This window comes from Diadema setosum, chromosome 10 (genome assembly GCF_964275005.1).
Source record: "Diadema setosum chromosome 10, eeDiaSeto1, whole genome shotgun sequence".
Classification (NCBI taxonomy): Eukaryota; Metazoa; Echinodermata; class Echinoidea; order Diadematoida; family Diadematidae; genus Diadema; species Diadema setosum.
Window position 1 is genome coordinate 1887370 of NC_092694.1, and position 122278 is coordinate 2009647.

Genomic DNA, 122278 nt, shown 5'->3' on the forward strand with positions numbered 1-122278 from the left:
GAGATAAAAATGCAAGCATTTAAAACAAACAAAATTGTGTTCATTTTAACATGATTCCAGTAATTTCAATGTACCTTTTAATACCACTAAGCATTGTTTGAAAGTTGACCACAAACCTCTCTTCCTTACCAAATTTGTACCTTCAGTCATGACATCACATTCATCACTTGCGCGATAATGCTGCTGGAACAAACTTTGCTGATTTTTGTGTTTCAAACAAAAAGAGGATGTATTAAAGCACAAATGTCTTGTTGCTGAACTTTGAGGCAGTTTGACATAGACTGCAAATTAGACAAGAGGACCACAACACATCTGATACACTTTGATCTTGACGAGACAAAGTATTTGAAAGTAAAATTTGAGAAAGGAGGTGTATTTTACAAAGAAAACATACAAGAAATATTCACAGAAATGGATTGGCTTCTGCTATGGGGCAAAATTTGTCATTTAATGATTAAAATCTCTTCAACGCAAGAAGCCTGAAGAGTGATGACATAATGTTACTAAATATATCACTTGTTTTCTTGTTGGCAGAATGGACAAATGCAAATTTAGATGCCTGTGTGTGTGTGTGTGGTTTTTGTTGTTGTTGTTGTTGTTGGGTTTTTTTTTTGGGGGGGGGGGTAGGTGTTGCTGTTCTTTATACATCATTGTTAATAGATCTTTGATTTTAGCAAAGTTTGGAGAATTGGAGCCATGCAGATCAAGAACAAAGAATAACTCATACAAAAATTTTCTTTCATCTCTTGACAAAACTCTTCTTGAAACAATCTTCAGGGCTGATTTCTTATGAACCACAAATATCAAGGTCTGAAAGTGGCCTAGTACAGTGTACTGCATACGCCATATATTTTGTGAATCTAAATTTCCGCGAATCGGGAATTCCTGACGATTTCGTGAGTGGTTAAATTCGCGATCGAAGAGTCCTGTACTGAATGGAGAAATGTAGGTGTATGTCACATTCACATCAGGATCAGAGTTATCAGAATATCAGAATCAGATCAGAATATTTTGGCTGTCTTTATTTTCGCAAATTGCACCCGACTCGTGAAATTCACAAAAATAAAAACCTCCCGAAATATTCGGCGTATACAGTAATTGATCCATATCAACTATTTTTATTTATTTAGTTTATTCAGATGTCTCATCATTACCTAGCAGACATTACCATAACTTGTATCAATCATTGTGTCTATTTTGTATGTTCAATCAATGTCTACTAGAGCCTTGTACGACTAACAGGCATGAAGTGGCAAAAAAAGGTGTAAGTTGTCGCCTTAAAAAGGGTATATGAAAGTAAATCCATATTAAGACTAAAGGGGGATGTAACAAATGCTTTCAAAAATCTGACTTACGATTTTGAGAAAAATCTGTCACAATAAGAAAAACCTGAATCTCCTTCGGTGGACATTGTCATCAAGCAGTCATTTGGTGAGAGAAATCAATGAAATCATTATAAAATCTACAATGATGACAGACTGTGGAACAAAGTCATAATGTGTCTGTCCCTGAGCTCGAGAATTGTGTTTGCTTTTGTGATGCAGTTTGTTTCTAACACATATTTCTACTTCCTCCTATTACTTCTCAACATGTGTGTTCCTCATGAAGTATTCATACTAACATGCAATGTGCTATGGCAAGGGAGTACTAAGGACACCATTTCCACCCCTCACTGTTCCCTGATTGTTTTCCAAAGGCAAGTGTCATACACATTAGTCTTCTACCATCAGGCTAGTCATTAGTCATTAGTCGCTAGTCAATCATTAGTCTGCAAATAGGCCAGTACCCACTACAGCTATTTCTGTTGCCTACATCTCTACATAGGCACCTACACCTGCATGTTGAATGCTGGTTCAAATCAACACATTGAAAAAACGAAGAATATAAAATACATACAGAATATTACTTCAAACAAGTTAAAATCATAGCAGGATATAATATGATTTGTATAAATAGTTAAGTAGTACTTAACATGAAAACAAATTCAAAGGAAATATCTGTCCGGCAGCGTTTGGAAAAAACAAGGACATATATTACAGTGCAACTGATCCCTCACACAATGATGTAAGAATAAGGTATATAGTGCAGCGTGTTTATGGTTTCAGTCGTCAGTAAATGTGAGATTACCTCTCCACAAAGCCTACTGTGAAAGATGCTTGGTTGTATGACGGTAAAAGGATTTCAATCTCCTGTATGTAATGCTGTGGTCACACGTCTAGCTAGGCTTAGCCATAGAGGCAACATAGGGCCTTTTAGAGTGTACAGAGGGTCCTATGTCATGTTGGGAATGTATATGAAGTTTTCATGTATTTGGTACCTGCTGCAAGGTGGAGTAATAACTTTCATATCTTATGATGATGAAAAGAGCTACTTACTTCAATCACAGCAATGTGTGTTTCCCTGCAGAGGTTGTGTGAAATTAGCCACTATATAATGGTACTAAATGGCAACATGAATTCCTCTGCTGCATGGTGCGCTCTTGGAAAATTGTTTCAGAACTCACTTTTATTGTATCCTGAGACTGTATTCACAAATTTGTATTCACAGATTTGATGTCAGGATAACAAGCATCTAGAGACTAACATAGGAGAAATCTCCATACAGGCAGACAATGCATTCAATGGCAGTATGTAGGCCATGTAACTCTGTATAATGCATACAATTTCACATGGCATGTGTATGGTACAATGTAAGTGTGACTTGTAGGTGTAGGTCCATATAGCCTCCTGTACCCATTAGGCTCCTCATACAAAGGTCTTATGCACACTCTGTGTGGCTAATCCATGTGTGACACTGCTATGTGATTCCTACAAAGCGTACAGGTGATGGTAGGCTACAATGCCACATAGGAATATTTGATGATAGGCCTATAGGGAAGCCCTTTATTGCAGGCTGCTTGGTACCACTGAAATCTACTTGTTATATCAGGGATGAAAACAAAAGATATAATAGGAATGGGACCTGCAAAAATGACCTCATTATATTAGGTACTTCGCTATCTCCAACCTTGTAATAACGAGGTTCCACTGGATTTGCTCATTGTGTATTTTATGGCAAGGCTACACATGAAGGTGTGACAACAGCATTACAAACAAATTGATTCAATGTTGCATAACACTGAAAATGGGTTCTATGATTATGTCTTTTTAGACTACGTACATACCGATAAAAGACACATATCATACAAATATCAATAAGATCAAATGATTCTACACTAGCAATATTTTCTGGTCTCCATTTGTATAAAAAAAACAAGCCCTATAGTCCTACATACATCCCATCTGTACTAACACATCATATTTGCATTGTCTTGTTTCTGTCGATCAAATATGTGGAACATTTCAAAATGTGTTTTCTTTCATATAAATACATTCAGTAAAATTTGCTTCACTTTTTTGATGCTCATACATCTGCATAGAAATGTGAAATTGCTAAAAGGATATTACAATGAAAAGAATGGATGAAAAAAAAAAAGTGAGCTTCATATATCTAGGCACTTGAGGTATGTGTATTTTATATTAGTGTTAAGACAGAAACGATGTACTATACATCATTAAAATTGCATTTCCCTCATTTGTCGAAATAAGTTTTCCTACAAATCCAGAGATAAAGACATACACGTAAACTGGTAAAAAATATGACTATACAAGTTTAGCACCATGGTTTCATTCATACTTTACAACATATCCAGTCTGTGACATGGATTTCATTACACATGTAGGGCATTACCCATACACCACACACTCCAGTCTTAAATATAATTATTTCACACAGAGCCCACCCACTGTGTGCTGGGGTTCACTGCTTGCTTCTTTCCTAAAACCAACAAAGAACAGGTATCTATGCAAGGGATTTCACACTTGCTATTAAATATCTTGTAGTGGTTGTCAAATCCATGGAAAAATACAGTCTCTGTAGGACAAGAATTACAGACACCAAACAATGTACACAAACTTAGCATCCTATTACTTAATCAGCTCTCAGCACACAGAATTGCATAGTATGCTACATACTACGCTTGACATTTTCACACATCACAGGGCTCCCTAGAGTGTGAAGGAAAAGTGATGTGAAAATCATTCAACTCCTCCTCAGCAGCTCCAAATTTTGAAGTGGAAACTCATTCTAAAAACATCAATCATGGAAATAAAACAAATGAGAGTTAACATCTAAACATGATGCCAACCTTACTTCCACACAGGCCAAATCACTGTACTACAGACTCTAGTGATAGATGTCTCAGCTTTGACTAAGATAAACTGTTCAGGGCTATGTCTCACACATTACATAAGGATTATCATCAAATGAATGAGGCAACTGTCACTATGTTGACAAAAACAATAAATCCACGGTTATCATTTTCATAACATAACTAGTGTGATATTAGAAGATATTATAAACACTTATCAAACAGAAGAATAATGATGGTTTCCCTTTGACAGACACTGTCATTTACTGCACTTATTCTGGCGATAGGTTTTCAATTGATTCAGGAAGCTAAAATTTGTCTGTTTTTTTCTTCACATTATCTTGTTTCATTTGTAAGCATTTGATAGTACTTTTCATTTGCTTCTGTTTACAAAAAAAAAAAAATACACAGGACTAAATGATATACACCAATGCTGTTGCACAATTTTTTTTTTTCTGTCATTGGGAAGTGAACGATCAAAAGAAATGAAGTTGCTATTGATCTTCTGTTGTTCCAAGAAAACAATATCTTCACTCTATTAAAAAATACTACTCCTTTCAAGATAGTCACAAACACTGGCCTCTATACTAAACATTGCCAGAATGAGCCAGTATGTATTAAGCTGTCTAATGACATGGCTATCTTCTGCAGGCCTTATTAACTGTACAAATCACACAGAGTTCTTTAGTTTGATGAAAGAAAAATATCAGTACACAAATCAGCATCAAATCAGATTTTAGTCACAGCAGAAACAAATGCATGTTACACCCATAACTTACATATTAACAAATAAATCTTGGTCTTGTCCTAGACTTGTTGCACACAACCATTTGTCATATCTTTGGGAAGAAGACCTTAAAACAGATGGACATGATAGCACTATGGCCTCCATAGAAGTACAATGTACAATGACTTGACTACTTGTTACATGTCTGTGTGTAAATATTGATATGCTACACCTGTCATTTAACACACATACACCACACCATTGTTTTTCGTCATTCTGTGCTTGTACATCATAGGAATTTGATCAGATTGTAGCCTAGTATCATAGTATCACTAATGGAATCTAGGTATTTGAATTCATATGTTTCATTTTTCATTCCCATTTTTCAAGGGGAGGTGCACACGGACACCAGTCCAAAGAAAATAATTTCAATGTACTTTACAAGACGAAGATCTTATCTTTGGTTGACCAGCAGACAATATCACAGTTCATAGGGTTGTCCTTTGTAGAATCTTAAAAACCTGACATTAAAACCAAAATCTTAGGACACAGACAAGTTCATTCTGAAAGGTTGAAAGAATATTTTACCTAAGCCTGAACATCACCAAGTGATATTGCATATTCACATACACTAGCCATACATTCCTAAGGCTTACAAGCAAGTACATGGGATAAATGCCACTTTGCAAAAGATGAAGCTGAGGAATTTTTCCTGCTGCATGTTTTTCTTTTTCTTTTATATTCTGTTTAGGAGAGACATCCAGTCCCCTGGATCTGGTCATCTGTAAGGATTTGTCATCAATTCCCACGCTGCTTGTCACGGAGATCTCTCTTCAGACGACGAACCTGTGGGTCATTGATGGAAAGGAAATGGTGATGAAAGCTTGCAGCATCACGCAGTTTGTATTTTCTTTTGCTCTCTTACAAGTTTACATCACTGAATTTACCTCCACTGCCATATAAGAAAGCAAAAGTGTATACCAAACATTTGAATTACTACTGTTTACGTGTTGTAGCGAAATCAAACCGTCTTCAACGGGTTAAAGGTCCTGTTTACCTTTGGGAACAGTGATTTAAATGAATTTCAAGATAAGACATTTAACGCATATGTGTAGGTTTGTTGTACCACATTACATCCTTTCATATAGGATTTTTATGATAAAGCCTAAAATATAAGGAGATATCTGTATTTTTATCAATAAAACGTAACTGTAGACGGTTTAGTCTGGAAATTTTTTTATTATAACTATTGTTCACATTTTGTATATTTAACAATACTTAGCATCGATTTTAACGATTCAAATTTTTACAGTGGTTGTTTCTATCCCTAACTCACATTTTAGAACTATTTTAAAGCACTTATGCTGGGTTTTTGTTGTATCTCCAAATGGTAAATTATGCCTTTAAGAAATAAATTCATAGCTATTCCTCAGCTACAGAAAAAGCTCACTGAAAGGGAATCATGCTGCCATCTAATCTGAAAAAGATTTAGAAAACTTCCCAGATAATGGCATTATTTCTCCTTCCTCTACCTTGAATGGACTCATTACTGTATTTCTTCTTCTTCTTCTTTTATGGTGTATGTATTCTCAGTCTTTTTGCTCTGGCATAAAGTGCCTTGAGCATTCAAACAGAATGGAAAATGGTGCTATTGAAATTGTATGTATTATATATATTATATATTATGTTTCATTCTGCTTGATTTGACCTTTGACCTTACCTGTTTGGACAAGTCTCCGATGGTTGCCTTCATCTCACTCATAATCTTTCTAGTCTCAGCCATCTCAGCTTCTAGAGCAGCAAACCTCTCCTCTATCCCAGGACCAGAGGATCCGGGCTCTGATGTGGTATGAGAGGGTTTGACGACTGGAAGCTTCTTACTCTCTGGTGCTGAAATCTTCACTCCTTTAGTGGGCTTGGATGGGGCCGTGTATTCTACAGAGCGCCGTGATCTGGACGAGAACTGAGGTACTGATGTAGATTCTGGAGAGATTACATAAAGTGACATGCTGAACAGTTTCATCATAATTTTTATGGTAAAACATTAACTTTCAATACTGGAAAGTAATTGGACAATGATTTGTCAATACAGTACTTTTGAACAAAATATTAAATGGGAACGAAATCCCAAACACATTTGGTATGTGGACTAAGTGAATACAGAAATATTAGTACAACACGTCAGTGAAGTTTGAGGAAAATGGGACAGTCCTTTCAAATGTTATGAATATTATACAGTTTTTGAACAGCCATCACTGGATAAGAAGACTACAATAATCTATGATGTCACTTGTGGACCATGATATCAAATAACAAACAAACAAACAAACTATACAGATAGATAATTCAACATATTCTAATTTTCTAGCCTAATTAAAAAAAACACTTAGCCTACCTCTTTCAAAAGGCTGGGGGACTAATACTACCGTGAACAAGTGTCAGTAACAAGTGTGATGAATGGGCGCTTTTCAGAAAAAATGAAATTTTGTGGAATTTTCTTGACAGTTTCTTTAAATCATTGTAAAACAACACTGCCGATTTCACACATGGGTAAATGATACATAATTGTAGGACCTCACTTCAAATCTATTCTTTCTTGTGAAGTGGCTGTAAGACCAAAGCCTACATAGTTACAAACCTTCTGGACAATCTGCCCAAACCCGTAGATCCATGGAAGGAATGCTGGAACACTTCTTGTACCCAGTGGGAAAGTCTGCCATTCTAAAGACATCAGCATTAACCCGGTCTATAGAATCCCCATTGTCGCACAGGACTCTGGCCAGGGAGATCTGTTTGATTTGAGTCAGCTGCTCCGGGGTGAACACACCGGGATTCTCATACCAGAACCTTGAGACAAAACAAAACATACCATGAGTCATATTCACTCACCACTGCACTTGGACAGGGCATAAAATGTTTCATATGTGCAGATCATATTATGTCACCAATTGGGTCATCATTCTTCATATTTTCTTTGTAATGAACTACATCATTCCTCCAGATTGCTTTGGTGATGGTGGTGGTGTTGTTGTTGGGTTGTTGTTGTTTTTTCACCTAGAAAAAAAATAAACAGATGGAGTGCCCTTTATAACTAAATATGACCAGAGTGACAACAACCACATATGTATATTACACCTTGAAAGATTGTTCATATACTCAACAAATTTTATATTGAAATGTTATAAATATCCTTCATGAAAAATAAAGTGCACATTTATAGTATCATCAATCATATGAACCTTGCAAATGTAATAATTACACGGTAGCTTAGTATAGAAGAGTGAGATAGTAATCACTGAATGAAAGACAGCTTTTCAAGAAATCTCAAAAGAGTGTTCACATTACAATTTTCTACTCTAGTGCACAACTGTTTACAAACATGTTGCAAACAGCAAAATGTGCAATGTGAAGATTGGAAAATGGCAATTATCATTTTGAAATCAAACTTGTTAGATTTTTTCTTTTATTAATTAATTTATTTTAATTAATTCATTCATTTTTTATTTTTTATTTTTTATTTTTTATTTTATTTTGTATTTTGTATTTTTTTTAATTATTATTATTTATTTATTTTTTTTTTTTTTGGGGGGGGGGGGAATATTCAAAGTTAGCTTACATAAAAATCAGAGAGGGCACCATATACTGTACAATGTAGAAGAAAACAGGTCACTATGAATAACATGATTCTGCACACAATGATTTCTGCTGTGATATACCGGTAATGTCATGCTGTACAGAGAATGATGAAAGGTAATCACAGTATCACACATTGAACAACTAGAGTGTATTCTTTCAAGGGAGATAAAGACATATACTGTCCATCCATCTACAGGTGTTTTATGAGTCAATTTCTACAGATACATCACCATTAAATCAGCTGGATGCAACTAACTTTGAGATTAACAGTATAATGAAAGTTAACTTATTGAAAAAATAGCAAATGCCACTGAATGAAAATGCAACGCACATACATAATGGCACAAATTATTTCAACACTCACCGATCTCCTTCTCGGAGCCTGTGGAATTGTTTCACCAGTAGACAAGTGAACGTTGGTCCAAGAAGCCCGCCCTCGATTTTATCCTCAGAAAGACCTCCGACAAAGAGATCAACATTCCCAGGGTGACCGTAGATTTCTTGCAGCTTCTGTCTGACCAAAGGATTTCTGATCTCCGTACTGACGTCATCAAACGTCTCGGCTGCTGTCATGTTACAAAGGACGCGCCAGTCGTTGTACCCAGGAAGAGCATGGTCTCTGCCACGCTGAACGTTGATAGCAGCCAAATCCAGGGCGATTTCATGAGCCATTTGAAAGAGGCGTTCAGTCAGTTCAGTGTTGAGCATTGATTCCGGCCTGTTCTGCTTCATTGCAGTACCAAAGAGTCCACGGAGAACAGGATCGATGCCACCTTGATCAACGATGCGGTATGGTGAAAAGAAGGCTCGGTGCAGTGGGAGGTTACCATGGGATATTGGCTGGAAAGAAGCGTTGAGCCGTTTGATTTCAGGTTGGATGAGGGAGTGACCAAATCGGAAGGCAGCTGTAGCAAAGGCATTGAAGATGGATGAATCTGTGTTGGGGTTGTAGCCTTCATACTTGCCTAGTTTCTCCATACCATAGGGACCAAGGACTTTAGGCAGCCAATCTCTGTAGGAGATGAGTTGCATGGCAGCTCCAACAATTTTACGGGTCTCCTGGAAGAGTTTCTCCCCATCCCAGTGGGGGTTGATTTCACGCAGCCTCTGTACTATGCGATTGTGTTCCCTCATCCATATCGTGTGCATAGACAGCAGTCCAAGTTGTTCATTCCCACGAAAGTCTCCAACAAGGAAACATGGGATAGGACTCTCATCCTCATCACGGTCACAGTCGATGGGTGTGTCTCGGTTGTAAGGGAGCAAGAATCGACCTGACTCTACTTGGATTCCTACTTTGAGTCTGCCAAAGTTATTAGTCAAGTCTCTGAGATTGTCTGCTTGCTCTTTAGTACTGCCATAAACATTGGAGGCATCAATGTACGACGTGATTTGATTGATCTGTTCTCTGGGCATAATTCGATTGAAGAAGACAGATGTACTGCCACTGCCACAGACTGCACTGGATCGTGTGAATTCAATGCACTGTGTTCGGTGGATCCTGTTATCACCTTCTGGGACCTGGATGGGGAAACATGGAACCTGGTTCTCACATGTGTCCTTACATTCTACACCATCGCTGAATCGAGCTCTACTCAAACTCATCACGGTGAAGTCCATATCGTGATCTAAAAACTGTCCCCATTGCATTAACATGTGTGTGTAGTCTTGATGGGACGTTATATCAGTGGTAGAGATTATTTGGGATGACACTCGTCTGGAACTAGGCTTTGGAAAGCCATGGTAAAGAAGTGTTGTATTCCATCCAACAGGAGTATTGAAGCCATTTTCATAGATTGGCTTCAGCAGTCGTTTGAAAGGTGTGAGTGATGCTCCCCACTCAGGATGCTGCAGGTTATTACAACTTCCATCAAAGGAGCGATACTTTTTATGGAAGCATATATCTGAGCAATTGACGATCTTGGTGTGACTTGTGCACTGAGATAGATTGGAGATTACATTCAAGAAGCGGGGAGATACCAGATCATTGTAGGTGAATTCTGGATGGAAGAACAGAGAAGAAATACAGAGTTAAAGAAGAGTGGTGGTTTCTGTGACACAGCACTGTACCATCCCAACATTTACTGTCTGAATAAATCATCATACTGATTCAAAAACTGTTTACCACAAGCACAGCTGCACAGAATGAAAGTGTGTAGTACATACAATAACATGCCAGAGAATGAGATGGTCTCCATCTCCCTCTATACACTAAAAAAAATACATTTCACATATTGGACCCTTTCCTTTCCATATTATGTAGATATCAAAACAGGCTTTCAAATATACTTCATACATAGCAGAATTCACCCTTTACTGGTAATCAAAACTCAGATCCACTGGGACAGGTAACAATGTCACTCCTGTATAATTCCCTTGTAGCAATATCTTGATTTAAATGTAAAATGTATGCACATCTGTTAGAAAGCTCCCTCTTCAATTTAGGATTTTTTTAATTTTTTGTAATGAAGATATAACACATTACATGTGTGATGACAAGGCTTCACAAAAAGCATCAGAAAAGACGCTTTGTTCTTTTTCAAGAAGTATACTTTTCAAAAATGATTTCTAGTCTAACAACCAATTTGAACTACATTTCACTCCTTTGTGCTTAAACTACTCACTACCATAGCAATTACTAATACAAGGTTTTTTAAAAACCAAGTTAATTCCAGGAATAACATTCAATTATCTTAGTTTAGATTTTAATATTTGATGTTAGTTTGATGTTTATTTGTGTTAGTTTCAATCATTCAGAGTTTCTCTTATTGCATGTACTACAACAACTGCAGCAACATGTGGGTGTGTATGTTGAAGGAAAGACCCACCCACTCCTGTGAGGTTCACTTTCATTCCTGCCTCAATATGAAGATGAATCAGCTCCAACGTCCTCTCAAAAACCTCTGCTGCCCTCGCTATGCTCATGGCCTCCATGGACGGGAAACGAAAGAGGGTGAGAAGGTCATGGGGAGTTCGTGGTTTCTTGCGATCCTGGAGGTCACGGTTAGTCTCGTTGATGGCAGCATCGATGTTCCGTATAGCCTCCTCAATGGCTGTGTTCACATAGCTATCACCCTCACGTATAGACACGGGTACTGTGGTAAAAGTAGAAAACACCAATGAAGACTTCTGATGCAGTTAAAACAATATACCCAACAGACAAACATACAATATTTGTCATACACTGCACTCAGATATGTTCATAGAGTTCCAAGTCCATGCTGTGAAATATTGTATCATCACGAAACTAAATTTCATTGTTATTTTCACTCAGTGTTCAGAAGAATGCATTTACTCTCTTACATTAGGAAATATTATTTATCACTTGATGTTTAATACCAAATATGACATAAATGTACATGTATATCAATCTTATATGAGCGCCACCACTTTTAGATTCAAGTGCTCTAGGAAATACCATAGCACTTTATGCACCCAGATACTTGGCTTAACCTGCCAAGCTTTTTCATCAGCATTCAATAATAAATCTAAATTTGACCTAGTTGTAAAATTAGTAAGCCCACTCAGGAGCTGGGACAGGGAGGTCATGGGGACACAATTAGGATGAAGGGCATTAAGTAATCTCTGTATATTGACAATTAATTTCCCTCACATCAGTGCCAACTAGCACACTCCAGAGTGTGTGCCAATCAACAAAGAAAACACTGTGGGTTAAAATTAAAGAAAAAAGTAAAAGAGGCAGAATGGATGAGAAGACAAAGGGCCAGCTGAGAGGGATGAACATGACTGACCATTGACAGTGAGTTCCATTGCTGTGGAGGCATAGCCAATGGTGTTCCTTGCTGCACATTCATAGCGTCCCTCATCATCTAACCCCACATCATGGATGGCAAGGTGTCCTGCTTCACTGATGGAGAACTTAGCACTCTCTGTGATCTGAATACCATCCTTGGTCCATGTGATCACTGGGGTGGGGTCACCGGAGGCAGAGCATGGAAGCCGGATCATCGCCCCAGAAACCACCGTCAAGTCACTTGGAGACTGTGTGAACACAGGAGGGACTACAAGAGAAATAGAAGTGACATCATTATATGATACTTCTAGCCAAGGATGATGCACACACACACATAATAATCTGATTCCATGAAACACAAAGTTTCTACCAAATCATGAAGAGAAAATTACCAGACTGTTGCAGGTCTCGATTGAAAAGGTGATGCACAATTGTTACAAAAATAGCAGCTCTGGCATAATGTTGTCTCATCTATATGCCAGAGTTTGAAAACTGATAAAATGCAGAGACATCCGTTAGTTGGAGGGGGAGACAAGAGTTATATTGGCAGCATCAAACCATAGAGAGGCGGATTGATGTTCTTTCTAATACTTGCATTCAGTTTGTTGACCTCAAATTCCAACTTGTAGCTGTACCTGGTCAATATTTGCATTGCAGAGAGTAGTGTTAGTATTTCTGGATGCAAAAGTAGATGTCATAACTTGTCCTTCAGTGCAACAGCCAAAAATAGATTACAAAGTGCAATTTTGCAGTAATTTGTGAAAAATGTACAATTCTATTTGTGTTGTCATAAATTGTTCATGATGTTTCAAAGTGAAATTCATTTTCATCAGTGATCAGAGCACTTAGCATTAATTTTCCAATTGTATGGCAAACTGACATGGGTGAATCATGTATGAAAGTCATCATCAAACCAGTAACAGTCCTATATGGATGGTGGCCTTAGAATCCTCTTTTTCATGTTTGATGATGGAAAAAAGTAATTTAAACACAGATCATCATCTGACTTACAGCTCAACTTGAAGTCTTTTAATTTTCTGTAATCAGAGTCTCTTTGCTGTGGAAGATATTTCAAGTAAAACAGAAGTAGACTACTTACAACTTAATAAGAAAAAAAAAAGTTAACAGACAACAGGTGAATGGGCAGAGGGTGAAAGAACAGTCAGACATGACAGAGATGGATAGATAGATAGACAAATAGATAGATAGATAGATAAATAGATAGATAGACGGAGAGATAGAAAGATAAATAGATAGATAGATGAATAGATAGAGATACACTAGATAGATAGACAGATGAATAGATAGACAGAGAAATAGATAAATAGATAGATAGATAGAGAGAGAGAGATAGAGATAGATGAATAGACAAATAGATAGATTTATAGTGAGATAGATAGATGAACAGATAAATAGATAGATGGATAGATAGACAGATGGATAGATGAAGAGATAGATAACAGATGAATAGATAGGTAGATGAACGTAGATAGATTGATAGATAGATAGATAGATAGATAGATAGATAGATAGATAGATAGATAGATAGATAGATAGATAGATAGATAGATAGATAGATAGATAGATAGATAGATAGATAGATGACAGATGATGAGATAAGAGAAAGCAAGGAGAGACTTCCACACCTCTTGGTCTGATCTCAATCTGGGCCGTGGCCTGTCGCTGGCCTGCTTTGTTGACAGCAATACACTCATAGTTCCCAGCATCTTCCTGAGAGACTCGTACTATCCTTAGAGTCCCTGAGGCTAGGATTAAAAACTTCCTGTCATCGGGAAGGGCATTTCCTAGAATACGAGAGAAAAAAAAGATAAAAAGTGCTTTGAGGACAAAGCTATAACTAGAGTGGATTAATACTTGTGCCCTTAATATGAAAATAGTTTCCACCTGGAAGCAATTGATTAACAAGTTTTGTCCATGACCAATCCTTGTATACTGACTTTCATGGGATTTGAGCAAAGATCATATAGTGAGGTGCCCGCACCTCGTCAGGGGCCCGAATACCGTCACCCCGCTTAAAATTGTTTTAAGCGCACTAAAAAAAAAATTATAACTGGGACTGTGTTCAGTACGCTCAAAACTTGGCAGGGCTACCACAACCAAGCAAATTGTGGTGAAAACCGAACAGTTTTTCGCGAAAATCTGAAATTTTAATCGGAATACGTGTTAAAGTATCACCACTGTCCCTGCACTCATCTTTTACGTGTATGTCTATGGGAGCATCACGGTCACCTGCACACGTCTTTTACGTGCTAAGTCTATGAGAGCGCTGGTGACGAGTTGCGGGCCCATTCCTTAGCGCACAACTATTCCGCATCATTCGCGTTTGACGACAATAGCTGCAAATTTTCGATATCGATCAGTGAACTTGTGATTCCATTGGAATTTTCAGCATTTTTCCTTTATGTGAGTTGGATTTCAAAGAATTTCAGTGGCGAAATGTGATTCAAATATGCGCAAACATTAACTATGACGAGGTGCAGGTCACCCAAGTATACCTTTCTTTTTATCAGAAATTAACACAAATCTGTGTAATGTGAATTGTAGGAGCAAATCCACTCAATGATCAAGTTGCTTTTTTAGGTATGAAACAGAGCAAACTTTAATGAACTGGACAGTTAAGTTTTACTTCAATCAGACACAGTTAAAAGAGAATTACAGAATTTCAAAATCTTGAATGCTCTTATGAGAGAGTGACATAGTTAAAGCCATACATGCACATTAGATGAGGTGATTGGTACACATGACAATAAGCCATGTACAGGGTTGGTGCTTACAGAACATGTGTCATGTAAGACATTAATTGCCATCAAATCATATTGGCCACATTGAGCTGTACATTGGCTGTTTGGTAAATTCCTTCTCAACTGATTTTAGTGGTTAATGTGTGGGCAATCTATTGGAAGATCTAGTGTGAACGTAGTGGGATGTGATAGTTGGTATACCTTCCATTCTCCACTGAATGACTGGATGGGATAGTATACTAACCTTCCATTCTCCACTGAATGACTGGGATGGGATAGTATACTAACCTTCCATTCTCCACTGAATGACTGGATAGGATAGTATACTAACCTTCCATTCTCCACTGAATGACTGGGATGGGATAGTATACTAACCTTCCATTCTCCACTGAATGACTGGATGGGATAGTATACTAACCTTCCATTCTCCACTGAATGACTGAGATGGGATAGTATACTAACCATCCTTTCTCCATTGAATGACTGAGATGGGATAGTATACTAACCCTCCTTTCTCCACTGAATGACTGAGATGGGATAGTATACGAACCTTCCTTTTTCCATTGAATGACTGAGATGGGATAGTATACTAACCTTCCTTTCTCCACTGAATGACTGGATGGGATAGTATACTAACCTTCCTTTCACCACTGAATGATTGGGATGGGATAGTATACTAACCTTCCTTTCTCCATTGAATGACTGGGATGGGAAAGTATACTAACCTTCCATTCTCCACTGAATGACTGGGATGGGATAGTATACTAACCTTCCTTTCTCCACTGAATGATTGGGATGGGATAGTATACTAACCTTCCTTTTTCCATTGAATGACTGAGATGGGATAATATACTAACCTTCCTTTCTCCACTGAATGACTGGGATGGGATAGTATACTAACCATCCTTTCTCCATTATAGTCTCCACTGAATGACTGGGATGGGATAGTATACTAACCATCCTTTCTCCATTGAATGACTGGGATGGGATAGTATACTAACCTTCCTTTCTCCACTGAATGACTGGGATGGGGTAACCTTGTGAGCGACAGTGAAGCTCTACTGTGCTGCCCTCTATGGCTGAGTGAGGCTGTGGTGATATCTCAAAGGTTGGAGGAACTGTTAGGACACAAAGGATAAGAGTCACTTAAACATTTAAATTTACGAAGTAGCACGTCATAGCCACTTGAATGTCAGTAAATGAAAGAAAATGATGTGATCAACTCAGTGGTTTATAATTAAAAGTAATAATTCACCAATGTATAATCTTTGTTTCTTATCTTATACATTTCAACAAGATGCGGACAGTGTTTGCCTTGACAGATGTGTGAGAAAATTTTGATCCATACATGAATTGAACAGATACACGCAAAAAACAAAAAATCTTTTTTGGTAAACTACAAAAAATCAGTAAAAATCTTTCTGTTGTTTTTTTTTTAATAATAATTTATGAGGGTTCTCCTCCTTTACAGGTCTCATAAGTACCATGCATACAGATGGCTGAAGGGACTGTAGAAGGGGACCAAGTCTGACAGCATCAGGGAACAGGTTTGACTGTATCAGGGGACAGGTCTGACTATATCGGGGGACAGGTCTGATTGTATCCCAAGATAGGTTTGACTGCATCATGGGACAGGTTTGACTGAATTGGGCCAGGATTTCATAGCAAGAGCAAGGTACTCTGTCCTTTGCTCCATGAAGGAGGTACAGACATATCATATAGAGTAGTTATAGCATACCTAAAATAGTGAGGGAAGCCGTAGCTGATAGTGAGTCGATATTGTTAGTAGCATCACAGCGATACTCCCCGGCATCTGAGAAGCGAGTTTGTGAGATGTGGAGGGATCCAGTGGACAGGATTCTGAATCTATCATCATTGAGGACATTGGCTCCTTGTTTGCTCCATGATATAGCAGGAAGTGGGTAGCCATTGGCCGCACAATGAATGACCGCTGACTGACCCTCTCTATACTCCACGTCCTCTGGTAGGAAAGTGAAGACTGGTGCTCCTGTCAAATGGTGATCAGACAAGTCAAATATACTTATTGAGAACTTCTACTTTTTGACTTCGTTTTAGTTATATAGTTCCATTCTAAAGAAATGTAACACATTTAAACACTGGTTTAAACATGTATGTGCACTGAAAACTTCAAAACCAGTTTACAGTTAGAATTGAAAACGACAGATCAGTGTGATAGAATTCATATGCACACTTCACAGAATTAATATCATAATAGAATATAGATATAAATAAAAATTTCCATGGTATAACATGAATCAATATACAAGAGGACACAGAGAAAACAAAGAAAATATTAAGACACAACAGAGTGATAAAAATGCGAACAAAAACATTTAGAAATACACAGAATAATCTGAAGTTCTACATTCATCTTATTTTGTTTTGACTGTCAATTGCAGTTGAGATATTATGTGAGTAGCACTGCTTGAGTTGCCAAATACGTCTTTTTCTTGTCTGTCCCAAATCTACATTACTTTGTTGATATTGAAATAAGAATGATTTTCATTAACTTAACTCAATGACATGACTCACCATGAATCAAGAAGTCATACAGTATGGAAAATACAATATCGTCGGTTGAGAATGATAAGGGCGTTAAGTTGCCACAAAACCCATAGTGTTCAAGACCATTTAACGCCCTTCTCATTCTCAACAGACAATATCTTCTTTGTCTTGAGGAAGCCACTCCAATATTTTACTTTGTGGCATTCTCTAGAATGCATGCAGTACAATAATAAGATCCAGAGGTTTGGCCAATATTGGAGACTAATTTCATCATATCTAGCTATTCATTCATTCATGATCACTGCAAAAAAAGACTGATTGTTTGTACGGCCAAATGAGATGGAATATTGCACTGCCCGCAAATGGCCATTGTATACAAATGACCACTCAATGAAAATAGGTTTGCCATGCCTTGAATGGGATGTATTGTGTTTGACCTTTGACTTGATTCCTTATCCTGTGATCACCTCAATTCATCATTTTCATCATTTTTATTATTTTGATTAGGTCATCTCACTTGTTTGAGATGTTAATTTCTTATTTTTTCTCACTCATAGATTGCTTATGTTTGTAGAATTCCTGCACATCATTTTTTGTTTTTACTGACTGACAAATTAGGTGATCCGATCTTTTGAAAATCAATGAATTGAGTTTTGATCCCAATATAGGCATGACTATACAGGTTTCATCTGTGTTTAGGGATATTGGCCGTGTGATGTTTGGATACTGATTTTGAAAAGGGAGTCAGGTCTGCCATCAATATTCATGACCATACAGGTTTCATCTGTGTTGACAGGACATTGGCCGTGTGATGTTTGGATTCTCATTTAGAAAAGGGAGTGAGACCTGCCATCTTTGGTACCGAATTCCGTATACACTAACGGAAATACAGAATGAAGTATATTTGACCTTTGACCTCACTTTGCACACCGAAGATGGCGTCTAAGCAAAAAGTAATTATTTTATGAAATGATTCTTGTAACATGGTCTTTGCGTGTGCAAAATATGGGAAAGATAGGACATGTATTCACCAAGATACAGGATGAAACATTTATGACCTTTGACCCTAATTTACATACCCAAGATGGTGTCCGATCAAGTAGTTGTTATTTTATGAAATAATGTACGTGACATGTACTAAACATGTGCAAAATATGGGATTGATAGCCATTGTTGTTGTTCATCTACTGCACAGAAAGTAGTAGAAAGAAAGAAAAATAAAGCAAAAATTATGTTATTTTATAGAAATTTGAAGGAGAAGCAGAAAAAAAATCAGAAAAAGATAAAGTAAGGAAAGGGAGATTAAGATTAACTAAAGAAAAAGAAGAAAAAAGTGTTAAAAAAGATTTTAAAAAAATATTGGCAGGGGTGAGCCTCGAACCAGGGACCTTAGGATTACAAGTCGAATGCGCTACGCAATGACCTATTTCATTCTCCATAGGCCCTGTGTATTAAGCAAAATGACGCTGCATCGAAGCCTCGTGCCATTTTCAACCAAGTTTTTCGACGTGATGCCGACATTGTATGAAGAAATGGAGGGCACACTTACGATAGCCCAAAGTCTCAGCTACAACATTCTAAAATCTGGGAGAAATTCACCGAAGCATAAGTGAGCTAGTGCTCGAAAAAGAGAGTCATGTCAATTTTCACTGCCAGAAAAACTGCTCTCCCATAGAGATAACACGTAAACTGGTCAAATCTTAAAAGGATACTTTCAATCCATTTTTACGAGGCGATAACGTCATCCAATCAAAATGTTGTTTTTACATTAATGAAAGAACATTTAATAAGCTACAACATATCGAAATCTGGGTGAAAATGGGCAAAGGATAAGTGAGATACGCTCGAGTGAACTTGTAATTTGATGATGTCATTTTGAAAATTTACTCTTTTTATTTTTAGTAAGAAATTTGATATCTTTTAATCATTTTTCCAGCATCGCCAACCCATGAAATGACATTTACAACTCATCAGCTTTCAGAATATGTAAAGAAAATTGGGGGTCACCGTCCATCCTGACGAGTAAAATCGGATTTAAAATTGGCGTTTTTTTGGCATTGTTGCACTGTATATCGCCATTGACGCGCGCGCGGAATTGAAAAATTCCATTCCATTAATGAGATATGATTGAGAATGTGTTTTCATATAATGACGTCATAGTGACGTCACGGTCGACTGATCACTTTGATTTTAGTTCGATTGCCGTCTTTGGGAGACGATACATATATGGTATAAGTTTGAAATTGATAGGAAGAGGACTTTCTGAGCTAATCGATGCACAACTTTTGGGGAGAAATAAGAAAAAGAAGAAGAAAGAATCCGTACAAAAACAGAAGGTGATCCGAGAGGATACTCGGATCACCTAAAAATGATGAAAATGATGAAAATAATCACAGAGAAGGAAACAGGGCTTAAGATCTACCCAAGACAAAGTATGACGTGAAGTTTACATACTTGCAGGAAAGATACAAGAAAGTATGACATTGTCACCACATCATTTTAACTTGCAGCTTTACTCCTCATTCCTCGCTTTCAGTCTGGTGGCAAAATCTCCAATAAGTACTGTACAGTAACACTGTTTTACTGGCCTTAAACCTAATGTCAGTAAAACTGTTTTACTGGCCTTAAACCTAATGTCTGTAAAACTGTTTTACTGGCCTTAAACCTAATGTCTTTACTTCTGACTGTCTTTCATTATTAGTTGCATTATGATGTCACAATAAATCTGAATAAACCAGTCTACAATTACAAACCACAGCCACTGAAATCGACATAGTCCATTCACAACAGGATGATATACCTCTCTTGCACTAAAGTACACATACAACTTTGACATTTAACAATACAGAAAACATTGGATAATTTTTTTTTTCATTAACAAGGATATAACATAAGGTTAGACTTGACAAGGCAGCACAGAGCAAAACAATAACATCAAGAATGCCATGCAACAATTCACATGCTTACTAAGTCCTGCGGGAGCTGTCACCTAGAGGGTGGGAAAAAATGCCAGCCAATCTCATTTCTATCTCCGGAAATCTATTCTTTCAAATTCCTTTATCATTGATGAGTGGTTTTATGAGGGGAAACTTTCTTCCATATACACCATTTTTTTCTCCCACAATAATACAATCTAAACAGTATTAATGTTGATTTCCTCACTCACATCAATTAGATTACAGTACATCCTCTGTATAACCCAGTTTGAGGGTCAAATACATTACCATAGTGACTAATGCTAACATGACTGAAATGTCTGAGTTGTGGTGACTGGACCTAATTTTACAGACGATTGTATCATTTGTCTGCCACTCTTATTCAAAATCAGATTGAAAAAACTTCAGAAGAAATCACGCTAGTCACTAAAGACTGTCCATTGAGAAAGTGTGACATTTAAGGTGCTGTAGCTTGACAGGTTCTTTTTTTTTTTGGGGGGGGGGGGGGTTGTTTGTTTGTTTGTTTTTTTGGCATGCCTGCCACAGTGACGGGGCATTAAACGGCACATTACTTGAATATGAGACCGTTCTGAAGCAAATAATTTTCACACAACAATAGATATATAATGCACTCTTAAATGAATCCCACAAGAATTGGAACAATCATCCCCCAGCATTCTCACTGATTCCCACTGATCACTTACTAGCCATCCCCTTTAACCTCCTGGTTGAGTTCAGCACCAGTCTTTCTTCTTTGCATGTTATACTGTGTGAATCTGGGCTGCTATTAGAATTGGATTATGGTGTGTGAAACCATATGGGATGAAGAAATTATGTTTGCTACACTGCCATGCACCAAACATCTGTTTCACATTTCTGGCGATGTTTTGACAAAACCCCTTGTCCTATCATCCATTTAAATCCCTCTCAAATTTTTATTTTTTCCCCTTCCTGAGCATCTCCCTACAATCTGGTCCCAAACAAGGTTTGTAATACTAGAGTGCCCTGTAAGATACGTCTCACTTACAGACATTTATCTGACATTCCAAGTCGGCCGCCCCTGCACAGGGACTCACTTTTCATTAAGACTGCAAACTCAGTCCTGCCGTGCCATGGGCTATTTTTCCCCCATGTTGTCACTCATAATACTACCTTCCCTCTTGATAACCCTTCAGCTGGAGACTGGAATCTGAAAACACTCAAATTCTGGTTTTGTGTCAGATAAAAATACACTTTTAGTCGTAGGCATCTAAGTCAGTCTCCTACTCTCATAGAAATTGACTACAAAAGATCTTGTGTGTATCAAGAAAGCAAGGAAGTTTGATGTAATAAGTCCTGACACATTTGTCTAGAGTCCGTGTTGCTATGGTAACAGACAAAATAGATGGGCCAAAATGAATTACTGCTTAAATTCATTACGATGACTTCAATTTCATTTGTGATAATTAGATACATCACTGAGTAGCACTTCACTGCATCAAATACTTTAGAATATAGCTTGTTTGCCTGGAAAAGCTGCCAAGAAGATATGTCTTTTTTTTTTTATCCTGTCTGATAACGAAAAAGTTGTGATTCTTCACAACCACATTTTTCCTGATTGCCCCATCAATGCCCGCTTCACATGATTTGAATGAGTTCTTACTTTGGTTGCTTTGTGACGGAAGATAATGATTGACAATAGGTCAACAACTTGGTGTGCAAATATGAAATCTATGACAAATATTTCCCATGATTCAAAGCACTACCTTTCCAGTCATTGTTTGAAAACTGTCTAGTCCAAGATAATGTGTATGTTCCAATGAGTACTTACTTGGAGCTCCAAAGTACCGGAGGGTGACCGGACTAGTCTTTGCCTCTCCCAGTGCGTTCCTAGCCATGCATTCATACTGGCCCTCATCATCTCCACTCGCATTCTGGATCATCAGTGTGCCATCCTCAAGAATGTTGTATTTATTGTCAATCCCACGATTTGGTAGAATTTCCTTACTGCCAACACGAGAAGGAAGAAGAACAAAGATCAGTTTACTTTTCTGACCATTAGTACTATGGTATTACAATGATGGTAAATACATTAAAGTAATAGAAGCAGCTCAAGGGAAAAGTCATTGAAGAGATATTATTGTTTGTACAGCACAAAATCATTTGCTCTGCTCCATGTTCATGAATCATATTACAAGATATGCATATTTCATGAGATTTAAAATCTTAGCTTCACTTTCAAATCCAACATGTGACATTTTACACTAAATAGTGTGAATGACATGCCATAAAAACAAGTTTCATCAAAAATTTTATTGCTTCACTTTTGTCACTGTGTATGGCTTAAATTGAACAGTCATGTGTATTTATTACTAAGAGCATCAAAGTCTAATTTCTTCAATAACAGAGGTTAGGTCACGTGTGGCAACTTGCAAAGTGCTCTGCAATTGCCCTATGTCCCTCCTTAGTGCATGAGAGAGGATAGATTGAGTGTAAGAGTTTCTACCTCACGGTCCCTCAATATTGTTACTGTGTACATTCCTGCAAACTGACCATTCACCGAGAATGGGTATGAATGCCACGCAGTATCATGACAATGATATGCTGATGAGATCCAAACATTTGGCTAGGTTGATAAAGGGGTTGATAAGAAAGTCATGTGGAGTTAGAGTCCTCAAAGTCTCGTCCTAGGAAACAGGGTGATGCCACAGGCAATCAGAGGAGCCAATGTTCTAAAGCATCGGAGCATTTTAGAGAAACAAAATTTCTTCAATCTGTCAGCATTGAAGATTCACACACTGTCTTCTGTGAGCTCAAAATAAAAGTTCCCGCAAACTTTAAATGACTGATGAAAACATGGTTGGGTATCTGCTCAGACAACGGAAATAACTCCACATGGCCTTAGTTTGTAAGGGAGCCACATCCCTGGTCTGTGCCTGTAAGACCAGCTGATCATGACACAAGATGTGACTGTCTCCAATGAGGAACTTCCTTCAGATGGTGTTAGCAACATATCAGATAGATCTGGATCACGTAACAGTCAAGCAGTCTTTGTTCTGCCCACTAAAAAGTGGTGATGGGGTTGAAGTAAACTCCCCCAAGGATGTAGAGAATGTTATGCTGACTGATATCGCTTGGAGGAGGAAATGTCATGGCAGCGGAAAGCATCTCAGCTGGAGTCCAGACTCAGCGAGTCATGACTGATGGCAACATGACAGCTGAGAGACATCAGGATGAGATTCTGAGGCCAGTGGTTATGTCATATCTACACACCACGGCTGCAGATCACCAAGTCACCAGGAAGATGACACACATCAAAATAGAGCAAGAATTATAATGATTTGTTGTCAGAATGAGAGTAATGCAAGGCAAACATTTACACATCAAAACCAGCAGGGTACCAATGAGCAATCAGGGAGATCTTATATCTTTGTATAGTTTTCCATGCATCTCAAATATCATTCCCAATTAAGTTTCTTTTTTTTTTCTTTTTTTTTTCTTTTTTTTTTTCTTTTTTTTTTTTTTGGGGGGGGGGGGGGTCAAGAGGTTTTTCTTGTCTACAGGTATTCAATACTTTTTTCCAAATACACTCTTTGCCTTCATAACAGCAAACATTTCTTATCCATCTCTTATGGAATGTATTTGCAATTTCTCTTTTCTTATCAGATTTCGCTCTAACAAGAAATTAATAGGCTGTGTTGCGATATCAAGTATAGTGATAACCACAGTCAAAACAAGAGAAACAGCTAATGACAGTTGAGTTCAGATGGATTTTAAGAGGACTATTAACAGGGTATGTGTACACTGCCTGTATATCTGGGTAGAAGAAGAAGAACTTTCTATGACTTCTGTGACTCCTACATAGGTCAGTCACTCCATTTTTTCTCTCCACTCCTCTTTTCTGTCTGTCTGTCTGTCTGTCTGTCTATCTCTGAATTTCTCTCTCTCCTCCAAATTAATCATGTCTACCCACTGTCTGGGCCATGGGAAATATCGTTAGTAACTTGTGACTATCCTGCTCTCTTCCCATATCTTGCAAAGTCATGGGTTGTGGTTGGAAAGGCATGTCATGTCCAGCTTTGTTATGACCCAAGGGTATCAAGAAAAACATGACCAATTATATATATGTATTGTCTAAACCCAGGTCCTGTCTTCAGAAGTACATGTACCACTAGTAAAGGCAGGCCTGCTCGGCCAACATGCACTTTTAAATTGATGGTGGTTCCAAGGGGATATAGGGGTGATGTAATGCATCTTTACTGGAGAGCAATGATAATGCCAAAATCAGGGTACTTTTTTTCTTCCATTTCATCAGGATGGATAAAATAATAAAAAAAAAAAAAAAAAAAATTGAGGGAGACTCCTCACATTCAGGAAGAGTTGGCAGGTCCACTGTGGGTTGGTAACCACAAAGTTTGGAGGTTACATGGTTTGGGGGGTTCTGAATACACCAGTGTAGAGAGCATTTGCCATGCAGTGCACATATGAAATTGAGGTAGGAACAAAACTAAAATTTTTATTGAGATTTGTTACAAGTTAGGAAAAGATCCACAGAGCTGGTAGGTCCAACATTAGTGTCCAGAGAGTGTGGCAGGTGACGCATTAGTGTGAAATAATGAGGAAGGGAAGATAGTTTGCACATATTTTGAAGTGTTGATCTTAGTGTTATCAGCTTGTATGCATCACATCACAGAAACCACATTCCTATTGTTCAGTGCAGTAGCTTTTAATTATGAATTGATAACATTCATTGGTACACTTCCATTGTGGTGAATGTTTTTTTTTAAATAACTATTTGAGCCCTATTTTGAACATAATACAATCATTTACTTCAGTCATACAATTATCAACAGCCTCCATATTGCTAAATTGAACTTGAATTGTCAATACATTTCAGATGACTGAAGTTCAACTTTCTGTCTCACAGGGGAAAAAGTTTTGGACACGGTAAACTGTGGCGGTAGTGATTGTGCCTCTAGTATCATCATTCTTATTGATACCATGTGTGGTTCTGTCTGATCACTGTCTTTGTGTATTGAGCAAACTAGGAATACTTTCCCAATGATCTGCATTAATTACAAAATATAAGTTAATTACTCATCCTATGAAATAAATGTACATATGATTATGTGCAATATGAATAATTATCCAAATTATATCTGCTACAATGTTCATCAAATTTTCTTCATGGACATTCATCTTTGACCACCACTGGTCATTGTTCCATTGTCAGTCGCTGACCACTGATGACCATTGTGTTGTAAATCCCTGAGGGACTGGGATGAAATCCGATTCTGAGCTGAATTTAGTTGCATGACTTCTATTGGATGCCAGCTGATGGAATCAATTTACTTGGTAAAGTGATTGTGGTGCAGACACATAACTTAATCAATCATGTGATTGTTGTAGCATATATCTGACATAACTTTTCCTTTGTCATGAATGTTGTTGTAGACACAACATATCTACAAAGACTGAAATATGTATTCATCATCAGTAATCTTTTGTGGGATTTTTGCAGCAGTCTTGCCATATTTGCAGTAATCTCTTTGTCATCTAAAACAGAACTTCTGCTTCATTCCACTTCAAAATTGACTTATCCTTTTTGACTAATACAATCCTATGCTCAGGTTTTGCAATAAATTTGCAGCATCTCCAGGGATCCACAACTCAAGATATTGAGTAGGCTCTACTCTCATCTTAGAGTTTGTCTGATATGTTCTATCTCCTAGAGACATATGCCACGGTTATTTTGGTCTCTTGAAGGTGATATAGCATGAGAGGTGAGGGAGTAAAGAGCCAGTGGGAGGAGGAAGAAGTTTAAGACAAGCAGACTTAAAGGAAACCAAAACCCAAAGAGAAATGTGGATTGAGTGAAAGCAGCAACATCAGTAGAACATATCAGTGAAAGTATGAGGAAAATTGGACAATTGATGCAAAAGTTATAAAATTTTAAAGTCATGGTGTATTAATGATTGGAAGAGGAGACTTCTAGAGTTCATGACATCATGTGTGGCCAAGAGTATAGAGAAAATTATAAAGAGAATTCCACATACATACCAGAAAAAAAAAATATTTTTCATAAAAATTACACATTCCATCCACTTGATACTGACATATTGCATGTTAAGGGTAGTAACTATTCCCCCTGCTTTCTGAAAGCAATTACCAGTAGTCAAGTGCTCTTTCATTACGCTAGAAAAGTGAAAGCATGTTGAATTTTCTTTATATTTTCTTTATATTGTTGTCCACACATGATGTCATAAACTCGAGTAGTCTCCTTATCCAGGGGTTTCAACACCAAAATTGTTAAAATTCATGACTTCTGCATCGATTGTCCGATTTTCCTCAAACTTTCACTGATGTGTTCTGCTAATTGTTGCTGCTTTCACTCAATCCACATTGCTCTTTGGGTTTTTGTTTCTGATCACACTCTCAGTTTAAGCTCCAATCACAGATTACAACACATGCATATGAATGTAATTCTCAACACTGCCATCTTATTTCCATTTAAGCCACAGTGTTGGTTTGAACTTGACCTAGTGGTAAACTTCACTGCCTAGTTTTATGACACACCACATCCATGATAAGGCATAAATACCTCAACAGTCTACTCGTTTGTTTAGTCACAGGGCAAGAACCTGTTTGCTTACCAATATTCAAATCTTCCAACTTATTCTAACAGATTTTTTTTTCAGATGTCATAAAAAATGTCTGAATGACACAAAAAGATAATTAATTACATATGCTCTGATTTGTGTTCATTTTCTACTTTCTATTGGCATCAATTAAAATGACAAGATGAATCAATACAAATTAGAAGACACATAAACACACACATACACACACATAGAGAATGAACAACTGAAAAAAAAGAAAAACTTTGAAAGAGGCCTTGATATGGACAGTTCATTATTCTAAACTGATGTAACTCAGTTCACTGTCATGTCACTGTCAAGTATGTGTAGGCCATTGCCTTTTCATAGCACTGACATCATAAAATTTTACTAGTCATTAAAACATGTCACAATGTGCAAATTATGATCACACAGCAGATTTTCATCTCCTTCCCTCTCTTATCATGTTGTCCTTTAACCCATTGAGGACGGTCTGATTTCGCTACAACACACATTTCCCATAGACACCTACCCGAGTATACTCGAGGCTCGTCCTCAATAGGTTAATATACTAACATTGAATTTTATAGGGGAAGGTTTTGGTATTCTTTTAACAATGGAACAGTGCCAAAAATTCTATCTATAACATTCATCAACAATAAACATTTGAATACAATTAATGAATTATGTGTGGACAAACATGCTGTGTATGGTGATTTTAGCTTGTGGCTTAGAGCAAGTTACTTTTGTCAATGTCTGATCTCGTATTGTATTCACAAATAGTTTCTGACATTGAGATCAATAGACATTCTTTTGAGGTTGATGAATTAATAATCAATGTTTTTATTGATAAAAGTCACACTAAATGTATTCTCTCTGTGATACCAATAAACCTCACAAGGTGACTTACTGAGACTGGTTTTTATGATGATGACAACTCCTGATAAATATGACACTCTACGACTAGTCAACTTGGTAAATTCTTTCACCATGATTTTATGAGGTATAAGTGACTTTCTGGCTGAAACATCCCCTGACCTGCAAAAACCTAGCAACCTTAACAGCATTTCCTTAGCTCAATGACTTCATTGACTTGAATATCTTCTTCTCTCCATAATATTACTGATAACTTTCACCTGTCCTTGCAGGTTCTGATAATCACTGTATGTTTCAGAGCTGCTGACAGCACAGTACTGCAGTACACACTGTATAAAACAAGTGCGTTTGTATTTTTGTTTCACATGTACTCAGTTAAGACACTGGCCCTCACTTGGACCATGATAATCAATTACCATAGGTAATGATAATGCCGTCACTGGCTACAAGTGACAATATCTTAGGATAATTCATATGCACAAATAAGAAATCTAGTTGTGACAACTTTTTTGAGGAAGAAACTACCATGAGATGGTTGTCTGGTATACTAGGAGCATTTCCTGTACCTGTACCTGTACCTGTACCTGTACCTGTACCTGTACCTGTACCTGTACCTGTACCTGTTTATTATTTGTGTCTTCCTGTTTGTAAATGAATGGAAATGTAAATTAAGTTGAGGTTCTGCAGTTAAATGGTAGTCCATCCAAATGAGTCATTAACTTAATATCTTCTCTCTTGTCTTTAGTATCACAGACTGTAAGCTGATAATAATGAAGCAGTTTTAAGATAAAAGATACACAAATTCCAGAGAAAGCTTACACACATGAGATGATTACCATGCAGCTTTAAAGGGTGTGTACAGTTCTGGTTGAGGTGAGGATTCAGCTTTTAACTTTTTGTGAGGTATTCAGAAACCACTCTATGAGATGTCAAAGAGCATGCAATTCTAAGGGGTATCAAAAGTTTATTTGACAAAAATCGGTTTTGAAGTGGCCGAGATATCCAAAAACAAGGTGAAAGACAGAGATCCTAATAAAGTTGGGGCCTGTAGTCTTTTATTATTATCACTTTTTTGGATATCTCAGCCATTTGAAAACCAATTTTCATCAAATAAACGTTGAATCCTTCTTAAAATTACATGCTCTTTCACATTTCATAAGAGGTTTCTCATTATCTCACTTTGGAATGTAAAAAACATGAATCCCCACCTCAAACAGTACTGTACAGCCCCTTTAAATTCTGATCTTCACAGTAAGTGAAAGTATCTTACAGAGTGAGCTATTGGAGAGAGACTGAATGTAAGTTGTGTCTCATCACATCACACACAGTATATCACCTGTCATTTTAGATTCACTATATTCAATTGTTGGCAGAAGTTAATAACTTGAGCTACAGTTTCTGTCACTTCCCCTGACACACAAGGAATGAAATCTGACACAGAGTCGCCAAACTCCACTACTGGTATGTCCCCAGTCTTTGATCTGAGGCTCCCTCTCTGCAAGCTATGACTTGTTACGTCCTGGTCACTGATCTAACACTACCTCTGCTAACTATGACTTCTAGGTACATCCCATCTCTGACCCTTAGACTCTTTAAAGCCATGACTTCTAGTAACACCCCACTGTCTAAGAACCTCTCTTTCTGCTAGCTGTAACTTCTTGGTATGTCCCATCTCTGACCCTTAGACTCTTTAAAGCCATGACTTCTAGTAACACCCCACTGTCTAAGAATCTCTCTTTCTGCTAGCTGTAACTTCTTGGTATGTCCCAGTCTCTGACCCTAAGACACTGCCAGCCATGACTTCAAGGTAGTTGTACATCCCTGTGTCTGATCTAAGACCCTCTCCGCCTGCCATGATGGCTGTACACCCCAGTGTCTGATCTAAGACCCTCTCCTGTACACCCCAGTGTCTGATCTAAGACCCTCTCCTGTACACCCCAGTGTCTGATCTAAGACCCTCTCCTGTAAACCCCAGTGTCTGATCTAAGACCCTCTCCTGTACACCCCAGTGTCTGATCTAAGACCCTCTCCTGTACACCCCAGTGTCTGATCTAAGACCCTCTCCTGTAAACCCCAGTGTCTGATCTAAGACCCTCTCCTGTACACCCCAGTGTCTGATCTAAGACCCTCTCCGCCTGCCATGACTTCTTGGCACTCTTCCTCTGAGTTCTCACATCTCAGCACTCGTCTAAATTGCCTGCTTCCCATAGATGTCATCACTCCCTTGTTTGCTATTCTGGGAATGGAGTGGGCAGCCTCCGCAGACAGTCTTCTCTCTACAGAAGCCTCAATCCAGACTACCATCCTAGCAGACACCTCATAGACTAAATACCATGGATGTCCCCTGACTGGGGTCATACAGAGGGTTCAATGAACACTCTATGAACACAAGCTCTATGGTTCCAATATGTGATATCAGTGACTGCTTTATACACAGCTTTTAAAAAGTTCAGTTTATGCTCTGAGAGCTCTCTGAATCCTGCCTTAGATCAACTTGTATTTGTCTGCCATGTGTTGCCGTACCCTCCCCACCCCTATATTCACATCGCCTATGTTACCATTATAGCACAGACCATAAATCTACAGTAAGAGTATAAAATTGCAACACTGTAAAGTGGAGAACCTGGATTAATTCTGGGCTCTGGGGAAATTTCAGTGAACATCACTTGCATACAATTTTGAGCATAGGAGTATATATTCACATGTTTAATTTCTGCATTAGTTCAGTGAATTGCAAGATTGACCAAAGTCTTACACACTGTGAAATACTCAATGTTGTCAGTACAATCTCACATGAATGTTCTGTGTACATGCCTAAAGTGTGCACCAAGAGGCAAAACTCTATTCAATATCCTCTTGTCTCTTTGCTGTGTTCCTGATGAACTTAAAGTCTCAGTTTTCAGGTCAATTCATACAAGTTTTGGTATGGAAATCTTGCAGGTGATATCTAAGTGATGCATAAACTGTGTTCCTAATGGATTTGAAAAGTTTCAACTTTCAGGTCAATTCATACAAGTTTTGGTATGGAAATCTTGTAGGTGATATATCTAAGTGATGCACAAACCCTACCTGAGCTTCAGTCATAGCCTCGTTTGGTTAAAGGGATAGACTAGTAAGCTAGAAAGGGAACACAAAGGCAATTTGAAATGCAGGAAATACTTAGCTTCCTCTTTGTCAATTTGTGTGCCATGTAAAAGTCTGCCCTCTATAGGAGAAATGTTTATAGTAGTAACACAGATCAAACTGTGCAGACGATCTCCAGCGAGGGGTGCTAGTCTGAACTCACCTGTTGTGTATCCAAATGATCTCTGGTTCTGGATCACCCCTGGCCCTGCAGCTCAGGTACACATTGTTTCCCTCCGTGGCATCCACATCCTCTGGCTCCACCACAAAATGTGGGCCCTCTGGAGGGAAAAGAAAGAGAACAACAATTGAGTGGATGGACAATACTCAGAATCTCCCAATCTCACATTGTAAATCTTCACTAAATTGAGAAAGGGAATACAAGAAACTAGTCTACCATGAATGTAAATAAATCATGCTATGGTGAACAGATAATCATAGTATTAGTTAATTGGTATTAACATGTGTATACCCTTGGCATAATGTTAGAAAAAGCTGTATATGAGCACAGTCCTCTTATCCAGCGAAATAAATTATCTGGATGCCAACTGGTCCCGACAAGGCCGGATATTCAAGATCCTACTGTACTCGATGTACAATATCAAGTACTCTCATTTCTCCTTTGGTCTTTCACTTCCAGGTAAAATTGTTGATTAGTGAACCAAACTGATTACATAAAACAATCTATTCCCATCTGATTTCTTCAACACGTTACCCTTAAATACAACCACCTAATATGGTAAGAAAATATCTTTTGACAGACAATCAACAAAACCATATCAAATATTTAGGTACTCATGATCTCTTGTTTGAAACCAGGTAATATTGTTCTATTTTAAATGACACAAATAGTGCAGGTGACTTAGAGTGACATCATTACACTGAACCGTCTCTCACCTTGGCTAGAGTAGCAGATATTGTAAAAGGTAATTCAATAATTGAAATTCACTGATATCAGCACACATCCTTTTCCTGTCTGATTCATTTGCTTTCCACTAATCTTTGTTTGATAACAAACACACCAGGCATGACAGATAGAGTCAAAATTCAGTCTCTCGCTTTGTGTACTTACAACTGTCTCTCAATGATGTATAACAACCAGACGGTCATTACGTCTCTCAACCCTCACCCTCTTTCCTCTGAAAATCATTACAAAAATACTATTAAAGTCAGTGGGACAAGGACTATTTGTAAGAATGCCACTAATAAGTACAAATTCCACAATGCTCAATTATTCAACCCTTACTGCGCTTTGTTGGCTGAATTGGCACACACAATGGAGTGCTTTCTTCGCCAGTTGGCACACATGTCTGGAAACTAATTGTCAATGAATAGAGATTACCTAATCCCCCCTAATCCCTATTGCATCACCATGGTCTCCTTTTTGGATTGAGGAACATTGCTACAACATCAGATTGGGCTTGATGGATTGCTACATGGTGCTGAAACAGCTTGGAGAGCTCAGTGCTTGGGCACATCAAGGGTTAATGTCATAAATTAGGAAGCACCGATGGAAGCCAAATTTTGCTTGTAACTACAAATTTGACAAGTACTCTCAAATATATGATCAAAGGAAGGAAAATGCAGTGGTAGGTGAGGAAGGAAACATCTTACTGGAAACTTTAAACTAAATACAAATGAGAATTTAACAGCAGGTTACCTAATACAACATCCCATGGACATTGTTAAATGACCATTTGGCAACTTAGATGAAGATAACAAAGATGACAACATGCTTCATTGAAAGAATTCAACTCCCTTAGTGCTAAAATATATTGTACTGTAGTGTGGATAGAGTATTCCTAGCTTGATAGTGTAGACTAAGCAACTATGTTAAAGGAGCATTCCAGACGATTTTCATAACTTCACATCATGTAGTACATAAATCGACAGCTCCATGTATACATTTGCAGAATTTATTGTGGTCTTTGAGCAGAGAAGCCAATACTCTGAAAAATCTTAAACGTATTACACTGAACAGTTTTGGTGACATCAGAGCCTCACATATTTCAGAAATGTAGCAGTGTAATTTCAATACAATCCCTCTTGCCTATAAACAAGTTCACCTGTGTAGAATGTATGCATGCCTTCTTTTGTTCTGCTTCCTTGAGCCTCAACTCATACATTCCTATGGTTAAGGCTGCTATGTCATCATCCTTGTTCATTGCAATTTGTCATAAATTTTGAAAACATTCTTATTCTTCATCCCAATCTTTGTAAATTCTGAAACTTTGTACTCAGTGTAACTGATTTATAGTTGTTCAAATGTAAAAGTTTGAAAATCATCTGGAGGTCTCCTTTAAGGTTCTCACTGGATGATCTAATCATAAAATCACATTCTGATGTCACCATGTGCTGCTATTATTTGATCTCATTTCAATGAAACTATGCTTTCTCAACTGACTGATCTCCTTTATGCCGCTCACCAACAGTTCTCAGGAAAACATGGCAGGAATAATGGTCCTAAACTTACGACAGTTCAGTTCCTGTGGGGTGAGGTCAACGAGGTTACGTCCACGAAGTGCGACGGGGAAGTGACAGGTAGCGGCAGCTTGCGTGTTTCTGTCACGACTAGCATCAGACAACATCTGAGTGAGGGAGAGCAATTTACAGTTGCATATAAGTTGGTTTGAATCCAGGCGCCTATGGAAAGAAAGAAAACAACAATACAGGAAATCAATGCATTTCAACTGAAGGCATTTTTGGTGCAACTAAGCATAACTCTGTGAGGAAGTTAACGTCATTCAGTTAAGCAGGAGTTATCCTTGTGAGTGAGGATCGCTGACATTGACATCTGATTACTTGAGAACTAAGTTTGATTTGCCATGGATGACATGAAAAAACACATCATTTCTTGGAGATACTGTTTAACAATGAGATAGTTCAATGTTAGAAATTGTCAAACTTTACTTAAAAGCTGCATGATGATATTCAAACTCATTTAAAAGGAAAAAAACTCAAGCATACTCAGGTTTCAAGACTCAGGTTGTCATAATCAAAAGTTCTACGACAGATGTCACTACACTTAAAAAAATCCATTTACCAAGTGTTCTATTGCTTATGTAAAATACAGAGCTTTGTCACTCTAGTCACTCACAGCCATTCACTCATCAAAGGCCATGAGATTAAAGAGAGTCATCAGGAAGAAACTTGTGTCTTATTTACATATAAAGACACTGGAGTTTTCAGGAAGACTCCTGCAGGAATCACAGTGCTGTTCACTTTTTTCTTTTTTGCAGCATTTTCATTACAGCTTTAATTACTCATGTCATGTGTTCAATGCACACAAGTGGCTTCTCAAGCAGCTAATTTAAGAAGTTAACGTACAATTCATCTGAAGGCAAATGACACATAGCCTTTCATTGACAATTATCTTGCAGTGCTTACATTCATTTAATACTACTGCTTGTACATTGGAGGAAAATTGAGCTAAAATTTTGTACATCTGTTTTGATATTTAAAAATAATAATAAAAAAAACTGTGTCAAAAATGGAGGGGATGGGACTTGTCAGTATGAGGATACCACCTTTGATGCCCGCAGTCAATCAATGAACTCTCAAACTATGCAAACAATCTTGAATGTATGAGGTAACAAAAATAATCAGAGAGACCTACTGCCTCCCTGAGCAGTTCTAACGAGGTCAAAGAAAGTTAAACAAATTGAAAAGCTCTCTTCTATGAAATGACTCTAACTTAGGAAGCCATTCGAGTCAACTGAAGGTAAAGAAGCCTATAAAATGTCTTTCAGTTTCAGCCTCAGAAAAGAAGATAAGATACAGCGAGATAGGACAGTAACTGGGTCACAAAGGCTTCAGTAGTACACCATGGTGCAACCTTCCAACGATACCCTACTTTTGGACTGTGCTTGTTTAATTTCAAGAAAAGGAATCTTTTAAACCAATAGCTATCATGGCATCCTTTGCGATAATGTCAATGATAAAAAGCCAATAAAATGTGGAATTTGAAAACAAAATGCACTGTAGCTATTGTTCATGAAACTATTTAGAAGTTTGACCAATAAAGGTGTGCTATGCATCATTCCTCCCTCATTGCATTATAAAACCACAAACATTTGTGGCTTGAAACTTTCACAAATTGGACCCGAAGGCCTTTTTAGCAGCATGAAACTTTCGCGATTTGCAACTGGCATTCAATGCATTGTGTAGGCTCCTCACAAAATTTGCAGAAGTTTCATGCATGAGAAAATTTCTGGTTTTACAGTAATGGCTCTAATGATATTTTTGAATAACTACCATGGAGAAGTAAAGGAATAAGAGCACAAACTATACCTAATAAATATAACAAACAACATATATTAGACTATATTACTTGGTGATGCACAGCAAAACATGAAGGAACAAAAGGGAAGAATGAGGGAGGGGGGGGGGGGGGTGAAACATACACACATATGGTTTGATCTGTGCCTAGCTAGTTGTCTATGTGAAAAAACATCAATATGTGCTAATATTGGATAATACAAGGGACAGTAATAGAAAATAAAACAGAGCAAACACTGCCAAAAGGAAATTTGGGGGGGGGGGGAACTACTTCAATATCCAGATGACACATTATTGTTATGAAGACAATAAAATGAGAATAAATGAAACTGTGTGACGAAGAGATATAGGCCTACAATATCACAATGGAAACACTGAATGATAATGTGGTCTACTCATACATTCATATAGGCAGTCCTATCTGTGTTATTAATATGGTAAATAAGCACTATTTTTGAAGGACTCTAAAAAAGATACAGCCTGACCACTTCTCAAAAGATGTCTCTCAAACAGCAAATTTACTTTTAGAGGTAATGTAGTATATCTCAATACTTCAAATGTAGACAGAGAGAGTTTCAGCCATTATTAACAGTCAGGAAACAGGCCTAAATTCCTAAAACTGATCTTTATGAATTCAATTCAATTCAATTCAATTCATACATTTATTCAGTAATAAAAATCATTTGGATATATATAAAATGTTTACTAAATGTAGCAGGTACAGTTCTGAGAAAGCCAGAGGCTTGTTAAAAAAGCATGTACCCTTGAAAACAAATCATACACATATTGCAATTTAAACATTGAAATACCAAATGAATACTACAGTCAAATGTGCTATTTACATGTACAAAACATGTAATCACCATAAACAAGCTAATCACATTGCATGTGGGCCCCTAACTATTCTTAAGTACAGAACAGACCTGCTCAAATATTATCAAAAATTAATAGAAGTTTGTCTTTTTTATTTATTTTACTATAAGTTACTGTAGTTTGGACTATTAAATTGAACTAAATGTAGTTTTATTATTTAAGCTATAATTCATAGACTGTGCACATTCAAAAGCGTCATTGTCTCAGAGCAGTGATCCTTGCAGCACATTTCAAAATTCCTCTCAAAATTCTACATGTAAAGCTAAAGAAAGCATTCCTTGTCACTACAAGTTTTTGAGGGTTTGGGGACAAACCATATGACAGAGCAATGCCTCAAGCGATTAAACTCTACATGTGCACATTGCATGCACAATAAAGGAGGTAAGAACAGTCAACCCAGTGCACCCTTTGTCTGACTGCAAGCTGACTACCCATCGGTGACCCAAAAATCAGTCACGTGTGAACGGCCTCCCCAACTTTGCAGGGAGATGAGCGGAAATGTGCACAGTTGTCTAGAAAAAAAAAATAAAGGTATGTTTCTCAAAATGTCCCCCTGGAATTCCAGACAAATGTGAACGCAAAAAGAGGAAGTGTTGAAAGGAGAGGATGCTGGGAAGGAATAGAGGAAAGTGGAGTGAAGAGGGAGAGGAGGGAATTAAAAAGAATAAAAAGGGGTATGAGGGGAGAGGAGGGGAGGAGAGGTGATGGGATGAGAGAGAGAGGTGAACATCATCTAAAATGGGATGGGAATAGAAAGAATTGGACAGAATGAAATGAGAAGGAAAAGGGATGACAGTACACACAATGAATCACCTAATTTGCTTGCTGCTTCTCTTTCCTTTTCTTTTCTTTTCTTTTTTTTTGGGGGGGGGGGCTTTGCTTTGACTGATATTATCTACAGAGCACCATTCAAAAAGAAAAACTTTGTTTATGCAAATACTGCTTTTTGTGATATAACAAGCAGGCACTACATGTTGCATGAAATATCAGAGCCAAGTATACAGTATGCATTGAAAAAATTTGTAGTATGCATCTCTACACAGGCATGCACAAACCTATGATCTACAATGCACATCCAACATTTCAGCTTCATGACCAAAATCTTAAAAAGTCAGTTTGATATAGTTATAGGTATAAACCCAGACAAGTCTTTCCATTAAACATTTTCCAAACTGATCTTCTTGGCCCTCTAAAAATACTGATCTCAGCTCCAGGTTGAGATGTATAGGTTACATGGAATGATTTAAGAATGAGGGTTGTGAGTTATTCACCCTGCATTAATATTCATAACGTACTGACCATTTCATAAAAAAAAAAAAAAAATGGCCTGGCCCTATTTACCCTCTATAATCACATAGAGCATAATGGAGAAAGAGCAAATCTCAAAAACAGTTTAAGCCTTTTACATAGCTGGATAATGAGGTAGTCTAAGTTTGTTGAATATTCTTGTACTACTTCAAAATGTTAAAATATGATGAGTAATAAAACATCCCATTAAGTAAGTTTAACATTATATCAGAAACTTACATAATTAAATCAGGTTGCATTATTTCAATGGCCCACAAAGCCAAGGAGGAAAAAATGTGTCAGATTTTCAAAGACTGCATCAATAATTTTCATACTAACAATGTGATTTTTCAAGGTGAAGCTTTATAAGCTTTGTAGAAAACTTGTGATTTTGAGTTGTTGGTATTTCCATATCTCAAGCAATCATGTCAGCCATTTTGAAAAGGAAAAAGAAAAAATTTCTACAGTGATGAGCAGCTGGCGGCAGTTGTTATGACTACAAGAATCATTTTAGATGTTATCAACATAAAATACACAGTGAGACACGGTACAAACACAACAGAGACTCACAAACATACAGTAAACTTACAATCTCTTTAATGAATCTAGTCCGTAGAACGTGCCCGGTTCGAGTATGGACATATTGTTATTGTTCAAAAACCTGCAAAAATAGCAAGCAATATGTTAGCATAATATAGTGTAGATAATCAAAACAAAATCAAAATGAGTTTCAAACTGAAGTGAGTAACAAGAACATATGGATAGCTCAGATATCAGCAGCCCAGTTAAAGGAATATTCTCTTTTCATGGAAGTTAAATAGTAAAAACACAAATTAAAGGCAAGATATGACATGACCTCAGTCATTTATTAATGTTAGATGTTTGCCTGCACATAAAATTTGCATAGTAATTTTGAGTACAGATGTAGATTATGCTGCAAATTAATAACATGAATTTCTGGCATATGGCAATTAGAAGGCAAGAAATGAATACTGAATTAGATATGTTACAACCACAGACTCATAAGATTTCAGCTGTTTCTGTTATAAGAAACATAAAGAACTCTTCCTCATAAGGAAATAACAATTTAAATTTCTTTTTGTTTTTCACATAAGAACATAACATTTTTATTCTCCTTTCATTTTCTAGACTTATTGGGTCAACTAGTTACTTTAGTACTGAAAAAATAAAGAATGTAGAAGAAACAGGCTTATGAGAAGATGATGTACAACTGTTAAAGGGTATTCCATCTTATGTGCAAGTACATGTATATAGAGGAATGAAAATGAAGTGCACAGTCATCTATGATACCTTCATCTTCTTAACACATTCCTAGCAGAAGTTATGGCTGAAAAGCAACATTATCAGTCAAAGTACATTCACTTTGGTCTTGAACTTTGACCTATGTTATTCCATTAAAAAAAAAAAAAAAATCCCAGTCTATTTCTAACCTTCTTTGAGCAACACGAACAACTGGACACTGTGGCTAACGATATAGCTTGAAAGCAAATGACATTTCAGCAAAGTTTGGTGACCATGAATATTTGACCTTAACTGATTTTGCCCAATATCTAATCTATACATCTACATCTCATGTACCCACATACCCAAGTCTCAAACAATCTCCTGAAGTGGATTTTTTTCATCAAGTTAATGAAGTATGAGGAATACAGACATATGGATTGAGGGTGGGCAAAGTGATAAACATCATTCTTTTGACCCCTTCATATAAAAGCTATATATGCATAGCTCTCTTCTACCTTGCCTAATTGAGGAAAATCAAAATCCAGAAATGTTGCCCCTTTTCTGTCCACTGAAATTGATAAAGTGGAACAGAAGTGGACATTGAATGGTAATTCACTTCACATATTGAATATGCTATTATGTAAAATGAATTGATTAGAAGACTTTTTTTTTGCAGATGATATCAGAAGTTTAGTGCAAGCTTATAATTTGTTGAGCAAATATATATGAATAAACACAATATGAAGCAATTGTCTTTGTTTATAAAAACTTAAACAAGAAAATACAAAGAAATTCACTGACAGACCCCCCCCCCCCCCCCCCCCCCCCGGAAAAAAAAAAATCCAGTGCAAGCAGTATGCAAGAATTTAACAGATCAGTGAGATTTTATGATAAGTTTAACAAGCATTAACCAATTCTGACATCTGACAATAAGTCGCCTAATTTGGTATTGAATAAGCAGCTAACTAGCTCCCTAGGTGACAGCACACTTAGTGACAAAAAGTTCCTCTTTCACTTTGCCTGGGAAATAAGATTAATTACAAACTTTCTCTAAAGAAATAATTTCTCTGTGACCCTGCTCAAATTATGAGTATATTTTTGTAAATCCCCATGAGAGGAAGGCAATGTCTTCATACAGAATCATAGTCACATTCCTCTTTCAGCTTTTTAATAATCCACCTGCTTGAATCTCCAACATTGTTTGCTAAATTTAAACAAATCTTTCAGTTTAATTCTACTGCTTTCATTCAATTTGGGATATATTCGGCCAAAATGGAGGATGATACAGAACTGAAAAGATGCCAAAAGGAATGCAGCGTAAATGAGTAGAATGGGCTGAAGTGTGAGAGCCATGCTGACTGGTGTAGACAGGAGTTATACTCACAATCTCTCAAGAGATGGTAGATTGCTGAAGGTGCCAGGAGGAACCTTCTTCAGCTGGTTGGAGTAAAGGTAAAGCTGCTCCAAATTATTCAGACCATCAAAGGCACGGGCGTCGATTTCAGATATCTTATTCTTGTACAAATATCTGGCAAAAAATGAGGCATGAGAGAGAACGTATTGTATTGCCATAAATAAGCAGAGGACTACACTTGACAATGATTAGAACACATAATTGTTTTCAATGAAGGATAGCTTGGAAGTATGGTTTCCATTTCAGTGATGTCCCAAGGGAAGTTGTTAAAAATGGGTGTGGTCTTCAAATCATTTCTTCTGTATCAATGGCTGCTTCCAACCAATATGACAGCTATATGCTCCAACCTTGTTGTCTTTGAATATCATTCTTACAATGTTTACAAAATCTAACCAGACCTCTTCAAGCACACAATAGAACTTACATTCCTATAAACTGTACTGAAAATGAATTCTTAAACCATTTGTGTCAGAAATATGTATTTTAACTAACCCACAATGAATAAACAACAGTACATGACACATGCTATCTATATCAAATCATGTATTGTTAAAATGGTTACCATACTGTGAAGTATTCTTTTTTTTATAATCGATGAACACGCACATATTTTTTGTACTGCCAGTACTTTGCTTTGCTACTAACAATACCAAGCTGCATAACTTGCATGAGTGATATACAAATTGAAGCTCATGACTGTACCATTGATATGGTCAATAGTTTAATTAAAGAACTGCCAAACTGATGCCTAAAATATAAAGCCTATATATGTTTTTTCTTGACAAGTTTGGTTCTAAGACTGAATTTTTATTCCTGACAAGAAGCTTCTATGATAGTGCTTTTCTGTTCAGTATCTTGTCTGATTCCAGAGGACTTTATATTGGATTCCAGACGTAGAGTTTATTTCACAGAGTAAAGTAATGACCCATATCTATAATTGATCTCATATATAACAGAAAGGCCTGAATTCACAAAGGTGGTACAATCTTGTCCATGGTTTAAACCATGGACAAGCGTATGGTGGGCCAAGTGTCGCATGGCCTATTTCGTTACGAAATCAGTCATTTCGTCGACAAAATGACCATTTTGTTACTGAACCACCTTTGTGAATTCGAGCCAGAGAGTATGAAAAGAAAGACTTACAAATATTTCAGATGTCTGAGACCTGAGAAAGCACCTCGATGTATTCTCCTGATGTTGTTGTTGTTTAGCAGCAATGTGCTGACATTGGGTAGATTCCTGAAGGAGCCTGCTGGAATCTCGTTGATTTGATTGAACCTCAAATCTCTAGAAAAGATGAGAGAGAATAAAACAACAACAAGAATTTGAATGAAACACGAACAGGGAATATCACGTTTGACAACTTGAACAAGAGTCATAAAATAATCAGATTCATCAGATAAGTATGATTTGCTAAAATCATCACTCATCTGTTTTAGTTCAGTAAAAAAAAAAATCAAGGTAAATTATAGTAGCATTGCATTTCCTTTTGAAGACATCATTTCCTTTAGTCAGCTCAGGTACAAATACTAAAATTAGGGGCTTCTACATTCCCTAAACTTAAAAATCATGTATTATTACAATCATTCCATGGTGAAAAAAAAAAAATCATGGTGTGAAATTAAATCATGGTGAAAAAAAATCATGGTGAAAAAAAAAATCATGGTGAAAAAAAATCATGGTGTGAAAGTGACAAGATAGTGCAACACCCAACCAAAAAGGTTCTGTATATATTCTGCAACACAAATTGGCAAACTTCAGAGGAAAATGAAATGTTATGAAGGTGAAGATTTGTACAAACATTGAAAAGCTGTAGCATATCAGCTTGTAGTTGTCACACAAAAGATGATAATAACAACAGCAACAACAACAATAATAATAATAATAATAATAATGATAATAATAATAACAATAATAATAATAATAATAATAATAATAATGATAATAATAACAATGATAATAATAATAATAATAATAATAATAATAATAATAATAACAATAATAATAATAATAATAATAATAACAATAATAATGATAACAATAACAATAATAATAAAATGTTAATGCTACATAAAATGTGTTGTGTCTGTCAAACAGTGATACTCCTGGCCCCAAAAGATGAAACCCTAGTTTTTTGTCATTGCTCCATTTGGAAAGAACCTCATTTCAGAGAAAACACAAGAGTAACAGAAATAAATAGGTTTTGAGTTCTTTCTAGAAAAGAGCTCATGGGATTGAGGTATCCATGCTAAGTGTCACAGACATATAGAGTGTCAAGCTGCCATCAGCTCAAGAAAGTATTGTCAAAGATGATAGAGATCAAAGAGAACTCACACAGCCATGTGTCAGGAATAGGAAATGAGGATCACTTCACAATCACTGTATACACCACAACAGACACACTGAGCACTGTGAATTAACCTGTTTCCTACCAGCTAACATGCACTATGTACAGCAACCACCAGGTTCTGATACACAATCATCTGAAATCACTACAGCAGAATTTCCAGTAGAGCTGATATTACTGTAAATGTGGAAATTTTTCATGCTCGGCCAGGTAAGATTCATTTAGCAAAATCAAAACATTAGAAAGTGTCACATCAAACAAGGAAAAATATTTGCTCTTTTCTATTTTTGCATTAGTTTCTATTCAGGTCAAAATGCACAGGACAGGCTAAGCATTTTTGGACATCTTTGATCAATGAAGAAACCTTAATGTGTAAAAATTGACAATCTAGAGTTGAAACAATTCTCTTTTTCAATGGTATACTACCAAATATAACACACACCAAATGCTTCTACAGAAAAACATGAAGGTCCACACTGTCTTTCATACTATGCTGAATATCAGCAGGCAGGGGAGACAATTTTAAGTTGAAAACTGAATATGTCAGGTTCCATTTCACTGCCACAGGGTTTGTGAGAGTCTAAGCTATAATCTAGGCTAGGCCCACCTAGAGCCAAACCTGACCCAGTCAGATTAAAGCCAGACAATGCAGACACATTGTCAACTTTGCATAAAGTGAGACTACACCAACCCTGTCTACTGAATTCAGCCAAACAACACCAGGGACGGGAAATTGGCAGCGATTATCACTGAAGCCTTCCACTCATAAAAGGGGGAAAGAGTTTACCCCTGGTGTAAAATTCAGCACTGCTCTAGACGCTGTGAAAGAAAATCTGGCTTGATTAGCCCCCTTTCAGATGGTATGTAAATCTCTCTTGTAATCATGATCACAATCTATATTAAAAGAATTGTGTGGAGATATTTCTTGCATATGAAAGCAAACTATTGGAATCAAGATCCCAAAATCATGACTAGCAAATCAAGGTCCAGAGGACGGGTGTTTTCATATCTTGATTTGCTCAATTCATGGTATGCACTTCCTGGCTGAATGGCTTATGTGTGCTGATATTTCATATAATTTGTTATGCTGGGTAGTACTTCATCTTACTTCAACAAGATATGCCTCCCTCCCCCCCCCCCCAAAAAAAAATGACCCTGCTTGGGGAATTTCACAACTATCCATCCTTTGTTTTCTACAGCACAAGTGTCTAAATCGGAAATCGCTATGTGAATCTCAGCAAGAATTGTCAGCACACCTTACATTGACCTTTGACCCTTTGACATGTGGTGAAAACGGCCTGCAGGTAAATGGCTGCCAGGTGGGAGGCCAATCACTGAGTGACTGTGACCTTAAGTGTCCTCACAATACTCCAATACTCCTCCATGGTATCAAGCTAGGGAGGGAGTCCAGCTGTAGCCAACAGACCTAGGGTGCATTTACACTTGACTTTTTGGGGCCATTAGCAGTGTTTTGAAACATGGTTAATGCAAAACACGGTTGCATCCCGACTCACAAAATGGCATTTCAAATCACTGATTCAAAATGCACAAAAAGGTGCGTTTACTATCAAATCACGTTAACGATCAGTGATTCTAACTAATTGCATTTCCTGGGGAAGCATAACTGCAAAAGTATGTACGCTGAACAGCTCACTACAACAGAGGTGTATAGTTTTTTAACAAAGCACAGTGAATGTTTGCAAAATCAGCTCTTTATCAAGCTCAAAAATAATTGAGCGTAAACACTACCATTGTAGTGACTCCACTGTCTCAAAATGAATACGTAATGGGTATACTCTCATTTTTCTACAGAGTTTTCATTTTGGAAGTTTATTTATCATAACATTTGGTGAAGATTCAAATGATGACTACAGCAGTTAGGCCTATTTAGATAACACATAGGCATATGCGACATGAATAGACGTCTTTCTACTCTTTATTAGTTCTTCTATTGGTCATCAAGTAAAGTCTACAGGAAGCATGGCATTGAAGGATGAAGAAAACCAATCAGCAATTACACCAACAAACAATGGCATGACTTACTCATTATATGCTCTATGCTCCAGGTCTTTGGAGAATTTGATAAAGCCTATGATACTAAAGCAAGTTTACATGCTGACAAGTGAATGCATCGAAAAAGAAGATACAACAGCTGCATGTTGACTTTGCCATTTCTTGTGCACTGCTCCAATGGTAACCAAAAGATCGCAGTCATCCAATGGTTAAATACAGATTGAATTCTCCTATCTCCTCCTCTTTATGGTAAACTCTTTGTATGCTGATTAATGGTTCTTGATTAGTTTCTGGTTGCACTGATAGTGCATATGTGCACTTTTGGCAAGGATAGTTATCTCTTGAGTGATTTTTGTTACTCACTTTAAGGGGATGGCTAGTAACCGATCAGTGGGAATCAGTAGGAATGCTGAGGGATGATTGTTCCAATCCTTGTGGGATTCATTTAAGAGTACATTATATATCTACTGTTGTGTGAAAATTATTTGCTTCAGAACGGTCTCATATTCAAGTAATGTGCAGATTAATGCCCCGTCACTGACCAGGCACGCTAACCTGGAAACATTAAACTGCACATTACTTGAATATGAGACCATTCTGAAGCAAATAATTTTCACACAACAATAGATATATAATGCACTCTTAAATGAATCCCATAAGGATTGGAACAATCATCCTCCAGCATTCCCACTGTTCAGTTACTAGTTCCCCTTTAATCTCCAAAATAAGGAAACTAACATATGCTGGGTTTTTTTCACCAGGAGTGACGAAAAGTACATCCAAATGACGCTTCCCTAGCCAGTGCAGCCCACAGAGACAGTCAACTGAACTATTGTAATAATTGACTGACATTCTTTCCCTTTCATATGTCATGTGACCTCCACAATTTTACTGTTTTAGCAAAAAAGAAGTAACTGTCACTCATCATCAGTCACATCCACTGAAATCATTTATAGCTTCTCATTCTACCCATGTCTCTCTCATTCTTTCTAACTTTGATGTCTATCTCTCTCTCTCTCTCTCTCATTGTTTAAAATTTGCAGTTCAAAGTTATGGGGCATCGTTGTCAAATTGACCGTGAATGTTTATTCCTCTTAACTGGTATGTCACTAGATGTCATGAAAGTCGTGAAAGGACAGAGGTAAAAAGCTGAAGTTATACTTTGTGACAAGGACACAGCAAATCACATCAACCATGAAGACAAATTGGTCGACCATGAGCATTGTACACCCTAAAGGTGATGTGCTGTGGAAGAAAGGAAAAGGTTTACTGGAGTTCAAAGGTCAAGCCATAAGGAGAGCCATTTGCCAACTTGTTAGTGGATGAAACATTGCATTCTTGATTGGAAGTCTTGGCTGACAATGAAAAGAGTCACTAGTCTGTCATCACATATATCTTGACAGGTTGGAATGGGCCACATTTGGTTCTAAACGAATATATACACAAGTTCTCCCATGCTACATTGTAGCTTAGAGATATTACTGCCAAAGGTCAGGCACATTGTCATCTTCTTCTTTTTTTTATATGCTGGTGGAAAGGGAATGAAATCTAACAATATTAGCAGTTTGATATTTCAAAAATTTCAAAAGCAAACATACTAAAATGCTATATTCTTCACCTCTAGAATTTAGAAAATCGATGGTTTCTTAGCAAGCCATTGACATTCTTATACCATGCAGTGCAGGGCAAATTATTGCAACATTTTAGATAACAAAATACAGATCAAAATACCAGAAAAGAAATATATTGCTAACAGCAGGTGTGCAAACTAATTTTGATTAGCCACAGGGGGATAACGTTTGGCAGGTGCACAGACTATCCTCTATTAATCTATCAACCTGTGACAGACGAGACCCAAGTAGACTCGGGCAGGTGTCTATGGGAAATGTGTGCAATGGCAAAATCAGCATGTCTTCAATAGGCTAAGCAGCACTGCATGTACCTAAAGTTGCATTGCTCTCATTCACATCACAATGACACTCATGACCTTACAGATCCCTGATCCTAACTCACAGGTCATGGTTTACTGTCCCCAAAAATTATTTTATGGCAAGAAATCCTTGGTGGTAATTGTCCTTCTGACCATCACAGGGTGCCAGGTGTTGCCTACAGCTGGTACAGGTGCTGATCTGATCAAAGTTATGAACAGTTACTTGAATCCCATCCCATAGGCTTTGATTTTAGCTTCACCTACATGTACACCGTAGATGTAAACATTTTCACTTTCCATGAGGATTGAACAAAAGGAATTCACAAGAGATGTCTGGAAATATGTTTATGATTTATTACTGGGGAGAAGTTACTTGCCAAGAAACATTTTTAGTGATCAGTTTTCAGTTTAAAAAAAAAAAATGCTTGGAAGAGTGTGACAAGATGATAGTGTGGGCATCCCACTGATGTCAGAAATGTTAGTGGGGGCCCAAAACTTGGAATATCTTATGATTTACTCATATAATCATTACACTGTTCAAGTGCGTCAAAAAATACGACTCAATTTCATTCCTGTTTTCAGGCACAGGAACTTGCTCTTGAGAGAACCTTCCTTAAAGTGTCTGAATTTTCCTTTAACTGTCCAAATCTCCCCTTTAAGTGTCAGAATCCCCTGCAGTGTAGTCCCACATTCAAGTCTGACATTTGTGGTCCTTTGGTGGTAGCTGCTACCACCGAAGCGAGAGTGAGAGTGAGAGTAAGGAGGGGCTAAATTAGTAACACATGCCAGGAGCCTCTGAGGACCACTGGTAGCCAGGAGTCTGGTAGGACCAGCAGAAGCCATGCAAACTTTCTCGTCTAACATCATCACCGTCTATAATCAGCATTGATTCTACATAGCCTGAGTTGTCGCTCACACTTAGATAGACTTGTTGTAATCACACCACTGAAATGTATTTAAAAGCACTTGAAATAAGCAAAACTCAATTACAAAGCATCTCCTGACAACAAATGGCCATGATTTAAGATACATGTTCAGGAGAAATATGATTCAAGTTTGCTTTCAGACTTACAAATATGGGTGGATTGGACTGAAACACACTTAGAAACACTAGTTTAAAATGCAAGTTATTCATAAAGTATGAAAGCTCTCTGAGCAAAGGAAGAGATCACTTCAGTGTTCATCCCTGATCTCATTTGTAATCAAACAAATGTTTGATTCATGTTTGAATATTGTAAAGTTCTTGTTTAATACATGTTTTGTATGCTACAGGTATTATGACAAATGCTCTATCCTAGACAGATGGGGCAATCCATCAAACATCATGTGAGAAAAAATTTGTTGGTACAAATTCTTGTCAACTCACTCTGTCCTTACAATGTTCATAAAATGGCAGACATGACATGACAAACAGCCATGCAATCCTTCTGCCAACTTGAACTCCTCCTACTGGTTTAAAGAGTCTAACTGTCTGATGATAGGAGGAATACCTGCTCGTATGTCTCACCCACCAATCTCCCTCAAAATGAGATATATATGACTCACACCAGTGTTTATATGGTGCTTAGTCTGTGCCAAACAGACTTTGACTGGCCTGATGACCTTTGCACATACCCAAGTTCACAGTTGGAGAGATGTGTGGAGGAATCTAGGCCATTCCACAACCCTGGAGGACATAACTCACGTTCATGTGGGGATGGATGTCTCCATGGATGTCTCAACTCCACCATTTTCACTGGCTTTCTGCTTTCTAGTTTTCTTATTTATACATTTTCCTCAGGAATTCTATCAGAGCATGAAACCCTGACAGCAAAGCTGGATATTGATGGCAATGTTGGTAGTGTTGATACAAGAGTAGTCACAAACACTCTATTTAAATCACTGTCAGAAAATCAATGAAAGAGACATTGTGAAAGTGTAAATGACAATATGCTTGGTACATACCATGTACTACAGGCTGATTTACATTCAGCTATATTCCATACCCTCCCCTCTCTGCTATTTCACTATAAAAGGTATCTACAGAGATAATGGCAGAATAATACTGGCTACAAAATTTTCTCTCTCACTACTACCATATTATATTCTCTAAAACTGCATACTAACTATTAAGTATAAAAATCTCAACACCTGAAATGAATGAAGTGATGAAACTTTTCAAGTGAACTTCCTTTCAGCCTACCATTGGTGAATAAGGGAGAGGAATTTTACTTCGTACTGTTTTCAGGTAACAATACAGCAAACATTTATTACAATGGTATTGGCAATGACACCAATGAATGTCATGTGTTATGTTTGTTAATATAGGAAATGACATTCCTTTACAAAGGTTTGCAAGCATTTGACTTCTGGGTGCTTTAGGGACCTTGACCTAGTTTCAAAGATTTCAAAACCTTGACCAAATCAAACACTTCTTCCATATGAAGTCCTTGACCAAGATGATTTGACTTCATAAGACCTAATGTAAAAAACATGTACCAAGATCAAAACTGTCAATAATTTTGCAAGGAAAGTTTGTGAATGAGAATATTTGGAATTTGAATGCCTCAGTCATATTTTTGAGACATGAAATAATAGTGCATAGATTAAAATTTCAGAGCAGAATGTGGTATCACAACAAAGGTTTCATGATTAATCAAGCATGGTCTTCTTTTTCTTTGTTTCCTTAGGGGACAAAATACATCCATTCAAATGTTTGGGTTGACAACTTTGCCAACTGTGGTTACAGCTCTCTACTGGTAGGGGGTAATACTGTCGGCTCATTGTTCACCAATATATCACAGCAGATGTGGGATTAAATAGCAGCGCCATGAAGTTATCATCATAAGAGGCTGAAATGAATACAATGATAAAAAGGAAAAGAGTGATAATGATGGCCATGTGACAAGCTTAAGATCAAACCACACAATGAAGAGATTGATATCAATTTCTGGGTAATACTACTATTCATACCAAGTGGATACAATGGCTGACTCATAAGCTTTAGCAAGAAACCAACTTTTTGATGACTAAATCAGAGATTGTTTAATCTAGCAAAGATTCTTTTAGAATGCAATCTATTTTGGACCTCAATCTCTTTGGTTCCAAATGTTCTTTGGTCATAACACAGCATGAACAAAGCAAAGCTAAAGTATGGTGTAATTGACCACAGTTGTGACTGACAAAGGCAATACCATCAGCTTCTGGCATCTGTTGGCATCAGTACTGCCATTATTCTTTTGATTTTACTCTCAGAGATAACATCATTGTCAACTTTATCTTTTTTTTTTAATTACAACTGATAAGCATGATATCACTTGATCAGCTAAAACTTTCTTATTGATAACAGTACACAATGACATTAGTTTTTATACATCACGATGCTGTTTTCCATTGCTGATTTTTTTTTTCACAAATTCAAAGTGATATTAGTAAGTGTCCTTTGTCTAAAGGTATTCTTTATACTAACTTAGTTCTCTATTCATTTTTCATATCAGTGCAAATGTAATATACATTGTTGGTCAAAACAAATGTGTCTCTTTATTCATATGAATATGACATGACAGCATCTGTATTCTTTTTTTTTTCCTTTTGCTGTATGATTGTCATGGCAACCCCCCCAAAAAAAAAAAACAACAACAAAAAAAAAAAAAAAAAAACAAATGTTCAAAATAAAACTGAATTCTATTCATTCTATCAAGTCTAATCAAAATCAGACCATGGAGACGAATCTAGAAAGAAACAGCAATTCTTAAGGGTGTTTACAGTTCTGGTTGAGGTGAGGATTTAGCATTTACCGTTTTGCGAGATATTCAGAATCCACTCTATGAGATGTCAAAGAGCATGCAATTCTAAGGGGTATCAAAAGTTTATTTGATGAAAATCGGTTTTGAAATGGCTGAGATATCCAAAAACGAGGTGAAACAAAGAGATCCTAATAAAAGGCGTGGCCTGTCGCCTTTTATTATTATCACTTTTTTGGATATCTCAGCCATTTGAAAACCAACTTTCATCAAATAAACGTTGAATCCTTCTTAAAATTACATGCTCTTTCATATTTCATACGGGGTTTCTCATTATCTCACTTAGGAATGATAAAAACATGAATCCCCACCTCAACCAGTACTGTACAGTCCCTTTAACCTCACAAAGCAAGGAAGAAATCTGGTAGGGTACTAGGTTGATACCACCCTTTTTAGACTGGATTTAGCAGTCACCCCCAGTCCAACCAGACCCTCACAAACCTGAGGTCTAGCTTAACTATTCACAGGTCAAGAGTTTTCGTGGGAGAATAGTAACAGACAATCACTCAATAAATGTTTTGAGATTGAAACCACCACATAAACAGGGACTCCAGACCGAAATATACTGCCACGCTCTCACTGATGACAAAGCAGATAGGAATGCCTGAATCTAGGCCACTGATGCACTCTTCCATGGGCTCATCATTCAACAGCATAAGATGTTCTTGGGGGCTTGGAACACTGCTTACAATACACTCATTACACTGATGATTGAGTTATATCACATTAATGGCTACATACAATGTATTCATTCTGTAGATAGTTGATGTTTGGTGCCAAGGCATCATGGGATACCATCACAATGCACCTGTGTAGTGAAGAAGACAACTCACTTTGTATTCAAGTCTACAGTTCACACATCAGTCAATGTGTGGCAAGCTGAAATAAAGTGAGAGATATACAATGTACTGTATATTATTCAAAGTAAAAACAAAAACAAACACAAAAACAAAATCAAATTATAGGAAATACAGGAGACATTCTAAAAGTCATTTACCTAGGATATCTATCTAAATTTGATATAATGGGAGTCTGAAGGGACATGCTCTTTATATATTTCAGGAAATATTGCAGGAGGGCTATTGACTTCATCTTTTCTTATTAGTGGAGATGGGTAACTGGTCATGGTAATGGCTGTAAAATGAAATCCCTCATCCATTATCACGATCATGTCTTACATAAAGTGGCATCTCAGCATACTAAGGTCCTTGGGACCAGGAAATTGAGTTCATTTCATCAAAGATTTATGCCTGTGAGCACAGGCAAAAACAACAATAACAACAAAACAGAAGAATGCAATTTGTCATATGAGAATACACCAAATAGTTTGTGAGATATTCAAGCAAAAAGTACCATTACCTCCATGACTTTACAAGATATTGCAAAAATCAAGTGTGACACTTAACTCTCTTTCCTGCATTCTCCTTGAGGATTGCAAAACATAAAAACATTACAAGGTATAAATATTTCACAGATGATGTTTGAATGGAATGGTACTTTACATGAAATGAATTTACAACCAAAATCTTTGAGGACAAAAATGTGTATTGTTCTTTGCACAGGTATAATTTACTTGTAATGGCTTATTAAATCACATTTTTTTTTTAAATCTATCACAATATTTGGTATGGAAGGAGTTGAAGGTAATAATTATTTCCAAGCTGGGGGTTGTTTTAAGTGTACAAAGTACTGTAAGCTTTGATCAAATATATCACCTTCCCACCAACATCATGTTCTCATAAATCAGTTTTGATTGCAGCTCACAGCTCAATAGATCACTCATGACAGCAGAGAAGAAAACTGCTTTGTAGGGGGAGAATAAGAGCAACAACTTCTTTCACTGGGTTTTCAGGTGTTAGTCTCTTTTTTTCTGATGTCAACATTGTGGATCACAAAAATGGCATACTGTTCCAGTACTCTTTGATGCTACTTCTCATACAATTCAAAAAGTGAACAGTCCATTAGGACCCAATTGCATAACACTTTGGTAAATTTACAATTGATTATAAATCTGTAATCAATTGTAACTACCATAGCAACACTATTCTATACCCAATCAAAACCAAGAAATCATTGATGGCTACCATTGATTGCAAAGTGACCATTTATCAGAAAGTTACCATAGTTTTATGCAATGGGGCTGTGATACTGCACATTTTTGGAATATTGGTAATGTTCTCAACTCTAACATCTTTTTAACCTCCGACAGCTCACCATCAGCCACAGGTGAAATGGATGAATTGTTAATGCATCTAAAGGTTAACATTGTGCAAAAGGTGCTGGTGTTACCATAGTGATGGCTTTTAAACTTAAGACTACTTTTTTCAAAGCAAAAAATAAAGACATAAAAAACTTGCCTATATTTGTTGAAGTTCAATGTAAAGCAAATTGCAGCACTTTAAAATTTGTTGTGACATTGCTTCTCTTTTTCTGCATTGTTGTTCATCCACTTTCACATGTTACAGGTTATTGCTTCTTTGCAGCGACAGCTGGACATCATTTTACTTTGCATTAAGTTATTTGACTCTATTATCAGAATCCTCAGAATCATCCAGTCTGGCTTGTCACAAAGCAAGGTCATATTCTACATTTCTTTGCATATTATAAGGATGAAATAGCAAAGTACATTTGCACAGAGGGTAATTTGCTGCTTGACAGAGCATGTCATAAGTACCTCCTTCCATACAGGATTCTGTCTGCCATTGAGACCTGCCTAGTATCACACATGACACTATACAGACTGAAGGAGAAACCCATTGAAAGATACTGGGATGATATACTATGTGTGTAAACATCACACTGATCCATTTGTGCGGTGAGCCCTGGATTTACAGAGGTGAATCAGATGGTAGCATAGGAATATATCTTTGAGATTTATGACCGTATTGTCACAGATATAATGATCTTGTGAGAAGTCACAAGTAGTTGATTGATTTCAAATGTCATATGTCTTCTATGTAGAAACTTATCTCTGTTATGGATGGCAAGAAATGTAGTCAAGTACCTGTCTTGAATTACAACAAAGAGCCAAATGACAGGTAGGCAGCCAAGAAATGCACCAGACAGCTCATACCCCTTTCAGACAGCAAACACCCCTTTCACACTGATTACCTGTTGGTTACCCGCTAAACTCACAGTGACAAAACAGGGAGCACTGTAAAATACACCATTTATTTAAAGTGAATCAATTCTTTTGCAAGCCGAGACTTCCCGACAATCATGTGAGTGGTTAAATGTGAGATTAAAAGGCAGGACATTGGGGGCAGCATAACCAAAATTAGTGCAGGTCAAGATCTGACAATGATATAGGGCCTTCCCAGGTTCCTCTGTTCACATCTTGAAAAAATCCACTGAGAAATGTTTTCAGAAGAGTACAGGCAATGAGATCCTCAGAAATCAACAACCCTAGTACATATAGGTCTATAAAGCTTGCAAATGATGCAGTGGCAGCAGATGCACACCGCTGAATCCAAAATATCCTCCTCAGGTATACATACCAAGGGATGGTAAGAACTACAGTTCTAAAGATAAAGTCAGCATACAGAAGATTGTTTATGATTTGTAGTCAGAGATGAACATCTATAGATAGTCTGTAATAGAAACATGACTGGAAACGAACACAATAACAAGTTATTTTTATTTGCTGGCTGTCTGCAAACGATCATCATCTCTGTCTGATTCACACCAAGCTGTGAATAGAACACCAGAGCAGGAAAACTAACTGCATTTGTATGAATGAAGCTTTGTGATTTCTGCACATTGTGGCATCGGTAAATCATCTGCCATCCAGACAAACTGAGACAGCTGTCATAGTCATTCTCATTCAGTGGTGTCCCATTCACCTGCACACTAAACAACCAAACAGAGACTCCTGGTAAACAGCTGCCTTGGTCAAAATAGATCACTGACAGCTAAGTGATCTGGAATTTAGAGAGAAAAAAAAGTAGCATGATTCATCAGAGTAAAGACCACTGGTTTCTTTTGGCTCTAAGAGTAGGACCGAACATGAAATGTTGACACATCCAGCCATACCAAGGTCCAGCAATCTTCAGGTGGCTAAACCTTGGATAATTCTGGCGCTTGTCCAGTCACTCTCATTAAGTCTTGGCTATCATTGATTACCATGGAAACGTAAATGTGCAGCAAGATGGTAACTTGTTGAAACTCACCTTCTTGTCAGGAGCTAGGTGCCATGGAAAGTTCAAACAAGTCACCTTCTTATTCTGATTAAAGATAATATAAAGTTTTGGTATTACCTCAAAAGTTTCCCTGAATTTCCTTGTCTTAGTTTGTGTTTCAGGTTAAAGGCATAATTTACCATTTGCAGATGAAACAAAAACCCATCATTAGTGCTTTAAAATAGTTCTAAAATGTGAGTTAGGGATAGAAACGACCACTGTCAAAAGTTGAATCCGTATAATCGATGTTAAGTGTTGTTAAATACACAAAATGTGAACAATAGTTATAATAAAGATGTTTCCAGACTAAACCGTATACAGTTACGGTTTATGAAGGAAAACCCTGATATCTCCTTATATTTTAGGTTTCATTGCAAATATTTAATATGGTAGGATGTTTTATGATACAGCAGACCTACACATATGCATCAAATGTGATATCTTGAACATTTTTGAAATCACTGCTCCCAAAGGTAAACTGGACCTTTAAAGTACCTTTCATATAACTAACACTGTGAGACTCTCATGTCTTAGTAATCATGCAATAATGGTTTCGTACCAGAGCCGCCGCCGTACGGCGGCGAGGTAGTACACGTATTGTACGAAACCATTATTGCATGATAACTGCGACCAGCAGCGTGCAGCCCCATACGCATACTGAGTAGCTAACTGCGACCAGCAGCCCCATACGTACAGCTAAATGGGGCTTCACATTGTAGCTTACAGGATCATGACAGATTTAGTATCGCGGGTAAATATCAACTTAAAATCCAAAAATTCTTCAATTTGAAGACTTACCAATTAAGTTGAAGTCTTGAAAACAGGCTTCGGGCAACATTTGGTTCTGCCAATAGTCCCTTTCTGTTCGAATTGATGACTGAATGTGACTCGGTCGAGAGGACCTTGGGAGAGCTACACTGAATTGACGGCCAGCGCATGCGCACACAAACATCTTATCCGTTCGTGGATTTGAAATTTGTTCGCATGTGATGATTGTGTGCGTATGCGCTGGCCGTAGTAATCAGTGTATGTAGCTCTCCCAAGGTCCTCTCGACAGAGTCACATTCAGTAATCAATTCGAACAGAAAGGGACTATTGGCGGAACCAAACGTTGCCCGAAGCCTGTTTTCAGGACTTCAACTTAATTGGTAAGTCTTCAAATTGAAGAATTTTTGGATTTTAAGTTTATATTTACCCGCGATACTAAATCTGTCATGATCCTGAATGCTACAATGCGAAGCCCCATTACGCTATGCGTATGGGGCTGCTGGTCGCAGTTAATTGCATGATTACTAAGAAATGAGAGCACTTTGGGGCGAGTAAGTCTCACAGTGTTAGTTATTTGAAAGGTACTTTAACCTGAAACACGGAAATTCAGGGAAACTTTTGAGGTACCAAAACTTTTTATTATCTTTAAGGTACCTAGGTGTGTGTCTAAAGGTTGCTTTCTCACCTTTTTATTCTTTCATCTTTACGAAACAAGGCACCTTTATGAGTTTCTTGACTTCTCGTCCCAAACAAACAGCCTAAGCACATTCTGAAAAGGCGTCTAGGGCAGTTTCAACAAGTCACTTTTCTCACCATATGTTCAAGCTTCCATAGATTACTGTTGCAATCAATCAACACAGCATCTGGTCTTCATTCAGTCTAGCATACTGAACATGAACTATAAATCAAATCTTTCAACACCTTGCATATTGGAGAGAAGTTTCTTTTTTTTTCTAACCATTTACATACAGCACACTCATTTCTAGTACTATTGACAGTCAGTCACCTAATAAGCATTCCCTCCTTTTCAAACACCCACATTGTGTTTTTACCAAACTTTTCTATGATAACACAATTTCCTGAACTTCGGTTATTGCTTTATAGAATGAGATGTGTACATGATACAGGAAGACTCTGACTTTACTCCCTAATGTTGGGAATTATACTGTCTATAGTTCATGAGAAAACGCATGATTTTGATGCAGATAATATCTATTATTTCATGAAGAAAAAACATAATTTTGATGAAAGGTCCACTGCTGAAGGAACCTACAATGCAAACTTACAGTATCACATTCCCCTTAAATGCATACATATGAATAGACTTTTCTTGTTCCAATTCTAATTCATCGATTATACACATAAAACAGGGAAAATTGAACAAAATCTTTTCATATGGGTGAGGGTTTGGCAGATTTTGAACACTGCATGAGATCTGACTTTGAATCAGGCTTACAATATATCTGACACAGAAACGTAGAAGGCTGTAAGGTGTTGATGTCTTGATTGCTGATGACTAAAGTGACCACAGGTTTAGTGGATTAGCTGCAGTAAGGAAAGCAAAGAGCTGTGAGTGATAACATGGCTGGCAACCTGTCAGGTACTGGCCTGGAGACTTCTCAAGACTCAATGAGAGAGATCAACAATGTCAACTTGAATTCTGGGGAAGACTTCAACAAAGTTATTTTTCTTCTTCTTCTTTGTCTTTTTCTCTTTCTTCTTTGGGTGGCGGGGGCGGGGGGTGTACAAAAGCAAGAACTGAGGATATGACATGTAACTTGATGAGTAACAGATAACTATAGCAGGTTGAAGTGGTTTTGTATACTGGCAAAAAAATGCAGGTTTATACCATACTACTGTATAAGTAGAAATTTTAGCCCGTGTAATAGTTCGTGCTATGCAAGGTAAGATGACTTTCATGTGTCTGTAAATCTTCTGAATCAAAATATAACAATGCATTTAATGGCAAGCGTTAAAATTTGTGCCCTTTTATTTTCGTGCTAGTTTCATGTCATGCGAGGTATGTGAAAATTTCCATTTTTATAGTGTATAGCGCCAGTATGTAGCCTTAAACTTTACACTGTTACTACTTACTAGAATACATTGTACAGAATTTGTAGACTTGCCAATTCCCATTCTGATAATATAATGCTATTGCTGCTTATACATGTTTGTATGCAATGAAGGTACAGTAGCAGCCATTCTCAACTCATCCTCTTTCTCACATATCCCCTCTCCAACGTATCCAAAATTCAGCCGCTAGATTAGTCTCCCTTAGTAGGAGACATGACCATATATCTCCTGTTCTCCGCTCACTACATTGGCTTCCAGTCCATTCCCGTATTACTTTCAAGATCCTACTTCTGACGTACAAAATCACACGTAATCTTGCACCCATATATCTTCAAAACCTAGTCTCTCTCCGCTCCTCCTCTTCTGCCAGACCCCTCCGTTCATCTTCCTCTCTCCAATTACTTCATGGCCCACGTACAAAAACCCGTTATGGTGACCGAGCCTTCTCTTCCATTGCTCCCACTCTTTGGAATAAACTCCCTCTGTATATTCAGAATGCCTCATCTGTCGAATCATTTAAAATTCTTCTTAAAACTCACCTGTTTAATCAGTTGTAATTTTTTTTTTCTCCTGGAGGCGCACACAGTTATCAATTATTGTACCATTGTATCACATGTATTTGTCTTTTCTTTCTTCTTCTTTTGTTACTGTTAACGCTGATTTTGTTATTGTTATTGTGTTTTCTAATCTATTTGTATGAGTAGCAAAGTGCGCTTAGAAACTTCAGTATGAAGCGCCATATAAATGCAATTATTATTATTATTATTTCATTTGACATGAATTTCATCTCTGGATGACTCTTCAGAACGGCATGTCAAAGTTCAGATTGATTTCACTGCAATTAAACCACAATTTGATCTTTCTTCATTTAACTGAAATACTTTAACAAAAATCCTGATTATAATTTTTGGAAACGAAGACTCAAAATAGAGATTGCTTCTTTCATGATCCTCTTTAAAAAAAGGGGGGAAAATATGGTTTAAGGCCATCACATGACATATTTTGTTGATCCATAGCAGCTAATTCTCAGTCATTTGAAATGTCATATCAATACTGGTAATTCACAGTTAAAAAGTCACAAGGAAAATACAAAAACTTAAGACTTTCATATCTTCTTAAAATCAACAACAACAACGCATTGCTAGAGTTACTCGTATATTGAGGCTTTATGGCACCCCTGCTCCTAATCCTAGTGCCTGCCTAACATGAAACCACCAAAACTTGCCTGAAATAATTTTTTTTTGTCACCTTTGACCTGGCTAGAAAGGGTAGACTCTCAGTTTTGGAATGGAATATTGACATCAGAGCTCCCTGTAAACCCCAGAATGCACTCAGTCCTGATACAACACTGAGGAAGGCTAAGGATATGGGGGGAAATGGAGCCAGGATGACTTGTCTGATGTGTTTGTATGGGCTGTGAGCCGGAGGGTGAAAAGGGCACATCAGATACAGTGAATGGTGTAAATTGAGTATTGTACTCAGCTGAAATACCAATGGCAACACACCTTCCTTTATACTCTTGCCTGCTTCCTGTTTAGCAACATTGACAGATCACTGTAATGTGGCATTCCCTGTTTCAGTGATCAACTAAAAACTAGTTTTCTTTCAAGAAAAAAAAAGGCATAATTAACACATTAGACATTTATTGTGAGCTCTGAATTCTGTCAAATGGGAGGCAGAAAGCTAGAGATGCAGCAATATCAAAACATTTTTTTTTTCATAAAAATTCATTTCTGTGTCTGCATACTCCTAATAGCTGAACAGTGTAAAACATATTTTCATAAGCAGATATACAAAAGAGTTTATTAGTAAATCAGAAACACCTCTATTTTCCTCAATTTTTTTTTCTCCAATAGATTGTCATTGGATTTCATTCACAGCTTGGTGGATGACGTCAATTAAATTAGCTAATGGACTAGTGAAATATACAGTATTTTGACCAATATTCACTAATCTGACATTCCAGTCTTCAGCATGATGGACGACTCCGACAAGATCAAGACTGAAATGAAAGGGGACAAATTTTGTTTTAAATGCCTGGTAAGAACATCGTGTTTTAATGGCTGTTTGTAGTGATTACTTCAGTGCAACTCAGTACCTCAACATCCATTACAGAAACTTATATCATTTTTCAACATTACCACACCTTTTCATTCATTCATTGTATTAGTGTCAGTAAAGATTCAATAACAGGAATTTTCAGGCAGTAATCATTTCATATCATATCGTATCATATCATATATATCGTATACCGTACTGTACCGTACCATATCATATCGCATCGCATCGCATCGCATCGCATCGCATCGCATCGCATCGCATCGCATCGCATCGCATCGCATCGCATCGCATCGCATCGCATCGCATCGCATCGCATCGCATCGCATCGCATCGCATCGCATCGTATCATATATCATATATCATATCATACATCATATCATATCATATCATAATCATCTCATCTCATCTCATCTCATCTCATCTCATCTCATATATCGTATCATATCATACCATATATCATATCATATCATACCATACCATATCATATCATTTCATTTCATTTCATTTCATTTCAACTGAATTCTCCAAACATGCCCCACACAGAAGCACCACAAGACACTGAATACAATGAATGAGATGATGATACCCTAAGCCAGTGACAGTGATAGGCTTGTGGAATGTTGAACTAGAATTCCTCAGCCAAGCTGTAGCACTGGCTACACCCATTAGACACTGACAGTTGGCGAGAGTAATTAGAACGCAGCCAACCCCTACCTCAAGACTCACTCACTGTAGATGACAGTCCTTGAAGGAATGACAGTGTGTGTATCATACAGCTCACTATCATTTGCAGAAATTAAATACAAGAAATAGAATGAGTAATCTGAGTAATTTTATCTCACGATATTATGTATGAGACATCATTAACGCATGGACACATTTACAGTTGGGTTGACAGAGAAAAACTCATAATTTGATGCCTTGGGATTCTTTTTCTTTTCCTCCCAGAAGAAAAAAAAGAGAGGAAGTAAAGATTAGTGTGCAAGTATAAAATGGGGACCAGTCACGTCCTGACATCACCCAATCTAACTTGCACATTATGTTTTAAAAAAAAAATAAATAAATAAACTTCTAAATATTAACATTACAAATAATGACAAAGCTGTTCATATGTTGTGCATCACAAGCTTGGCAAGGTCTCTACGCACCAAAAGAGAATACAACAGTGGAAAGTCAGAACGAGTATATAGACATTTTTCCCCCTTCATAAAGAAACTTCTAATTTGAAAAATGGAACTGGTAATGGGGGTGATCATTTCTGATGAAAGTAATTTGTTCAATGCTGAATACACACGGGGAGACAGGGGGGAAGGAGTCAGTCATGTGTTCATGGTAGGCCCATCTGGCCCAGTCCTACATACCGAGGAATCCTCCTCCATGCTGTCACCAACAATCAGCTCTCCCTGAAAACACTTGGACATGGGATGGGCTGGTAGGGAAATCATTTATCATGGCTCTTAAAGCTCCACTACAGATCTGATGGGGAAAAGTAACTGATTATATAATTTGCAAATGTTGGGTTTGGGATGTCACAGCTAATGTCATATGAAGAAGTTTCAGTACGGCTTAGAAATCAAACCCCACCTCCTCCCCCCCCCCCCCAAAAAAAAAGAAGAAAGAAATAGTAATAATACCAACAGAATGTTTGGAAAACTGATATTCATATGCTTGCCAATCTGATCTGAATATTAAGCAATACTGTAGGAATATTGTTGTTCCAATCCTTTTCCCTTAACAGTCATTATCATAACATATTACTAGATCATTATAACCCTTTAGTCAACTGATAAAAAGAAATTATTTTTTAAATTTCATAAAACATTGTGAAGACTTCTGTGCTGGGTGATACCATTTGATTTGCATATGTAAATGAATCAACCTTGAAAATGCCATTAATCTAATTTTTGTCTGATATCAACACACCTTTAAACATTTTTTCAATGTTCTTCTGTTTTCAAAATAATGATATAAAAGAAAGAAATATGTATAAAAAGAAATGTAAATAAAATTCATTCTTATGAACAAGAACTTCATACACCTTCCTTCACTTTGCTAAAAACTGTCATGTAAATTATATACACTAGTATGTCATGTCTGCCTACTACATGTTCATTCTGTGTCACATGAGAAATGCTTTGTAAAAAATAAAGGCCATCAATATGACAAATGTTCATAAAATATTCTGTAGCAAATTATATGTTGTGGAATAGAATAACATCCTACTAGAATGCCACCAAAAAAAAAAAAAAAAAATCATGAAAAAAAAAAAATCCTTTTACAAACGAGCATACCAGCACACAGTGACGGAGAGTTCATCGTTTAGATCATGTCAAAAATTCATGTTTAGACAAATCTATTGATACACTGCCATTATCTATCTCTGTTTGCTAGTTCTGTATAAACCGGAAAGAGCTTTACTGTCACTGCGGGCTATTACTCATCCAGGTTATAGGCAATCATAGATGGGATGGTTTATGCACCTGAAATAGAAGTGCCAGCTAGAGGCCACTGTACAATGAAGAGTTCAGGCAGACTTGTGGTTTAGGAGCATGTGATTTATCTCTCCTCACCCAGACAATGCCTTCTATAAAGAGTGTGGAGAGACAGACAAACAGGAATAGATGCAAGTTTTCACTTCACAGTTCACCTTTACAGACGACACCTTGCTGTATGTTTGTATGTTAGAGAGGGACATCCAGCACACATCACACAGTCTTATGATACAAATAATTCTGGCTGACTTATTTTTTGCAGAGAATTTCCTATCAAGGAAGACCAGCACTAGACTATGACAAAAGACAGGATTTTGTGTTTTCTCCCTGTCCCATGTGAGTCATGCCGAGTTTTCCACTCCACTGCCTGGAAACTGAGTTCATGGCCATGACCAAAATATGTCTAACTCTCCTTAACCTTTCTTTATAACTGGATTATTGGGATTATTCTACTCCTCTCAAACACAGGAATTCATTTTTATCTTCAAGCTGTGATAGGAATGGGGGAGCAAACTTCGTATCAAGAAATCACAGTTAAATGAGCAATACCAGGTAGACCAACTGTTGTTATATATCATTCATATGCACAAAAATATTTGTAAGCAGAGCGCTCAAGGGGGATAGTCACTGTTGATCACTTTAAAAACATTATTGAATCTCAATTATCTTCCTCTTCCCTTTTTTTTTAAACACTGCTTTGCCCTGACTTGACTTTAGACTACTAGAAAGATTGATTGCCTAGCCCAGGGATGCCAAGCTTTCAAACAAGTGCTGCAGTATTTTGAGGGCTTAACAGGAATATTTTGGTGGAAAAACAGTATTTTTACCTTTCCTGCAAATAAACCTGTGTAGTAATACAATTTGGAAAATATTGTTTTCAATGAAACCTGCAGTATTTTGGGCAATAAAACAGCACAAGATACTGCAAAAAGAGTATCACAGCTGGCATCTCTTGCTAGCCTAATCAACTATTGATGTATTCATAGTGAATCCTGATACTTGAAAAAAGCAGTTGATGGAGGAGGAGAAAAAAAGAGCTTGTCTTGAAAAGTTTGATCAAAGGAACATTCATGTATTGTATTAAACACTATGTGTGTCCTGATACTGGAACCATACTTTAAATATAGTGCATCACACAAGTTACTGGTCTGTTCCCACATTATTGTACTTGAATGATACATGTGAAATAAATGAGGTCAGGAATACATGAATATAAAGTAGCTAGAGAAAGTAGGATGCATCTATAAACAAGCTTACATAGCAAAGCTTACTACAAGACAGCAATGCAAACAAATATCATGTGAGTCTCAAATGAACTGATCATAACATAAGTGTGTATCTTTGATGGCACAAATGTATGTCTTTAATACCACATGCATTAAACATCACACACTGGTCATAAGACTCTGCTGGTTTGTGTAAAATTCAGCGGGTTTACCTGAAAATATTTGGCATGGGTCAATAAAAATCACCAAGTGTTTTGGATGGCTCTCTTGACATTGTATTGACTGGAGAACATTAAAGGCAGCACATATTAGTAAAGCATTGTGGGAAATCTCTGGAAGACAGAGCTACACTCGTAGCTTCATAGATACAGTGTGAAAGTCTTTCCAGTTTCAACCGACACTAGTCTGTCATAAATAGCTTCAGGTTCATCTCTTGCATCAAATTCAACCCCCCCCCCCCCCCAATATAATCCAATTCAATCCAATTAATTTCATTTTCATTCTTTTCTCCAACAAAATATAAATATAATATAAAAGTGCTTTTAAAATGAAAAGGACCAGAGTCAATGGGAAATATTGCAACAGCGAAATACCCAACGTTTGATATGACCTGCTGAAAAAAAAAAAAAAAAAGAATACAAGTTTCTGCTCGTATGGATGTATGTCATGTAGAACATGACTACAAGTCTGCAATAGGCTTTCATTGTCTATGAAGCCTGCAAGAATCTGACCACCTAGCTGAAAATTTCTCTGCTCTTAAAACTTGCCATGGAATCAGTATATTCATGGTCTACAAGATTACACAAAAGACAAAAACTTTTAGCTTCAGCTCAAAATATATTTCATAAGAAATATACTGTTTTGTTATGAATGGTTGAATAGCAACATATGAATACACATATGGACAAGAATGATTATAAAGAATAAAGAGAACTGACTGAAGGACAAACTAATTCCAAAATTTCATAATTATACCAATATGATGACAACAGACTCATATTCATAAATACTGTTGTCACAGAATTGGCCAAATATTTGGTTTTGGTATATTTTGGTCTACATTCCTCTTAGTTGCCTACACGTCAAATGACTTCCTTCATCTGGCTATGACTAAGGAGCTTCGGTTGTTTCAAGCTCTTTGTTATGACAGAAAAGCAAGAGTTACGGTTAGGGTTAGGATTAGGTTCAGGACTAGGATTAGGGTCAGGGTCAGGGGAAGGGTCTGGGGTAATTATCCAGGTGGTAATTGCCCTAGAACCTGCTAATTGCTTACCAAGAATACACAAACTTTGAAGGCAATTGAGTAAGTCTTATGGCCATGAGCTACTCCAGGCACGTGGAAATAAAACAGAATGTGTTGATCGTAATTTCTTGTAGGAGATTCATGATGTGATTTCAGTGCCACAGCTACGTGCACACCGAACAGAAGATATACAGTACACTACCACAGGTCACACTGCAAGCAAACTCAGTCTGAGCATTTTGATCTGAAACATTTTCCTGGTGCTCTTTGTATGAGATATTGTAGTCAATATCTGTGGGAAAATGACAAAATAGGTTTTTAGATTATGAAAAAAAAAATCATTGTCATGCACACATGCACACCCACACATACCAAAAAGTACATTTTTGTATCTGATTCCCCTACCAGGAAGCTGTTTGATTTGACCTTTGACATGTGATATCCTGATGCCATTTCAGGGCTTCCTACATGACCTTCCAGCCAGAGATCTATTCTGGGTGGATGACTTCTTTCCTATTCATCTACAACACTCAAACATCCAAGTTCATCCATCAAACTGACACAATTTATGCACTTGTATACAACTACCATACATAATGTGGAACAGCCATTGACACACTAGAAAGTTTTCCATTCTTCACAAAATTGAAATGCAAAATAATAATAATAACAATAAGAAAGAAATCTTGGGGCTTAAAACCCAACTTCTCATTATTCCTGACATTGTAAGAATCATCAAAAACCAAAAAAAGCAAGATGCGAGCAGTTTAAATACATCAAGAAGGCTGACCTAAATAGGAGTATAATGGTGAAAGCATTTGCAGTGCAAACAGCCACTTTACAATCAGGCACCACTCTAACCCCAGTCAACATGTCTCCCTTACAAAGGCCTTATTTGAAGGCTCATAAATATCAAAGGGAATAAGTAAACACTAAAAGTTTGTTTATCCAGGCAGAAGTGGCATACAGTAAGGACCGAGACTCCTAAACAGAGTGAGAATAAACAATTCCTTCTCCATTTAATTCATTGATATTTGAAAGACAGTTCAGACAGCACTTCAAACATTACTCAGTATATATCACAAACAATACAAGTATTCCAAAACATCAAGACTGAGTTAATAGGACATAATCTATGAGAAGTGTGCACTATTGCTTGAAATGGAGCAGTTTTAGCCCTGCTGTATAGCCCTCCATAATATGGAGTATGAAGAGAATATCTTTCTTTATAGAGGACCCATATTTGACTCCCGGACAAGCCCCCAATTGTCAGGATCTCAAGGAGCTGCGTGACAAACAACTTCACACGTCATTTTTGTGACACTCCACGATAATGAAACCACATCACCATCAAACAAATAGGAGGAAACGACAAAACCTGAATTCATTCCTCGAGTGCCAGGTGTGTGATTCTGAGAAGATTCTCACCATGTGGGGGGTTATTCATGATTCCACAAATTTGCATATATGCATATTCATAATATCAAAAATTACAAATATTCATTTTTCCAAGTCACAAATGAGAACTGATAGCATAAACTTAAAACCCTCCCCCCCCCCAAAAAAAAAAAACAAACAAACAAACAAACAAACAGAAAACCCTGTATACTAAAATTCCACAGCAAACAACAATTCGCTAGAGATGATGGGCAAGTTGTATAGCAATATGAGACAAATTTTTGCCCACAGTAAACAGTGTCACATACCTGTTAAAATTCAGGTCTATTGAAAATCACACAAATTGCAAATAAACATTGCAAGAACTGAGAAAACATGTTTATTTCAGGTTTTTGTGAGCTATTTTGGATGCCCTCCCGCATCTTTCTTTATGTCTCCTCCTGGAAAATAAAACCGCTATGTGAACCGTACTAAGGTTGCAAAATTGGCTCACAGTTACACAGCCTTCAAATCAAATCACAACAAGGCTGACCCATGACCTGGTTTCAGCTGATCACCCAGTAGACAGCAACATGCCAATCACTCTGTATTTATCTTCCCTCACACACAATGCCTGTTTACAGCAGCTTTAAGACGCTCTCTACTCTCTTATAGTAAACAAAATACCTGTGGTTTGGGGAGACAGGGGCTAAAAACTAAGTTTCCTCAAATTCTTTGTTGCCATCCCATAGAGAAAACACCATAACATCAAGTCTTGAAAATCTTTCCGAACCACCAACTGTCTGGGCAGTCTGTGTGCCTAGCTGAGAATCATGGTCCCTCAGCCATAACAGAGGGTTTCACATCTTTGAAAGGAATTTGTGAATGTTTGAAATCTGTGAAGTGTGAAGAAACACTTTTCATGCTGATCAATTTATTTTTGTATATCTGAAGCAAGCCAGAATCATGTTTCTCCAGCACACCTCTTTCCAAATCACAAGCAAGGTCAGGTAGTGTTTTCCAGACTAATTCTGATCAATTCTGAGCACACATTTGCAGTACAACTGGTTTTGGTTGTTTGTTTGTTTGTTTGTTTGTTTGTTTTGTTGTTGTTTTTTGTTGTTGTTGTTGTTCGTTAATCTCTACAACATGATAAAGGAGGTGAAGCATGATTTGGCCTTATATTCACTTCTATCACTGTGTTCTATGACAATCCTAGCAGATCATGTACACACTGGCATGTAAGCATACCATCTGTTTTATGTATCATTGCAGGTCATTGAGTTTCTGACACAGCTGTTGTAAGAAATGTCTTTAAAACTAAAGTAACACAGAGGCATCTTGATCATTTCATAGTCTGACCATCTAAATCCTTTTGCAAATGCTTTTTAGAAAAATGATTGCTAACATTTTTTTTTTTTTCAAAGAATGAAATCTGCCTTCATGCCTCACTGGACAGTTTGGTTCATCATCTATGATAGACCCAGAGTTAATACCACGACAAACCTGAAATATGAAATCACTGAATGTCAAGATATCATCCACTCTTGAACACAGTGATCACATCCAATGGTAGAGAACTTGTGTCATTTTTTGTTGTTTTTCCATCTTTTATAGTTCTGGGCCCTGTTTTATGAAGAGTTATAATTGATTACGCTTGATTTGCATCATAAGTCTATGGCAGCCTGTAAGGTAAGGATATTTATAATTGATTATATCTTTTGATAAAATGGGGCCCTGGTGTTTATGTATCATCGATCATCATCTTTCAGAGTGACTGCCCACTGTTATCCCGTAGCTGTGATTACTCAATGTGTGAAAAGAGTGCTGCCTTCATTGACTCCTCCTTGATTGATCACCGCTCAGACTGACTCCACCCATAACAGGTCTATTCAATTCCATTCAAGTCAATTCAATTCAATTCAATTCAATTCAATTCAATTTGTTAAACAAAATTAATTACAAGCCATATAGTAACCTTATAAAGCATGGTCTGATGGGGTTTCAAAGACACAAAATGATTGAGTTTCAAAAACTATTCAACATGAAATACATGTATTATAAATATTGTATAGTGACTGATCATGGTCTCACTGAAATCTGAATGATTGACAAACTGTCTTGATATTCATTCTGCATGATGATGATTTGGATCTACGTTGCTCCTTTTCTGCCACTGCCACCAAAACATACTTTCACTCTATCTACAAATATACCATCTACTTCTGACAATGATATCCTTTTCTCAAGACATGTTTGGATAAGCTGCAAAACACAAACTGTGTAGCTCTTATCCCTTCATGTTCTTACACCATGACATCCACAGACTACTTTGTGGAGTTATTGACCTCTTCTTATAAATCTTCTCCAAACACACAGGATATGGGAAAAGGAAACTCCACTCCTTGAGTAAAGTCTACCAGAGAGGATGGTACAAGTTTAGCCAAGACCAGCCAATAGTCCCATTTTCCATCTCAGTCACAACCTAAAACTTGATATACTCTATATGAATGGTTGAAGTATTACTTTGAAGCTCAATCTACTTTTCAGCAATAACAAAAAATGGGACTATATTTGGTGTTTTAAATTTCCATATTTGCCTTCAAATTCCTCAACGTACTTTGCAGTCTCTGAGAGACCTATACAGATTGCTTCCCCACTTTTGGAATCTATAACGATTAGATATATATATATTTCTCTGTGATGGTATAACTGAACATGAGGCATGAGTAGAAATGGTATAGTTCCTGATATGACAGACCAAAATTTAGATTGGGACGGTAATTCATTCGACACACAGCAATGTGTCGCATAAAAACAGAGTACTGCCAACATACTTCATGATCAGCAGGGGCAAGCTTCAAACTGTTCCATTTCTTGGAAAGGTTCTATTGTGGATACATGCTATGTCACATCACACACTGTGACTGATTATTCGCTTCATATTCTCTAAACCATCCATGCATATGCTGATTCAGAAAACATCACAATCAATTTCACTCAAACAAAGTTGTGTTGCATAAAAAAAATAACAATAACAGCCTTGTTGTCATCACAAAGACACAGTAACATCGCATCCAATTTCACTCAACCAAAGTTGTGTTGCATCAAAAACAATAAATAAAAACAACAGCCTATAAGTTGTCATCACAAGGACACACAGTGTGTCTGGAATTGTGCAAAATAATTTCCCTGTCATTTACAGAGTTTTAACAGCTTTACTTGGAGATTTAGAGTACTGGTATGTACATCTGGGTGATTGTCCGCTTAAGGACAGTATATATGCTCGATTGGTTTCTGCTGTGATTCTATTCGTTTTATGCTCTTTATATCTTTTTTTTAAAGGGAGACAAATGGAGCAAAGACACTGTGAAGGCCAAGCAGAGCAATCAGCTTATGACTCCATGAAAGTATTCTATGCTGTCATTACTACTAAACATTCCAAGTTTACCAGACCATAGACAAGTCACAAAATGTACTTGCATCTCTTCTTTTAACAATTCCCAAACCATCCATGAAATCACCCTAAACGTCACATCATTACGGCATGGTTTCATTCATTTTTTTTTTTTTTTTTGCTTACAAATCCATTAATATCACTCTCAAATGCAAATGATGCTTTCAGCATCCTTAGGACAGACACATGAGGAAAAAACAAACAAACAAAAAACCATTGATGAGTGTGCCTTTCATGGCATTAGTCAAAGAAGATTGCACATATACAGCTTAGTCAATGTTGAAGGAAATTGACAAGCTTTACATCTGGAGAAGATTTTAGTCTTAGCTTTAACTATTGTCAGCAAAAAAAAAAAAAAAAAAAAATACCACATCCCAGAGAAAATGCATTTCCAGTTACCTGTATTACATGGATTTAATCTGTCAGGAACACAGACGAGTTAATGAGACAGACTGATAAGGAAAAAGTGGTCCAGAACTTTATCTCACGCTTACATCCTTCATCTGTCAGTTAGGATGTACCCACTATCATCCGTATCTGATCTTTAGCCAACAACTGAGAATTAGATCTAAACAGTTTAACTACTTTCTCTCTGCAAATAAGTCACACAAAGTCACATAGAACTGAAGGAAACTGAAAGTTTTCCACTCTAAATCCTTCATGAAGTCTAGGGCAAACAGGTACGATGTTAGCCAGATTAACTGATAATAAAATGTCACTGGCACCCTCTGGATGAATAGGTTACATAGGGTCCTACTCCTTAAACATTTGGGTTAAAGCATGGTGATAGCAACATGAAATCACTTACCTACAATTCAGGTAAATCCAGAGATGTAAGGTGACATGAAAAAGAAATGGAAGAAAGAAAACAGACTGGTTATTGAATGACAACATAGCTGTTCCTATGAATTCAAATGCCACGTGCGAAGTATCATACAAAATTTCAACAATATTCATTATAAAGATGTGTCCTACTTTTTCCACAATGTACATTCCCATATAACATGCACAGTACTAGCAGAGAGCAAACACACACAATAGTGGAAGCATCATGACAAACTGCAATGCCCTCCCCCTCCCCACCCCCACCCCCCCCCCCCAAAAAAAAAATAATAATAATAATAATAATGATAATAACCCTGAGATTCTAGATTCAACTTTCTCACTTCAGACTGACAGCTTATTTTTACTGTAAATTCATACAATACAACATCATATTCATCCAAATTCATGTTATGAATGTGCTGCTCTCTTGAAGTAATTACGATAATGTCACTCCTCATGATTGGTTATTGCTGTACACACAAAAAAAAAAAGTAATCAAAACACTTTATTTGGATGAACTTTATCTGAGCGTTGTATCAAACAGAGCACTTGCTGATTTATTTTTGTGTATCAATCCATTTTGGTCCAAACAGCCTTCAAACATCTGGTATCCAAACCTGACAGCCCATATGAGAGTTCATTTGGTTGTGATACCTGACCAAACGGAAGGACTACAGACAAGCTGCTTGCTGGACACAGTGATTTGACCCAGACGGTTCATGGTATCAAACACCAATATCAGCCCTGCTTCTTGTGTTTCCTACTTTAGTATAGCCAGGCTCTAACTGGTGTGTAAAGGCAGATGATACAACAAACTTCATATGTACATCATACATCACACTAATTAGCCAAGGATTCAGTTCTCAACCCATTGAGGATAAGTCCTGAGTATACTTGGGCAAGCGTCTATGGGAAATGCATGTTGTAGCAAAATCAAACCGTCCTCAACGGGTTAAAACTCAGCTAGATACAACCTATTATCATTCAAAATTTGTCTAATTTCTACTCTTGTGACCAAATTATATTGAAATAATACCATCTTGCCAAAAATGTTCTGAGAGAGAAAAGAATGTCATCATTTTCAAAGGACATTAGAAATTAACCTTTTGGTTGAAAGGCAGGGCTGAAGAATGACATTTTAGCCCAAGTTCATTGACCTTTAATCTTAACCACAGATAATTCACATCAGTTGTTAATATTTATTTTTTCAGTTGATCCCTCCTACTATTTATACCACCATTGGATATTCCTGGCTGAAGCCATAGCTGGAGATTTTTTTTTCCCCCAAAGTTCAGTGACATTAGACCTTTGACCTCAAAGAGTTTTGTCAAAAAAAAAAAACTCATCCAACACATCTACATCTCATGTACTTTTGTATTAATTCATGCTATGCACCATGGAAAAGTAGTGACAAAATCTATTGAAAGATCTTTCAGTAATTGTATCAACAAGAAAAAGAGAGGTCAGGCAGATGAGTGGATGGACAACCAAAAAAACACAATGACCGCAGAAACCTTTGGGGGTGGAGGCAAACAACTTCCACCACTCCTTCTCTCCAGTCACAACATCATCCACACCATACCCACCACATCCTCCATTAATGCTAAACTTCCATCCAAGATGCCATGCTACAATGGGAGTGATAATATTCATACATCTTTCCTGGCAGCAGGATGTGGTTCCAACTGAAATGGACTCATTCAGCCAGGAGGCAGGATGTTATCTCAGACAGATTAACTGACAAGCAATGTCACCATCAAAACATTACACCTCAGCTGCACGCAATGACACTCTAGCACACACACGACCGGAACAAATCAAAGGAGCAAAGGACAGGTGTATAGGTCAATTCTGGCCTGTCAATAACCAGGGGATTCCTGTTACTGATACAGATCTTTGTCCCAGTTTTTGTTAAAGTGAATAACAGCATTGGATGAGATAGTAAGAGTCAAATATTTTCCTGCTAAAAACTACAAGTTGTTTGCTATAAAAGCCATCATGCCAAAGCTCTATAGAATATCGAAAGATTTACAGAGAGGGGACACATGACAAAAATTTACTGTAAACCAGAAATTTTCGCATGCATGAAATTTTCACAAATTTCGTGAGCAGCGAAGATTCACAATAAGTAAATGCATGTGAAAGGTTTTGTCTATCTAATGCATTGAATGGCAGTGCCAATTCACAAAAGTTTCATGCTGTGAATGTTTTTGGATCACAGAGAAATGAAAATTAATTGATTTGTATATCTGTCCTACTGTTGTGTATGAGTCAAGTCGAATACTTCATACAGTCAAGATCAATGGTCCTCCCTCCCCCCCCCCCCCCACACACATACACCAGTGGCCCCTGATCTGTCCCTTTTCTACCTCAGTCCCATTCTGTTTTCCTGAGATCAACAGGTACTGGAAATCACATTTGATCACACTCAAATGACTGCATCCATGTGTAAACAGGGTGTGATTGAAGCAATGATTACTGTAAAACCAGAATTTTTTTGTATTCATGAAACTTTCATGAATTTCACAAGGAGCTAAGATTCACAAAAGTAAAATGCATGCAAAAGTTGTCTTTTTTTTTAAGGCAATGCATTAAAATGTCATTGATATTTAAAAGGCTGTTGGCTCCAATTCGCGAAAGTTTCACGGTGTGAATGTCTTAGGTTTTACAGTATACTCAGTTTGTGACTGGCTTCAAAGTGGCTTCGAGTCAGCCATGAAAAGCTGAGGACAAGTTACTTTTCAATCTCTACGGGACGAGTTTGACATAGTGGCCCTCATTGTTTCTGAATGAAAGTAGCCTGCAAGAGAGTATTTCCTGAAGGCACTGATTTCTGTCTCTAAGCTGTGTATAATGAGTCCTTACAGGTTAAAACAATATCAGGTTTAGCAATGCATTTAACATGCTCCATGCCCTTTTCTTGTGTATTACAAGGCAAACTAAAGGCACATTTTTGTATAGTTTTTGGTTGAGACCTAATTTCAGGTTTCTAACATTTTTTGGTGAGATGATGAGAAACCTCTTATGAAATATGAGATAGCATGTAATTCTACGAGGAATTCAACGTCTATTTGATGAAAATTGGTTTTGAAATGGCCGAGATATCCAAAACAGAGTGATTCTAATAAAGTGTGGGACCCACATTTTATTACGATCGCTTTCTTTTACTTTGTTTTTGGATGTTTCAGTCACTTCAAACCCGATTTTCATCACATAAACTTTGAATTCCTCTTAAAATAGTATGCTCTGTACTATATCAGTGTTTTCTTGATATCTCGCAAAAAGTTAAAAGCCCAATTCTCATCTCCACCAATACTGTACCATCCCTTTAACACAAATGGGTGCGCTCTTTGTAGTCTGAGGAGTTTGACCACAAAGACATGTACAGTATGTGGAGGTGAGGCTTATCTTGACCTTGTATCTACTTCCATGACAAACCACATGCTCCCTAGGTATTATGTGTATGGTGCGTGGATACAATAGGCCCGTTCACACACAAGGGAAAAAGTGCGATTTAAAAATCAATTTTCTTATCGCGATCAAAATTTCGAAATTTTTTCCAGTGTGGACAGAAAAATCTCACTAATTACCGCGATCCTTATCGCGATCCAACTCGCACTATTAGTGCGATTTTTCAGAATAATCGCGATTATTTTGCCAAGCGTCGTGTGTGTGAGCGCGATCGAGATTCGGAAATCGGTATTTTTAATCCCATCGTTCGTAGCGCGTGCGAAACTCTATTGGGACTGCGGCGGGGTCAGTCTTCGGTCATGCAAGATTCGCGCATGCGCAGTTTGGCCACTGATCGTTCTTTCCTTGCTACGAAGTGCGATTTTTCCCTGTGTATGAACGGTCGAAAAAAAAATCAAAATTTGGATCGCGATTGAAATTTCGATTTTCGTTGTTTGTGAACGGGCCTTATGTAGCGGTACCCTGGGATAAATATGTCTTAAAGAGCTGTGAGCTTGATTGACAGATCCAAAATTTGAGTCACAGCTGTTGTGTGAAAAGTTACTTTCAGATTTGCAGACATTGAAAAGCATTTATAGATTGGGGGATAGCTGTAGACATGATTCGAAACAAATTGCACAAATGGATTACACTGGAGGGTTTTTGTTGTTGCTGTTGTTGTCTACAAACAGTCAGAGTTAGGATAATCTTGAGTAAGGTAACGTAAAAATCTGCTGTTTCTAGGAAAATATGAAATAAGTGACAATCTATGCAAAACATTAATAACAAAAACAGTAACATTCATACGGAGAATGCTCGTATTCCTATTCACATGCAAGACTGTTTATTAGGTAGCTAGTTTTGTTTCATAACAATCAGATGTTACTTTTTGTCTGACACTCTATCATCTCATTTATGGATTTCAAATTTCATGGAGAAATTTATAGCAGATATCAATTGTACAATTACATTATGCTTCAAGAATTACAGTGCACTAACCTAGTTTCTCTATATGGCTTTTGTTAGCTTCTGATAAATTAACAAAATGACATGTTACAAGGTTCAACAATAATATTGACATTGAGCTGAACTTTGGACACAGACATTAGGGCACTATCTGGAATGTTATTGTCTTTCAAAAGATGTTTCAAATGTTATCCAAACAACAGAAACAATAACAACAACAAACGGATAAGCAGAGTAAAGTGATACTGTCAAACACTGGCTGTGACAGGCACGTGTAAAGTTCAATTGATAAGAATGATTACTCATTATAGACACATGTTATATTAGGGAGTGGTATTTAAACTCGTCTGATTTTGGATGTTTGTCACATTCATGTGGGTTTATAATGGATTTCTTTGAGTTACAGCAGTGGGGAATAATTGATGGCAAGTGGACAAATATTGTGAGAAAGAATTAAATCTCTTCCACCTACTCCTGGCATATGGTGTGTATTCACTTTAACCTCTTTACATTGTCCATATTTATGGTTTAAAGGTAGCAAAAATTTGTAATATTTCTACAAACGGCAACACAATGAAATAATTAACTGGAAGGAAAGAGGTATATAGTATGTAAGTTACCATAATTTAGGGGACTATTAGACTTGAGAAAGTAGGTCTATTAAAAGTGAAATACTGAAACATACTGCTGGGGTGTGAATATTCAAAGAATGATCTTTCCTAAGGAAAAATAGACATTACATTGGAGTAAAAATGCTAATAAAAAAGGGAGATTGATGATAACATGAGCAAATTTGTACAAAACTTACAGAAATGTTATACCCTTTGATTATTTCCAACTCACCTACAATGACATTCAGTGGATACTTGAAAATAAATATCTTTATCATCTTATGTCTGTTTCCAGTCTGCATAAACAATGCTGACAGAGTAAATTATTTGACATATAAACACCATGTTGGGATGTCTTATGACCAAGTGAGAACAAACACACCAGTGTGAAACAAAGAGAGAAAAGACTGCAAGACATCAGTCAGGGTGAGATGTTTGACAATGACTCCACCTCAATCCAGCCAACCCTACTACCATGGCATTGACCTCCATTGGGATCTAGACTCTCTGTCTCAAGTCATGAGATAAAAAACATCATTATACCATTGACTTCCCTCACTAGGAGGTTATGACCTGCCCTATTGACCCTCTTTCCACAGGTCTGCTATTGACCTGCATCACTCACCTATCACTCCCATTCTACATTGTACCTCACTTTCTGTCCAGTGCTTGAACTTGGCTCACTGGGTTAGTAGATGTGGTATTTCATAGGTCAGCGTGTAGAAAATACCTCCCAGTCTTCTCAGCATTGCATTATTAACCCATTGAGGACAGACTGAATTTGCTACAACACGCATTTCCCACAAACACCTGCCCGAGTACACCAGGGTGTTACATAACACTTGTGACTAGTTCTCAATGGGTTAATGCTTTTTTCCCCTATGATAACATGGACACTACACTATACATACCTTAGTTCCAAAAGCATTATTAATGCTTTTTTCTCCTATGATAACATGGACACTACACTATTTGTACATACATGTACCTCAGTTCCAAAAGTCTAGGACCTATACAGTTCACAGAGTATATCGACGTTTGAATGTGTCTCAGAAACATGAATCTATCATTCCATGTTTTGTTTGGTTATTCTGTCTTACATATTTGATATTTTCAGTGCCATAGCTTTTGTACCTCTCTCTGATCTTTCTAAACAAAGAAACCTTTTGCTATAAACTGTTACAAAAATGGTTCATTTTTTTTTATATGATTTTATTCATTTTTTATATGGGAACAAATCAAGTATGTAGTAAATCCAGTCATCCACAGACTTTCACTTTTTAAAGCCTTAATTCAGTATATTCATTGGCAATATTTTCATAGCTTCATTTTTAAACAATATCACCATTAAGGACAATCATGCTCAGAGTCAGATGATTCAAGCAAAAATCATTGTGAAAATGTCTTTAAAGTATACAAGACTTGCCAGGTAATGCCGTAAACCAAAGCAATAACCACAGACAAAGTCTTCATGACACTTGACCCCTCTGGCTGTATGCCTCCAGGCCTAAATCAAATGTATCCTGTTATTTTCCTGGGCTGCTCTCTCAACAAGACGAGAAGATGTCACAGGCACTTTCAGCTTCTGAAAGAAGCCAATTCCCCTCTAATGCTTCTTTTCCGACAAAAACCGTTCTTGTGTTTCTGGAAATATAATGGCGCAACAGCAATGAAGGGATTGAAGTAATGATGAAGGGAAGGAAAGCCTGCTTCCTGGCTACAAGACAGACCCAGATACAGGGTTTCAGAGAAAGGGCATCTCAACAACAGGCTGCTGCCACCACCACTTTGATGCAGGAGACTCTTGTACGGTCTTCAGTACCACATCCAACACACACACACACACACACTAAGGTATTCTCACAGGACTCATTGTCTGGTGCATGCTTCCATGGTAACATTCCAGTTATGATGATACCATGATAACATAGAGAAGGGAACATTTTCACTTTCAAATACCATTTAAAGGGATGGTACAGTATTGGTGGAGATGAGAATTGGGCTTTTAACTTTTTGCGAGATACCAAGAAAACACATAGTACAGAGCATACCATTTTAAGAGGAATTCAAAGTTTATTTGATGAAAATTGGGTTTGGAATGACTGAAACATCCAAAAACAAAGTAAAACAAAGCGATCGTAATAAAGTGTGGGTCCCACACTTTATTAGAATTGCTCTTTTTTGGATATCTCAGCCATTTCAAAACCGATTTCCATTAAGTAAACGTTGAATTCCTCATAGAATTACATGCTCTTTCATATTTCATGAGAGGTTTCTCATTATCTCACCAAAAAATGTTAGAATTCTGAACTTAGGTCTCAACCAAAACTATACGATCCCTTTAAGCTATTTCAAGGAAATAAAAAAAAAATCAGTTTAATAATCAAACTTCACAATGTCACTGCCTCAACTGATTTGATACAAATTTGTATCAACAGATAAGATTTCACAGAATTTTTCCCCTTTTCCTTTTTGCAATCACTAATGATAAATATTTAGTCAACCTTGTTATGAAGTTTGAGCATGTACTTATCAAAATGCAAGCTTACACCTGTCATTAAATCACAAAAATACTTTTGTGTACATACAAACATATCATAGTTCTCCAAAGATAAAATCTAGAAATCAAATACTGTAAGCTTTTAGGGTACTAAAGAAAGAGAAATAACTGAAAATGGGTTATCATTAATCAAAGCTCTAACCCCCTGTGAGCAAATTTTTAAATGAAATAGATCTTGAGAGCTAAGCCTTTGCATAGCATAAGAGAGATGTTTCTTGATAAAGTTCATCAAATAATTGCAATCAACAATGTAACAGTTTAACAAAGAAGATAATACTCATGATTGGGAGCCAAGAAAAGTGACAAACACAACTGAGATGAAACACATAGTGCCAGAGATTCTCCTTGGCAAGCATGCCAAGAGTCCAACAATGTCATATTAGCGCTGTGCTTAAAAATAAGTTGAAACTCCTGACTTGTTAGAAATCACCATGGAAACAAGATCAGGACTAAGTTTCAACACCATCACAATATACATGTACAACTTCCAAATTGATGAAAAACTTGCATCAAGTGTTGTTGTTGTCTTTTTTTATTGCAACTGACTGACATTGATGTAGGGCAATTGTCAATCAGTTGCAACAACTACAAAATACTTCCATACATCAAAATAGAAGAAAACCTGTTCTTTTGCATTTATTCATAAATAGTCCCAAGAATACTAAAATAATACATATTCTTTTCACGAAATAGCTTTGCATGTTTTGTGTGCAACATTGGCACTTTGTAGAACGCAAATTCTGCTAAAGCTTTATAATTTGAACACAGTCACTAGTCTCCAGCATTATACTTTAGTTGGCAGGTAAAAGAATACTATCCAGATGGATTACAGAAATTATATCAAGATCATATTAATCAGTAATTTTGGATAATGCCCATATCCCTTGATCAAATGTTATGACATCAAAAACATACCCTGGATAACTAGATCAAGGGCACTAATGGGCAGGGGGAACAAACTTTCTTGGCAACAAACTCGATCTCACCCAAAGTTCTACATTTAGCCAGAACATTCGGTCTGCATCATTTCAGTATGCAAACATGATGTAGAGATGAGAAGTGTCCCTGTAATAATCACAGATATTGATGGCACAAACACTGACACTACAATTCTGCCATGTATGCTATCCCTGGCTAAACTGTGAATACAAAAGGAAGCATCTGATGAGAGATTAAAACAATTTAAATGAGCATAATAGGTTTGCCATCCAATATACCTCATATAGTACTACTAAAGGCTGAAATTGATCATAAAACTCCTGCTAGCCCTGCAAAAATGCAACAACAACAACCCACACTCTGAAAATGTGAACTCAAAATGATGACATAAATGTTTCCATTAATCTAGGTATGATGGGACAGCAAGGATATTATCAATTAAACTGTGCTGCTTATAATAGGGTTTGTATACTCTATTGTGACACTCAAAATTTACTTGAAGATGAGCTGAAGATAAGTTGGTTGCCGTGTCGAAAGATTTATTGACATCACACTTCAAAGTGCTTCGAGGAGCTTCTAAAGAGCTTGTCAAAAAGTCTGCGTCTTCCTCAGCTGCAATGCAAAAACATTTCAGTGCAGTCTCTGTCTTCTGCCTGAACCTTGTATCTAGAGAATTAGACAGGCACGGTTTGTTTGTTTGTTTATTTATTTATTTGTATGGTCTTTATTTCTATATGATGGTTAGAAGGATTCTAATTATTGTTATTATCACTATTAAAAAGTGTACTATATTTTTCTCATTATCATTGTCTCTATTACTTCCAAGATATTAATTATTATTATCATTATTATTACTATCATTATTATTATTACAGTTCATTATTCTGAATATGAAATAAGATTCATAATTCTGAAGATTTGTTAGTGCGCACTTTCACTTAAATTTCAGATTGACCCTTTGCGTGCCTCGTTTATTTCCTGTCCATAGGTTTGTGTTCGAAATTTGTTCATTATTTGACTCATTGGCAAAGAAAGGGTTAATGAACATTCTTAAATTAACAAACCTTTGGAATAACAAACATTACCCAAATATCAATAGAGGCAGGTACATGTACAGGCGACTCTCATAAAAATAAGTTCTTGGGACGGGTAGCTTTCTTTCCTTATATCAAAATTTCATTATAGCTGAATAATAAAATCTACAGACGATAATTGGGGGTCAGTTTTATTTCGTTATGATAGGATTTTTGTTATAACTTTTGTTCGTTATGACAGGAGTGCATGGCATGTAGTCACCTTCAAGATTACTAGAGTGGAACTGGCTGAATTAACACCAGTAATTTCACTGTGTCCATGACAACACAATTTTGACTAGCGAGTAGCTGTGGGCATTCAAATCACATGTTCACACTCCCTCGGTATGCAATTCCCATACTACATCTACCTCCCGAAAGCTGACTGCATGAACAAATCTTTTCCAGGCAGAAATTGTCATGGCTTCCCTCAGGAAAAGGGAAATTAGACTGCTTGAGGTTAATGTAAGGCAGTTTTTCCATGTGTCTACATGAAGACAAGAATACTAACAGTTTCTGTCAATGCAATGAACAAAACATGTAAGTGTTGGTGACAAAGCCTTACTCTGTTACCATGGTATTACATAAACATGAGTTTTTGTTAAATACAAAGCATTCATATTAATACATAATCCTAAACAGCTTAGTCATCTTGTATCACATGTTGTTGGGATTTCTTCCAAATCAGGCAACATAGAGATATGATCAGTCTCCATGAGTTTGCCAACCATAATGAGCAAACCAGTCATGCTTTGTATTTATAAAACATCTCAATAACTATGTTTACCACAAATCAACCCTTGATGGTAAACTGTCATTCAATGGGGCAACTTCACTTTAATCTTGAAATTTTGCCTTGTCAGAATGACATTCTCAATCTCCTGAGGGTGTTTAAAGTCAAATATTACCAACACTCCACAATCAAGTTTACATTATATCCATTTATTTGCTTAGTCCCTGGGCACCGTCTCACTCGCTACACAAATAATCACTGAGGCAGTACGTGGGGTGATGGCAACTCAAAGTGCATGAACACATTTCTTGACATTTTATTCCGAAACATTTGCTTTAGACACAGCAGCTAAATATGAGAACAGAAATCTGGGGCAAAAGTGATTGACTTTTTGTTGCTCAATAATGTTACAAAATCTGTGCATGAATGCAATCTACGTGTATTAGTTGTTTCAAAACATATATATATCCCGTGTTGTTCACTCAGACTTGCAGCTGCAGAATATATGTGTGGCATATTTTCATATTTTATGAGATTGTGTAAATATCTGGTTGTACACCAATGCAGGTTGGTGTAATATAATGCAGCACTAGCAGCCGATGTTACAATGTACATTGACAATACAATAACAACATATAATTCATCTTGAAACAGTATGTCTTCATTCTGAATCATGAATACTGGTTCTAATCTAGCCAAAACTGATAACATAATTGCAAGTACAGGAAGTATAATATTCAGAGTGATGAGAAAATGCCATATTAAGACGAAAAAATAGATCTCTTCTAATAAAGAGATAGTTGGAGACAAAAAGTGCTCTAAGGAAAGTGACTGCAATCCAAGGAGGTTTCCAATTCTCAATTGAAAACCAGGAGACCTTGAAGTTTGAATTTAGCTTTTTGAATAATGGACTAATTTCTGAAGGAAGCTGAGGGAGAGTTCATCAAAATGCCATAGCCTTTCAAGATTAAAGCATGCTAGTAATTCTTTTTATTGAACATCATTTGGCATACTTCGCTCAGATGTCGTATGAAAATAGAGAGCTGAGAGTTTGAGAGCTGTCATGCTTAGTTCCTCCTCCGCCCCTGTGGGTAGCCGCTACAGCAGGGATCGGAGTAATTTCTTGAAAGGAGGAAATAGCTGAAAGGTGCGGGTAACGTCTGGCAGGAAAACTGGCAGACTCTACTGATAACTGGATCAAAAACATATTCCAAATCAGCTAGCCACATCCACAAAAGATACAATGGCTTAGTGTACACAGTACAAGGAGGATAATTCTGACATCAACAATATGAAAATACATGGTTTTGATATAAAAGTATAGCATAGCTTTATGATTTAAGGTTACTTGAGCAGACATCTTATGATGTTAAGGGATATTGGAAGTTACTCATTTGGAAACTAGAAAAAGTTACTATACACATATCTACTGATATTTATTCTTTAAAAAAAAAACAAAAACCATTGATCAAAACAAAAAACAACTTAAAGAATTGTAAACAAATATTTAACAAAACCACATAAATGCATGAAAGAAAAGATATAAAACAACCTGCATTGATATTTTATCACTGACTGGCTAAAGAGTATGGTTTAAAAGTGTATTATTCACATCAGAGTGCGGCTGAATCTTCAGTGAAGAATCCTGGTCCTGCGACTTCATTTGGCATGATTTTACATCCAGCACAAAACTCTCACATCATTCGAAACATCTAAATATTCATTAAGCAATTGCCATTGTACAATACTTCTTGGCATTGACATTAATTTACCTGCAGGGGCCTGGTTTAGAAGTAACTACAGTGTATGCATATCACTCCATCATCAAATTACATTTACAATGTAACTTTGTATTCCCTAATGGGTGTTTGGTTTTATCATGACTTTTAAAGTGAGAACATAAATTAATACACAAAACAAAAACTGCATTCACTTTTTCACGCTTTCCATGCAAATGACAACATATTTAATAGGGTGGCCATTGGCACAAACATGTGTAAGCAAATTTGATGGTGAGTAAATTGATTCCTAGTGTAACACAACATGGACGCACAGAATGCAAGGGTTTTCTATCCACATAGATGTTAAGCAGTTAAAAGGCTGTGGTCTATTGATTTTGTCTGTTGATTGCTTGATATTTAAGACCTTGCTTTAAGCTCACCAGTATTGTAAGTCATTTGTCCAATCAATAGTTGAGTCTCTTAAACTATTTAAAGCAGCACACAAGCGACTTATCCTTATCTTTCAACTGCTGATCAAAAGCCAATCTAATATCAATAGCCTTCTCACCCATCTTGTATTGGTCTACTGTTTGAAAATCCCCAGACCCTGACCCTTGATGAAAACCAACTATACTTCACACCAAATACCTCTGTCTGGATTGAACCATAGTTTATAGTCAGGTCAGTAGAACAACACCTATTATGTAATGGCAGGGTAGTGGATGAAGGACATGGTCCAGTCTCTGTTCACAAAAGTGACCTCTACTTGCAACATGATCGATAGGCCTTTGCCCATCAAATGCACTGTGCATGATGTACTTTTTATTTCACAATTCATATTCAACTTTATATTTAAAAAGTATTCTACAAGATTAGCTTTGAGTTTCTGAGAACACATAGTTCACCACTTCTTCATGTCACCTTGGTATTACAAATGAATGTAATTTCTTGAGGTCTTCAACAAGGACTCTTTGTTTGGATATAGGAAGCTCTTGAGATGACTATCTCCCTGTCAAGAACCAGGGTGCTCTTTAGTTTGGTTCCCCTATTATACAGACCTAGGAAACTTTGGGGTTGATGCCCTACTTGTCACTTTCTTAAAACACTTCGACTCCATTCCTGGTCTAAACAAGAAAATTCTTGGACTCATTGCCATCTTTGTTGAGAACTAGGAAGCTTTGGACTCAGTTCCTCCTTGGCAAGACTGGGAGTTTTTGGATTAACCCATTCTTTATGGGAACCTGGTGGCCTGTGTATTAAGTGTACAGGGATTTTGGAATTCAGTCTTGGGCTCAACACCCTCATCATAAGAAGCTCTTGGACTCCAAGAAGCTCTGGGGCTCAAATCTTTCCTGGCCAAGACATGGGAATCTCCTACTTCCTAGGCTCAAGTCCCTCCTTATCAACACCCAGGAAGCTGTAGGACACAGCATCTCTACTTGACTTTTCATAGGGGTTCAAATCCTTCCATGTCAAGATCTGGGAACCCCTTATTTTATGTTCAATTCCCTCTTTGTTATAGACCTAGGAAGCTCTTGGGCTCAATCCCATCCTTATCAATACCCAGGATGCTCTTGGGACATAGAGTCCCTACTTGACTTTAAGAAGTTCTGGGGCTCACATCTTTCCTTGTCAAGCCCTGGGAATCTCTTTGACTCAATTCCCTCTTAGTCAAGACCCAGGAAACCCTTGGGCTCAATTTCTTCCCCATCAAGGTCAGCAAGCTGTTGAGCTCAATTTCTCTCCTATGGAGACCCTGGAAGCTTGAGGATTCATTTCCTCCTTCCAAGACTCAAGAACATCTTCCTATACTTTGAAGGCCAGAAAGCTCCTTGGCTCTCTGCATGATGTGTGGTCAGTACCTTCTGGTCAGTACAATGATTTAAAGTCAAAGGCATTGAAGCTACAAAGACTGAAAAGTACTGCAATATGGCTAAAATACTACAAATTTGACACTCTTTAAAAACAAAATGTTTGATATTGTAATGTCCTCTTTTTTCATGAATCAAAACTCTTTTGATTTTTTTTATTTAAATCAGAAATATTTTATGTTTTCACACAACATGTAACTATAATGTGAAGAAACACTTCACTAACAAAGCTGAGCTTCTGTCCTCTGGCTCCTGGCTTGTCAAAAAAAAAAGAAAAATGGAGGGAAGATACATTTAAATGAACCCTAGTAGGAAGACTACTTTAGCAATAATGGGGTCTTTGACAGGCAATTGACCAAAGTAAGTCATGGGAAATTGAGTGCCCACTTGAGGGAGTGTTCTATTGTATCAGGAAGCTGCAGGTAACAAACAACCCCTAGCTAGTTATTTATAGGATCAAAGGGTATTCCTTCATCTTTGTTCAACTATCAATGCTGGGCTCTTACAATGATCTTGGTGCTACTAGGCTCAGATGTAATTTTCTATTGACAATATAAAGCTTACAAATGGTTGGTCACTCAGCACACTCCCCAAAATCACCATTTCAAAAGAGCAATTAAATTGAGATTTATCATGTGGAGCAATCAAACTGAAATTTAAGACACCGTCATGGTAATTAAGGCATGATTAGATACAAAATGCAAACCTGATTTGAGTGTTGGTAAGGGTAACTTTCATTTCAAAAAGCTTAAAATTAGGTTAAATTGGGTACCTAGTGAGCATGTGGACTATTAAGTAGAGGATGATACACCTCTTCTAAAGACCCATTCTACTTATTGTTAATAGTGCCAAGGTAAAACCACATCAAAGAGTACACTTCCATCACAAAACAAACACACTTTATGAGCACCCTTTCACCCACATGCCACTGACATGTATCCAGACATTTTCCATGTCACAAGCATACACTGTACATTAGTACCATTTTCATTGCGTTAAAAAATCATACATTATTTTGGGTCCTGATCAAGATTGTGGCCAAAATTTTTACACATTTACAGTGTGAACCTATACACTTCACGCAGCTTTGGTTGATATCCAATTTGCAATAATTTGTGTGAATTGTGCGTTTACAGTTTAGTCTTTATAAATACACATTTGTAGTAAGCATACTTATTCATGTAGGGCCTACATGTGCAGGTCAGCTCTTTTACAAATAACTGCAACCCAAGTTTCAAAATTCCTTACAGTGAAAATCATAAATCAAAGACATGACCCTAATCGCGACCTAACTTTCAAAATTTTTACGATGAGAATGTGCTCATGGACTGTTAAGTAAGGGACATAATTTACAAAGCCTAGATTGTAAATCCCCTGTTGTGAAATTGAGAATGTTAAAACTAAGATTAATGAGTTCAACAGAGAGAGAGAATTGACGGATAAGAATTCACATGAAATCTACTGACATGATTAAAGTAAGGGATTATTCATTCCATAGTGCTTTCAGAATATGATGTGAACAAAGTAACAGCTATACAACTTGAACTTTCCAGGACACCAGATTTCCCCGATTGTGGCCCTTATTCATGCCTCCTGTCAACAAACTACCAGGAAACTTGCCTAATTGACCCCTGGGTAGCTACAATTAATTTAACGGCAGAGGCCTTCCTGACTACAAGTGTTTACATACTGAGTCTATTTCCTTTAAACTTGATTACCACGAAGTATAGTCTAAACCTTTTCAATTTGAGTAGTTTGTCAAAAGTTCAGCCTTAGTATATTTTAGGGTTAAATACACACCCAGCACTACTGGGCATCTTGAAAACAACAGTTTTTATCACATGTCTGTCCCCATCACATTCCAGTTTTTCGTTTTCTGGTTCTCCAATATCATGTGAATGTTTCTGATAAATGAAGTGCCCCACCATTTTCCCTCAAATGACCATTTTTATTTCATTTCATCTTTCTTTTTTTTTTTTTTTTTGCTTTTTGTATTTGTTGGTCAATAGAGTCCTTAAGCCATTTGATCACATGACCAATGTCTGTCTTTCTTTTAAAAACATCAGGCACATGGAGTCTGTTAAGAATATTTCACTGCAGTTACACTAGTTCTAATGTTTAAACTGCCCTGACAAACATACATACAATGAAAGTTTCTTTAGCATGAATACTGAAAACTAGGTTGACTAATGAGCCCTGACCTCCATAGAGACTTGTCCATGTCTTATCAACATACTGACTAGCAACGTCAATTAAATATCATCAAACATTATTGATATTTCACAGATTGTACTAAAATTTGGATGAAAGGTGTAGAACGTGATCAAGACCGTTGACTCCCACTAAGTTTCCTAAGAATGTTGGACAATGTCCTGCCCTGTTAATCTTATATCTTCAACTTATCTGATCAGTTGTGACTAAATAATTCTTGAGTTACTATACAGACTGTGAAAAAAAAAAATATGCTGAATTTGATCTTATTCTTTGATCTGACCCTCACAGAATTTCTATCAACACAATAACAAGTGAATTATATCTCAAACTTCAAAACTCCAATGAATCAAACAATGGATGTGAAAACAGACAGACAGAACAAGTTGATATTAAACATGACACCTTCTATAAGCTCGGTATGTGAGCGAAGAAATGGTTGATTGTTTTTAAAAAGAGGAGACATGGCAATAAAGGAAGCATGTCATGGAATCTGCAATGAGGCTGCTTGCCTGGTATCCAAGCAACCATCAAAACCCTGACCTGACAGGCAGGAAGACACTTGAAGGTTAAGGGTCAAAGTAAGAATGCAACTTTGGTTTGTAGGCAAATACTTTGAGTACTAGAAAAATATGAGAAGCTTTTGTGGTGCTGAGACTTATTTTATTGTGGCTGTATTCAGGGTTGATTATTCATGGTTGGATCTACTGATTAACTGAGCTACACCAACCCCTTTTGTTCTAAAGCAATTAAGTCAAATCTTTCACTTAAAAAAAAAAAATGCTGTATATAGGATGATCTTGGTCTCTACGACTTGAAAATTCAGTCTACCAAATTTATGTCAGGGTAAAGTTTGCAAAAAGGAAGTTCGATACACCAATGCTCAAACAGCTCTTAACCGGAGGTCAGTATGTCCAAAGACTAACAACCTGCCTGTAATCCCTGACTGAACTTTCTTTTGACCTTGGTATGTGACACACATCTCAACACAATCATGATTCTGAACACAAACACAATGATCTACACAGTGCCCCACAGTATTATGACAAATAAGTTCACTCACCTGGTGAATGACAGGCAGTCAGATAAGTCCAGATGTAATCATGACACGTGGCAGACGATGGTATCCAGATAGTGAGAGGTGAGGACAAGATCACACAGCATGTCATGAGGAAAGAGGACAGAAAAATACCGAAACACTCTCAGACTAATACCAGCTTCCTTCTGACAACTAAACTTGTCATTTTTCTTTTTAAATCTGGGCTATACAGCAGTCATTCATGCAATGTAATAAGCGTTGATTTTATCAGCTACAATGATGTATCTTAAGCTGCATTTATCGTCTTTCCCATGTTTGAAACATGTTTCAATATCCACTTTCAAAACACATCATTTGCAAAGGCCTTCAGGATTGTGTTTCTCTAGTTGTTGCATTTATCATCTCTATCTTGAGTTGAGAAGGAGGCCTTGTCACTGCACAGTTTGACCTGAGGAGCGCAGATCGCGTTGATGGCAGTGGTTGACGTGGGCAGGCCTGAGCTATCAGCACATTTCAAAACAACTTTGCATTTATCATCTTCACAGAAATGCGTTTCTGGCTCAAACTGTTTGCGATCGCACTTTTATCGCATTTCAGAAACACGTTTCTAACCCCATAATCAAAGCAGATTTTTTTTTCTGCCCAAATATCCCTGAAAGTTGTTTAGAAACCTTAAATGAAGTGAACTAATAAACAGATCCTTAAAAGCAATGCAGTTACAAATAAACAATGCCATGTGACTGATGTAACAATTTATAAACATAAAATTCAAACACTCAGGAACTGAGTAGCCTTTAACAAAACTTGGGCACATGTTTGAGCATACCTTCCTTTAAGGGTTATCAAATTAAACATACTGAGATGATAAAGAATTATTTTCCTCTTCATCTGAAAATGGTTGTCTCAATCAAACTGAATGTGTTCCTCTTTCACATATGAACATTGTAAATTTATATATATGACAACAAAGTGACTTTTTCTGTAGATACGTTCTACTGTCTTGGAGGATAAGTCATAGGACAAAGTCCTCAATGTATCTTAGCTGAGAGCAATACAAAAAATGGTATGTTTTACTCTTAGAAATTTGATATGAACGAATTTCAAAATGGGGCTTTAAACATGACTCTGAAACAAGTAGTAGATCTGCTACAGGAAAATTTGTTTCTCTAATGAACAGAAAGAGTAATGTCCGAGACAGGATAAACATTCATCTTTTTTGAACACATGCATGAGGCAGATAATGCAGAGATCTCACTGGTCCACTGAGAAATGCTGCCAAAAGGAGCAATGCTCTGATTCTCAGTTTGGAAAAAAGAAAAAAAAAATACATAGATTTCCTGAGACTCTTCAGCCAGGAAATGTAATGAAACCTTGGCCACGTATCAAGAACAGCAGGGAGGGTCAAATGTGCAGATGGAATGATCAATTTACAGCAGCATTAACAGGTAAACTGGTGCAGCAGGTATAGAGTAAAGAACTAAATAGTGAACCAGTATTAAAGGACATATTAATCAAATATAACCTCACAACCTCTCACCAAGGCCGACTCTTTGATATAGCACTAGCAGTCACATGAAAGCAAATGGTCCATCAAAAAAGTGTGTCAATGGACAAGTGGTAATGGTATCCTATGGGAACATATAAATGGTCATTCTTAATTACTGAGGAGGTCACTTTGACAACACTAAGAATTCATCTAATAGCTCTATTGACATTCAAAAAATAAAAAATAAAGAAAAAGAAAAAGAAAAAGAAACTGTTTCAGTAGAATAAGCTTCAAGTAATCAACTGCAACGCAACTACCTGGAGGATATATAAAGATGTAGGCCCAATGCCTTACTTTGAGCAGAGTTTTCTCAACAATGCTTATTCTTAGCATACAAACACTTTGAAGTTACAGAATTATCTTGGTATTATCTCCATAATATAGAATTGTAGAAGGGGAAAACGCAACGTAACCATTGTCATTTATGCCCAAATCCTAAATGCCAAGGAAATGTGATCAACTTATTGTTCAATCTCATTCAGTCAACTGAGGGGTGAATGGTACAATGAATACAGGCCAATAGGGAAAGAAATATTGGAAGAATCCCTGCTTTAAAAGCTTGCCCTGCTTTTTGTCTGGTTATCGGTGGTTGCTGCCTCTTTGCATCCTTTATACAACAGGTCATCACTAAACTAGACAAATAGGAAGCCGGAAGGCTACATGGGCCATCAGCCTTGCACTGTGAGGAAACCTCCCCAGCTCTCCAGGCCTTCAGTTTGCCCATGTGCAGATTGGATGCAGCTTACCAACTAAACCCTCATTGACAAGACCTCATACGATATATACCTATTAAACTGCATTCACACACAAGATTATCAGTTGTTTGAAAGGTGACGAAAAATTGATTTTATTTGCTATTGTTCACACACACAGCAGAAAAAAAAACACACACACAAAAAAAGAAATGAACAAGTAAAATCACGAAATCACTTGGCTTTAAAAGAAAGCACTTGAATCTCAAGACTGCACACACCCATTAATTTTTTTTTTTTTTTTTAATTGACCAGAATGAATTACCCCAGGCACCTGAGTTTGCAAATCTAGTGTGGTAAGTTGCATTGTGAGTGTAAAAAATAAGAATAATTTTCTCTTAGCGTGGTGTTCACACACAATATACAGGGCAACTTATCGCCAGGTTTTCAACAACAACAACAACAAAAATAATATCACGCTGGACTGGTTTTCACATCGCAATCCGTATCTCCAGTTAACATTTTGGTCTTTGTGTCCACATACAATAATCAACAGATTTCTCATTGCAAAGATCGTTTTTTAAAAACCTTTAATATACAGGTAAACTCGGATACCTCGAACTCGGATAAGCCGAATATCGCTTACCTCGGAGGCAAAATGAAAGTCCCGATTGTTCCTATGGAGTTTTCGTGTGTTAAAATTCGCGTAGCTCGAAAAAACTAACTCGAAGTTCGGTTACCTCGAAGGGAAATCTCATGTCCCAACCTTAATTAACTTATTGTTTTTCCCAGCATGTTGCTCGAATTGAAATTGCAAACATCACTCAGCATTTCCGCTGAAGCGCGTGTGGACAGCGAAGACATGTCACAAATCTTTTCACACTCGATTGTAAATATTCTGAGCCCCCAGAACGACCGTGCGCTCAAAGAAATACCCGGTACACAGCTGACAAGGAAAATCCCCAACACCTACTGTACCTACACACGTACACGGTATGCATATAGCAGCCGTGCAAATGGAGTGCTTACAATATACGCTCTGCCCATCATCTTTTTTTGACCACTCTGTTTTGATTTGCGATCGTGATAGTCATGCCGTGCGCGTACATTTCTTAACCGTCGTGGCGCACCGGCTTTAATTAGGTGTTGACAGTTATAACTTTGGCATTAATCACGGTCCACTGTCCAAACATCAATCTCCCGCTAGTGCGTTTTTTTGTATAACTTTTTTTTCCTTTCACGAAGTTTGTTTCATTAATTCTCCCCCGAGAACGCAAGCTCTGAATATTTTTTTTTTTCCAGCAATGCGATTATGAAAATAGTGTGGTATATGATCTGGAAGTATAGGCCTAGCATTTAGCATAGATATGATTTAACAACACTTTATTCTGATAAATTTTGAAGTAACGGAATAATACGCTTTACGATTTTCAGACAAAAAAAAAAAAAAGAAATCATCATGTATTTTACCCCTGTTTTGACTTGAATCTTTTTTTAGTTTTCGGTATTTTTTTTCTTTTCTTTTCTAGCACAATCGTCAAGGCCCCGTAAGATTGTTTCGCTTTTTTTGTTTTTTAATGCGAACAATCCTCTTCGGTAAATGTTTATGATTACAGTAATAGCACTGTCCTCAGAAGCCATAGCCGGAATCTGATCTTGCAATATTACTCACTACTAAAGTAGCCCATCCTTCATGTACTGTGCTGCACTTATTCAGGGCTCGACACTTACAGTGGCCCGGGGCCACCAAAACGCACGTCGGGCCACCAAAAAAAAATCGGATGTTTGCCTTTACTTTTGGAGATGAACAGCGGTAACAATCGGCCCCGAAAGTTGCTACAATGAATGTCAGATGATTGCTTTTGATTTTGGAAATGAATAACAGTAATATTCGACTCCATACGATACTAAAATAAATGTCGGATGTTTGCTTATACTTTTGGAAATGAATAACGGTAAGATTCAGCTCTGTACGGTGCTCAGATTAATGTCAGATATTTGATTTTGCGTTTGGAAATAAACAAGGATAACATTCGGCTCCGAAAGATACAAAAATAAATGTCGATCGATCCCTTAGACGTTCGGAAATGAATAACAATAGTATTCAACTCCGTATGATGTTTGCTTTTATATTCGAAAGTAAATAGCAATAACATTCGGCTCCGGAAGATGCTGAAATAAATTTCGAATGTTTGCTTTGACGTTCGGAAATAAATAATAATATTCCACTCCGTACGATGATAATATGAATGCCGGATGTTTGCTTTTACGTTCGAAAGTACATAGCGATAACATTGAGCTCCGGAATAGGCTAAAATGAATGTCGAATGATCCCTTTACGTTCGGAAATGAATAACAATAACATTCAACTCCGTACGATGATTGAATAAATGTCGGATGTTCGCTTTTACTTTCGAAAGTAAATAGCAAGAACATTCGGCTCCGGAAGATTCCAAAATAAATATCACAATCATGATTGCTTTTACATTTGGAAGTGAATAGCAGTAACATTCTGCTCCATACGATGCTAAAATAAATGTCGGATATTTGCTATTATACATTTCGAAATTAATAACACTAGAATTCAGCTGCGTTTGATGGTAAAATAAATGTCTGATGTCTGCTTTGACGTTCAACAATGAAAAACAGTAACATTCAGCTCCATTCGATGATAAAATGATTGTCAGATAATTCATTTCACTTTTGGAAGTGGACAGCAGTAATATTGGGCTCCGTATGATAGTAAAACGAATGTCGGGTATTTGCTTGGAAATTTAGAAATGAATAACAGTAATATTTTGCTCCGTATGATACTAAAATAAATAACAGATCGTTGCTTTTACATTTGGAAATGATTAACGGTATCGTCTGCTGACTGTGAGTGCTGCTCGTAGACACATGGAAGACCGGTGCGTAGCGGTGCGACATTGCCGTCGCTCCCTGTAGCTCTAAACAGTCTTGGTGAGCTACATGTACACCCATAGTTGTGCGAAATTTTAATAGTTTGCAAGGCTAAGACTGTGATTTATGTGTTGGATATTGTGTAAGAGATGATGACTTAGAGAGAGAAAAGGAGGAAATACGAATAGTGATCGAGGGGGTACCTACGCCGGCGCGACAATGTACATTCAGCACGCATGTTCTGCAACCCTGTCTTGCACTCGATTACGTACCGGTATTTTCTTTTTGTTTTTATGGTGATAAGTCATTTAATTGTCCACCAGAAAACACTGATGAAAGAAGAACATCGATTTTCATTCAATTCATTCATGTTAAAGTCGATTCAAATCCAATTGACAAGCATACAAACAATCGGTAGGCACTGTAACAGATACCATGTTGAACATCGACAAAAATCGGATAAGTCGAAGAAAATTCGACGTACGCGTACCTCGAAATTCGCGTACCTCGAACCAATTTCTTCAGTCCCGACGACTTCGAGGTATCCGAGTTTGACTGTATATATATTTTTGTGTGTGTGTGAATGCTTCTCTCATACAGCTAGCCAACCAGGCTGTCATTGCCAAGACCTCACAGCTGTCTACATTGACTCTGATCATCCAGGGTTCACACACAAATCACATGCTCTATTTTTACACACTAATTAATAGAAGACAGGTGGTCTAATATTTATGTGTTGAAATAGAACCTGGAGACAAGACAGCTACATTGGTTATCATGTGAACAGTTCCTGCCTACAGCACCAGCTTACAACATTAGCACTGATCGTAACTTGGACCCTTTTCACATACAGTATGACAAAACCTAGCCAGCCTCAAGGCCAGTGCTAATTAGGGCCTTGCTTCATTGGCAAAACCCAATTTAAATGAAAGCAGGTTTTCAGATCTAAGATTCAGAGCAAAAAACCCTAAACAAAATCCTGAGTTTGCTCACCATTGAAACTTCGAGGTGTTCAGGTCAGTGGTGCACATGTGCCACAATTTATTACTTGCCATTTGCACCGTGTTGTGACGCTCGCTTTAGCAGGATACTGTATACATTTTGAGAGAAGCATTGGATGCTTGCAAATAACACATACAGGAGCATGCATAGAGGGAGAGAAAATAACCCCACCCTAATTTCCACTGGTGAGCAGTGAGCTGCCATTTATATGGAGGAAATAAAAGACCTTTGGAGTCTAAAAAATGCAATGTGGAGATGGAGTTTTTTTGTGCAGAAGTGCAATATAGGGGGTAGTTGCCTTCAAACTTCCAATAACAAACCACAGCATGAGAAAAAAAATCTGGATTTTTTGACTGCCAGTGTAAACACCCCTGTGGGTGTAAACAGTCCCCCCAAATGAAGAGAGCCTTGAGGCATGTCCTCCTTGGTTTCACTCCATCTCTGGAGGTGGTCTCAGGCTGGTCATGGCTACGTGTAAACACAACTCCCAACTATAGCTACCTTTTCAATAATCCTACCTTACAAACTTGTTATACGATACCTAGGTAGCCATTTGTGTGCATGCGTGTCTCATTTAAACGAAAGTGTGCCATTAATTTTGGCCACTCCTCAGTTTTGGCCTTATTTTTTCACAGCTGGATTTGTACAGTGTGTAGATGAAGTATGCTCCGTTTTACTATGGCCACTAGTTTCTCACTGCACCGTGACTGCCTTGGCAATTTTTTGGCAGTGTAAAGAGCTGCCCCAACATCCACATCGATCATGGCCTGTCGCTTTTGCCCATCCCTTCCCCCGTGATGTCTCACGTCCATCCCGTTTGGTCCACGGTGGCCTGAAACGTGATTGCCATGGTGGCTTAGAATATAATGTAAATGTTGCATAGTATTGTTATCTGCCATTTCCCGTGGTCCCACACTGATATTTCTATGATCAAGGGACACTGATATTTCTATGATCAAGGGACACTAATACAATCAAAACTCACAATATGTCATAATGCTTGCTCCATTGACAGACTTTGAATTGCTAACTTCAGGCCAGCCCATGAATAAACAGGTGAAAGCAGCTCAACTCGAGCTGTCTTGAACTTGGTTCTTGTTTCATGAAGCGATCTCCAATCTGCTCCAAAATGACAGCCTTGGGCCAGCATGTATGTGTGACAGGAGTCTTTCTTGCTTTACTCAGTTGCTGCAACTTGAGCATAAGAATTTAGGCCTACAATGTTACAGACAATGATGACTTGTTACAATACGAGTCTAACTTCCAGCACTTAGTATGAAATGAAAACAGACTCTGTGTCAAAGGCCATCCTGTCCCCCCAAAAGTGGTGAGGGTATCCTCTAAGATGACACAGCACTGGAATGAATAGGATTATCCAACACATGAATATTAATAAACCTTGCCAATGCAGAGATGAAACAAACTTTACTCTACTGACAGTATCACATCCTCTGTACACATCAGAATGTATGTGTATACCTGCCATCTCTTGGATTTACTTTCCTGTGATTTGTCAACAGTCTCATACTTGGTATGAAAAACAATGCTATGAATTGCAAAGTTCTCTGTCTCAAGCTATTATAGTTATTGACTAAATTGGGTATCAATCTTTCTTTCTATCTATCTATCTATCTATAATCTATCTGTCTACATTGAGAGAAAGAGATAAGAACAAGATTTGTGTGTTACTACCTCATATTTCCAGTACAATTGTAGATTGTGTGTCAAACATTACTCAAAATGAATGTACATCACGAGTGATCATTTTGACAACCACAGAGATGAGTCACATGAGGAGTTCTAGATAAAATCTAAGGACATTAACATCAGTTAAAACCAAGAAATTCCCAGAAACCTGGACTATATCGGTAAGTTGTGCACCTGCTCAGCTCCTTGCGGTAGGATATAATCCATACACAGACAGGTGCAGGATAGATGTACTGAACTTGTTACCATCACAATGGCCCTCCTGCTTGCACATGGCCAACTGGAGAACAAGAATCATATGACACACCAGTGAGAGGTGAGCAAGCCTTAACACAGGGCTCGACATGCTCAACATAAGTGGTGGACAAAAAATTGATGTCAGGACAACAAATTTCAAAAACGGTTATCTTATGTTAGCCCAGTGGGGCAACTAAAATTTAAAGGGATTATTAAATTTTCTCTCACTTCAGGCCAACATATTTTTTTTTTGAGTGACAAAAATTTCAGATAGAGATTTTAATGACCCCAATGGGCCATCGGAGAAAAAAGTTAGTGTCAAGCCCTGTTAGTGTTAGCCCCCCCCCCCCCCATCAAAAAATATAAAAAAATAATAAAAAAATAAATGAATAAATCAAGCAAGAAAGCTTTACAAGTTACACAAACTTTAGGTAGGTTTTCCATTTTGGGGTTTTCACTACGTTTCAGGAAAGCGCCTAGGAATATCTGATGGCAGCCTATAATGAAACTGATAAAAAAAAAATGCTATTCTTCTTTGTCACTTTAAAATGCCCCTATTTTATTTCGTAGATTCTTTTATAAATCTCTGCTGTTGTATGGCTTACCCTCAAAGAACCTTGCAATATGTATGTTCTCTTGGAGGAAACTACGATGTACACTGATCATTCATATTTTCTGCACCTGACTCTTGCCTGGAGGCAAGGATGATACCAAACACCTGTCTCTCAACCCTTCCTTTGTCTTCCTGAATAAAGCACAATACTCACAGACAGTGTGAAACAGTGTGTGTCTGCCAAACAATCAAGAAACCAACAAAACCACAAGTTCTACTGTGAAGCTACGACATTGCCACTCTAGCCCACCTGAGCATACAAAGTTTACTACTCAACAACCCCATTCATCAGACACACCAAGCACTGTTTTAAAAGAAGTGTTCAATAACAAGGCCAAACCATTTGTTTCTATATGAATGACAGAACCAGGACAACAGTGACAAGTGAGCACCATTCCAGATTACTGAGCACATGTCAAGCCATGCAATTTGGTAGAAAACAATGCACTGAATTTGAAGGGAAGCTACACATGTACCTGGGCTAAGAAAAAGGTATCATAATACAAATTTCATTGATTTCCTCCCAGTCAAAAAAAAAAGTTGAAACATGCAATTCAGACACATTTGTTGAGAATAATTTGGTCTAACATTCTTCTAGTCCAGACATTTCTAGTTTTCAAAAACACTATTTTCCTTTAAAAAAAAACACACACACAAAAACCCTTGAAATTGAACCCATCCATTTTCAGCATTCTTGACTGCATTTACAAAGTTTAGCATCACACTGACAAAGAGAATATTACGTATTATATTTTCTGATCGAATTTTCCCATATGAAACATATTATCTGAATAAAATGCAAAATATGACTATCAGTGCTGCCCTACATGCCTATGGCATAATGGAGAGTAAGTATAAAGTAAGTACGAGTATCAGTAGTTTTGCTCCTGAACAGTATGAGTAAGTCTTATAATTTGATTTACTATTTAGCCATGTTTTTCTTCATGCAATGAGTCATCTGGCTGTACTTATCAAGAAAAAATTCCAGGGGATGTTATCTTCAAAAACCTCCTTAAGACCCATTTAATGGGCAATAAAGAGTGATAAGGGCAAACAGTCACCCCACTGGTGGTTTTGATCAAGGATAGAATCTGTAAGAATCAATGACAGAAGGTTTGATATCAGCCCCAAGGTGCCTTGGTTTCTATGCTCAGTATGTACCTCAATGGCAGTCTTCACTCTCTCCTTTCGTTCTTTAAAACAACAACAACAACAGTCTTCAAATCATGAAATAATGTCAGAAGTTTGGTCATAATCTCAATGTATTAATTTATGTCAGCTTGAACACAAATTTCACTCAAACCTTCACTCTTTCAAATAGTAAATTTATGTGCACTTTATGCTGTGTACACATACTTCAATATACAGAGGACATACACAACACAACATACTAATCTACAACATAAGAACACTGATTTGTAGCAAATTAATGCAGCATACTCTGTAAAATACTGTAAAATAAAAAATATTCATGGCATAAAACTTTCGCGAATTGGAGCCAACAGCTTTTTCGTGGCATAAAACTTTTACGAACTATCATGGGCATTCAATGCATTGTGTAGAAAAAAAAAGGTAGATTTCGCCTAAATTTTATTAAATTGGAAATTGTTACTCCTAGCAAAATTTTGCGAAAGTTTCAAACATGGAAAAATTTCTGGTTTAAAGCAATACATTCCTGTGGTGGCTGTTTATTTGACATACTTACATGTATACTACTGTTGATAGCATTCAAAATTTATATCATTTCAGGGGCCTTGTTTTTCATCAGTGCTGTGATAAGATCTGTAAAGCGGACTCCACTATAAAAAAAAAATATTTGTATGTCAACAGAGTGAGTCTGGTTTTTGGAAGGCATTGTGCTTGCTCAGCCCCTTGCATTGGGCAAGAATTATATTGTAATATATCTTGTAATAATGATAACAACGACAACAACAACAACAATAATAACAATAATAATAATAATAATAATAAAAGATGTAGTAGAACTCACATTTTCAATAACAACAAAATAATGAATATAAAAATTCTAATCCTCAAGCAGGTACAGAACACCACTAAGGTAACCATTTCACCTGTAACAAGTAAGCCAGCATTTACATAAACTTGATTAAAAAACAAGGATACCATCAACATCAAGCACAATTTCTGAAACCAAATGTAGAGGTAAAGGGTTCATTTTGGTGTTTGGATTATTTTTTTTTCTTGGTTGCTATTTTTTCACTGAGTTTTGTGGTAGTTGCATAGCAACAATTACATAGCAACTTCCAACCAAAATCCTGACTGTGAGAAATACCTGTTTTGTTTTGATTTTCTGGTCTATGTAAACAGCTCTATTCATGGTTTTGACGGCAATGAGGACAAAAATCTCAACATCACAGCTACAGCTCATTCAAAACTAGTTGAAATTTTTCTTTCCAATAAAAAAAAGAAAAGTCCATTTCATGCAATAATCAAAAGTTGTAGATTTCAAAGTTGCAAATTTCAATGAGTAATTGTATTAGCTATTTGAGTTTTCAGGACTGATGGTCAACACTTAAGCCATGATTGTTCCTAAAATAAATATATGGCACTGAAAGGTGTCTGCAGATGCCATAGATCAAGTACTTGTCACAAGTTATTTTACAGTAGGTGATGCTAATTTTGCCAACTTGAAATCTCTTTGGTAGATTTCAGTATCAGTTTTTGTTTAGTTATTTTCTTAAAAAGAGATTAACATTTCAGATTGGCTACTTATTGCCAATTACCTGCAACTGTTGACTGATATTATGTAACAGCTGTTGGGCAAAGACCTTACATGGCTCAAATAACACTGTGATGCCTTCAAACAGTCATGACCAGTTGTAATAGCAAATGATTTATGTTTTCCAATATCAATAACAAAGATGTTGCAATGTTGTAAAGATGGATGCAGGGAGAGGTAACCTTTTAACAGGACCGTTAAAACACTGGGTGCATTTATCAACTCACTTCTGGTGCAGAATTAAGGTTTTAAAACAACTTTCAAGAAGTTTTTGGCATCTGATAAACACAAAGCTGTTTTGATTATGGGGTTAGAAACAAATTTCTGAAACGACTGAGCCAGAAATACATATCTGAAGAGTTGCTATATGCAGCAAAGTCGTTTTGAACTTATGCATTTATAGCTTCACCTGCCAAACTTTGCATGTCTGCCCCTCAGGTCATGCTGTGCAATGGAACTGTGCAGCAATTGACTCATGACAGAGTTGATAAATCCAACAACTGGAGAAACTCATTTCAAGAGGCATTTGCAAATGTGATTTGATAGTGGGTATTGAAATGTCTTTCAAACATGACAACGTTTATAAATGCGGCCACTGCGATTTTTTTTTCTTTCTTTTTTTTTTCAAAAGTTCAAATTCAAATTCCAAATTCTTTCTTAACAACCAGTCAGGCAGTTGCAGCCTAGACCATTGCCATCCTGATCAAGATTTTCTTCCCTCCCTGGGTTTAAAGGGGGAGCCAGACTCAGGTCACTGAATGTCTGTAACACCTCCCCCTGGTCATGACTCATTCATTTTATAATTTCTTTTTCAATCCTCACTCCTGAATCTAGGTGCACGGTTTCATGGTCCATTATCAACACACAAATCACCTGCTGCATTTTACACAGGACTACATTCTCCCATCCCCTTGTTTACGGAATGCAGATAACCCGTACACAGAGAAGTTTGTTGGACAGTAAGAATTCAGAGCTCAGTCCTTCATTGTACGAAACCAGTTGGTTATTTTTTTTTCCATTGTTCTCTTTGTTGCTGTTCATTTTTTGGTGGGTGGACAGCCACACTTTCTTTATCAAGTATTTCGCTTTGATAGTTTTTGAAGAAAATTGAATAAACATTTTGTACGTATACCTCCACTCAGGAAGACCGAAATATACTGGATCACAAGCAAGTACTGAATATTGAAGTTAAACACATTATCTGGGATCATCAATGGGGAATGAGATGAAGGGTAGTAAAGCCCCTCCCCCCAAACACACACACACACACACACACACACACACACACACACACATATAATTGTATTTTTTTGTCAGAAACTGACCAAACCTTGTTGAGTGTTGCAGTGTATGCCCATATGGTCTCTTCATTTTTTTTTTTTTACCATTTTCACATTACAACCAAATAAAAGACATTTAGGCCCTACACTAACTAAACTAAAGAAGTGTGATTATTGAAGTTCAAATTATAAGGGGGTGATTTTTTTTTTTTTTTTTAATCCAGCAGCATGTCAATAAATGAAAAAAAAAAGTGTGGTTGAATTTTAGTCCAATTTGTTATTCATGCAGTCATGTTTGCCGCACACATTCATACATGCGATTGTATAAGAAAGAAACAAAATAAAGGAATGACATCAATCATGTAGCAAACTGATATTCAATTACTGAATGAATAGATGTTGGTAGTGTTTGTGTTGAGATGCAATGACAGATGGGAAGATCAGATGAAGTTTTGCCTGTCAGCTGCTGTCTGCTTTCTGAGACATCAATGAACCATGGGAGCTTTTAATTGGAAGTTATTTGAAGATTTTTGATGTTCAGCAGCTAACTACTCTAACTTGGAATTTAGTAGTAGAGTCTCTTTTGGTGAGCTTCAAATGCAGGCATGCCACATGGCAAAAGGATGTCGTCAGTACTTTTCTTCCTAAATCGTGGTTCATGTTTTATGTTCCAAAATCACGTTCAGGGTCACATGCTGTTTAGACGCTTATAATAGTTTCCATGCAGACTGCCAACTGAATATGACATTCAATTATTGGGTAGCATGGCACAAACTCTTAAAGGCCCAAAGTTCTAACTAAGCAGCTCCCAACATAAATCCCAATATATGGGCACACAAAGACCAAGGTCAAACAAAGCCCTGCCTCCTCAAGTTTCTTTTGGAGGTCCAGCCATACAAATGACACACAACACTCAGAATCAAACAAAGTTCTATTGTGAATGTGATTATAGAAACATGCAAAAGTGCAATTCAAATACTGTATACACTGTTATTTTTGTGTACAGATATTTTCACACATGAAGAGGCCATAGACATTTTCACGAGATGTTGTTTTCGGAAGCTTGATGCCAATATAAATGCAAATGCACTATTACCCAAGTCAATCGAGGAATTTTCATTTGTTGTCTAATTCGCGATTTAACTGTGATTCACGGAATTCGCGAAAATTAAACCCTTGCAAAAACAAAAGCTTATTCAGCAGTTTATCGGATGAAAAAAAAAAAAGAGAGAAAATTTGTGCCTTTGTGGATACAGTAGTCTCAGCCATGCATGTCATCCAAGGTTTACACTTTAAAGGGATGGTATAGTTTTGGTTGAGATGGGGATTCAGATGGAAACTTTTGGCTAGATTAGAAACCATTTTTTGAAATATTAAAGGGCAAACAATTCTAAGAGGAATTTAAAGCCTATTTGATGAAAATTGGTTATGAAATGGCTGAGATATCCAAACCCAAAATAAAACAAAGTTGTCCTAATGAAAGGTGGGTCATACCATTATTCATTTTGACCCCTTTGTTTTTGGATATTTCAGCCATTTCAAAAACAATTCGCATCAAATGAATTTCAATTCCTCTTAGAATTGTACGTTTCATTTCAAAAGAGGTTTCTCATGAATCTACAACTGTATGTGCTACAGGTTATGAAAGACAATGAATTTGTAAATTCCATTTATTTTATAAAAGTATAATTAGGAGAAATATGTCATAGCAAAATATTTATATCTAAATTGTAAACTACTATGAGCCTTCTTTAAACAAGTTTCTCACTACAGAAGATCCAGTGCAGACTGAAATATGTTGCTTGTGATGTTGCTAAGATAACACAATGTATTCACAGGTCACCGAGAAGTGACCATTTCTACACCCTAAAAATAATCAATTGATTCTATGTGCAGTATCCAAGCTTTCATATATCTCAACAAAAGAAGAGCTTTCCTGAGCATGAGTGGCTGGGAATAATCGAGAGGTAAAGCCAAATCTCACTCCGTCTGCCTCTACCTCCTTTGTGTTCTCTCAGCCTGGTAGAACTTCCTGTCAGTCTACCGTTCTCAGAGCCAGCCATTCAGGGCTAAACCTCACCACAATATGACCCATTATACTGTCACAGTCTGAGGTAGTCTGGTCTCCCAGACTAACAAACAAGTTTTTAAAGACAAGTTTCCTCCTACACGTGTACCCTTACCATTATTTTGATTGTTTCTCATGTGTGGGCAACAACCCAATCAGAAAAACAAGCAACCACAAGATTGAGAAAACAAAGATTTAGTGATAAATCAGTATATTGTTGAGAGTGATTAATATGGACCTAATAGAGATGATTATGAACAATCATCATCCGAATGTCAGTAAATTAGTAGTAATAACCTCTCATATTCAGTATTTAAATACCTGTCATAATCATGCAACTGAGAATTGTTCTCCATTCACATAACAAATACAGCAGGACTTCCTGAAGAGAATTCAACTTTCTCAGTTACTGATGATATGTAATTAATAATGCTAGTACCTGGAGCACTAGTAACGGCATTTTAATGACATATGTTTCTGTCCTGAAAGAGTAGAATGTAACAATTTCTTGTCAAATGAAACAGGAGTTATTATGATGTAATCAATGAAGTTTTTCCATGTCATTCTATTGTGTATTGTGATCACACTGTTTAATATTTAATAGATTTTCCTCTAATACTCCATTTTAAGCTTTTTCTTCTATTACATGGCTCTTTGGAAGAATTTTCTTCGGATGTATCATTTCCCAAAGAATAGTCATGGCAGATAATATTGAACCCTAGATGCAAAGTTACCATAGAATACACTATATTTTGATAGCTAAATACTGTATCTATCCAAGGTATAATACCTAATTCTTCCCTTCTAGACAAGTTGAGAGATTATAATATTTCTGTGTTCCTTGCTGCTTATCACAATTGGAAGTATTTTCAGCTTCTGATTCTTGCATTATATGACACTACATTGTACATGCCCATTCACTGTGCAGTGTGCATTCATTCTGAACAGGATATAATTGTACCTCCACAATATGCAACGAAATCACAATATATAAATGGTTGATTTGGCATCAATTGTTCTCATAAAAGTGTGATACGTCTGCAAATAGATAGAGCATAGTAGAGTCATCTTTCAGTTTGAGTGCAAGGCTCATAGATACTTGTTAGTAGTTAAAGCTATTATATGATTTATTCTAATAACAATCTCATGGTTGAAATTAGATGATATTTGCATGACAATTTTACAGTTATTCATAGTTTCTATTAAAAGCTGAAAAACCTTGGAATTAAGAACATTCAAATACAACAGGGTAATAAAACTGGGGGTTTTGTGATTTCATGATCATGAATCTTAAAAGACAACAGCTATTTATTTTGTACATTTTCAGACGTGAGTATTACCATGTTGGGTGAGTATGCCGTATCTGTAATGAGGTCAAAGGTGAAAAGATATCAAGGGATCATCATCTCTGGCTGTTTCTTCATGAACCTATCACTATCAGTCCCTTTAAATTACAATGATTGGACTCCACTGGGAGGAAGCTGATGAAGTCAGAGGAAAGCTAAGATGGTTGACAAATTAGAGTTCATCCCCAAAGAGCCCCAGTGCAGGGAATTGTGTCAGTGGCACACATAAAGATGACTTCATGCATGCACACACTGCTGTAGCATTCTACCAGACTATCCTGGAACTCAATAGACCCTTTGTTTGCCATTGTAGCACTATTTGGCATACCCCACTCAAACGTGGAGAGTTCAAGGAGCAGGCATATTCCAAAATTCCTCCTTTGGGCTTTTTTATTATTGTTTATGTTGGTGAAATACTATCGCAAGTGTAGAGACTTTTGCTCATGCACATTAATTGTATCTGTTTCTATTTCATGCCAGGTATCTGGTAATATGTGATGCCACATGTGCTCTACATCAACTGAGTTTGTGTGCTAGCATTGTACTTTATGAATGCATCGCTCATTTTAACATCAATGTTGACGACACTCAACTTGACATTTTTGTTGTCTTCACAGGCTCGGCAAAAACAAATGAGGAGCTCTTTGCAGGTGATTTCAAAGTTATTTTACCAAAACATCAAGAACATCAGTATGTGAGGTTTCAAACCTAAAAAACTAGAAAGGATTTGTTTCTAATGAAGTGTTCAGTCACATCAAATGACTCCATCTTGAAAATCACTATCTGCTGTGGTGCATAATGTCACAAATGCCACGTCCTGTCAATCATACATGAAATGCATGATATACTCCATGCCACTCACCTGAAGTGAAGTACCTAGTCCTCAAACATGCTTTGAGGTCAAACAGTTCAGATTACAAATATGCACCAAGAACTGTGAAGAACTTGGTTCTAAAGGCAGTGTTCACCACCACACAGATGAGGCAAAACATGATTCTAGAAGTTTGTTTGGAAAAATTGTGATTGAAATGTGCTATAAGATTTTGATATCAAAACACCATAAAGCATGTGTGGGAATTTTCGCGTGTTTCGCGCAACCAGAAGCTAGCGTGAAATTAAAAGCACACAAATATTTCTGCACGCCATATGTTCCAGTAGTTAATGTCCAGATTCCGCGGAATTAAAAACATGCGAAATTCATCTTACCAGACCGAGCACCAAAAATTACTCGCTTAAAAATACCCACTTTTACAGTATAGCATCGTTACTAAAACTCTTTGAGCAGGTTGACCTGTACAGCTGGTATTCCTTTGTCCCAAAACAGTGTCCCTGCATTCCTAAAACAAACCACACTAGGCTTACTTATCAAGTATGTCTGTTATAAAACAAATAGTAGACCCTGCCCTATATTGGCTTTCATGGAACTTTGTCACTGAGCTTTTCTGTGTAAACATGACATATTCTCAAACCATTTAATTCAAAGCAGTGCATAATTTACTATTCATGCACATTTGGGGGAAAAACCAACACAATTAAAATTTCAAGTTCACTGGTTTGTTCAAAGTACAATGAGCTCAGGTATTCAATGTGCACACAATGATGGCTCCTGGTGGTCTTCAAATAGTCCTGAAGAAAGTGAGCTGTCTTTGGACAGCACTTTTTTTTTTCTTTTTTTTTGTTTGTTATTTGACCAAGTCTCTCACAAAGAAAGACAGAGCCACATGAGTTGGATTCACACATACGCGAATTAGCGGGATACAAATCTCAAGATTTGCATCGAAATTGAAATCTCGGGATTTCTGTCCATGTGTACACAAAAATCCCACCTATTATCATGATCAGCATTGCGATGCAAAAATGTATGGTTTTTAAAGTACGGGTACGTGTAAATCTAGGACCATGTACAAATAGGTATGCCTTACATGTAACATGTAACAATGCTGCAAAGTGACATTTGATTGACATTTAAAGATCCTTGAACTATGAGAGCAAGAGATTATTAAAACAGAAGGATAGTCAATCTTGAACTACTTTGGAGATACTTAGTACAAGTAGGTAATGCAGAAATATTGACAGAACCATGGACAGCACATGTAGATTATGATGCCCCCCCCCCCCAACACTGAGAGAGCTCTGTGTGTGGTGTCACAATGTATAGTTTGCAAAGCTGAGAACAAGGTCTTAATTTGAAGACTATATGAGTAGGTTCAGTGAGTGGTATCAGTGAAACAGACTGGCTGCAATCGAAAGAGGATTGCAATACCATTCAGAGCCATTTTAATATCTTTTTAATGAGTGACCTGAATTTAACCTCATGCATGATATTTCAAGCATCTTGGTGTTTCAATGAAGTAAGCTTCAGTACTGGAAATTGTTGCTGATGGCAAAACAAATTATGGCTTCTGTAGTACGAGGGTATGATGGTAGAATACTGTTGGAGAAAAAAAAATCGCTCCAAGTCCAGAACTTTGCCAGGGTTTTAATGCAGAAGAGAAAAGACATCATCCACACTTCATTCTCTCACAGGTCTGTCCAATCAATTGATTTTTGTTTCCTTTCAATTTTAGTTAGTTTCCTCTTTCTCTGCTAATGTCACAATAAAAAAAAATTAAAAAAATTACATATTAGTAGACTGAAACATCACAGAGGTGTGCCATCATTCTTCGTATTACTGGTACCAAGTTTGTATCGTCAGCACAGAATGTCAGGGTATACTCAATTGATGAGACGAGTGTGAATGTCGAAGATTACAATACGAACATTTGGCTTTATTGATACTGTATACGCCATATATTTCGCGAGTCTAAATTTTTGCGAATCGGGAATTCCTGATGATTTCGCGAGTGGTTAAATTCGCGATAGTGGAGTCCTGTACTGAAGGGAGAAGTGTACACACGTACGTCACATTCACATCGGGATCAGAGTCAATATTTTCCCGTGTCTTTAATTTCGCGAATAGCACCTGACTCGCGAAATTCGCGAAAATAAAAACCTCGCGAAATATTCGGCGTATACAGTAATTATCCCTCATTAGTCGTGTGTGCTGAGCGCCATGCTAACACCGAACTCAGTGCACGTAGTCACTTTGCTGATGCGGCAAGACATTCTTTATCCAAAGCAATGCGCATGCGATCTGTAAGAATGTGTGTATGAATGTGTACAATGTATTTTACAATTAATAGTCTATACCACAACACTCTACGATGCCCTACTCTTGGAGAATAGCTTTAATGCAGGCAAACGTACATACATAAATTGGTATTAGTGGTAGGGTACAATGTATGATAGTGGGAGAACATTTTAAAAGGAAGTCTTGTCAATAAGGAGGACACTCTTTGTGCGTCTCACTGCTAACTGCATCACATGGATAATGTGAGTGTGATTACTGTATTATTGAAACCCACTGAATCCATGTACCTTGGTGGTTCCTGTATAAAGTCTATGGGGCTGCAGTATGACGTACTGTAACCTGGGTCACCTGGCCCACGAGGGGATATGTATGTAGGCCCTAGTCAGTGAAATCACATGACCAAGGTCATCATGTGACCAGGAAAGCACCACAATAGGCACAAAGGCGGGAAGTCACGCAAACCACATGTAATTTCAAGTGACAGACACCCTTCTGACCATCCTTATATCCAACCACACTGCACACTGTGAGCTCCTGACTTCACACACAATCCGATCACAACATGACAGTTCATTAAAATACTTGATGTACCCTTTATAAAGTAGAACCCACCTCCTGTACTCAGACTTTCAAAATCAGAAATGAAAATATGGGTGAAAAGTTATCTTTGAATGCATACTGTGTAGTGTATGGCAATGATTTTTATTGAAGGGCCTGCAAAATGGACTGTACACTATTCACTATTTCACTGCTGTGCAATTGATTTATAAAAGAAATCACATCCAGTCAGTGTCTTCATTCACTTCACCCATCCCATACACAGTGGTAGGGTGCACATTATGTTAAAGAGTTAGACTATGTTTAAAAAAAAAAAAAAAATGGCAGTAGTGTCTGACCGTGACAGAATTTTGGACATGCTTGGGTAGATCCTAATCAACATGATCAATACCTTGCAAGATCCACTTTACAAAGAAATTGTTTAATCCTTAAATGAGATCATCTCACAGAATGACTAATTAGCTTACTAATGCAGTTCCTTGGAGTTTCAGTTTAGTAAATCCAATACAACACTGCATCTATTCTTGGCTACTTGACATAATGCTTGATGATAGTAGATCATCAAAGCAGTCGATGACATGAGTGATAATTCAACTTACAGGATCTGGGTGTTAGAAGGCACACTCGTCGGAATTCGCCGCATGTCGAGGTGCATACACCGGACAGTAGTGCGGAAGCACAGGCATCGGCTGGGGCAGGTAGCTGACACCAGCAGCGGTAGTGCAGCCGCCAGCACACCGAGTAGCACGATAGAGCTGACAAATTTAGAATCCATCATGGTCCAGGCCAGGAACACCAGCAACGACCAGTGTCAGGGATACAGATCACAGTAACGCTTTAAGACAGCTTGAGAGATGGAACACTAAAACTCAATCAGTTCATCAAAAGATGAGGTTCTAGGAGTGGGCACTGTGTACACCACCAGCCTGGCTCACTGGCGCGGCGCGAGTACATCCACGACTTCGCGGCCAGCAGTCCGGTCTGTGCTATAATGCTGCAGAGAGATACCGGTAAACACAGTGACAGCTGTACAGTTGAAGTTTGGAAACTTTTCTTTCAGCGAGCCGCTCTCTCTGGATCAGACACCGATCAAAGCTATTGAGGCTGCGCGCGCAGATGCCTTGCTCGCTGTTTGGTAGAGCTTGCTGCGATCAGCCAATGATAGCCGAAGTAGGTTGTCGATAGGTTCCGAAACTATCCATGATGATCGCTTTGTTGGTGCTCATTCGAAGCAGGTGCATCATCCCGCAAACTTGTATAGTCGTTGATTTCTAGACCATCAAGAAGAAACTTTTTTACTCCACAAGAAACATTTATAGCAAGGTGAGGTCAACTTACAGAGTTTCTATGAGGTCAACAAACAGGGAGCATGAAAACTTCCCCCATCATCCCCACCCCAAAAAGCAAAAATAAGTCAAAACAAAAGTATCTCTTTTCTGTTTTTTTATCGTCAATCTTATCAAATGTATAAGATAAAGGTTGAGATTATGTCTTCTTCACGATAGGGAAAGTGAGTACCGGATTGGATGTAGCAAGATCCAGGTTGGGCTCATCATTGCTTAATTTCATGTTCTCCATAGTTCGTGGAGCAGGATCAGTCTACTGAATAGGGGGTAAAAGGAAATGTTCAAATGACAAAAATTACGAAGGTGGTTAAAGATACTTCAGTGAGTGTGTGTGTGTGGGGGGGGGGAGGGGACCTGGACGGGCCCAACAGGCCCATGAGTGGGACCAAAGTATATTGTCCAGTGCCTACAACGTTTCCCCTGCATGATCTATTTACGGAAGTATAAAGTGCACCATATAAGTGATTTGTGTCAAAATACACCACAGGGAAAATATAAGTTGTTCATAGCAGGCTGGGAGGCGGAGGGGTGGGGGTGGGGGCAGGGAAATGAACTTGTTCATCCTTTTCTTCAGGCCATTAGAGCAGATTTGGCGTGTGTCATCCTGTAGACGTATCCTAAAGTAATTATAGGGGTCTTTGGTTTTAGGATTTCTCTGGGGTCGAAACACTAAACATTTTCAACACAATCATCTTATATCTATTATATCGGGAAATAGAACAGGTGTGTTGGATTGTATATACGTGCATTGTGTTCAACTAGATTATACCACCACCCCCCCCAAAAAAAAAAAAAAAAACCGGGAAAATGGCAGGTAGAATAAGAGAGAGGTTACATCAAGGTTGAATTTAGTTTGAAACTCGGAAGAGTGCAAAGTCGTGGGTGGGTTTTTTTTTTTCTCTCTTTAAAAAAAAAAAAAGAATATCCAGCGCATACTGGCTGCTTTAGTTTTAAATAAAATGTGCTAGAAATGATAAATATGTACTCGTTTGTCACAATTGTAATTCTAAAAGCGGATCTTACATAGACAAACGCAAGCACAATCATAAGTGCTCTCGAAAGAAGCTGACAATACGAAAAATATGACAACTGACAATTTGCCCACTCTCGAATCCGCAACTCAAGCTTTAATGCAATTATTGCGTGAAATGGGGAAAAAATGAAAAGTGCACATTCCCTCCTCTTGATATAGAATAATATGTTAAGGGAAATATGATTCCCCTTTGTTTTATGAAAGAGGTGAGTATAGAGCAGATTTTTTTATCATGGCAGAAAATGTTATTTTCGTTGTATCGTTTATGCTTGACGTCATGTAATGTAGTACTATTCTCATCAAATATAACGGCGGCACTGAAACTTTTTTTTTTTAATCAAAAAGATTTGAACGCATTTTCCAATTTCCTCAATATCCACTGATATGTTGAGTACTCATCTATAGCTGCGTTCTTAATCAACATACATTTGGGTTTCATTCTCCTTAAAGTCTGCGTCATCAGTAGGTATGAATATCTTTTCATGCGTGTCATTATGATTTTGTCACAGTGCAGGAACTGATAATAAAATTTAAAGAAGAACATAGCTTTATAGACATACATGTATATGCCAAAGAGCAACTCATCGCAAAGCAAAGCAGGGAAGCATTATAATCAACAAGTGTATTGGTGGAAATTTAAGGACGCCCTGAAAGTTAGTACTTCCGCAATCAGAATGAAATGATGGTACCCGAAAAAAAAAAAACAGCTTATTGTAGGATTCCTTGGGATTGTAAGCTGCCATGGACAGCAATTTTGAGAAGGTAGAAAAAAAAATAATGTCACTATGACATGTTGCATTGACGTCTTCGCGCCACGTATAGAACTGGTTCTTTTCTTATTTGAAAAATCTGCATAGCTTTCGCATTTGTTTTCATCTCATAAGTTTTCGAAAGTAATTGACTTCTATGCGCAGATTACATCAGTAAATGAATCTTCCCCTACTGTGGGAGCACCCCATATGAAATCGATTAGATTTCAGCCTGGTTATTTGTTTGATTTGGCACAAAGTTTCACCGGACTTTGGATCTGATTTTAATTGCTTCCACTCGCCCACTTTCCTCTACAGCTAAAGCTCCTCTGATCCCGCCAATGTCTGTCAAACACTTGAAATCACAGCAGATTTTAAAATCGAGCAAAAGCAAACACGATTTTAAATACCTTAGGACCTATTACCCTTCGTGTAAAATATCTCTTCTTAATATTGACCGATTGATTATAGACTAGATTCTTGCTTTCTTCACTTGTATATACAATCGCATTCATAAGGAAACCGAAAAAACATATGTCTAGTTAAACATAATCGTATTATTGAGGACAAGAGTTTGTATGATACGATCTTTCAAAGATACAACATGTCAAAGCATTATGATTTTTCATCTTTCCAATCAAATCTTTTGTCGGGGTAGCCCAATTCACCAATAATAGTAGTGACTGAATAATACTTTTACAAAACAGCTACATTACAAGCAAAACTTTTCATATCGTAGGAAGGTTGTAAAGAGACATAGGAAATGGAGATGGGGGGGGGGGGCACAACATAATTACTGTCCTCTGGAATGAAGAAAAATAAAATGGTGCCCTTTGACATAGTTATAATTGTAATCATTATGTATGTTGGCCTATGTAAATGTAATGTATGTATATATATATATATATATATATATATGAGAGAAAAAAAATATTATATGTTGCTATATATATCATATATCATATATTTTGTTATATATTACATATCTTATATACATGTACTCAAACATGCATGCATTTATCAAAGATGTATGTGCATATTCTTGTGTTATACAGTTGTATAGGCCTATGTGGTGATATAATCCCTGATTTTTTCTGTGTTATGTTTTGTTGGAAAAAGAAGAATGAAACTAAATGAATTGAATTGAATTGAATTTGTGTGCGTGCGTGCGTGCGTGCAAACCAGCAGCAGCCATAACTGTCCAGTATCGCGTGGGTGTTATAGAAATTTCATTGAAATGTGAACATTACATCTTCTCTTCCCAAAGCGATGTAACATGACTCAAGACAGAGATCATAAAGTCATTATTGTACGAGATGTAAGTCTAACATTTTAGTTCGCCCAAAAGTTCGTGGCGTATCCCCTGTCACTTCATTTTCTTTTAGCCACTGGATACCTACTTACACACAGTGAGTATATGAAATTCTTTTATTATCATTATTATTATTTTGGCTCAGCACTTAACTTTTCAGCTCACCAGTTTCTGGAAACAACTTAAATCCCAGATGTAGGATTGTTTGGAGAGCTACAGGCCATTTATCAAAGGCGTTATTGTGAATACTAAAGTGCATGGAATTCATACTGAGTGTGATAGAGCTGTTCTGAGCAGGTGTTATCAACATGATTGTCAAAAAATCTCGTTGTCTCAGCACGATAAAATCATCTAAATTGTGATATTGTTTGTATTTCTTTATCGATTCGTCAAGTTACTCTGCCACCCACAAACAAGAATAAAATGATTTAAATGATGAAAAGGCAGCATTCATCTGTGACCAGACGCTGTGTGATGACAAACGGTATTTGTAAATCAGCACGTTGACTTTATTATCAGATGGTATTCCGAGGTTTAAAGCCGTCAACCAAACCAACAGCTCTTACCTCGTGACTCAATACACTGTACCGCCATCTTTTGTTGGCCACATTATAGTTGGTCCCAACACCGATGCCTGGAAAATAATGGACTCGCGTGATCGAGACATCCAGGCTTGCAAAGAAGAATTCATGCCTAAGTAGACAGATACTCAACAGCGCCATCATGTGTTCGTCATTTTGCTTTCGTGACTCTAACATTCTCATTTTGATGTCATATTATTGTCAGGACCATCGTCAGAGCTTTTGCAGCGGTGTTGTCACCTCGACCTCCGAAAGTTCGATTTTTCGTATTAAAAGAAAAGTACGTTTAATATTAACTCTTAACTACAACATTCTGATGTAAAAATTGAAGTGCTATCGATTCTAATTTCTCTCGGTGAAACAATTTAAAACTCCTTTAGACGGTCAGAATCCTGAAAGGGTACACTATTTTTAATTTGCAATTATTTCTATAAAAGAAAATATAAATAAAAAAATTAGCTTTATTTGGTGACGAAACATGTTCAAAAATAGTATGAAAGAAGTCTTTCATATACACACAGACACATACACACACACACACACACACACACACACACTTTTTTGTTTTTGTCAAATCTTTTATTTTTCTTTCTTTTTCATATAAACAATGTACAAACTAATTCATGACATTGAAGATAACACAAATTTCATTATGACAATATAAATTCCACATTGTCAATATTACGAATGAAAAAAAAAATTGTACATAAAATCTTTCTTCCTTCTCCCTGTCTAAAGCATTTTTTTTTTCAATCTTTTGTCTTTTTTTATTTTTCATATAAACAATAATATGCGAATTAGTTAATTGCAAAATAATACAAATTTCATTATGACAACATAAATTCCACACTGTCAATATTACGAATGTCACACACACACACACACAAACCACCACCAACACCACACCACCAACACCGCACAAGAAAAATGGCGGAACTATTTTGCTTTGGCGTATAGATACACAGAAGTGAACAAAACGAGTAAATGAAGAAAGTAGTCTCAATAAAAGGCAGAGACACTTCCGAGGAGTTCGAGCAAAAAAGAAAAAAAGAGAGAGAGAAATGATGCTTCATGGAATATAAAGGGGAAAGACGCGAAAAGGGTGCTTACTGGGAAAGTAATTTTAGAAGAGATTGATGTTTAAAACATTGATAGAAACAGCAATTCGGTGTTCGGCACAATGTCTCTCAAAACGATTTGCCCGTACGACCAATTTCAAGTTCAAAGTTACAATATAAAACCTGTTGCAAAAGACTAATACGTGCACAGGGACCGACACGAAAAGAAAGAAAGAAAGAAAGCCCTCTGGGAACTTCTTGAAAGTATATTAGCAAAATGTCTCTAGTTCTAAAAGAAATCTCCCTATGTTTATGTCAGAAATGAAGCCTTCTTGTTCGCCTTTCGTAAGGCTTGGAGGTGATCTTCGTTTGAGGACTTGAATCAAGTTTAACGGACACTTCACTTCCAGACGGTCAGTGGTAAGTTTTTAAACCAATATTTGATAATCAATCTGGGATTCTTTCCTCGGAACCTGCTTCCTTTTCGTTTTAATTCCTTTGTTGTGTTGCTTTGGAAGGCAAGTGTTTCCTACCTCGTCCAGTTGTTGGCGTGGGATATTTGACATGAAATCAAGCCTTCTTGCGCTACATATCATAACATTTATGTTTGTTCTTCCTCATCTAGTATGCACCTTAACCTCCAAATCAAGGGATAATTTCAAAAGTGAAGACATGTCTTGACAATGCTTATTAATATTCTTCAATTACTCTCTTTCTATTCTGTATAGAATTGAAAAGTATATCTATCATTTATAAAATTATTTACACATATTCGTGTAGTCATAGTTTCAATAGTGCTAAAACATACGTTTGATTAGCATGAAAAGAAGGAAATCTCTCCTTTGTAGTAGTAATCTAGGTGTAAGTAAGGATAAAAACAAGACTTTGTTCACTAAAAGTTCATTTTGTTAATAAAGTATTATAGATGATATCAAGAGTTACAACATGTGTTCATGCCAATGTTTCTATACAAAATTAGAATCATGTTATTCATGAGAATGTAGAGGACCCATCTCAACACTATTTTAGCACCGTTTTTTTTTTCGTTGATAATCAACAAGCTGATTGTCAGCTTTTGAGGTCTGAAACATTTGTTTGTGTAAATATTACCTCAACACTGTCTGATGCCGTGTTTTAAAAGATACGACGAAAAAACAAACAAACATTATTCTTCTTACTCTTATAATATGTAACATGTTATGTACTTTCACTATGGTCATCGCTGTTACATACAACAAATCCACTATACTCAAGCCTTTTCTGAGAGGGAGGGGGGTCATAAAATCAGTAGTTCGCTGTCAGTTTTAAAGGCAATGATATGTAAAATTCTGGATCGAGGTACTGCTCTGATTTGCAGTAAACAATATTATTGTTAATGTTTGGATGCCTCATTTATTTCCTTTGAATGCATGCAAGCTAGATCTACAAGTTGCCTCGGGACAAAATGCCACGTTCTTTTTATTCTCATGTTTCATGATCACGAATAAGAGGTCCCTACGTCTCACTATCATGACATTTGTTGTTTGATCACACCACAAAAGATGATACGTCAACTACCAGGGTTTTCAGATAATGTTGCTTCTCTTGTGATACGAATATTATTCCGACTCTATAATAGATGTTCATGCGTGGTCTACTTCGATTCTTTAATTCTTCATTATACTTGCAGGCTTTGCTTGAAATAGTTGTCTTGATAACCGTTGGTATCTTGATCTCGCGCCAATATATCTTCCATAGAAACAGTACAATGCAGATCCTCCAGCCCAGGCCGCACCTCCACATTAATTGTAATTGGTTCCAGCCATATCCAGCCTAACGTTTTGTACTCCTGGCACGGGAAAGGAAGGTGGTGGTCTGATAAATGCAGCTATTTCAAAGTATTGGTTGTAGTAAGAATACTGACTTGATTGCCACAGACGATCTTTGTGTGTGAGCAATGCAACAGCACCTACAACCAGTGAAAACAAGGAAGACATGAATTTGAATAACACGTTTTGGGGTTATGTTCGTTATTCCGACGCTTCGTTAATCCAAAAATTAAATAAGGCTCGTTATTTCGACACAATTCCGTACACCTCTAGAGATATTCGTTTATCCGAAAATGAAATAGGGTTCGTTAATCCATTACTATTTTTTTTTTTGGCGTTATTCCGAAGGCTCGTAACTCCAAAGGTTTTTATGGTAAGAAAAAGGAATAAGGTTCCGAAGGTTTGTTAATCCGAAAATGAAATGAGGTTTGTTGTTCCGAAGGCTCGATAGTCCGTGAAAGTAAATATGATTTATTGATTCGAAAATTGGGAAAATGTGGGTACGAACAAACCTATAGAACAACGAATCTTATTTCTTTTTCGGATTAACTTAAAATGAATATGGATCAACGAACATTCGGAATAACGAATCTTTGAAATAACGACCTTTTATAACAAATCTTAACCTACTTTACTGATCATAACAATTGAAAAAGTGTGATTTACGTCCTTTATGCAATGACATGTTTTGATTTCTAATTTTCTTCTACTGATTTGAACAGTATTTGCAGAAATTTGTGCAAGAAAAAGCAGAAACAAAGAGAAAATAGGAGTCTCTTGCAAGTTGAAAGATTGGATATACATTACATACATACCATATTAGTTTCTCTTTTTTCAGTATATACATGCACTTGCCTACAAGATGCCCGTGTTCTTAACGAGAACAGTACAAAAAAAAAAAAAAATGTTATCCTTAGAACGAAAACTGGTGGACCACTTCAGACTGTTACTGGTAAAATGAAGTGGTATGAAACATGATAATGTCTTTATGTTCTACATTTTTTTTTCCTGTCGTCACTTTACTATTTGAAATTTGACATCATGATAATCAGACTTAGTGTTAATCAAAAGATTAAAAAACAAGTATAACACCTTGATTGGGTTACTCCATTTGCGTCGAAAGTTCTGGACACTTTTATTTTCTCAATGTCGAGGCAGATAGATTTTTAGTTTACGTATCTGTTTCTTTTTTCCTGGAAAAAGATTTTGCTCTATTTCTGTCTGATGATACAGATACCTACAGTATAATAAAATACGTATATGTAAATGACACAATTGATTTTTTTTAAAGCAAAATGGATGTTATTGAACACACACAAAAAAAGAAAAAGTAAGAATATTCCTCCGTAAACATTCACATACTAGAACATTGAATGATAAATTCCAGTAAAATCAAATCAGAATGTGTGTCTAATATCATGAATGTAAAGCACAAAGAAATTCTTTGGAGAGAAGTTATATTGTCGACAATATTGGCCTAAAATTTCAGATTGTCAATGAAAATCCCTTCACTCAACTTTAACTTAACACAAAGAGCTCCTGCATGAGTGACTGTTTATGTTTAGTTAAAAATATGTTTATTGTTTATCTTTACAACTTTGTAAAAGCATTAATTAATGGCGATAGTAACTTATCTCGGCAGCACACTTTAAATCGCCCCTTAGCAGTCGGATATCTACTTCATCGAAAAGGTTTACGGAATGCACTTAAATTCAGGCAACGAAACAGACAAAGAAGGATTTAAACGTTATTTGTGACAATAATCAATTATAATGCAATATAGAATAATTTTCTTAGATATTATGTTTTGCTTTGTAAGCTATAACTTCCCTTTTTATTGCTTTTGGCAAATTGGGCCGGAAAGAAATCTGAGAAATCCCAAAACAAAGTTGAAGATGCCAGACAGACATGGGAGCGACACACTTCGGGGTATTTTCCTGTAATGTTGAACGATGTCTACGACGGACAAAGCGACTGATCAACCAAACGGAGGAGCTCCATTTACTCTAATTGACGAACTTGGACTTAAAATGCAACCGAGAATGAAGGAGCTTTTGTGTTGTGATGACATGCTACAGAATATCAAGAACGTGATAATGGAGACAATAACAAGACAATTATATTATTGGAGTATATACTCCAGATATCCACGGCGCCATATCGATGGATTTAGTTTATAGAATAGGTCCTAGAGCTGCCATACGAAATGGACAAGACAAAATCAATGGATTTTAATGTCTATTAGCTGCAGAAAAAGAAAACCCACACAGAAACACCTGCAAACTAGCCTCAATGGTGAGGAGTAAAGAAGGAATCAGATTCTATGGCATCCCAGAAACGAATCTGAAAACATAGATGATGTCATTCGAGACATCTCTAGCCATTACCACATCACCAGGGGCCACCGAATCCCTCCCAGGGGCGGCTGGAGGGAAAGACACGCAAATCCTGTCCTCGTTCGATTCTCGAAGCGAATTAAGACCAAGCTGAAAGGCTCAGACATCTTCGTTCAGGAGGACTGGACTCTCTTCAGAAGAGACCTGATATTGCCTGATGAACAGAGCGAGGAATATGCCCGATGTGAAACGTGTCCGAAGCATGCGACGATGGCAGAATCACGGCTTGATATCTACTCGTGGGCCCTTAATGGCAACCCTGCATTCAGTGGTCACCATCAGTAATTTCTTGAATTTGATTGGATATGGAGTAGTATCGCTATGATAGTTACCATTAATAATCTTATTGCTACCATAGTTTTAAGCAATATGCCGAGATGGCATAAAGAAAAGAGTTTTAGTCTAGAACGTTGATGACCTCGCACTCCATTGACGACGCGTCCTTTCGTCGTGTTTAATTCTCGAAGTGAAATTGAAATATCTATGAATCTTCTGTGGAAAATAGAAGTATATATGACAATCAAGAGGACATCCTATGTATTCTGTGCAATTAATAGTGTCACCTTGCTCAGAGGAAGAAAAGGACCCCCCCCCCACCCGAAAAAAAAGTGATATGGAAACAGCTTGCATTTACATGGGATGAAACCAACACGTATTGATCCTTCAGTCAGAGAATTAGGTGATCCGAGTATCCTCTCGGATCACCTTCTGTATCTGTACGGATTCTTTGTTTTTCTTCTTCTTTATTTCTCCTCAAAAGTTGTGTATCGATTAGCTCAGAAAGTGCTCCTCCTATCAATTTCAAAATTATACCATATATGTATCGTCTCCCAAAGACGGCAATCGAACTAAAATCAAAGTGATCAGTCGACCGTGACGTCACTATGACGTCATTATATGAAAACACATTCTCAATCATATCTCATTAATGGAATGGAATTTTCAAATGAAATTTACGTCACATATATTTCAAGTTATGCGCATTCTACTCATATTCTCAAAATTCATATTTTCTCTTAAAACGTGCGCGTACGCGCGCGTTGAAATATTTGTATGCTCAAATCGAGCTCAAGTTTTTTTTGCACACGTTTCAGACCATTTGGAGCATTTTTCGAAAAATTGAAAAAATTGGACGGACGCGTACGCGCGCGCACATATTCGCACACACAGCTCATAAGCAATGAAAATTTCCCGTTTTTTTAGACTTATCGGATGCCTAAAATGTCAATGAATATTTCTACCAAGTTTCAAGTCAATCCGACTCAATATGACGTCATACGGGCCAATCAAAGTTGAAATTCCGCGCGCGCGTCAATGGCGATATACAGTGCAACGAAGCCAAAAAAACGCCAATTTTAAATCCGATTTTACTCGTCAGGATGGACGGTGACCCCCCATTTTTTTTACATATTCTGAAAGCTGATGAGTTGAACATGTTATTTCATGGGTTGGCGATGCTGGCAAAATAATTAAAAGATATCAAATTTCTTAATAAATTAAAAAAAGTAAATTTTCAAAATGACGTCATCAAATTTCAAGTTCACTCGAGCTTATCTCACTTATCCTTTGCCAATTTACACCCAGATTTCAGTATGTTGTAGCTTATTAAATGATCTTTCATTAATATAATTACAACATTTTGATTGGATGACGGCATCACCTCGTAAAAATGGATTGAAAGTAACATTGTCAAATTTGACCAGTTTACGTGTTATCTCTATGGGAGAGCAGTTTTCCTGGCAGTGAAAATTGACATGACTCTCTTTTTCGAGCACTAGCTCACTTACACTTCGGTGAATTTCTCCCAGATTTTAGTATGTTGTAGCTGAGACTTTGGGCTATCGTGAATGTGCTCTCCATTTTTTCATACGATGTCGGCATCACGTCGAAAAACTTGGTTGAAAATGGCACGAGGCTTTGATGCAGCGTCATTTTGCTTAATACACAGGGCCTATGGAGAATGAAATAGGTCATTGCGTAGCGCATCCGACTCGTAACCCTAAGGTCCCTGGTTCGAGGCTCACCCCTGCCAATATTTTTTTTAAATTTTTTAAAACACTTTTTTCCTTCTTTTTCTTTAGTTAATCTTAATCTCCCTTTCCTTACTTTATCTTTTCCTGATTTTTTTATGCTTCTCCTTGAAATTTCTATAAAATAACATAGTTTTTCTTTATTTTTCTTTCTTTCTACTACTTTCTGTGCAATAGATGAACAACAACAATGGCTATCAATCCCATATTTTGCACATGTTTAGTACATGTCACGCACATTATTTCATAAAATAACAACTACTTGATCGGACACCATCTTGGGTATGTAAATTAGGGTCAAAGGTCATAAATGTTTCATCCTGTATCTTGGTGAATACATGTCCTATCTTTCCCATATTTTGCACACGCAAAGACCATGTTACAAGAATCATTTCATAAAATCATCACTTTTTGCTTAGACGCCATCTTGGGTGTGCAAAGTTAGGTCAAAGGTCAAATATACTTCATTCTGTATTTCCGTTAGTGTATACGGAATTCGGTACCAAAGATGGCAGGTCTCACTCCCTTTTCTAAAAGAGAATCCAAACATCACACGGCCAATGTCCCGTCAACACAGATGAAACCTGTATGGCCATGAATATTTGGATCAGGACTCAAATCATTGATTTTCGAAGAGATCGGATCACCTAATTTGTCAGTGTTGACAAATTCCGGTTCTAGTTGTCAGTTGTTCCGGTAGCGTGCCCATCACCGTCGCTTGCTATGCCCGTTGAATAAATCTAAACTTTGAAACAAGAAAAGGGTTTGAAAATAGTTCATTTCAACAGTTTGTCACTTTCAGTTAATATGTAGATGAAATGCATCAGCTGACTAATTTGACAGACCTCGACATTTACACGATAAGCGAAACGTATTTGAATGATGATAATTCAATTCAATGCAATTCAATTCAATTATACTATTTATTTTCCATCAAACAAAATGTAGTACATGATTCAAAGTATACTTCTGTCACTTCATATTGTCAAAAAATTTGAAGGAAGAACAAGTCATAAAGTGTAATACAAAAAAAAAATATGAGTACGGACAGTGAAAATCGACTAAACATTGACTCGTATAGTTTTCCTAAAAAAGACAGATACCACGCGGATGACAGAGCAGCTATTTAATGCATTTAAACGTAACGCTGTTTTCAAGTATAACACATGAAATAATTCAGAGAAGGATCTTGAAATGATTGTCGCAGAGATTCTGTTTCCTACTTTAATGTTAAGTCCTTTTCTTTGTAGTGATAGCTAACAATAGCTAGTTTTTATATAGCGCATTTCAGACTTGTTAAGAATTTCAATGCGCTTTACAGATTGTTATTCATTAGCTAAATGGTGTAGACCATCAAACATAACACCACGGTTTTGCAAGTTTTGAAGCAATTTTACAGAAGTTAGATGATACTGGTTTTGATTATTCAGTATAAGGAAATGTGAATTGTGAAATATCGATTCCACAGTCATGACACACGAGAAGATTTTGTGACGTAAACAAAGCAAAATTGAAATATAAAGAATCACCATGGATAACTGAATGCGTAATGCCATTGATTCGAAAGCGGAACAAACAAAGAAAAAAAAAACCCTATGTGACTCAAAAGGATGATGATTGGCATCTTTACATCAAATGCGTCTAGCTATGAAAGATTATATCTCTACATGATACAACATCTATATACTGCTTTTTGTCCTGGTCAGTCAGGTGATATCAAGAAAGGATTATACAGTGTGTTTACCCCTACAGAAAAATAAAACTTGGGGAATAAATCAATTGACGAAAATGATATTGAAACTAATTAAAATTGTATTGCAAAAAAAAAAAAAAACTAATCATACTTTGAAAACATAGATAAAATAATTCATGAAACTATTGTTGAGATGATGATAGCCAACATGAGCAAGAAGAAGAAGGAAAAGAAATCCACGATAAGGGAGAAGAAGAAAAAAAAAAGAAAAAGAAGAAAAAGAAGAAGAAGAAGAAGAAGGGGATAATTAATTTGAATTTCTAAGAAATAGTTAGATTTAACGGATACGTTTAATGGTTTGCAGGACAAGAAAGCAAAGCGTTTAAACTGTACTCTATAGCATCAATTATAAAAGGTATACATCGAAAAGAAACCTCCTTTCTTCAGCAATGTATTAGTTTATACACGTATGGTCATCATCAATTATACACAGCAGAACAACTACAGTCGTGTGTTGTCGTTTCTGATTGTAGATCGTGGGTGGGGTCATGTCATTTCATCAATAGTTTGCTGTTGGCATCAAGGACAGACAGAAATTTGTAAACTTCTGAATCGAGGTACTGATCTAATCTGCAGTAAACAAGTATATTAATGTTTGGATGGCTCGTTTATTTCATTTGAATGCAAGCAACATCTACAAGTTGTCCTGGATAAAAAAAAAATAATAATTTTTTGTGTTTGCTTTTCATGATCACGAATTACAGGTCTCCAACGTCTTTTACAATTATTTGTTATTTGATCAGACCACAAAAGATGTGATGACAACTTCCAGAGTTTTCGGAGAATGTTGCTTGTCTTGTGATTATGAACATTATTCCGACTTGCAAATAGATTTTCATGCGTGATCTACTTAGTACTTCGTTTCTTTTTCATACTTTATCTGCCTTTACTAAATGTTTCGTCTTCATACAGTCGGTATCTCGATCTTGCGGCAATATTTCTTTTCCATAGAAACAGTACAAAGTAGAGCCATCAGCCCAGGACGCACCTGCCGTAATTGACTTCAGCCTTTCTACACGTCTTCTTATTAACGAGGAAGGGAAGGTGGGGTCCCTACAGCTATTTCAAAACATTGAACATCATAAGAATAGCGGCTTGATTGCCACGGATATGCTGTCTAGTTCCTCTTTTCATCTTCTGAAAAACGCGTCTAGACAAAATTGTGTGTGAGTGTGTGTGTGAGTGATCAGGTGATTAGTATAATAGTAGTAAAATGAGGTTATT

The 122278-nt window shown here is 37.1% G+C and overlaps 1 protein-coding gene across 3 annotated transcripts; it reads right to left on the minus strand.

Annotated features, from left to right (window-relative positions):
* Nucleotides 1–4640: 4640 nt before the first annotated feature.
* On the minus strand, nucleotides 4641–107763 carry LOC140233630 (peroxidasin homolog). Of its 3 annotated transcripts, XM_072313728.1 has the most exons (16): nucleotides 107588–107763; nucleotides 41366–41509; nucleotides 40193–40336; nucleotides 38153–38224; nucleotides 33599–33768; nucleotides 31289–31406; nucleotides 22341–22516; nucleotides 16807–17076; nucleotides 16070–16186; nucleotides 13953–14111; nucleotides 12305–12574; nucleotides 11381–11647; nucleotides 8917–10552; nucleotides 7555–7763; nucleotides 6637–6899; nucleotides 4641–5762 (listed from the first exon to the last, which is right to left on the minus strand). In XM_072313728.1, exons 1-16 carry the CDS (start codon nucleotides 107761–107763, stop codon nucleotides 5715–5717), a joined length of 4239 nt encoding a protein of 1412 aa, XP_072169829.1. In that variant the 3' UTR covers nucleotides 4641–5714. The 3 variants fall into 3 exon arrangements, with proteins under 3 accessions (XP_072169829.1, XP_072169830.1, XP_072169832.1); XM_072313729.1 differs by lacking the exon at nucleotides 38153–38224 and having other exon boundaries at nucleotides 107588–107694; XM_072313731.1 differs by lacking the exons at nucleotides 41366–41509; nucleotides 107588–107763 and having other exon boundaries at nucleotides 33599–33713; nucleotides 40193–40212.
* Between the last annotated feature and the right edge of the window lie 14515 nt (nucleotides 107764–122278).

Excerpts from the sequence above, each read along its gene's own strand:
- LOC140233630 (XM_072313728.1), bottom strand. The coding sequence starts at position 107,763 with ATGGATTCTAAATTTGTCAGCTCTATCGTGCTACTCGGTGTGCTGGCG. Across the intron at positions 14,112-16,069 it reads CATTCAGTGGAGAAAGGAAG|GAAATGCCCTTCCCGATGAC; the intron begins GTTAGTATACTA and ends CTCGTATTCTAG. Across the intron at positions 7,764-8,916 it reads AGGCTCCGAGAAGGAGATCG|GTTCTGGTATGAGAATCCCG; the intron begins GTGAGTGTTGAA and ends TTTTGTCTCAAG.